The sequence below is a fragment of the Lethenteron reissneri genome, chromosome 52 (genome assembly GCF_015708825.2).
Source record: "Lethenteron reissneri isolate LAM-NWPU_2019-01 chromosome 52, ASM1570882v1, whole genome shotgun sequence".
NCBI lineage: Eukaryota > Metazoa > Chordata > Hyperoartia > Petromyzontiformes > Petromyzontidae > Lethenteron > Lethenteron reissneri.
This window is the reverse complement of record NC_083830.1, coordinates 7,449,188-7,593,366: the sequence shown is the minus strand read 5'-3', so window position 1 is coordinate 7,593,366 and position 144,179 is coordinate 7,449,188. Positions and strand designations below refer to the sequence as shown.

General features: G+C 50.9%; 2 protein-coding genes across 4 annotated transcripts in view; both read right to left on the bottom strand.

Moving 5' to 3' along the window:
- Window positions 1-61,803, bottom strand: part of LOC133355784 (NEDD4-like E3 ubiquitin-protein ligase WWP1) — an 83,712-nt gene extending 21,909 nt beyond the window's left edge. Inside the window, exons 1-11 of one of the 3 annotated variants that reach the window (XM_061573133.1) lie at window positions 61,391-61,803; window positions 20,804-20,895; window positions 8,856-9,006; window positions 8,211-8,335; window positions 6,985-7,125; window positions 6,495-6,648; window positions 5,302-5,477; window positions 3,644-4,061; window positions 2,828-2,923; window positions 1,725-1,899; window positions 608-662 (exon numbers count right to left, since the gene is read on the bottom strand). In XM_061573133.1, coding sequence (XP_061429117.1) covers window positions 608-662; window positions 1,725-1,899; window positions 2,828-2,923; window positions 3,644-4,061; window positions 5,302-5,477; window positions 6,495-6,648; window positions 6,985-7,125; window positions 8,211-8,335; window positions 8,856-9,006; window positions 20,804-20,876 — 1,564 coding nt within the window. In that variant the 5' untranslated portion in view covers window positions 20,877-20,895; window positions 61,391-61,803. Of the gene's footprint in view, window positions 1-607; window positions 663-1,724; window positions 1,900-2,827; window positions 2,924-3,643; window positions 4,062-5,301; window positions 5,478-6,494; window positions 6,649-6,984; window positions 7,126-8,210; window positions 8,336-8,855; window positions 9,007-20,803; window positions 20,900-54,520; window positions 54,540-61,390 lie in introns of those variants that run through there. The other 2 variants (XM_061573134.1, XM_061573135.1) reach the window with 2 other exon arrangements.
- Window positions 61,804-66,111: 4,308 nt separating this feature from the next.
- Window positions 66,112-116,134, bottom strand: LOC133355773 (zinc finger CCHC domain-containing protein 14-like). The gene is made up of 15 exons (XM_061573115.1): window positions 113,835-116,134; window positions 104,588-104,747; window positions 87,663-87,736; window positions 87,421-87,492; window positions 85,429-86,147; window positions 82,324-82,439; window positions 81,207-81,272; window positions 80,979-81,009; window positions 78,402-78,627; window positions 76,823-76,908; window positions 75,407-75,558; window positions 74,080-74,175; window positions 72,932-73,032; window positions 70,820-72,482; window positions 66,112-69,275 (listed from the first exon to the last, which is right to left on the bottom strand). The coding sequence occupies exons 1-15, from the start codon at window positions 114,816-114,818 to the stop codon at window positions 69,220-69,222; spliced, it is 4,602 nt and encodes a 1,533-aa protein (XP_061429099.1). The 5' UTR covers window positions 114,819-116,134; the 3' UTR covers window positions 66,112-69,219.
- Between the last annotated feature and the right edge of the window lie 28,045 nt (window positions 116,135-144,179).

Below are 144,179 nucleotides of genomic sequence, written 5' to 3'. Positions count from 1 at the left end.
TCATTAAATCTGAATTCTGGCCGTTGCAGCCGCAAGGTGCCAGGCAGAAGTTCAACCAAGGGGGCCTTCAGCTGTGAAGACGGCGAATTCCTGAAATATTCCATCATGATCAACGATGCTCGATCCGCTGCAGAACGACAGCCTCGCCCCCACGCTCCTGCCACCTCGCGGGGACCCGTGGGTGCCACGTTCCGTCTCGATGACCGCACACGTGAGGATCTCGCACGCGAAGTTCTTACGTGCGTGTGTGTGTTCGTTCGTTTTCCCGTTAAGAGGCAGCGTTAAAATTAAGATCCTGCCGGGTGGCTAAGAGGTGGTGCGAGCGGCTTGCGATCCCTGGTCGGTGGGGTTGACCCAGCCCCACTATCCATGTAAAGTCGATAAAATCACTAATAAAATTTCCACTCTGCGCAGCAAATAAAAGTTACCCCTCTCGTGGAGAAGGGGCTGTAAGAACAGGGGGCGAGCACCGCCGCGATGCTCATTTGAGCAGGAAATCGCTTTTGCTACTTTGTTGTAAAATTCTGAACGTGGTGAGATCTCTAGTTATTTATTGAATGCGGTGTTTTTGTTGTTGTTGTTGTTGAGAAGTCGGGGTTCAACTTACCCCAGCCTCCGGGCAGGGCACCCAGGGGGTCATTCTCAGCCGCAGCAGTGGCGGTCTGCGCACACAACAACAACGGAGCGCACGCTCAACAATACAGCGGGGGAGGAGGGGTGGGTGGGTGGTGGGGGGAGGTCCCGCACGCACGCACGGGCGGACACCGCGAGCGCTCGCGCGACGCCGAGAGTTCGTCCGCGGTGAAGCGTTTTCATCGGCGGCGGCGAACGACGTTGGTTTCACGAGCGGCAGGGCGAGAGGCGGCCGCGGGCACGTGTAGGGGGCTGACCCGTTTCTTTAAAAATCGCAAAGCTTTGGGGAAAACCTTTGACCGTTAATTTTGTCAATTTTTTTGTGCGGATTCTTTGGGTCTTTCGGTAAAGTCACGAAGAGAGGTTCAAATAAAATAACAAAAAACAACAAAAAAACGACGATGTTTTGATCGCAACACAAGCGTTCCTGATGACGAACGCTTGTGTTGCGATCGAAAAGTCGATGTTTTTTGTAATTTTTGGTTATTTTCTTTGAACCTATCTACGTGACTCTACCGAAAGACGCAAAGAATATGAATTCCTGCAGTCACGAAAGCTTTAAGTCAAGATATTTCGTGTGTTTTTATTTATTTTTGACTTGCGGCCTTGTTCTCCTGCAACGCGTGTTGTTTTCACAGCGCGATGTGGATATAACGCGACGAGTGCATCACGGAACACGTTTTTTATAACAACGCGGATACGGACTGTACACAACGCGATCGATACTTCTAGATGCTACCCACGTGCCTCAGTCTTTGTTCAGCCTGCGTACGCATCTCACGTGTTATCGCGGACTGTGTTTTACCCTACATGACATGTTATTCATGATAACGCGTTACAGGAGAGCAGGCCGTACTTATATTTTTTCATCAAGGTCGATCCCTACGTTTCATTCGTATCGTATCGTCTGCACGACCGTTATCGTGAGCCCAAGTCACGGACAAGAGAGACGGACGGACAGACACACAGACGGGGCCCGACAGCGCTAAAAACAACACACCGACACCGTCAATCTTAGAGAAGGCATTTAAAACAAGACGACAAAAATTTCAACCGATGACCGGGACCCCCCCCCCCCACCGAACCCCCACCTGGTAGAGGTAGCGCTGGTTGAACTGCTGCATGGCACCCTGCAGCTGGTTGCGCTGGATCTGCCACTGCTCGAAGTTGCGCACCGACTCCATGGTGGGACGCTGCCACGTGGTAGTGCGCGTGTTGTGGTCCACGTAGTACACGCGTCCCCGCGGGTCCACGCGCCGCTCCCACCTGCGGGCATCGGCGGTGACGGTATATGGCGGAGCGGGTCAAAAGGTCGTCGCGTAAGCTCTTGCGACGTGCGCGGGTTTGCATTTCGTTCATAATCAACGTTTTTGGGTTAGATCGCTGCGTTATTTATAAATGTGTCGTAACCCTCCACCACCCGACACGGCCAATCAGCAAACAAAGTGTCCCGTTGACAAAAGACAAAATAGTTCACTGCTTTAGCCCACCGGTGTGTTGAAGCGTGAAACCACAACATTAACAATTTTTTGAGTAGCACGACGTTTCGCTGGTAATTGCATCCAGCATCATCGGGCAATTCCCCAGAATGGTGAGGCTCTACTCTTGCTCCCGGTCACTGCTAAAGTAGTGAAATATTTGTCTTTTGTCAACGTGACACTTTTTTTGCTGATTGACCGTGTCAGGTGGTGGAGGGTTACGACACATTTATAAATAACACGATCTAACCCAAAAACGTTGATTATGAATAATATTGGTCGCGAAAACCTACGTGTTGCATTTCGTTGTTTATAACGGCAGTATCTGACCCCCCACCTCTTCCCTCCCCCCCTCTGGCATTGTATTGGAGCCCTTACCACCTTTCCCCTATATATTTTTTCACGTATTTCTGAATTGATTTACGCAGCCGTTGTATCGTGGGCTGCTCTGACTCACTCGACTGTGTGAATGAACGATTTATTTTTAGGGATTATTTCGTTGGGATTGCAACGTTGCCAGAAAATTGGGCAGCAATCATCGCCCCCTGCTCTGGCAGAATACTGCTCGTTTCGCGAGGCCAGGTGCCAGAATCCACCGTGTGCCACACAGGGACAGCTGCCGCTGGGGGTGGGGTGGTGCAATGTTGGAGTGAGTGGAGGAGAGCGGCGGCGGCGGTCTCTGTAAAAAAAAAAAATCACAAATCGCTGTCACTCACCCAAGCGGCAGTGGTTGCGGCCTCTCCCACGTGGTGGTGCGGGTGTTGTGGTCCACGTAATACGTCCTCCCGTGAGGGTCTGTCCTCTGCTCCCAGCTGCCACACACACGCATTAGCCACCACGTCGACAGAGTTAGAGGGCCGGTTGCATCGCTTCCGGACTTGCATTTCACGCATTAGCACGGTTGGCTACGTACGGCATGAAAGAAGTTCAACATATGTCCATACATAGAGGCCACTGCTCGCGGAAGAAGGGCATCCCCACAAAAGTAGAGCCTCTCTAGAAGGACCCTCCCGAGACTGTTTTGGGCCTACTCTTCCACGCTGGCCTGACGTCTCGTAAGAGGTCACATTAATCACACTTCACTCCACTCGCACACGACCTGCCAATCTACCGAACTGCGGTTGTATCCATTTACACCGCTGGGTGGACACAGGGACAGTTGGGGAAGGGGGGGGGGCTGCGGGGGTATTTAAGCAACTTGCGCCGTTGTGGGCCGCTAACCATCGACACCACGGTGGCAGCGTCCCTCATAGCGCAAGCCATGTCCCAGCATCGCCACATCACGCAAAACTTTTGCTGTTAACCTCACAACCCCCCACCCCCTCCTGTGCCGAAGGCACCACGCACAACGATCTCAACTGCTGGACATCCGCGAAATCGAGCTTAACACGCAGACTTCCGCGACCAACATCATCCATAATTTAATTGAAAAATTATTTACCCGATCTAACCCAAAAAAACACTATCATGAAATCGAGCTTCATAGCTCATCGGATTCTTCCGGGATGAATGAAGATTCTGATTCAACGCACTTGGCCGGCAGAGGGCCTTGGCAAACTTCGGGACTCTGCATCTCCCCCACGGGGCAGCCGTCGGCCTGTATTGGCGGCGGCGGCGGTGGCGGCCCGGCCTCCGAGTTCGGGGCGCCGTCTGCATCCGACGAGGAGCCGGCGGTGTGCGGTGGCGGCTGAAGCGGCAGCGCCGGCGGCGGCGGTGCCGGCGACGGCGCCAGCGGCGGCGACGGCCCCTGCTGGTCGGCGGCGAGCGTCGGGGGAGAGGTTGGCGGCCCCAAGACGGCGCCCGCCGAGACGGCAGCCGCCACCGATGCCGCAGACGCCACCGGCGCGCCGGAGGGCGTTGCCGCTTGCTGCGCATCCGTCGCCGCCGAAGCTGCGGCTTGCGCAGAGGAAGTGGACGACGACGATGGGGGAGACGCGGCGTCGCCGTTAACTGGAAGCCGGCGCGGAGGGCAGGGGGCACAAACAGTAGAAGCTTGAGAGGAGGCCTCGGAGCACTGAGCCTGTGCGGCAGAGGTGCTGGGTCTGAATCTGGGTTTCAGCCACTGCCTGAGGTCAAACAGAGTGGATGGTCTTTGCATGGCCATGATTGACTGACACGGAGACCCACAGACTCGCACAAAGACCGAACTGCGATTGAATCTGCTTCCCAGCCTGCTCACCAATGACCAAGCGGAGAAGCATTAAAATTAGTTCCGAATCTTACATTTCCTCAATTCCAGCTCTGAGAAATATAAAATAAACGTCAGGTTGACCGTCACACGCAATGAATCTCACTCTCAAAATGCTGAGCCAGTGGGAAAAGTGCTGCCCCTCCAGTGCCGGGATAGAATAATACATATCGTGATCTCACTCAGAGGCAACTCTGATATCCGCTTCTGTGGGTGGTCCCCTAAGACGAAGGAAACTAAAAACGAAACTATTTTATTTTAAACTAAACTGTTTGAGCCATATAGCGGTTATGCATGAGTGACCTGGCCAGAAATGATAGCTCAACGAAGCGGCTTATCATCCAGCAGCATAACAAAAGGCGGCTTAATCATAGCTGGCTTATCTACATATGCCATCTGCATTACAAAGGCTCATTTTCAGCAGCAGTACTGACCACCTCACAACTCCTCCTCTCCGGCGGCCCTTCCTGGCTCCTCCCCCCTTAACCAGTATATAAGGTCGTACCTTTTGGGACTTCTCTCCACTTGATAGAGATTTTTTGCTGTGACAGTTTCACCTGAAGATGGAAGCTTGTGTTGCCTCCGAAACGTCGTGATTTTATTATTTTTAGTTTTTATTAATTTTCATTTAAATTTTTTACCTACGTGACTTTACCGAAAGAACTAAGAGTATGAATCCTTGCAGTCACGAAAGCTTCAAATCTAGAACGGCTTATCATCATCAGGTGGAAATGTACAATAGCTAAATACGCGTGACGTTGATTGTAAATGCAGAGGGAAAAAGCTGGGAGGACCCGGAGAAAAATCTACGCGACTTTCTCGACTCGTTCACCGCTGCACACGTGACATCGGCGGCACGGCACGGCACGGCTCGGCACGGCTCGGCTCGGCTTCCGCGGTGGAGAAACGACCCGACCACTCGCGAGCCAACTGCTCGGCGTGTCTTGGTTTGTGCCAGTGGGAAAAAAAACAGAGGGGGGGTGGGGGTTAGTGGCGGCTCACCATTACACGGGATGCTCGTCGGCCGAGGAGGCTTCCTGAGTTTGTTTGCGAGCGTGGAGGGGGAGGCCGCGGCCGTGGAGGTTGTGGCCAGGCCCGTGGCGCCGGGTGTCGACGGTGCGACCGTTTCGTCCGCTGCCCCTCCGCCGCCGCTCGTGGCCGAAACGTCCAGCTGCGACCTGCGCCCGCCGCGGAGAAGATCGAGACGCGCCGCGGTCGAGAGACGTCGGAGTACGAGTGACCGCCCCACCCGCCACCCGCCACCCCCCCCCCCCCCCCCGCGCCGAGCGGCACACAAGTAAATCGACAAAGACAGGAACGGGCGATTCACCTACGGCGACTGCTTCTCCTGCCGTCGATAATAATCAAAGTGTGGATTTGTAACGCGCGCAGCTATCATTCGCTCCCCCGAGAGAGAGTACAAATAAATATTCAGATTCCGTTTCTGAAAGAGAGAGCGGGTCAGTGGTGCGGGTAAATCAAAGGCAAGCGGGAAGGAGGGCGGCCAGGACCGGCACGCCAACCGCAACAATTTGCCCAAGTTCTGCGACCCTGCTATTGGGACGCGAGGGACCAACCCCACCGAACCGATCGTGTGCCACCGAGTGGCAACAACGGGGCTGTAGCTCGGTGCGGCTGTAGAAGTGGGTGGCTCAAAGAGGTGAGATCGCTGGAGTCGGCGTCGCTGAGATCCGTGTTTTAGCGCCCGTCTGGTGATTACGCCGGGTCATCAAGAGTCAACGGTCTCGGCCCGGTCACCAATAACGGCAAGAAAAAAACCTTAACTTAAGATTTGGTTTAACGCGTCAGATTCACCGATATTTCAGCACTGAGAATTAAAAATACATCTGTTTGACCGTCAAGTGACGAACATTATTCTCGGCGGCAGGGCGGGTGGGAAACATGCTGCCCCCCTGACTGTGCGGACCAGAGGTCAGAAGTAGTTCTATGGTATCCTTTCCGCGGGCTGTTCTGCAACACGAAGGGCCCAGACGCTGCCCTGCAAGAGCTCCAAATAGAAACACCGTCTCTGGACGAGGCGACGCCGTCAGCGTGATCCTCATAAAAACTTGGGGGCACGTGGGTGACTAGCCGGGATTCACAATCCCTGGGGGTTCAGGCGAAGCCGGTATTTCCTCCCAACTCTCTTGACGGAAGGCCCCCGCCCCCCCCACCATGTGGTGATCGGCACTCACCGCGGCCTGGTCCTGGCAGCGCTGGACGAGGTTGGCGGCGACGAGGGGGAGGTGGCCGGCACGGTGGAGTCGCCCGGCGTTTCGGAAGACGATGACGTACCGCCACCGCCGGCGCCGATGTCCGCTCTCGCGAGCTCCCCGTTCTGCATCGGCTCTACGCGCCGCCACCGCCACACACACACACACCGAGCGTGACGACCCCACGCGGCACCACCATGACAGTGCCGAATATTCAAACCGTTCCTGGGCCTCCGCTAGGTCGACTCGGCCTCAAACGATTACACGGCGAGGCAAGGGCCACCCACCCCCTCGTGTGCTGTGCTGGCTTTCATAGGCGTTCGCTAACGGCACGTGCCCCAAAAGTCTGTTCAAGCAAAACGGGGGATCTTTGTTCTTTGCTGGTAGTGACGGCAGCGTCTGTGGCGGTAGCTGCATCGTCTGTGGGTGGCGGCGATGACAGCGGCGTTGGCGGTGGCAGGCGGTGGCTCACTGTTGGGCACGAGGCGTCCGTTGGGCAGCGCGTCGAGGCTGACGATCATCCCGTCGAGGCAGATCTCCAGGTCCCCGCACTCGCCGCCCACGCGACCCTTGACGTCCCCGCGCAGCGTCTGCTTCAAGGTCACGTTCTCCACTGCGCCCCGGCGCGCACACGGCACAACCAGCTCTCGCTCCATCGCTCGTCGCAACCGGCCGTTCCGTTACGTTGAAGCCAAGCGGTGGCCGATGCGCGTGCGGATCGTAATACGGGGGTGTATCATAATACGCGGGCGGATCGCGACGCGTTGACGGTTTGATCGCAAAATACGTTTTTATGGATCTCGGGACAAATCAAAACAAACGCCAACAAATTTCGATTTAAAGCTTTCGTGACTGCAGGGATTCATCTTCTTGGTTCTTTCGGTAAAGTCACGTAGAAGGGAAGTAATAAGATAATAAAAATAAAACAATAAAATAATTCTCACGACGTTTCGGCCACAACGCAAGCAGCCGTCGTGAGAATTATTTTATTATGTTTTATTATTTTATTACTTCCCTTCTACGTGACTTTACCGAAAGAACCAAGAAGATAAACGCCAACAATTTACGTAAGATCTGGTGGCAAAGTGACAATCCCCTACGAAGAATTTGAACGTAAAGTTCTAACCATGCTCAACTAAACAAACATGAAAACGTACATTGCGCCTGATTGGGCAGATGAGTATATGTACGTAGAACTTCTTTCGCACCGTACGTAGCCAACCGTGCTAATCGGAGGTGCGGGCGAGGGGGAAGGACAACTAAGTCAACCAAAAAAAGCAAATGTAAACAAATGAGTTTTCAAACTAGATGATTTAAAGTGCATAGCTCCAGAGGCTTACTAATATCGGAAGAGACAGCGTTCCAGACGTCCGCAGAAGCACATCTGAAAGCACGCGGGAGGCATTGACCACTGTCTTTGCAGAGCCAAAAGGCGCTGCAGCTACTGCAGCTGCTGCAGCTGCTGCAGCTGCTGCAGCTGCTGCAGCTGCTGCAGCTGCTGCAGCTGCTGCAGCTGCAGCAGCTGCTGCAGCTGCTGCAGCTACTGCAGCTGCTGCAGCTGCGGGCACGGGCCCGTCATTTACACCAAGTGCGCCGCCGCCAACGCAGCAGCAGCCTCGTCGAATAAATGTATCACAAAAACACGCGACGACTGACGAACGGAGACTCTGCGGTAAGCGGGGGGGGGGTGGCACGCACGTTTCCCCTCGTTGCTCTTGAGCGCCTCGTAGATTTCCACGATGGTCTTGCCGACGAGCGTGTCCGAGCGCAGCGCGTGGTGGTTCCACACCCGGAGCTCCACCTTGCTGTGCGGCGTCACGAGCCTGGGGACGCACGCCGGCCGCAACGGTGAAATCACTCGGCAGCGACCGGGGCGACAACGGTGGGCAGGATCGCGGCCGATGACGAAGAGACTGGTAATAAAGGTGCGGCCCTGCAATTGATCGTTGCTCATGCTACTGCTGGCGGGAGGGGCCTCCAATAGGGGAGGCTCCAGAGAGGGTACTTTGGGCCACTCTTCCACGCGGGCCACATGTCAGACGAAGGTAACGAATGGCGAATGACGGTTACCATGACGACTACGATCGCGACTGTGATGACGATGCCGACGATGCCGATGACGTCAACACCGTCGGAGAAACCCTACGTCACACAGCTTGCGCTCTCTGGGCCTCCTACTGAAATATTATTTTTTGTTACAATTTTTTTTCCAAAAATTTATAATAAAAAACATCGAAGAAGATCACACAATGGCGAGCAAGACGCGACGGTGAGAGAGCAACCGTACGAATGGGGGAGGGGGAGGGGGGCAGGAGTTTGGGGGGAGGGGGGGGGGCTGCGTACACGGTGAAGTGCTCATCCCAGCGCGGGTGGGTGACGCTGTTCACTTTGTCCGTCTTCTTGGATGACTCCGGCTGACCATCGACCACCAGCTCGACGTACGGACGTGACCCCAGCAGCGACTTCTTGACCTCCCGCAGCCGGGCGCTCACCACTGCAAGAGTCGGCAACAACAACAACGACGACGACGACGACGATGATGACGATGATGACAATGACGACATTTTCAGCGTCCATCTCGTTTTCTCCCAGTTACAATCCGGCGGGAGGGCGGTGGACGCGTCGGGGCGCTAGCGAGTGTTGCCGCTCGTTGAAGAGGTCTGTGGGTCGGGCCCGGTGGCCGCCCTGGTTAATACTGCGGTGGGTACCAACTGTAAATACGTGGGCGCCACGGTAGCTAGGCGATGATAACTACCTCGCCTGATATGCAGGAGGTCGTGGGTTCGATCCCAACCCTGACGACGCCTGTATATTTCATAGTTTGCATGTTTAGAATCAACGTGCGTTCAGAATGTTGTGGCTATACATTTCCACGTGATAAGCCACTTCGTTGAGCTATCATTTGTGGCCAGGTCGTTTTAGAAAAAGAGCTATATAGCTCAATAGGGCATTACCTGGTAAAACAAAAAAAGTAAAGAAAACAATCAAACAATATATATTCATCCAAACTAAGTGCAGAACGACAGAGCTGACACCCAGGTCAAGCCACTGGACACCCAGGTCAACTAACTAACTTAACTATTTTTATTTGACCAGGTAAGGCCCACTGAGCTATTTAGCTTCTTTTCAGAAGCGACCTGCCCACAAAGGATAGCCCAACGAAGTGGCTTTTCACGTGGAAATGTATAGCAACCAAATTTTCTCAACGCACATTACTAAATGTGGAGGAAAAAAACGGAGGACCCGGAGAAAAATCCACGTGACCACGGAAGGCATCGTCAGGGTCGGGATCGAACCCACGACCTCCTGCATACCAGGCGAGGTAGTTAACATCTCACCACCATGGCAAGGCTGCAGTAAAGGAACCACCGGTTCAGACCTTCCTGGTCCAATCACAATTGAATCATCACGCATGATCTATCCCGCTGCTGGACCAAGGCCTCCCCATGCCCGAGACTAACGACGCAGTTAGTCTCAGGCATGGGGAGAGAGGGCGACCACCGAGGAGGAGATGGAGCGGCGCGATCGGATCGTGTGCAGGCGCCGGGCGGAATTGTTACGTCGCGGTAGCGTGACGGCAGTAGCCTGGCTGAGGAGGCCTTGATCCAGCAGTGGCTTGACCGTGGCGGACGACGATGATGACGACTCCGATAAGCGCAACGTATCGCCTCTTGTCACCTGACCACCCAAGTCTTTCCTGTCGCAGAACGAGCTTGACAAGGTCAACAGCGGAGCCGCCATTCCCACCGCAGTAACAATTACCCGCTAATCAATTCCCACTAATTGGGAGTATCCCCAAATGGCTCTTACCCGTGGGGGAGGAGGGGGGGGAGTGGGTTTTTTTGGAGTATTTTATTTTCTTCCCCCGCTGCTCGCACGGAGGCAAAACGACCCGCAAGTTCCAGGTTTAACGCGCAAGACTTTCTAGTTCCAGGTGTTACGTTTTCCGCCCTTTCAATGAAGGGGCATCGCCGCTTGGCAATAGTTCAGGTGTAGCCCCAGGAGAGGGTGGGGGGGGTGCAGAGGTTCCTAAATATATCTGGCGCAACGCTCTTCCCTGCCCCGGCCTCGCATCACTGCTATTTTTTCCTCGTGCGATCCTCGACGCTAGAATGTTTATCCGGGATGCGATGTGCCAAATCACTTCCGCCCCCCCTCCCTGTCCCCTCCCTCCCCGTTCAGCTTCGCGAACGTTTAAATTCTTCCGCACCGTACGTGTTCAGCCGTGCTGATCGGAGTTGTGGGGGAAGGACAAAAAACTAACAGAAAAAAGGCAGTTCTAAAGAAATGAGTCGTTTCAATTTAGATTTGAAAGTGCTTAGCTCCCAGTGGCTTCTTAATATGGGAAGGAAGAGCGTTCCAGACGGCCGCAGAAGCGCATCTGAACGCGCGATGCGGTGACCGTCTTGGTTCGACGGTCAGGCAAAAACCCACTGCTGTGAGGATGACCGGAGTTTGCGCGATGATGGTTCATGCTCCGTAGCCAACCAATCACGATGAAGGTCAGGCGATTGACTGAACGCACGCGTTTCAAATGCTTTCCGGCGTCACGAGTCAGCTCTGCCCACCGTCTGCCTGTCTGTAGCCGGGCCGCGGTGGTGGCCTCGCTGCACGTGGCCGCCTGTGATCCCCCGCACTGCGGAGGCGGCAGCGAGGGTGAGCGGATCACCACGCGGCAATGTTGTGAAACTTTCTGCTTGTGGGATAAATTGTTGCCGCCCCCACCCCCCCCCCTTAGAAACGTGGGGCTTCTCCGGGTTGCTGCGGTTTCCTCCCACGTGTAGAAACACTCAATAGGTGGCTGAAAACATCTTAATATAGAGAGAATTGCAGAGCAATTGCATGTATGCTGAACTTCTTTCGCAGCGTACGTAGCCAAACGCCGCCGGCTCACCGCCTTGCAGCATTCCAGCTTGGTATGGGGGTTCCTCCTCTGCGACTGTGAGAGATGCAATTTGCATGAACGATGCAAATATATAAAATAATCATAAGTTGATAATTGGAGGGGGGTGGCGGGGGGGGTCCATGACAGCTCTAATAATGATCATCCAATATTACTACTACTATTTTTCATGTCACCAGGTAATGTCCACTGAGCTATGTAGCTCTATTTTCATAAGCGAATTGGCCACAAAGGATAGCTCAACGAAGCGGCTCATCATCACCTGGAAATGTATCACAGCCAAATACTCTGAACGGGTGATGTCGTTTCTAAATGGAGGAAAAAATCCGTAGGAATCAGAAAAAAGACCACGCGACCACGGGGAGAGAGAGAGAGACACGCAAACTCCAAATGTACAGCAGCAGTCGTCATGCTGGGGATCGAACCCACGACCTCTTGTACACCAGGCGAGGTAGTTAACATCTCCTAGCCACCGTGATCATGATGAGAGAGAGACACGCAAACTCCAAATATACAGCAGCAGGCGTCAGGCTGGGGATCGAACCCACGACCTCCTGTATACCAGGCGAGGTGGTTAACATCTCCAAGCCACCGTGATCATGATGAGAGAGAGAGACGCAAACTCCAAATATACAGCAGCAGGCGTCAGGGTCGGGATCGAACCCACGACCTCTTGCATACCAGGCGAGGTAGTTAACATCTAGCCACCGTGATCATGATGATGAGAGAGAGACACGCAAACTCCAAATATACAGCAGCAGGCGTCAGGGTCGGGATCGAACCCACGACCTCTTGCATACCAGGCGAGGTAGTTAACATCTCCTAGCCACCGTGATCATGATGACGAGAGAGAGACACGCAAACTCCAAATATACAGCAGCAGGCGTCACGGTCGGGATCAAACCCACGACCTCCTGTATACCAAGCGAGGTAGTTAACATCTCCAAGCCACCGTGATCATGATGAGAGAGAGAGACGCAAACTTCAAATATACAGCAGCAGGCGTCAGGGTCGGGATCGAACCCACGACCTCTTGCATACCAGGCGAGGTAGTTAACATCTCCTAGCCACCGTGATCATGATGATGAGAGAGAGAGACATGCAAACTCCAAATATACAGCAGCAGGCGTCAGGGTCGGGATTGAACCCACGACCTCTTGCATACCAGGGCGAGGGAGTTAACATCTCCTAACACCCGCTGCATGATTGATTTAAAGGGCGAGACCCAGCGATTAAAGGATTCCCAAGAAAAAAAACCCAGGGGCCAAAAATGGTAACGCGCACTTCCTGTCCCGATGAGGCCGCTACGCGTGACGTCATCGCGTCGGGCGGCGTGACGTAATCATCGCAAATAAAATCACGTCCGCGTGTCGGGGAAGCGTTGCAGAATGCGTGTGCGTGCTTTTTCTTCCCGGTTGTCTCGGCACGGAGGGGCACGTAACCACGTGGGTGGGTTTCATGTGTTGTGAAAAAATGCAAGATATGTTGAAATTAAAACTAAGACTAAACTATGTTTTCATTTGCCAGGTAAGGCCAACTGAGCAATACAGCTCCTTTTCAGAAGCAACCGGGCCACAAATGATAGCCCAACAAAAGTGGCTTATCACGTGGAAATGTATAGCGGGCATATGCTCGAAACGTATGTGGAGTGAAAAAAAAACGGAGGACCCGGAGAAAAATCCACGCAACCACGGTGAGAGAGACAAGCAAACTCCAAACATACAGCAGGCATTAGGGTCGGGATTGAACCCACGACCTCCCGTAAACCAGGCGAGGTGGTGGTTACCATCTCGCAACATCTCAGCAATTCCATTGCTGTGTTCCGATCATCCTCCACTTAAGCCCTGCCAATGCTCAAACTGATACCAGTACGCCTATCTTGTCACGAACAGTTGCCAAAACATGCCTCACTTGGGGCATGACACATTGCCCTTAACCAGGGCTCTCTTCCTCTGCCTCCCCTATCAAATTGCCAAACTGCTGTTCACACTTCAGCGGACTACACTCAGCGGTCTTAAACGCCGCGATGCTCGGTGTATGTACGCCGGCTGATTCTACGCCGGGTGTTATCTATCATAGAAGCCCGGCATTCCGTTTGTCCATTTGTCCGTCAACTAAATGACAAGAAGGCCTGAATCAAAAAGTTAGAGAGAGTGGACGCCCCCCCCCACCCTTCTCCCAGATGTGGGGGTAAAAAGTTGATCCAACAAAAAGTTGACCCAACAGGGTTCCAACAATTGTTGACCACCCTCCCCCACCCACAAAAAAATCATTTTGTAGGCATGTATGCCTACACACCCGGCATACAATAGTAGAGTGAGATGAGAGGGGAGAGGCAAGAGAGTGCGTGGAGGGGAGCAGAGTGAGATGAGAGGGGAGAGGCAGGAGAGTGCGTGGAGGGGAGCAGAGTGAGATGAGACGGGAGAGGCAGGAGAGTGCGTGGAGGGGAGCAGAGTGAGATGAGAGGGGAGAGGCAGGAGAGTAAGTGGAGGGGAGTAGAGTGAGATGAGAGGGGAGAGGTAGGAGAGTGCGTGGAGGGGAGTAGAGTGAGATGAGATGGGAGAGGCAGGAGAGAGCGTGGAGGGGAGCAAAGTGAGATGAGAGGGGAGAGGTAGGAGAGTGCGTGGAGGGGAGTAGAGTGAGATGAGAGGGGAGAGGCAGGAGAGTGCGTGGTGGGCAATGGAGTGAGATGAGAGGGGAGAGGTAGGAGAGAGCGTGGAGGGGAGTAGAGTGAGATGACAGGGGAGAGGTAGGAGAGTGCGTGGAGGGGAGTAGAGTGAGATGACAGGGGAGAGGTAGGAGAGAGCGTGGAGGGGAGTAGAGTGAGATGAGAGGGGAGAGGTAGGAGAGTGCGTGGAGGGGAGTGGAGCGAGATGAGAGGGGAGAGGCAGGAGAGAGCGTGGAGGGGAGCAGAGTGAGATTAGAGGGGAGAGGTATGAGAGTGCGTGGAGGGGAGTAGAGTGAGATGAGAGGGGAGAGGTATGAGAGTGCGTGGAGGGGGGTAGAGTGAGATGAGAGGGGAGAGGTAGGAGAGTGCGTGGAGGGGAGTAGAGTGAGATGAGAGGGGAGAGGTAGGAGAGTGTGTGAAGGGGAGTCGAGTGAGATGAGAGGGGAGAGGTAGGAGAGTAAGTGGAGGGGAGTAGAGTGAGATGAGAGGGGAGAGGTAGGAGAGTGCGTGGAGGGGAGTAGAGTGAGACAAGAGGGGAGAGGTAGGAGAGTGCGTGGAGGGGAGTAGAGTGAGATGAGAGGGGAGAGGCAGGAGAGTGCGTGGAGGGGAGTAGAGTGAGATGAGAGGGGAGAGGCAGGAGAGTGCGTGGAGGGGAGCAGAGTGAGATGAGACGGGAGAGGCAGGAGAGTGCGTGGAGGGGAGCAGAGTGAGATGAGACGGGAGAGGCAGGAGAGTGCGTGGAGGGGAGCAGAGTGAGATGAGACGGGAGAGGCAGGAGAGTAAGTGGAGGGGAGTAGAGTGAGATGAGAGGGGAGAGGTAGGAGAGTGCGTGGAGGGGAGTAGAGTGAGATGAGATGGGAGAGGCAGGAGAGAGCGTGGAGGGGAGCAAAGTGAGATGAGAGGGGAGAGGTAGGAGAGTGCGTGGAGGGGAGTAGAGTGAGATGAGAGGGGAGAGGCAGGAGAGTGCGTGGTGGGCAATGGAGTGAGATGAGAGGGGAGAGGTAGGAGAGAGCGTGGAGGGGAGCAGAGTGAGATGAGAGGGGAGAGGCAGGAGAGTGCGTGGAGGGGAGCAGAGTGAGATGACAGGGGAGAGGTAGGAGAGAGCGTGGAGGGGAGTAGAGTGAGATGAGAGGGGAGAGGTAGGAGAGTGCGTGGAGGGGAGTGGAGCGAGATGAGAGGGGAGAGGTAGGAGAGTGCGTGGAGGGGAGTAGAGTGAGATGAGATGGGAGAGGCAGGAGAGAGCGTGGAGGGGAGCAAAGTGAGATGAGAGGGGAGAGGTAGGAGAGTGCGTGGAGGGGAGTAGAGTGAGATGAGAGGGGAGAGGCAGGAGAGTGCGTGGTGGGCAATGGAGTGAGATGAGAGGGGAGAGGTAGGAGAGAGCGTGGAGGGGAGTAGAGTGAGATGACAGGGGAGAGGTAGGAGAGTGCGTGGAGGGGAGTAGAGTGAGATGACAGGGGAGAGGTAGGAGAGAGCGTGGAGGGGAGTAGAGTGAGATGAGAGGGGAGAGGTAGGAGAGTGCGTGGAGGGGAGTGGAGCGAGATGAGAGGGGAGAGGCAGGAGAGAGCGTGGAGGGGAGCAGAGTGAGATTAGAGGGGAGAGGTATGAGAGTGCGTGGAGGGGAGTAGAGTGAGATGAGAGGGGAGAGGTATGAGAGTGCGTGGAGGGGGTAGAGTGAGATGAGAGGGGAGAGGTAGGAGAGTGCGTGGAGGGGAGTAGAGTGAGATGAGAGGGGAGAGGTAGGAGAGTGTGTGAAGGGGAGTCGAGTGAGATGAGAGGGGAGAGGTAGGAGAGTAAGTGGAGGGGAGTAGAGTGAGATGAGAGGGGAGAGGTAGGAGAGTGCGTGGAGGGGAGTAGAGTGAGACAAGAGGGGAGAGGTAGGAGAGTGCGTGGAGGGGAGTAGAGTGAGATGAGAGGGGAGAGGCAGGAGAGTGCGTGGAGGGGAGTAGAGTGAGATGAGAGGGGAGAGGCAGGAGAGTGCGTGGAGGGGAGCAGAGTGAGATGAGACGGGAGAGGCAGGAGAGTGCGTGGAGGGGAGCAGAGTGAGATGAGACGGGAGAGGCAGGAGAGTGCGTGGAGGGGAGCAGAGTGAGATGAGACGGGAGAGGCAGGAGAGTAAGTGGAGGGGAGTAGAGTGAGATGAGAGGGGAGAGGTAGGAGAGTGCGTGGAGGGGAGTAGAGTGAGATGAGATGGGAGAGGCAGGAGAGAGCGTGGAGGGGAGCAAAGTGAGATGAGAGGGGAGAGGTAGGAGAGTGCGTGGAGGGGAGTAGAGTGAGATGAGAGGGGAGAGGCAGGAGAGTGCGTGGTGGGCAATGGAGTGAGATGAGAGGGGAGAGGTAGGAGAGAGCGTGGAGGGGAGTAGAGTGAGATGAGAGGGGAGAGGTAGGAGAGTGCGTGGAGGGGAGTAGAGTGAGATGACAGGGGAGAGGTAGGAGAGAGCGTGGAGGGGAGTAGAGTGAGATGAGAGGGGAGAGGTAGGAGAGTGCGTGGAGGGGAGTGGAGCGAGATGAGAGGGGAGAGGCAGGAGAGAGCGTGGAGGGGAGCAGAGTGAGATTAGAGGGGAGAGGTATGAGAGTGCGTGGAGGGGAGTAGAGTGAGATGAGAGGGGAGAGGTATGAGAGTGCGTGGAGGGGGGTAGAGTGAGATGAGAGGGGAGAGGTAGGAGAGTGCGTGGAGGGGAGTAGAGTGAGATGAGAGGGGAGAGGTAGGAGAGTGTGTGAAGGGGAGTCGAGTGAGATGAGAGGGGAGAGGTAGGAGAGTAAGTGGAGGGGAGTAGAGTGAGATGAGAGGGGAGAGGTAGGAGAGTGCGTGGAGGGGAGTAGAGTGAGATGAGAGGGGAGAGGCAGGAGAGTGCGTGGAGGGGAGTAGAGTGAGATGAGAGGGGAGAGGCAGGAGAGCGCGTGGAAGGGAGTAGAGTGAGATGAGAGGGGAGAGGTAGGAGAGTGCGTGGAGGGGAGTAGAGTGAGATGACAGGGGAGAGGTAGGAGAGAGCGTGGAGGGGAGTAGAGTGAGATGAGAGGGGAGAGGTAGGAGAGTGCGTGGAGGGGAGTAGAGTGAGACGAGAGGGGAGAGGTAGGTGGGGGTGTGGAGGGGTGCAGAGTGAGACGAGAGGGGACAGGTAGATGGGAGAGAGTCCATGGAGTGGCATCATAAAAAATGTTGGTGCGACGCTGAAATCGATCCAGGGTTGCATTAGCAGCCAGTGGAGGGATTTGAGTACGGGGGGGGGGGGGTTATGTGGATCAGGTAAACACACACACAAGCTGACAAGCTGATATATTAAGGGAGCCTCAACGTTTTCCGCGGAGCCAACTGCACAAATGAATGTGCGTGTGGCGAAGCACGCCCATACCAATGAGTGTGAACGCCATCGCAGACCTCTCCTTACATTGTAACGCACGCTCGCAATGAGCACAAACTCAATGCGTTTAATATTCCAAACGATTCATTACCAATCTCGCAAACTACCCAGATGTGGGCCATGGGTGTTGGTATGCCTGTACGCATGCACGTTGAACTTCCTTCGCACCCTACGTAGCCAACCGTGCTCATCGGAGGTGCGGGGGAAGGACAACAAACTAGCGCACACAAAAAGCCGTTCGAAATAAATGGTCAGCTGTGTGGTGAGGTTAGTAGCGGTGTTGGCAAGCTGTGTGGTGAGGTTAGTAGCGGTGTTGGCGAGCTGTGTGGTGAGGTTAGTAGCGGTGTTGGTGAGCTGTGTGGTGAGGTGAGTAGCGGTGTTGGTGAGCTGTGTGGTGAGGTTAGTAGCGGTGTTGGTGAGCTGTGTGGCGAGTTTAGTAGCGGTGTTGGTGAGCTGTGTGGCGAGTTTAGTAGCGGTGTTGGTGAGCTGTGGTGAGTTTAGTAGCGGTGTTGGTGAGCTGTGTGGTGAGTTTAGTAGCGGTGTTGGTGAGCTGTGTGGTGAGGTTAGTAGCGGTGTTGGTGAGCTGTGTGGTGAGTTTAGTAGCGGTGTTGGTGAGCTGTGTGGTGAGTTAGTAGCGGTGTTGGTGAGCTGTGTGGTGAGTTTAGTAGCGATGTTGGTGAGCTGTGTGGTGAGTTTAGTAGCGATGTTGGTGAGCTGTGTGGTGAGTTTAGTAGCGGTGTTGGTGAGCTGTGTGGTGAGGTTAGTAGCGGTGTTGGTGAGCTGTGTGGTGAGTTTAGTAGCGGTGTTGGTGAGCTGTGTGTTGAGTTAGTAGCGGTGTTGGTGAGCTGTGTGGCGAGTTTAGTAGCGGTGTTGGTGAGCTGTGTGGTGAGTTTAGTAGCGGTGTTGGCGAGCTGTGTGGTGAGTTTAGTAGCGGTGTTGGTGAGCTGTGTGGTGAGTTTAGTAGCGGTGTTGGTGAGCTGTGTGGTGAGTTTAGTAGCGGTGTTGGTGAGCTGTGTGGCGAGTTTAGTAGCGGTGTTGGTGAGCTGTGTGGTGAGTTAGTAGCGGTGTTGGTGAGCTGTGTGGTGAGGTTAGTAGCGGTGTTGGCGAGCTGTGTGGTGAGGTTAGTAGCGGTGTTGGTGAGCTGTGTGGTGAGGTTAGTAGCGGTGTTGGTGAGCTGTGTGGTGAGGTTAGTAGCGGTGTTGGTGAGCTGTGTAGTGAGTTAGTAGCGATGTTGGTGAGCTGTGTGGTGAGTTTAGTAGCGATGTTGGTGAGCTGTGTGGTGAGTTTAGTAGCGGTGTTGGTGAGCTGTGTGGTGAGGTTAGTAGCGGTGTTGGTGAGCTGTGTGGTGAGGTTAGTAGCGGTGTTGGTGAGCTGTGTGGTGAGGTTAGTAGCGGTGTTGGTGAGCTGTGTGGTGAGTTTAGTAGCGGTGTTGGTGAGCTGTGTGGTGAGGTTAGTAGCGGTGTTGGTGAGCTGTGTGGTGAGTTAGTAGCGGTGTTGGTGAGCTGTGTGGTGAGTTTAGTAGCGGTGTTGGTGAGCTGTGTGGTGAGTTTAGTAGCGGTGTTGGTGAGCTGTGTGGCGAGTTTAGTAGCGGTGTTGGTGATCTGTGTGGTGAGTTTAGTAGCGGTGTTGGTGAGCTGTGTGGTGAGTTTAGTAGCGGTGTTGGTGAGCTGTGTGGTGAGTTTAGTAGCGGTGTTGATGAGCTGTGTGGTGAGGTTAGTACTGGTGAACGGTGTGGTTAGTTCAGTTTCGATGCTGGTGAGCTGCTGGGTGAGTTTAGTATTGTACTTTTCACGACTAACACGAGGGGTCCCCAGATGGACAGATGGACAACCAGACACGATATTTCCCGGGCATCGGAACACGCATCTTTTCAGCTCCCTACAAAACGTAACTGCGGATTTTGTATGCACCGTGACGTACGTCCCTGCACCGCAACCCGCTTTGCCAACCTTTACCATCTGAACAACATATAACGGAACCAGGGCGACTGCTTCGTTACACAAATGGCCCACTGGGCCACGTGATACGTTTTCGTATTTTTTCAACGTGCCCGGTCAAGCGGAAAAGGCGAATCAATCGAGCCGGGATGATCGGCCGATGATGTTTATCAATCGGTGGGGGGGGGGGGGGGAGGTGAGAAATAATCATCGTTAAATTATTTTAAAAGGTCGATTACTCGGGCCTGTTTAAAAATGGCGGCTAGGCAGACGTCCTCAAATGCGAAGGACGGAAACCCCCCCAACAATCCACGGCCAGCACGTGACGTGGGTGATGACGATGTTTAGGATGGTCACCAACACGCCCCTCCCTCGAACGGCCACCTCTTCATCTTCTTGGTTCTTTCGGTAAAGTCACGTAGAATGGAAATAATAAAATAATAAATAATACAACATAATAAACGGTCACCTCTTCGTCCAGCGGCACCTCCGATTGGCAGGGTTGGCCACGTACGGCGCGAAAGTACGTTCAACATACGGGCGCACACCAGAGGCGAGACTTTATTTCCCAACTATTTAGTTGTTTATCCCAGTAAAAAAACCGATAACCGGTTAGGAAATTCATTTCTTAAACAATTAATTTGCAGTCTACGACTATTACGACCCACTCCATCTCTCCGCGTGTGTGCGTGTGCCCACGTACGTGCATGCATGGGCCCGCGTGTGTGTGTATGAATGTGTGCTCACGCGTGTGCGTGTGTATGTGTACGTGCGTATGTGTACGTGCGTATGTGTACGTGCGATGTGTACGTGCGCCCGTGTGTGTGCGTATGAATGTGTGCTCACGCGTGTGCGTGTGTATGTGTACGTGCGTATGTGTACATGCGTATGTGTACGTGCGATGTGTACGTGCGTATGTGTACGTGCGCCCACGTGTGTGTGTATGAATGTGTGCTCACGCATGTGCGTGTGTATGTGTACGTGCGTATGTGTACATGCGTATGTGTACGTGCGATGTGTACGTGCGCCCGTGTGTGTGCGTATGAATGTGTGCTCACGCGTGTGCATGCGTATGTGTACGTGCCTATGTGTACGTGCGTATGTGTACGTGCGCATGTGTACGTGCGTATGTGTACGTGTGTATGTGTACGTGCGCCCGCGTGTGTGCATATGAATGTGTGCCCACGTGTGTGCGTGCGTATGTGTACGTGCGCATGTGTACGTGCGTATGTGTACGTGCGCCCGTGTGTGTGCGTGTGTGCCCACGTGTGCGAATGTGTACGTGCGTCCAGTGTGTGTGCGTATGAATGTGTAGCCACACGTGTGCATGTGAGCCCACGTGTGCGTATGTGTGCCCGCGTGTGCCCGCATGTGCGTGTGTGCCCGCGTGTGTGCGTGTGTGTGCCCGCGTGCGCTGGCCTTACCGGTGACCTGCAGCTGGGACTTTCCGAAGCCAGGCGTCGCTTCGTAGCGTGACGAGGGTCTCGGAGCAGCCATTGCATGGGACAGCGGCTCCCTACAGGCGCACACAAGCACAACGACGCCCACCCCGCCATGCGGATGTCAGCAGACCGTCAGGGCAGGTGCTGTTGGCGAGCACCCATCAAGCGCCGGCACGCCGCGCGAGACGGGCGGCCGCGGGTCGTCCGGCACCGCGACACCTGGCCGCCTTCGATTCCCCAGCGCTGATGTTGACGTGACCGCTCGGGGAACTCGATCGTTCGCTTTATTACAAGCGGAACCAAATGTGTATTTTCGTTGGCTTAATGTGGTTGCACGGGTCAAAGAAACCCCTTGCCCCACCCCCCCCCGCCCGCCTAACACCCCAAACTAAGTGTGCAAAATAAATAGAAATCCTACAATTTCATAACAGGCACATACAGTTTGTATAAATCATCGCAGTCCCCGCCACAGTTCACGCGATGCACGAGAGGGTATTGGCCGAGTGGACCGCGGGGGCTGAGCCCGGACAAGTTCTGATGCGATTCGCCGCAGGCGTGAGCCGTGGCCGGGAATTTGAAGCCCAGGAAGCCGAGCTCAGCCGCACGCAATCATCACACGGCACCCCGAACACAACACCCACGTGACCTCCCCCCCCCCCGCCCCTCCCCTCACACCCCCCCACCCCTTCCCCTATGCCGGGGACATCTGCACAGTTCGACGAAGGTCGGTGCAGGGCGGTTGTGGGTTGTCGGTTCTGCGCGGTGCGAGCCTCCCCTCTCTAGCGCGTGCCCACGGGCACCGGTCAAGGGAACCAACTGGAACGTCGTGGCCCCCCCCACCCCACCCCCACCCGCCCGGCCCCCCAATCCAGGGCTGAATTTCAGCCCGGGTCTGCCTCGGTGGGCACACCACATTCAGTAAAGCTCTCTGGCTATAAACTAAAACTATGTTTCTATATTTATTTTACCACTGAGCTGTACAGCTCTTTTTCAGAAGCGGCCTGGCCACAAATGATAGCCCAACAAAGTGGCTTGGCACGTGGAAAATTATAGCAACCAAATAACTCTAAAACACAACGTTTCTAAATGTGGAGGGGGAAACCAGAGGACCCGGGTAAAAAACCACGCAACCACGGGGAGAGTGAACATGCAAGCTCCAAATATACAACAGGCGTCAGGGTCTGGATCGAACCCACGATCTCTTGCATACCACGCGAGGTAGTTAACATCTCACCACAGTGGCGCGAAGGCTGCAGCTACGAGACAAATATTCCAAACTACCGGCGACTCGGTATTGCTGCGCCCGGCACACCACATCCAGTATACTTTTCTCACTGTGGCTGCGGCTACGAGTCGTGAGCTACATATTCAAAACTACCGGTGGCTCGGGAAATATTTCCGCACCCAGCACACCACATCCAGTATATTATGGCTGGGGGAGTGGGAGGGAGCACGTGGAAAGGAAGCGAGTGGCTCAGATGCGAGCGGATTTCACCCCGTTTTGAACTTTGTCCAAAACAAACACACACACACTACACGTGGCGCTCTGCAACGGGAAGCGATAACTCCTCTTCCTTCCTTCCGTCCCGCTGGGCAGTCGGATTCAGCCGCACGGCACGTTCGTGACGAAGCGCATCTCGTCGTCGCCATCGTCGCCGTCGCCATGGTGGTGGTGGCAGTGTTCAGCGGCAAAGATGCAAAGTAATTCGTGGAGTTGCCCAAACATCCCAATATAGGGCCACAGAGCTTGGGAAATCGTTGGCAGCGGCGGTTCGAGCCGCCCTCCCGCTGTGCGCGTGGTTTCCCGCGCTTACGAAGCAAACTACAAACGTTTCGATTTGAAGCTTTCGTGACTGCAGGGATTCGTCTTCTTGGTTCTTTCAGTAAAGTCACGTAGAAGGGAAATAATAAAATAATAAAAATAAAAATACATTTATTATGTTATTATGTTTTATTTTTTATTATTTTTATTATTTCCCTTCTACGTGACTTTACCGAAAGAACCAAGAAGATGAAACGACAAACTGTGCGGCGCGTTACGGATTTGTGCTTTTATTTTATTTGTGTATCTATGATCAATCCACTGCTGGATGAAGCCCCCCCCTCTCCCCCCCCATCTACGACGGTCTCACGACACGACCATCCATCTCCCGCCCGCACACGAGCCGATTTCCTCGCTCCGTCTCTCTGCAGTGGACGTCTTCTCGGCTGTGTGTCCCATACGCTGTCTGCCTCTCCATCACGGTGGCGGGATGTTAACTCCCTCGCCTGGTATGCAGGAGGTCGTGGGTTCAATCCCAACCCTGACACCTGTTGTATATTTGGAGTTTGCGTTTCTCTCTCTCTCCGTGATCGCGTGGAATTTTCTCCAGGTCCTCCGGTTTTTATCCTCCACATTTAGAAACCAAACATCACGCGTTTGTAGAGTATTTGGCTGCTGTAAATTTCCACACGATAAGCCACTTCGTCACTGCTATCATTCGTGATAGCTAGGTCACTTATGAATGAGGGCTATGTAGCTCAGCGGGCCTTACCTGGTAAAATTTAAATAGCAAAAGAATTCTAGCAGTCTCACTCACCGGCCATCACCATCCCTTCTGCGGATGCATCCTGCCCCATACCCACTACAGCAGAACCATTCATCACCGTCATCATCACGATCATGAGCCACGGTCAATCTACTGCTGGATGAAGGCCTCCCCCATCAAGCCGGCCACCAACCCTCGCAAGCCTCCAACGTAACGATCCACTCCAGCGCCTGCTGACAAGCCGATGATATTGCTGCCCCCTTTCTCTTCACGGCGTCGCGAGCAGCCGGTACCGGAACCTTGCGCGCGAGTCCCAGGTTTAGTATTTCGCTAGTGGTGAATGAAGCGAAACTAAAATTTATCCCAACGCGCCGTCGGCTTCATCAAGATCCCGACGATGTTCACAAGAGCAGGCCAATTAAGAAAACATTAATTAGTAAATTACCGCAATTGGGATTTCTTCCCATCCCTATGCTCCCGTTTTCAAAATTCCTTCCTATCATTTATTTTGCAAAGCTCTTATAATAACAACAATAATAAAAAAAAGCCTTCTGCAAACCATGAAACCTGTTACACTCTTCATCTATTACAACTTGAACTGTCTTCTTCTTGGTTCTTTCGGTAAAGTCATGTAGAAGGAAAATAATAAAATAATAAAAATTAAACATTATAAAATAATTCTCACGACGTTTCGGCCACACCGCAAGCAGCCGTCTTCAGGTGGAGAACAGGGCTGCTTCTGCTGCAGAGCCTGCTTTCTCGACAGACCTGTTCTCCACCTGAAGACGGCTGCTTGCGTTGTGGCCGAAACGTCGTGAGAATTATTTTATTATGTTTTATTTTTATTATTTTATTATTTTCCTTCTACGTGACTTTACCGAAAGAACCAAGAAGATGAATCCCTAAAGTCACAAAAGCTTTAAATCGAAATAATTTAGTTTGCAAAGCTCTTATAATAACAACAATAATAAAAATAGCCTTGTGCAAACCATGAAACCCTGTTACACTCTTCATCTATTACAACTTGAACTGTGCTGGCCACTTGGGGTTGTGGGCCTTGGGGGGGGGGGGGGAAGCCTGCTCCCAGCATTGTGACGATGACAACAACAACAACAAACAACAAATAGCCCCGACTACATTCAGGCGACGGCACTTTGCGATCGCACGCACACGTTCCCCGGGGCATCCCACCCATCAACACGGCTACGAAAGAAAAGCGCTCGGCGGAAGATCGAACCGCATCTTTGTGCCCCAGGACACGCGGCTAAATGCCTAAGTCAAGGAGTCCGTCATGTACCAGGGCGCAACGACTCCGCCACGCACGCGCAGTTCGACGCGCGTATTGCTCGGGTGTACGCAAAGATATCGGGCGCAACCGCACTTCTCTGCCCCAGCCTCGCACGCCACTGCTTCTGCTGCTGCTGCTTCTGCTGCTGCTGCTTCTACTGCTGCTGCTTCTACTGCTGCTGCTGCTTCTACTGCTGCTACTGGTGCTGCTGCTGCTGCTTCTACTGCTGCTGCTGCTTCTACTGCTGCTGCTGCTTCTACTGCTGCTGCTGCTTCTACTGCTGCTGACTTGCTGCTGCTTGCTGCTGCTGCTGCATTCTACTGCTGCTACTGGTGCTGCTGCTTCTACTGCTGCTACTGGTGCTGCTGCTTCTACTGCTGCTACTGGTGCTGCTGCTTCTGCTGCTGCTGCTTCTACTGCTGCTACTGGTGCTGCTGCTTCTACTGCTGCCGCTGCTTCTACTGCTGCGCTGCTTCTACTGCTGCTACTGGTGCTGCTGCTGCTTCTACTGCTGCCGCTGCTTCTACTGCTGCCGCTGCTTCTACTGCTGCTACTGGTGCTGCTGCTGCTTCTACTGCTGCCGCTGCTTCTACTGCTGCCGCTGCTTCTACTGCTGCTACTGGTGCTGCTGCTGCTTCTACTGCTGCTGCTGCTTCTACTGCTGCTGCTGCTTCTACTGCTGATGCTGCTGCTGCTTCTACTGCTGCTGCTGCTTCTACTGTTGCTGCTGCTTCTACTGCTGCTGCTGCTTCTGCTGCTGCTTCTGCTGCTGCTGCTTCTGCTGCTGCTGCTTCTGCTGCTGCTTCTGCTGCTGCTGCTTCTGCTGCTGCTGCTTCTGCTGCTTCTGCTGCTTCTGCTGCGTCTTCTTTCCCTGCGCGATCCTCACCGTGAGAAATTTTCAATCCGGGCCGCGACGCGCCAAAATCACTTTCTCTCCCTCCCCCCCCACCACCACCACCAAACTCGACTCCCCCAGTTGAGTTTCACGACCGTCGGAACTTGTTTCACGTGCGAGCGAGCGCCCTCGCTACGATGCGTGCGTCTCTGCACGGCCGACGTGCGCGCATTCGCAGCCGACGAAGACGGGGGAAGAACATCGGCGCTTCCCGTTCCGTGGAAACGCATCTCTTTCTTTTTCCGACCGTTGCAGCGCTGCGCGGAAGCAGATGTTTCCTAGGGACATTATCCCCGCTTGTTGTCCTGCTCCCAGAGACCGAGAGACACTGGCAAAGGGCAAAGATCCCCCGCCGCCCTGGAGCCTGAATAGACTTTCGGGGCAAGTGCAGTTAGCGAGGAGCACCTATGTACGATGCGGCACGTGAAAGAAGGTGTGGGTGGCCAGCACCACGCCAAGACGCCTTTGTCTCTCCAGTGGCGATGTTTACACATCGCAACCAGGAATTAATTTGAGACCGAGTCGACCTAGGGGAGACCCAGAACCAGTTCAGATAATCTTCACCGGAGTTGGCCGTGAGCGGGAATCGAAATCTGGCCGCCGGGTTGGTAGCGCGGCGTAGCGCAAACCGCCACACTAACGCTCCCCACAAGCAGGCACAACAACAACAACAACCGCCATTCGCCAATAAGTGGCGGTGACGTCACCACGACGCTTGTGCCAGGCTATGTGCACCTTGAAGCCACGTGAAGTGTCGAACGCCCGCTGGCAGAAGGTCACGGGGCAGACCCAGGTGCCACATGCAGGCACACCCACGCAGGCACACACGCAGGCAAACACGCAGGAACACAAAAGACACAGGCACACAACAGTCGCAGACACACATATCCTGCGGGGTTGAAAGTGACATCGGATGTCGGTGGAACCCAGCGATCTCGCACAATCGTCACTTGCTCTTCCCCAGGGGAGCTCACGCAAGGACTACGGGACGTGACGTGCGTGCACCAGCAGGAATTTTGACCGCTTGAACCGTAACATGCTCTTGTTCTTATTCCAGATATTTTATTGCTCGTGGGTTTTCAACGCCGGCCCCCACCGCCACCGCCAAAAACACTCACTGGATGAGTCGAATCACTCGCTCGCCCACCTATCGATCTTCTATCGCTAACTGACTGCCGGCGAACCGGAGTCCGTCCCGAGCCGCACGCGGATCTTTAAACCACCACACGCGGGCTCTATCGAAGGGGCACTAGCTTAGCACGTGCTATCACAGTAGCAGAGAATATCATCCCAATGTAACATCCCAATGTATCATCCCAATGTATCATCCCAATGCATCATCCCAATGCAATTGATCGTGTTATGCTCTTAGCTATGACGACACCACTGATAGTGCCGTTTGTTGTTGGACGCTTGGCATGTTGAAAATAAAACGAGTTGTCCCGCATGGCTTTTGTCGCCTCTGGGTCAGAGCCTCCGCTCCAGGCCAAACTTCCCAGGGCCTCACCCCACCCGACCCCCCCGGGGCTTCACCCCCCCACCCGACCCCCGGCCTCACCCCACCCGACCCCCGGGGCCTCACCCCACCCGACCCCCGGCCTCACCCCACCCGACCCCCGGCCTCACCCACCCGACCCGGGCCTCACCCCACCCGACCCCCACGCCTCACCCCACCCGACCCCCGGCCTCACCCCACCCGACCCCCCGGGGCCTCACCCCACCTGACCCCCGCGCCACCCGCTCCCAACTTCGTCACATCCCCAAGCTCCGGCCACGCTTAAGCTCTCGAGCCCGCCGGCTTCGCCAACATCACGGACAACCATCGCGGGCTTGCCGCCGACGGTCGCGAGAGCAGCCGATGGAATTGAACAACGGAAGATGAGCGAAAGGGCAACACCAATGAAGGCCGCCAGCTTGGGGCTCAACATTAGCATGGAACCGTAACCATGGAAGGATCATTAAGGCGGCTTTTCCCCCTGGCTTCCCCAGCGTCATCACTTTTCTTTTATTGGAGTGTTTTTTTAAACAACCGATTTGAGGCCGAATATCCAGTGTGGTTATGGCATTCACGTACCGTGATCCTCTGTTGTGGAGTAATTATAAGATTATAAATGAATGTGATTGTACTTGGTTACCTTTGTACGAGAGTTTCTTAGCTCAAGAGGACTTCATCGAAATAAATGGACTTAATTGTTAATGCTGTGGCTTAACTCTCGAACACACCATTGTGCTGTACTAGTACACTACACTATACACTACACAATACACTATACACTACACACTAGTGCTGTACTAGTGACGAATTGGCCACAGTTCTGTTTACGTGACAACCCTTACTATAATTGTCTGTATCGGGTGGTGGCGGGTTTAACGACACATTTATACATTTACGCGTTCTAACCCAAAAACCTCTATTGTGGACTGAATAACATGTTGGCAAACATCATATTTACATGTTTTAATATATTTTGTTGCCAAACTCATCGAGTGTTTTAGCTTTCGGTAGTTTTCGTGACAACAGATGGACACAGATGTTATATTTCCCTGGCCTAGCGATATTCGGCTCCCATTAATAATATAATTATGAATTGTGTGTATGACCCCCAGACGAAAATATGCACTTTAGTTTTTAAAGCACAAACAGTCCAAACGGGGGGGCTGCCAATTCACGTTTGGAATTTGCCGTTTGTCTGCAGAAAAAAACAAACGAGCAAAAAAAACGGTTCTGGCCACTTTTCGCGCGGCTAACGAAACCAAGCATGGAAGAGCTTGGGGGCATGGTAACAATCAACCTCGTCATTTTTTATCCACTGCTGGCAATTTAGAGGTTGTGGCCTATCGCGTGGATTTTTTCCCCGGGTCGTCCGGTTTTTCTCTCCACGTTTAGAATCGACGTCACGCGTTTAGAGTATTCGGCTGCTGTAAATGTCCACACGATAGCCCACCTCGTTGAGCAATCATTTGTGGCCAGGTCGCTTCTGAAAAAGAGCTACATAGTTCAGTGGGCCTTACCTGGTTAAAATATATATATAACAGTTAAAATAGCTGCAGCGTTATAATCTCTCACGATGTAGCGATGCCACATGGAAGCCGTCTCAACTCCTCCACTGGAGCTGGTTTCGCCGATACTTCCTTGCAGCGGTCACAATCTCAGACACGAGGCCCTCCCCTCTCTGGCTGCCATTCCAGCCTCGTCTGACGACAATCATCCTCCCCGCTCTTCTTTCCACGATGAGTCCTGCACAATCCCACCCTACTAATGGGAACAGTCAACCTTGGGGGTTTCTCAATAAACGCCCGCTCCCGGATCCACGTGCTTCTGTTTTCTCTCTCTCGGTGGAAACTCCGACCGTGTGCTTCTTTGTGCGCTGGGGCCAATAATAACGACGATTTATTTCACTCCTGCCGAACCTGGCAAAAGCCAAACCGCAAAATGAGAATTTAGACGCAGCTGTCTTGACGGATCGGGATCCCGTTTAACCGAACCGTTGTCTCGCATCGTCAGGCAAGCGCCAAGAGTCTGCAGGGGGTTAAGACTGTAACATTAATGATGAGAACGCGACAGCTTGTGAAAATGTGCCCTTCCCGCTCCCCGTCCCCCAAATGGGACGGATGCCGCCACAAAAGTTTTAAATGGAACCCAATTTTCACGGTAAATTTGAGGCCCGTGGAAAGCATATTGATGGTCGTGACATTTAAGTGAAACGTTCGAGTTGACCGGGCGTGCTGGGCATTGCGTGCTCTATCACAGGCGGGATGGGGCGAGTGTGAGTGGCGCACAATATGCAATTCATCTCCTTGGTTCTTTCGGTAAAGTCACGTAGAAGGGAAGTAATAAAATAATAAAAATAAAACATAATAAAATAATTCTCACGACGTTTCGGCCACAACGCAAGCAGCCGTCCTCAGGTGAAGACCAGGTCTGTCGGGGAGACAGCGTCTGGTCCTTCACCTGAGGACGGCTGCTTGCATTGTGGCCCGAAACGTTGTGAGAATTATTTTATTATGTTTTATTTTTATTATTTTATTACTTCCCTTCTACGTGACTTTACCGAAAGAACCAAGAGGATGAATCCCTGCAGACACTGAAAGCTTTAAATCGAAATTTAATATGCAATTTGCCACTTGAAGTGGCAATGGATTTTTTTTTTAGGAGGCTGGGTGGCTCAGAAGTCAGAGCGCTGAGCTGTAGCACCACTAGGTTCCTGGGTTCGAATCCAGGTTTCAGATTGGCCGTGATTAAACCGGGTTCTCCCAAGTGCAGCGAATTGATGGTCTAGCCCCGGTTACTAACGACTCGCACAGAGACCCACGGATTTACGTAGAGACCAACAGACTCGCATAGACCGAGTGGTGATTAAACCGGCTTCTCAAGCGTAGTGGGTTGATGGTCTCAGCTCAGTCACCAATGACTGCACAATAATACCCGCCACATTAACTGCAGGAGAGCACTTAATTTGGCTAAATTACAGCTGCGAGAATTAAAAATATACATTTCATTGTCATGCGTTGAATGTTCTTCCATGGCCGCCAGACGTGTTAATATTTTTTGGGAAGGTTCCATCTTCTTAAGTGATTTTACGCAGCCAAGCTGGTGCAGACAACCTCGAGCACTTTCTAGATTTGAAGCTTTCGTGATTGCAAGGATTCATACTCTTAGTTCTTTCGGTAAAGTCACGTAGGTAAAAAATGAAATTAAAATTATTTAATATTAATTTTAATTTCATTTTTTACCTACGTGACTTTACCGAAAGAACTAAGAGTATGAAACCTCGAGCACGCCTGGAATTCTCTCACCGTGACACTGCCGATATGCACCAAACCTCTTTGCCAATTCACTGCCGGATGACGGCCTCCCCACAGCGTGCGGGTCGTGGCCGGGGAGTTTACTTCCGAGTATCGGCGGGGAAAACGATCGGCGTTGTGGAATAACCGTGCCCGTTCGCGCCTTCATCGCGGTTTTACCGTGGGCTGCTCCTCACTCGTCGAGGGTCGCTTACTCGGCGCTCACGTGACTGCAAACGCGAGACCCTGGGGGTGCACCAATCTACACTGGTTTAGGAAAGGGTTTCTCTATCATCGACAGCATCCAAATGTACGAATCAGATTCTGGAAAGGCCTAAAAAATTTAAATTAGCCTTGTGTCTGCCATTCATACATTGTATGTCATATTGTGATGGAAAAAACAGTTTTGCTGGCTGGCTGGTGGATAAGTGCACGGTGGTGATGTCACCGTCCACATCAACGTAGTGACGTCATCACAGCTCCCCCCCCACCGCCACCTCCGATTCGCACGGCTGGCTATGTAACGGTACGAAAAAAAGTTCAATGTAAATACATGCACCACCTGCCCCCCCCCACCACAACTATGTATCCCGCGCAGATACGCGGGCAGTGCCAGTCTATGTATGAACTAAACTAAAACCAAACTTTGTATTTTACCAGGTAAGGCCCACTGAGCTACATAGCTATTTTTCAAAAGCAACCTGGCCACAAATGATAGCTCAACGAAGTGGCCTATAATGTGGATATTTAAAGCAGCCAAATACTTTCAATGCATGATGTTGATTCTAAATGTGGAGGGAAAAACTGGAGGACCTGGATAAAAATCCACACGACCACGGCGAGAGAACGAGACACGCAAACTCCAGATATACAGCAGCAGGCGTCAGGGTCGGGATCGAACCCACGACCTCCCGTATACCAGGCGAGGTAGTTAACATCTCCTAGCCACCGCGGCGAGTAGCGGAGAGCCTCTTCCATCGGGGTCCTAAGATCCGCGGGCAAGTCTGGCGATGACGGGAGCGCCTGCGCACTATGTGCCGGCGGCGGCCGCTGCGGCGGAGCGACACCTGGGCGAGCGGGGGGCCGTTACAAGCAAGCCGAGACCACAACGGCGCCTCGCTCACGCGCTGCAAGCGCCACCCCTGCCGGAGCAACCCGGAGGAGACGTGCACAGCTGGCGACGCTGACCGTGCGCAACAAATGACCGTCCACGTCACGCGTATGAACGACGTGCAAACGAACGAACGAGTGAATATGTTGCACGCAATACAATTTTAAAGGAATTCGGCTCGGCGGAACTGCCAATAGACGCACTGCTAAGCATTCCTCGGGCGGCAAGCCATCGACGATGCAAGCGAGAGACCTCCGGAGAGGAAGGCGTCAGTAGCGCTTAACCGAATGCATCGGCTGAACCGAAGTAGAGCCCGGGGGGGCGTGACTTGCGAGGGAGATACAGCTGGCCCAAGGCACGGGGATTACGGGGGGGGGGGGGTGTTGGGGAGGCACTTCCCACTGCAAGCGTAACGCAATACAGGACATGGCACCGAGGAGGCCAAATGAATTGCTCGACTTCCCTGCTGGTTTTTATTACGGGGCGGGCAGAACGCGATGTGCGGCGCGATCCGCACCTAACCCCCACCCCCTCCACCGCCCCCCCCCCCCGACCACCCGCCCGCCCACGGCACAGACGCGTAACGTAAAAATATAACGCCGCAAAGGATAAATTTGTACGGCGTTGGGAATTCTGCTGGGGCTGGCGTGTTTATTGCGGATTCCGTCTTGAGCGTTTGTGGTTTCCGCCAGGTCAGCTTACGGCTTTCGGAGCAGGCCGACTGTGCCAGCACTCTCTCTTTCTCCCCTCTCGCTCTCCTATGGCTATACTGCCATGGTTACGCATCCCAAGCACTTCACGCATCGATTCCGTTTAATAAACACGAAGAGTTATTTTCGCGAACCCAATATCATTCGTAATTTTTTGTTGGGTTGGATAGCGTAAACATGAACGTGCCGTTAACGTAAACACGTCGTTGGCAAATAGCCCGATGAAGCCCGTTTGTTGAAAATCGCCAGCGAAATGTCGTTAACTCAAATGGTGAATATATACTCTTAGGCTTTTTCGGTAAAGTCACGTAGGTAAAAAATAAAATTAATAGAAGTAAAAATAGAGATAAAATAATAAATCACGACGTTTCGGAGGCAACACAAGTCTCCGTCATCAGGTGGGACCGTCACAGCTAAAATTACTGCATCAAGTGAGGAAAAATTCAAAAAGACCAGCCCTTAAATACAAGTTAAGGGGGGAGGGGCTTGATACAGCAAATCTCGCTGTGACGGTCCCACCTGATGACGGAGACTTGTGTTGCCTCCGAAACGTCGTGATTTATTATTTTATTTCTATTATTACTTCAATTAATTTTATTTTTAACCTATAAGGCGAGGTAGTCAACATCTCGCCACCGTGACGCCTGGGGTTCACACTTACGTGTTGACCCATAGAGACTTACATAGAGACCCAGAGCCTTACATTGTGACCCACAGAGACTTACATAGAGACCCATAGAGACTTACAATGACCAATAAAGACTTACATAGAGACCCATAGAGACTTACAATGACCCATAAAGACTTACATAGAGACCCATAGAGACTTACATAGAGACCCAGAGCCTTACATTGTGACCCACAGAGACTTACATAGAGACCCATAGAGACTTACATAGAGACCAACAGAATTACATAGATACCCGCTGACTCAAAAAGACTAAATCATGATTAAACTCGGTTGTCAAGTGTCGTGCGTTGACGGCCCGGTCAACAACGACGGCCTTTAAAAAAGACACGATCACTAAATTTGGGCTCTCACTTGAGTCGGTTTAGAATCGCCCCGAAGACTAAAAAAAAAAAACTTTTGGTTCGATTGCCGTATTTATTTACGTAGCGAATGCTATTTCACGCGACTTCCCACAGTCAAAACACCAGATACGTTCACAAAATATAAATATAGATACGTAAATGAAGTGGGCATCAGCCCCCACATATCCACAGGGACACATTGCAGCCTCCTCCTCCTCTAGCACGTGCAGGGCAACCAGTCCGCCGAGGGTCACCTGACTCCCCGCGTGCACACGGTGGGGCTGTCACGCAAGCGCGCCCCGTCGATGTTCGGAAGCAGCGGCACCGCACTTCCCGGTCGCGCCGGAAGCGGTTTGACTGCACCCACTGGGGCCGCTTGAGAGGTCGAAGCCAGACACCATCTGGACGGACGACAGGCACTCTTTTGCGGAGCATGGTACGGAGATGCCAACGGAATTAGAACTCAGAAGTAGTTCTGTGTCGTCGTCATCCCTCCGAGGGGAGAGGGGGGCGGGGGTGTGTTCACCGACACCAAGTAAATATTTCTAGTGGAAACGCCTTCACGTCGTGGCACCGACAGGCACGATTGTAACACGGCCGTAAGAAAATAAAAGGAAAATCAATGACGTTGCTGCTTCGTCAAGTCCGCAACGAGCCTGTTTTGCCCACCGTTGACGGAACACGATGCAAACAAAGTGCAAGACGCCCCACCACTCCCCTCCCTACACGACGCCAGGCACGGTTGCGAGAACTGCCGAGACGCGGCCGTCTTGTGCGCAAGGGCAAAGGCGCAGCCCTGCAATTTCTCTTTGGCGCCGACGCTGGCCAATGGGGGGGGGGGCTTCCAACTCGGGGGAAGCTCAAGAGGAGAGGCATGGAGAGTGGGGCCTTGCACGCACTCTCTCTAATCCTCCTTACTGTCTCTCTGTATAATTCTGTCTCTCTGTAAGTGTGTACCCTCCCCCTCCTTCCCCTTCCCTTCAACTTTGCGTAAATTTGAATTTTTTCCAAGGCCACGTTTCTGATGGCCAAGCGTTCTCATTCCGCGAGCACGTTTTCTTTTTTTAAGGAGGACAAAACACACGCGCACACGCGCGCGCTCGCACGCACGCCCGCTGGTGCTTCGTCTGCCGCAGACTGGCACGCACCGCACCGCTCACCACATTCAAAAACCTCTGCGCGTAAATAAAAAAAACACACACAAACGCGCGGCCTTTGATCTCTTTGTATCGGCACAGTTGTCCCGCTCCCCCCCAAGCCCCCTTTCCTTTGGTTCAACATTTTGACTTTGAAAACGGTGCGCAAAACATAAAATAATCCTCTTCTTGGTTCTTTCGGTAAAGTCACGTAGAAGGGAATTAATACAATAATAAAAATAAAACATAATAAAATAATTCTCACGACGTTTTGGCCACAACGCAAGCAGCCGTCCTCAGGTGAAGACCAGGTCTGTCAGGGAGACAGCGCCAGTGAATTTACCGAAAGAACCAAGAAGATGAATCCCTGCAGTCACGAAAGCTTTAAATCGAAACATAAAATCATCGGTCAGCATTTTGGGTCGGCGCTTCAGACGAGGTCGTCTCGTTGGGGGTCCAACGGAGTAATCCACCCTCGCATTTTTTTGTTATCTTGGAAGCCGCGAGCAATGTTCGATAGGCGGTGGGACAGACTTCATTGCTGGCGGGTTGGCTTACGCATCAAATAAGAGCCCCGGCACCTCGACGGCAGCGTTACTTCGAAATGCCGTCACGACGTGCCAAGCCGCGAAAGCTAAATTGCCGAGCGCATTACGACGCGTCCAATTTAAAACGTCGCGCGCTAATTCGCATCTTTTAAAACGCGTGAAGTGGTTGCCTGAGCGGCAGGGCGGAAATGTTTCAAGGGGCACTCTCTCGGTAATAAAAATTACACTGGTCAACACACTTTTTCTGGCATAAGGTATTCCAACGGTTTCAAGGTAATTTTGGGGTGCGGATTCCAAATCTGGCATCAGTTTTTAAATCCTTTATATTAAGTTCACTTGCTTGCGCGCTTACGACCGTGCAAATCTTTCGGTCGTTTTTTAACCCACTTCCCGTGATCCAATCGAGCTGACATTTTGCACACAGACTCGTTGTGTATGACAACTAATGTTCGTGAACATTTTTTTTCAAAATTTTTACACTTTTTAGGAATTTTTTTTTTATATTTAATTACCAATTGCTTAATGGTGGCAGGCAATCATCTGACCCATAGGTGGCAGCCATCTCAAGCCAGAGGACGAGAGGACTCTAGCCGCCACGCATATAAAGGATTTATAGTGAAAAACTTTGTTTTTACAGGTTAATTTTTTTGTCTATCACATCAGGTTTTTGAGATCAAATATTGCATTTTCGGATGTTGTAGCCATTGTTAGATCACGCCCTGCAGAAGAAAAATATTAAATAAATGTGGATATCTACATAAAATGATATTATAAACACTCTATCCTAAAAATACAGCACCATATTTTAACACTAAAGCCGTCACTGACTCGCAACAACTTGCAATCATAAGTGACAGAGTTAATTTCTGGTAAAATCAATGAAAATGGGGTATGCCGATAGCATAAAAATGAGATGTGATAGAGCAAATCTGAGATCAGATTTGGAATCAGCACCCTGAAATTTGTCTAAAACAGCTGCAAAAGTCCAGGCCACAAAAAAATGTTGTTTTTTGACCAGTGTTACAGGTGCTGCCCCCGTGTATCAAGGCCATAGCAGCCATGGAGTCAACATTGAGGGGGACCAAATCTTCCAGGGGGTCTGGGGGTCCAACCCCGACACAGAAAAAAGAAGTTCACCAACACATGGGATGGACTTTTTATTTATTTGTTACAATAATGTCTAATAGTGCATTGTATTACATTGCTCTGTTTCTTTCTTTTTCACCTGCTCTTGTTTCTTTGTATGTAATGGCAGAGATTAGAGATTTATAAAGTACAACCATAACCACAATCATATTAACAGAAATCTATTTTATAGCAATATATTGGGGGGGACATTTTAAACGATGTTTGAATATTGGGGGGAATGTGTCCCCCCCAATACATATTATAATTACGGCCTTGCTGTGTAGAACTGCTCGCTCGACGCCACAGCCGGTGGAAGCGCCACCCTCTTGCGTGTGGTTCCCTCTCACGCGTAAATCACTCAACGATTGGCCAAAAAACACCTTCATATATAGAGGACCGCAAAGCTGGGAGGGGGGATTTGGCACCGGACTCGTCACCGCGTGCCTGCTGCTGCTGCTGCTGCCTTCCTGCTCCACGTCTGTGGTTCCTCCTCCTGGTGCCTCCAAGTCATCCACCCCCCCCTCTCTGAGTCGTCCCCCCCCTCTCTCAGAGTCGTCCCCCCCCCTCAGAGTCGTCCGCCCCCCTCTCTCTGAGTCGTCGTCCCCCCCTCCCTCAGAGTCGTCGTCCCCTCAAAAGAGTCCCCCCCCCCCTCTCAGAGTCATCCCCCCCCTCTCAGAGTCGTCATCTCCTCTCTCAGAGTCGTCCCCCCTCTCTCTGAGTCGTCCCCCCCTCTCCGAGTCGTCGTCCCCCCCTCTCTGAGTCGTCCCCCCCCTCTCAGAGTCGTCCCCCCCCCTCACTCTGAGTCACCCCCTCCCTCTCGCTCCTCTCCTTAATACGGCGGTGCTCCTTTGCGAATTGAGATCATTATTAAATCAGCACATTCTACATTAACTAAAAAAACGAACGTGCCGATACGTGCTAATTGCCCGATAATTAATTCATCACACACAAAAGCGCGCGGCTTAACGTAATTACCCTATGAGGCCCCCCCGAGACTGCAAATTAGGTGAAATATTAACTCGCGCATTTTGACACGTGACAGTGATCAGGGGTGCGCTGGCTTGTTCGGCGCGAAGAATAAATTCAGAACATATAAGCAAAACAATGAATGGGAAAAGCCAATGACGCGCCCTATCTATTCGTCTTTGCATCGAGAGAGAGAAATTGGTGAACCTGAAATTGGTTTCAAAAGATAACGCAGAGCCCCCCTTTCAACACCTTAAGGAAGAGATCATTTCGTTTCAGGTTTGTACGAACCGTTTATTCAAACTGGATTCACACAATGAAGCCGAGACACACACACCAACACAACGCATTCGTACATCAACCGTGGCCTTAAAAGAAATAAAAAAAAAACATAATTGGCGACATTTCGAGAAACGAAACGTAAATGATTAATCTTTTATGTACGATCAAGAGAACCATTGCCCAAAATGTCACCTATTATATATATTTTTGTTCCTTTTCAAGCCACACACACAGTGCCCTTGATACGTCGAGTTTTTTTTTGGTTATCCGTTGCCTGTGCACCGCCGCCAATGCAGCAGCAGCAGCAGCATCAACACGTTGGTGGCATCACACAAAACTGCTTTATTTTTCCAAAACTACGTTCGAAAAAAAGTTTTGCTGGCTGCTTGGCACTGCGGCGACGTCACCGCACACGCACCTGCGTGATGACACCATCGCAATGGTGGCGAGATGTTAACTCCCTCGCCTGGTATACGGGAAGTCATGGGTTCAATCCCGACCCTGACGCCTGCTGCTGTATATTTGGAGTTTGCGTGTTCTCTCTCTCCGTGGTCGCGTGGACTTTTCTCCGGGTCCTCCGGTTTTCCTCTCCACATTTAGAAAAGTGTGTTTAGAGTATTTGGCTGCTGTAAATTTCCACATAAGCCACTTCACTGAGCAATAATTTGCGACCAAGTCGTTTCTGAAGAAGAGCTATATTGCTCAGTGGGCATTATCTGGAAAAATAAAAAATAGTTTAGTTTTTTATCTAACATTAGTCACCCGTATGCAAGGAGTTGAGGCCTGGTTCGTGACGTCACGTTGACGACACAAACTATGCTATTTTTGTTTCATCAGGTAAAGCCCTCTGAGTTATGAGCTTCTTTTTCAGAAGTGACCAGGCCACAGATGACAGCTCAACAAAAAGTGGCTTAACATGTGGACATTTACAGTGGCCAAATAATCCCAATAATCTATGAACGCACGTTTAAAAAACTAAATCACAAAGCGACAAACAATTTATGCAGCTGGATTATGGCCACACGAGAGGTGGTCCAGGCCCGTATGGATAAAGAGAGATGCCGTGTGGGAGATGTAACACACGCGGAGGGGCTGTGAGGAGAGGGCGCGAACCGAAATCAACATGAACATTTGTTTTATGAGGTTTGCGAGGCACGCCTTGAGAACATTAACAGAGGCCAAGTCGTGGACCGTGGATAGATAAGGGAGCACACGTTCCACCAGGCGGGCAGCCACAGAATGCACGGTCGTCACCCACGTTGGCTAGGAGATACTAACTACCTCGCCGGGTATACGGCAGGTAGTGGGGTTCGATCCCGACCCTGACGACGCCTGCTGTATATTTGGTGTTTGCGCGTCTCTCTCGCTCTCTCTCCCCGTGGTCGCTTGGATTTTTCTCCGGGTCCTCCAGCTTTCCCCTCCACATTTAAATTTCCACGTGATAAGCCCCTCTTTGTTGGGCTATCATTTGTGGCCACGTAGCTTCTGAAAAAGAGCCACATAGTTCAGTGGAACTTAGCTGAAAGTTTTTTGTTGGATCGAAAACACGCATCCTCATCGATGTAGAATTTTAGAGAATGTCACAATTTGAGGTTCGAAGGCTGTGAAACGACACGCGTGGGTTAAATAAAACTAATTAAACTACACTTAAAACTAAAACTAAATATGCATGGAGGAGACAGCTTAGGGCTGTAAATTATTGGAGTTATTATTATTATTGAGACATAAATATGTGACCGCTGTATCGTTGGGTTCTCTCTCACCTGTTACAAATGCCACAAATCTGTTGATTTCACTGCCCTAACGCATCACGGCTGCAGTAAAGCCTGCAGCCAGAGTCTAAAACCGCCCGCAGTAAAGTTCAACGGCCAGTGTTGGGCGGATGACTCGGAGGTCAGAGCGCTGAACCGGCCCCGCTGACATCTCTAGGTTCAAATACAGAGACACGTGCCTGTCATCAAACTGGCGATTTCTCAAGCGCGGTGCGATAATGGCCTCAGCCCCGTCATCAAACGACTGTACAAAAAACAAAACCTCCAGCAAATAAAAACCTTGATTCTGCGCTTAGTTTAGCAAAACTCCGGCCCTGAGAAGTAAAAAAAAATGAACCCGTAAAAACAAAGTTTTTCACTATAAATCCTTTATATGCGTGGCGGCTAGAGTCCTCTCGTCCTCTGGCTTGAGATGGCTGCCACCTATGGGTCAGATGATTGTCTGCCAGCATTAAGCAATTGGTAATTACATATTTTTAAAAATTTCCCTAAACAGTGTAAAATCATGGAAACAATTTTTCACGAAAATTAATTGTCACGCACGAGTCTGTGTGGAAAATGTCAGCTCGATTGGATCACGGGAAGTGGGTTAAAAAACGACTGAAAGATTTGCACGGTCGTAAGCAAGCAAGCACGCAAGCAAGCAAGCAAGCGAACTTAATATAAAGGATTGAAAAATATACATCCGTTTGACTGTCTTGTGAGGTCCGTAACTTTGTGTGGCGGGGCTTGTGTGGGGAAATGCTGCCTAATGCGGTGGGTCAACAGACATCAGAGGTAACTCCACGGCATCCACTTCTGCGGGCAGTTCTATGGACCTTCAGGGTCGCACTGCTCTGCCTGCGAGAGATCCGAACGGATACTCTGTCTCATGACGCGACTCTTGACAGTGCAATTGGAACATGTATTTCTAGAATTGAAGCTTTCGTGACTGCAAGTATTCATATTCTTAGGTTTTTTCGGTAAAGTCACATAGGTAAAAAAAAATAATTAATAAAATGATACAGCAAGCGTGCTGTGACGGTTCCACCTGAAGACGGAAGCTTGTGTTGCCTCCAAAACATTGTGATTTTTCTTTTATTTTTATTTTTCTTTTATTAATTTGAATTTTTTACCTACGTGACTTTACTGAAAAAAACTAAGAATATGGAACATATCTATTTTCTTAAATATATAAAACGATAAAATACGTTTTCAACAATGCTAAGTCTCATACCTGTACTCATAGTGTCTCATTCTTCACCTGAAGACGGCTGCTTGCGTTGTAGCCGAAACGTCGTGAGAATTATTTTATTTTAATATGTTTTATTTTTATTATTTTATTACTTCCCTTCTACATCACTTTACCGAAAGAACCAGGAAGATGAACCTGTACTCATCTCGGTAAACAGCACGCATGCACGGATCTTCTCGGCTAAACAAACACGAAGTGTGCGTCACGTCACCCACCGGCACGGTGTTCTTTTGTTGTTGATACGATGTCGGCAACGGGGCACCACCACCTTGGCTCCCCGCACAAACCCGAGCGGGCAATCAAAGTCAACCCGCCACACACACACGGCCTAAGCAAGGCCGGTGCCTGGCAACGGGACAGGTGGCAGGCAGGCACCTCGCAATACGGGGTGGGTGCCACAGTGGCGAGATATTAAATCACCTCGCCAGGTATGCAGAAGGTTTGGGTTCGATCCAGACCATGACGCCTGTATATTTGGAGTTTGCGTCTCTCTCTCTCTCTCCGTGGTCGTGTGGATTTTTCTCCAGGTCCTTTGGTTTTTCCCTCCACATTTAGAATCAGCATCACGCGTTTACAGTATTTGGCTGTTGTAAATAATCACGCGATGATGATAAGCCACTTCGTTGATCTATCATTTGTGGCCAGGTCGATGCTGAAAAAGAGCTACATAGCTCAGCCGGCCTTATCTGGTAAAATCAGAAACATTTTGTTCAATTTAACTTTAGTTTACACGCTCTTAGTTCTTTCGGTAAAGTCACGTAGGTAAAAAATGAAATTAATAAAAATAACAAAAAAAAATCACGACATTTCGGAGGCAACACAAGTCTCCGTCATCAGGTGGGACCGTCCCACCTGATGACGGAGACTTGTGTTGCCTCCGAAATGTCGTGATTTTTATTGTTTTATTTTTATTAATTTCATTTTTTACCTACATGACTTTACCGAAAGAACTAAGAGTATGAATCCTTGCAGTCACGAAAGCTTCAAATCTAGAATTTAGTTTACACGTTCACAGCGATACCGGCACCGGGTCGTGCGCGTGAAAATCAGTCACCTCGTAGTTTTATTAATCGTCGGCGTCGCCATCCGCTGTTCCTATGATTGCTTTTTCATTGCTTTCATAGCTTTATTTTGGTGATTTCGAAAAGTGTATTGGTTTAGCCATGTTTGTTTGTTGTAGTACAGAGTTAGACTGATGGCCTTAATCTAAGTTGTCTTGTGGTTGTTGTTGTTTGACTTGCATCCCACTGGGATTTTTGCACACAGCGTTGGTGTACGGTATATTTGCTGTCTTTTCTTGGATTTTCTGTTTGCACTTAGTCACATATTCACTTTAAGATGTTTTTTGTTCATGTTTTTGTTGTTTGTTGCGGTTGCACCCGACTCAAGAGCCGAATGGCTCACAGGGCTATACCTAATAAATGAACTTGAACTTCTGTATCAACACGAACCTTGATGGCCCTATAGGGAATTGGCAAAGAAGCCCAGGGGATGGCTTCCACAGACTGCAGAAACCGGTTGTGACCAAGGTACACAACCGTATGTATTGTTGCGGATGGTGCCACGGTGTAATGGTTAGCTCACGCAACTCGTGATCCTAGAGGTCGCTCGGTTCTATTTGATCTTTTGGCGTGGCAGTACATGAGACACACCACAGTTCGTCGACCGGCAGGTCGTGTGTTCTGCGATAGTGTGGGTATGGGTTTACTCCCAATTCCCTCCAAGAAGTCTGGTGAGCCATAATTACCCTCGAGAGCAGCGCCCCTTCAGTGGCCTTTAGTGCGGCCCCTGACGTGCGGCACCCCCGGACAATACACAAATATTATTAGGTTTTTTCGGTAAAGTCATGTAGGTAAAAAATTAAAATTAATAAAAGTAAAATAAAAATAAAATAAAAATCACGACGTTTCGGAGGCAACACAAGCTTCCGTCTTCAGGTGGAACCGTCACAGCACGATAGCTGTATCAAGTGAGACATCTCTTGAGGAAGGCCAGCGTCTCGAGAAGCTGTGACTTCTTCTCTCGTCTGTTAAAAACTCTAACAGATAGGTGGAATTCCTCCCCGTAGAGGGTATTAATTCTAGATTTGAAGCTTTCGTGACTGCAAGGATTCATATTCTTAGGTTTTTTTCGGTAAAGTCACCTAGGTAAAAAATTTAAATTAATAAAAGTAAAATAAAATAAAAATCACGACGTTTTGGAGGCAACACAACCTTCCGTCTTCAGGAGGAACCGTCACAGCACGATAGCTGTATCAAGTGAGTCCTCTCACGGTTCCACCTGAAGACGGAAGCTTGTGTTGCCTCCGAAACGTTGTGATTTTTATTTTATTTTTATTTTACTTTTATTAATTTAAATTTTTTACCTACGTGACTTTACCGAAAAAACCTAAGAATATGAATCCTTGCAGTCACGAAAGCTTCAAATCTAGAATTAATACACAAATAGTGAAAACACCCTGTTGCAGGCGGTGGCGGCCCTCACACTGATGATGTCTAAGCAGCGAAAGTGCCCCCCCCCCCACCGCCGCTGATAATTAGTGAAGAACGCCGCTCTCACCGCCAGCAGTGGCGTGAGTGGGCCATTGCAGGGGCTGCACCTTTAAGTTTCACCACCTTGACTCGTTCATGCAAATTATATGCCAATGTTACTACAGGGCTAAATGTAGAAAGTACAACCGAGACAACTAGATAATTGAGTCTTAAATAATCGATTGGCTGGCAGAGTGGGGGTAGACGGGGGGGGAGGGGGGGATGAATCATGTCATGCCTTGATAGAGGTCTCGATTGCAAAAGACTTGCTGCATCAATTATCACTCACCGCAAGTTTAGTAAGTGAACGACAACACAACGGTCTGCGTAGAGAGCTCGCGCGCAGAATTGCCAACCGCAAGGGCGCGACAACCCACGCCAACGGATTTCACCCTTTCCCATTCCGACGACGTACGTGTACGATGACGTGCACGTCCTCGGAATGGAACGAAAATAAAACGACTTCATCGGTACGTCTTTCTGAAGACGTACCGAGACTCCCACAAGGCCATGCGGGTGGGCGTGTGGTGCAGTTTGGCACCAGCTATCGGACAGTGCGGGTCGTGTCGCTGCGGCTCTCTGCGGTGAGTGCACGGTCCATTAAAAACAGCGGCGCTACGCGTCTCAAAATAAAATTAACGCAGAGACGCCTTCGCGTTCCGAGATTCAACGGTGAACGGGACACGCCACCCTGCAACTTGCAGACGTCCCGGCACGGTTAAAGGGTTAATGACGCACAAGGGTGTGCTGGCACGCAGCAGGAAGGCACAACACCCATCACGCCTTACATGCGTGGCACGTGACCTTCCGTGTTTTTGTGAGCACACCTTCCTGTGTGAACTTTTAACACCTAGATCTGGCCTGCATGCGCGCGTATTCCCCACTCGTCAGGGCTTAACTCACCGTTCCCAGAGAGTGTTTGATTGGGATTCCCACACAATGCTTGAACAGCAACTCTCCTGCGGCCCCTGAATAACCGAGACTCACCAACGCAAATGGACAGCCCTACTCTGGAGACAGCAACGGGGCCTGCCAAGGTGACCAAGGGTTGAAAGGTTCAAGTCCATTTGTGGCTAGAATAACGCAACACTAATCTCACGCGGAAACCCAAACAGCCCACGCTCGTACGCACGCACCCACGAACGCGCCCAATACCAATTCACGCCATTCGCCACCAAGTGACGGTGACTTCACCACGGCGCCTGTGCCAGGCCAGGCGAATGTGGCATGGCAGCCCTTCATCCAGCAGTGGACGGACAAAGTGTGTGGCCCAAACAAAGATGAAACTAAAAGATGAACAAAGATCTCCTGTATAGCTTTTAACTGACCGATTGGGGCAAGTGCTTTTAGTGAGCACCTATAAAGGCCGGCACACGGCACAGGAGAGCATCGGTGTCCAGCATTACAACCCGATTGCCTTCACCTCCCCAGTGGCAATGGTTACACACCAGACCAGGTGCTCATTGGAGGCTGAGTCGACCTAGGGAGGAGGCCCAGCACCGGTTCAGATGATCGTCACTGGTGTTGGCTGGCTGCGAGCGAGTGACCCGCGCGGGCCTTTGCAATGAAGAGCACTGCTCTAGAGGGTAATTATGGCAGTCCACCCCAACCCCCCAGTCCACCCCCACCCCCCAGTTCACCCCCACCCCCAGTCCACCCCAACCCCCCACACGACAGTCCACCCCAACCCCCCAGTTCACCCCCACCCCCAGTCCACCCCAACCCCCCACACGACAGTCCACCCCAACCCCCCAGTCCACCCCCACCCCCAGTCCACCACAACCCTCCACAAGACAGTCCACCCCAACCCCCCAGTCCACCCCCAGTCCACCCCAACCCCCCAGTCCACCCCCACCCCCAGTCCACCCCAACCCCCCACAAGACAGTCCACCCCAACCCCCCAGTACACCCCAACCCCCCAGTCCACCCCCAGTCCACCACAACCCTCCACAAGACAGTCCACCCCAACCCCCCAGTCCACCCCCAGTCCACCCCCAGTCCACCCCAACCCCCCAGTCCACCCCCACCCCCCAGTCCACCCCAACCCCCCAGTCCACCCCAACCCCCCATAAGACAGTCCACCCCAACCCCCCAGTCCACCCCAACCCCCCAGTCCACCCCCACCCCCAGTCCACCCCAACCCCCCACAAGACAGTCCACCCCAACCCCCCAGTCCACCCCAACCCCCAGTCCACCACAACCCTCCACAAGACAGTCCACCCCAACCCCCCAGTCCACCACAACCCTCCACAAGACAGTCCACCCCAACCCTCCACAAGACAGTCCACCCCAACCCCCAGTCCACCCCAACCCCCCAGTCCACCCCAACCCTCCACAAGACAGTCCACCCCAACCCTCCACAAGACAGTCCACCCCAACCCCCCAGTCCACCCCAACCCTCCACAAGACAGTCCACCCCAACCCTCCACAAGACAGTCCACCCCAACCCCCCAGTCCACCACAACCCTCCACAGGACAGTCCACCCCAACCCTCCACAAGACAGTCCACCCCAACCCCCCAGTCCACCACAACCCCCCAGTCCACCCCAACCCTCCACAAGACAGTCCACCCCAACCCTCCACAAGACAGTCCACCCCAACCCCCCAGTCCACCCCAACCCTCCACAAGACAGTCCACCCCAACCCCCCAGTCCACCACAACCCTCCACAAGACAGTCCACCCCAACCCCCCCGTCCACCCCACCCCCCCCAGTCCACCCCAACCCTCCACAAGACAGTCCACCCCAACCCCCCAGTCCACCCCAACCCCCCAGTCCACCCCCACCCCCCAGTCCACCCCAACCCTCCACAAGACAGTCCACCCCAACCCTCCACAAGACAGTCCACCCCAACCCCCCAGTCCACCCCAACCCCCCAGTCAACCCCCACCCCCAGTCCACCCCAACCCCCCACACGACAGTCCACCCCAACCCCCCAGTCAACCCCCACCCCCAGTCCACCCCAACCCCCCACACGACAGTCCACCCCAACCCCCCAGTCAACCCCCACCCCCAGTCCACCCCAACCCCCCACACGACAGTCCACCCCAACCCCCCAGTCAACCCCCACCCCCAGTCCACCACAACCCTCCACAAGACAGTCCACCCCAACCCTCCACAAGACAGTCCACCCCAACCCCCCAGTCCACCCCAACCCCCCAGTCCACCCCAACCCTCCACAAGACAGTCCACCCCAACCCTCCACAAGACAGTCCACCCCAACCCCCCAGTCCACCACAACCCTCCACAAGACAGTCCACCCCAACCCTCCACAAGACAGTCCACCCCAACCCCCCAGTCCACCACAACCCCCCAGTCCACCCCAACCCTCCACAAGACAGTCCACCCCAACCCTCCACAAGACAGTCCACCCCAACCCCCCAGTCCACCACAACCCTCCACAAGACAGTCCACCCCAACCCTCCACAAGACAGTCCACCCCAACCCCCCAGTCCACCACAACCCTCCACAAGACAGTCCACCCCAACCCCCCAGTCCACCACAACCCTCCACAAGACAGTCCACCCCAACCCTCCACAAGACAGTCCACCCCAACCCCCCCAGTCCACCACAACCCTCCACAAGACAGTCCACCCCAACCCCCCAGTCCACCCCAACCCCCCAGTCCACCCCCACCCCCCAGTCCACCCCAACCCTCCACAAGACAGTCCACCCCAACCCTCCACAAGACAGTCCACCCCAACCCCCCAGTCCACCCCAACCCCCCAGTCAACCCCCACCCCCAGTCCACCCCAACCCCCCACACGACAGTCCACCCCAACCCCCCAGTCAACCCCCACCCCCAGTCCACCCCAACCCCCCACACGACAGTCCACCCCAACCCCCCAGTCAACCCCCACCCCCAGTCCACCCCAACCCCCCACACGACAGTCCACCCCAACCCCCCAGTCCACCCCAACCCCCCAGTCCACCCCAACCCTCCACAAGACAGTCCACCCCAACCCTCCACAAGACAGTCCACCCCAACCCCCCAGTCCACCCCAACCCTCCACAAGACAGTCCACCCCAACCCTCCACAAGACAGTCCAACCCAACCCCCCAGTCCACCACAACCCTCCACAAGACAGTCCACCCCAACCCTCCACAAGACAGTCCACCCCAACCCCCCAGTCCACCACAACCCCCCAGTCCACCCCAACCCTCCACAAGACAGTCCACCCCAACCCTCCACAAGACAGTCCACCCCAACCCCCCAGTCCACCCCAACCCTCCACAAGACAGTCCACCCCAACCCCCCAGTCCACCACAACCCTCCCCCAGACAGTCCACCCCAACCCCCCCGCCCACCCCTACCCCCCCAGTCCACCCCAACCCTCCACAAGACAGTCCACCCCAACCCCCCAGTCCACCCCAACCCCCCAGTCCACCCCCACCCCCCAGTCCACCCCAACCCTCCACAAGACAGTCCACCCCAACCCTCCACAAGACAGTCCACCCCAACCCCCCAGTCCACCTCAACCCCCCAGTCAACCCCCACCCCCAGTCCACCCCAACCCCCCACACGACAGTCCACCCCAACCCCCAGTCAACCCCCACCCCCAGTCCACCCCAACCCCCCACACGACAGTCCACCCCAACCCCCCAGTCAACCCCCACCCCCAGTCCACCCCAACCCCCCACACGACAGTCCACCCCAACCCCCCAGTCAACCCCCACCCCCAGTCCACCCCAACCCCCCACACGACAGTCCACCCCAACCCCCCAGTCAACCCCCACCCCCAGTCCACCCCAACCCCCCACACGACAGTCCACCCCAACCCCCCAGTCAACCCCCACCCCCAGTCCACCCCAACCCCCCACACGACAGTCCACCCCAACCCCCCAGTCAACCCCCACCCCCAGTCCACCCCAACCCCCCACACGACAGTCCACCCCAACCCCCCAGTCAACCCCCACCCCCAGTCCACCCCAACCCCCCACACGACAGTCCACCCCAACCCCCCAGTCAACCCCCACCCCCAGTCCACCCCAACCCCCCACAAGGCAGTCCACCCCAACCCTCTGTCGCTCTCTTATCTCGGAGGTGAATGTGGCACGTGCAGCCCTTCATCCAGCAGTGGACTGACAACGTGTTGCACACGCGTCGAGCCACCCGGCTCTTGATGTTAAAGCGACGTACGGTACTACAAGCATAGTTTTAAATCAACAATTAAAACATGAAAATCTGTCACTTTGGATGGACTTAAGAGTGATAAATCTTGATTTAAAGCTTTCGTGACTGCAGGAATTCATACTCTTATTATTTTTCTATCTACATGACTTTACCGAGAGACCCAAAGAGTATTAAGAGTGATAATCAAGCAAGAAAAACAATCCGGCCATTCTCAATCGACCAATGGTCTGAAGGGCTCCCCGACGCCACGTCAGTCCTGGACGTGTGTTTGTTGTTACCATACTACACCACGCTGGTCAGTGCAGATTGGCGAAGGTGCCTTGGGAGGCGGGGGGGGTGCGGTGGGAGGGGGTGCAGGACAGAACTGGTTCAGAAAATCGCTCGCTCGCCACTGATGTTAGCCGTGGCCAGGAATCGAACTCGGGTCGGCGGGTTCAGAGCAGAGGTCGCAACCGGGTACCCGATACTTGTACCCTACCCGATACCCGGCTACCCGTACCCAGTACGGGTAGCTGTTTACGACTCTGGTGTGGCCGGGTACGGGTACGGGTAGGCCGTGAGTCACTGGTGAGTAACCGTTTGTCACTCATTTCGGGTAGGGTACGGGTACCCATTTGAGACCCTGGTGCGGCCGGGTACGGGTACGGGTAAGGAATCAAAACCCGTTTGCGACCTCTGGTTCAGAGGGCAGCGTGCGAACCGCCGCGACCACCGCTCCTCGACCCGTTACTGCCTCTGCATGCCAAACACAAACAGGAGCGAGCGGACGGAGCTGCCGAGGTAAATCCTGCGCGTTGCGAACGTGAAGGCGGATCACATTTTTCGGCGCCAAATCTATTTGCGGCGTCAAAGTTTTGCTGTTCGGCAACACGATCCCGAGCCGCCGCAATCTTGACGGGTGCTGACAATACCACAATACCGGCCTCGCGCAGACGACAAGATAAAGATCCCCCCATGGAGCCTTTAAACAGACTTGTTTTTGGGGGGGCAAGCTCCGTTCGCGAGTAGCGCCGAGCCAGGCCGGCACGGCACACGAGGCGGCGGGTGGCCAGGACCACGCCAGACCGCCTCCATCTCCCCGGTGGCGCTGTTTACACACCGCGCCAGGTACACGTTTGAGGCAGAGCCGACCGAGGGAGTGGGGGGCCAGCACCGGTTCAGGATAATCGTCACCGGTGGTGGGTGGCCGCGAGCGGGAATCAAACTCGGGTCGCCGGGTTCGTAGCGCAGCACCCCAGCACCGGGCAACTGCTCCCACTTGCGCCGACACGGACGACACCAGGTAAGGGTCCATCGAGATATATACGCCTTTTTCATTTGCGACCTGGCCACAAATGATAGCTCAACGAAGTGGCTCATCATGTGCAAATTTATAGCATTAGACAAATACTCTAAATGTGGAGGAAAAAACCGGATGACCCGGAGAAAAATCCACACGACCACGGGCGTACAGGGGTCTGGAGCGAACCCAGGACCTCCTGCGTACCAGGCAAGGTAGTTAACGTCTCGCCACTGCGGTGCCCAAACACGTCCTGTGGAGCGTAAAAGGAACAGCCCACATACGAGTCGTCATTCGCATTGTTTGGAAGATGGCAACAACGCCGTGTGTAGATGTGCGAAGGCCCCCTTTGTCAATCGACTGTCGGATGAAGGTCTCCCCCAAACACTCCGCGTTGGTCATGGGGGGGGGGTTGTTTGACCAAAATTTCCGCCGATGATCGGTGCGTTTTTTTTAATTGGGAGGCAGGGAGGGGAAGGCCCAGGGACTGGCTCCAATATCGCTCGTCATTGACGCTATGCGGCCGGGGATTGAACTCGGGTCACTGGGTAATGGTGCCACCACACAGACTGCGTGTATACAAATACGCTGCACCGCAGGTCTGAGTGTGTGCTTGAATAAATCGGATCCCTACACTTGTAAATATTTGCACAATAATGCACGAGAATAGTTGTTCCATTCGTACACGTTGCATGTAATGGGTGCCCCATCGCTAGGCGCTTCCATTCATGATAATGTAAAAAAAGGATACGAATCCTGAAACAAATCTTCTTCTTTCGTATGGATTAATAGCGGCAGATTAAAGATGTAATTTTAGATTTGTTATCCACTCAATTGTCTGTTCAGACGCAGAGTCCGTTCCGCCTTTAGAGGAGTGAAGATAGCAGCAGCGGAGTGTTTACGATGTGGCGGTCGATGGTTTGGGATCCGTGGCCGCACTACCGCTACATCATATCGAGAACAAACATTTGCCGTCGGGAGCTAATAATTGTAAGTGCACATCGATTCCTCGGCGCCAATTGAATTCTCTCACACGCTCAATGAAAAAAAAAAACCACAATGAATCATGCACGCGAGGACTGAATGTTTACCCATTCATGCAAATCATACGCCGACGTTGCACTTTGGTTAAATGTTGCTCATGGTCCCTTCCGGGCTAATGGTGCGGACCAATTGGCACTGCCTGGCCGAGGCCTAACCACTTGGCAGGGATGCCACCAGTGGTCGCTGGTCCCCTGGCGCCACGGTAGGTGAGACATTAACTCCCTCGCCTGGTGCGCAGGAGGTCGGGGGTTCGATCCCAACCCTGACACCTGCTGCTACTGTATATTTGGAGTTGGTGTGTCTCTCTCTCATCTTCATCACGGTGGCTAGGAGATGTTGACTCCCTCGCCTGGTGCGCAGGAGGTCGGGGGTTCGATCCCAACCCTGACACCTGCTGCTGTATATTTGGAGTTGGCGTGTCTCTCTCATCATCATCACGGTGGCTAGGAGATGTTAACTCCCTCGCCTGGTGCGCAGGAGGTCGGGGGTTCGATCCCAACCCTGACACCTGCTGCTGCTGTATATTTGGAGTTGGCGTGTCTCTCTCTCATCATCATCACGGTGGCTAGGAGATGTTAACTCCCTCGCCTGGTGCGCAGGAGGTCGGGGGTTCGATCCCAACCCTGACAATTGCTGCTGTATATTTGGAGTTGGCGTGTCTCTCTCATCATCATCACGGTGGCTAGGAGATGTTGACTCCCTCGCCTGGTGCGCAGGAGGTCGAGGTTTCGATGCCAACCCTGGCACCTGCTGCTGTATATTTGGAGTTGGCGTGTCTCTCTCATCATCATCACGGTGGCTAGGAGATGTTGACTCCCTCGCCTGGTGCGCAGGAGGTCGAGGTTTCGATCCCAACCCTGGCACCTGCTGCTGTATATTTGGAGTTGGCGTGTCTCTCTCATCATCATCACGGTGGCTAGGAGATGTTGACTCCCTCGCCTGGTGCGCAGGAGGTCGAGGTTTCGATCCCAACCCTGGCACCTGCTGCTGTATATTTGGAGTTGACGTGTCTCTCTCTCTCATCATCATCACGGTGGCTAGGAGATGTTAACTCCCTCGCCTGGTGCGCAGGAGGTCGGGGGTTCGATCCCAACCCTGACACCTGCTGCTGTATATTTGGAGTTTGCCTGTTTTCCCCGTGGTCGCGTGGATTTTTTCTCCGGGTCCTCCGGTTTTTCCCTCCACATTTTAGAAACATGCGTTTAGACTATTTCGCTTATTTTGCTGCTATAAATGTTCAAATGATAAGTCACTTTGTTGAACTGTCATTTGTGGCCAGGTCGAATTTTAAAAAATAAGTTAACACCTCCGTGGGCTTTGCCTGGTAGGATGGGGATGGTATTTGTAAGAGTTTGGGTGATTTGTTCACCTTTCTTGTATTTTACACTCCCATCGTGTTTTTGTACTCTTTGTTGTAACGTTCTGACCACGTTCCCCGACTGGACATCTGTGAAAAATAGCTTTATAGCTCGTCGGATTCCCTCCAGTACAAATAAATATTCTGATTCTCAAGTCGTCCCTTATGTAATCTCCAACTACCCAAAACCCCAACGCTGCGTTTCCATCGGCATGGAAAGAACTCGGGACCGAAGCCATGCTGGGGCTTGTTCCAGTTCCGCGTTGCTCCGCGGGGTTAATCCTGGTACTTAAGAGCCTGCATCTTGAATCCCTCCCTCACTTGATGCAGCTAATCTGGCTGTGACGGTCCCACCTGATGACGGAGACTTCTTCCTGGTTCTTTCGGTAAAGTCACGTAGAAGGGAAGTAATAAAATAATAAAAACAAAACATAATAAAACATAATAAATAATTAAAATAATAAAAACAAAACATCATATAATAATTATTTTATTATGTTTTTTTAAATTATTTTATTACTTCCCTTCTACGTGACTTTACCGAAAGAACCAAGAAGATGAATCCCTGCAGTCACGAAAGCTTTAAATCGAAATTTAACCGCCTCGACGGAGACTTGTGTTGCCTCCGAAAAGTCGTGATTTTCATTGTTTTATTTTATTAATTTTAATTTAATTTTTTACCTACGTGACTTTACCGAAAGAACCAAGAGTAGAATCCCCTCCCCTCAATCCCCCCACCCCTAACAAACCCACTCCAGTCTTCCCACCCCTCCAACAGAGAGAGAGAGAGGGGAAGTAAGACTATCAATATTTAACAAGACTTAACATAAGCAATCTGGCTATTAAATGGCCCGAATGCGCCTGATCTCGTCAGATTCTGGGAAACTAAAGGAGAGTTGAGCCTGGATCGTTCTCGGATGGGTGACCACTGTAAACAAAAACACAGATTATGGTTGGCTGCTAGGCAAGGTAGTTGGCTCGCAGAGGGAGGGTAGTACAGTACAACAAAATCCATCGATCTGCTGCTGTACAGGTTCGTTTTTTTTTTACACGTGCCTACATCTATGCTTGCCAACTTTCACCAACCCACGCTGACCAAGTGGCGATGAATACGGCAATGGAGCCCCCACGATCCACGCGAGAGGGCTCTCTCACACAGCAGTGGATTGGCAAACGACATTAAACGCACACGTGAGGATCCTCCTGTAGGGCATGGCCTTTAAATGCAATGTGACGTATTTTTGGAAGGCGGTTACAGAAACTGGTCAATCTTGTTCGTGGCTCTTTTAAAAGACTTCGGATAACAACGCACATTTGATGCCATCCAAATTCCAGTCCTGTGTTTTTAAATCTGAGAAAAGTTGCTCCAAGAAGCCCAAAACGCCAAGCGGCCAGCAACAAACAGTACAATGTAAAGGCAAGAATTGCCAACAGTTGGCACTTTTTTCTTCTGGATATTGAGTGAGGTTATTGGAGACTGGGATAAGAGTCAAATAACGGAGGTTAATTCAAATGTAGGCAGGCCACGGTGGCAAGATGTTAACTACCTCGCCCGGTCTACAGGAGGTCGTGGGTTCTACCCGACTCAGACGCCTGTATATTTGGAGTTTGCGGTGCCTCTCTCACCGTGGTCTTGTGGATTTTCTCCGGGTCCCTCCGGTTTCTCCCATCACATTTAGAGTCGTGCTACAAATGTCCACGTCATGATAAGCCACTCCCCGTCGAGCGACCATTTGTGATAGCCAGTCAGGTCACTTCTGAAAAAGAGCGATACGGCTTAGTGGAGCCTTACCTGCTAAAATGAAACGTAGATTTACGTGGAGCGGTGTGCAAGGGAAAAAGCAGAGAGAGTGAGAGAAGCGTTGTGACCTGCAGTGTTGGTGGTGCTTGAAAGCAGCGTGGATGATATGAATTGGTCAGTCTGGCAGAGGGAGCGAGTCCCAACCAACATGGGTGGAGGAACCGACGATGAGTGAAGTTCGCGGGAATGATCGCCGCGGTAGAAGAATGAAGAGGACAGAGTCGGGCAGAGTAAATTTGGTATTCTAACAAAAAGATGATTTGTCAATCCCCGCACTTGGTCAATCCACAGCTAGATGAAAGCCTCCCCCCCCCCCCCCCCCGCCATGCTGTCACTCATAGCAGTTTTTGTTTGACCAAACTTCACGCCGGGGAGGCCAACGTCACCTATTTTCTATACGTATTTGCGTTTAAGCCTGCCTAAGGTGTTCTCCGTCGTTGTTACTGACGAACGTGTTAAGTTTTGTGTTTGTTTGTTCGGCACGTACTTGTGTGCCACTGTCAACGCCGCATCGCCATTCACCGTATCACGACCCAAGTGAGGCAGCCCTGGGCCACTGTTGCGTGAGAATCATTTTAATGTGACGTCACGCACACGCGTCAGAGGTGGGCACCAAAAGACAAAGGTGCCCCTGTATAGCCTTGACAGAGTGTTGGGGCAAGTGCTGTTAGCGAGTAGCACCTATAAAGGCCGACACGGCACACGAGGGGGTGGGTAGGCCAGCACCACGCCCGACCGCCTTTGTCTCCCCAGGGGCGATGTTTTACGCACCACACCAGGTACTTATTTGTGGCCGAGTCGACCTAGGGGAGGCCCAGGACTGGTGCAAACATCCGTCAACCGGTGTTGGTGGCCGTGAGCGGGACTCCAACTCGTGCCGCCGGGTTGGTAGTGCGGCACGCTAACCGCGACACCACCGCTCCTCACCACCACCACCACCACCAACCATGCCGTTGAGTGCGAGGTACTCCACGCGTAAGAACTGCAGTCGTGGCAGTTTTTTTTTTTTTGCCACACGGCTGAACAAGAGCGTTATCTCTATACAGTGCGCGCAAATCCTTGTCCAAAGGTCTTAACTGTGAAATGATATACTTGTGCGTTGCATCAGCGGGGACTCTGAATTGCAATGCATCAGTTACCGGCTGACAGAAGTGAGACGTTGGCGATGGAATATGACGGCCCTTTAAAGAGCAGCCTCAGTAGCCATCGTCGCCATCAGCAGCCAGGATCGATACACTGCTGGATGAAGGCCTCCCCCAAAGCCACCAGCGGACTCTTGCGATGGTTCTGTGACGTAAACAATCCGTCCAGCGCCCGCACACGAAGCCGATTTAACTGCGGCGTTAATGGCTCTATCTCTGCGGTTGGATGTGCCACTCTCAAGCGTGTGCGTGCAGATACTCGCGCACAAACACGCATGTATAAATTATAAATTACATAAGCACGCACACACACGCAAGCACGCGCGCGCACGCACAGACAAAAGTCCCTCTGCCGCATTGCCTTCAACTAACTGTTGGGGCAATTGCCGTTAGCGAGCACCCATGAAGGCCGGCACGGCACACGTGGGAGCGGGGTGGCCAACACCTTTGTCCCTCCAGTGCCAATGTTTACACACCGCACCGGATACTTATTTGTGAAGCTCGGACGACTCAGATGAGGCCCAGGGACCCGTTCAGATATTCGTCAGAGATGTTGGCAGCGAGCGGGAAATCCAGTGGGGGTCACTGGGTTCGCGCTAAACACGATATTACCGCCCCACCCACACACAAATATCCAAGCAGATTGTCTTCCAACATACTTCGTACTGCATCTACCCACTGTGACGACAACCTCCTGTGGCAGTTACGTCACCACGGTGCTTGGGCTAGGTGCACTTTGAGGTGCGGTGAAGTGTCCAAGGCTGGCTGGCAAGAGGTCACAGGAGAGATCCAGGCGTCATGGACTAACTGAGAATAAGCATTAACAGTCAAAGAACACAGACACGAATTACTGTACCCGAAAATACACAAACAAGTCAAACAAGTTCGTCGTATGGGGTGGTGCTTATCTCTTGCACACAGCCCTCAGGCCGTGGTGGAAATTCCACATTCCTCTGGTGGGGTTGAGTTGTACATACATGATGCTCTTATTATTTACTCTCTACCAAGTGTATAATGTAGTATATATATATACACCTTTTTATTACTGTAGCGATTTTGGCTGTAGCACAGTGGTTAGCAACCTGTGCTATGAGCTCAGCCACCCGAGTTCAATTCCTGGCCACGGCGAACTCATTGATATGGGAAAAAGGTCCGATATAACCACATCCCACACTGCACCTTTCACCAACTCGTGACCGATACAGCATGCTCATCCAGCAGTGGATTGACAAAGGGCAGAACATAATTGGGATACGTACGCGCACACACACACACAAAGACCCAGACTGAAACACTGCCAATTTACTAATAATGCTACAAATAAAACACGTACTTAAAATTACACCCTATATGCCACACTAATGCATATTGCAGACACATGCCCAGTCATAAACATCCGTAAATACACATACCCATAAATACCCATTTAAATCCACACACACACACACCAATACCCTTGATACATACGACTGCACACTGCGGATAAAACCCATGCACAAATAGACGAATACGAATACCCATGCACAGTAAGTGTTTATATATAAAAATCCACAAACGTATGCCTATTGATTACCAGTTGTTGGAAGCTTGTCAGTGATGGCACCGTACTTTGATTGGGCGCGCACCGTGCATAACAGATGTTACAGGCTGTGGGATTACGCTGCGTGCACTGTTGCACTGCACTTCAATGCTCCCACGACCTCTGCAGAGCCCCTTGGCCAAAGCCTGCACCGACCAGCGTGGTGAAGTATGCTCGCACAACTCCCACGACCCCGAAGGCCGGCAACCAGCAAATGATTGACAAAAAAGGGTTGTTACATTTCACGCACAACACACAGATAAAGAACCCCCGTATAGCCTTTATCAGACTGAGTGCGCAAGTGCTGTCAGCGAGCATCTATGACCCCGGCACGGCACATGAAGGGAGTGGGGGTTTCGATTTAAAGCTTTCGTGACTGCAGGGATTCATCTTCTTGGTTCTTTCGGTAAAGTCACGTAGAAGGGAAGTAATAAAATAATAAAAATAAAACATAATACAATAATTCTCACGACGTTTCGGCTACAACGCAAGCAGCCGTCTTCAGGTGAAGAATGAAACACTGCCAATCTAAGCTGGGTTGGAGGTAGAAGAAGAGCGCTCTTCTTCCACCTCCAACCCAGCTTATATATACGCTCCAAGCTTGGCAGTGTTTCATTCTTCACCTGAAGACGGCTGCTTGCGTTGTAGCCGAAACGTCGTGAGAATTATTGTATTATGTTTTATTTTTATTATTTTATTACTTCCCTTCTACGTGACTTTACCGAAAGAACCAAGAAGATGTGGTGGGGGTTGTCTAGCACCACGTCCGGCCGCCTTTGTCTCCCCAACGCTGATTCTGGCCGTGAGCGGGAATCGAACTCGGGTCGCCGGGTTGGTAGCGCAGTGCGCTAACCACTTCGCCACCGCTCCCCACACACGCACGGAGCCAAAGATCCCCCGTATAGCCTTAACAGACTGTGTGGGGCAAGTGCTGTTAGCGAGTAGCACCTATGAAGGCCGGCACGGCACACGAGGGGGTGGGGGTGGACCAGCACCACGCCCGACCGCCTTTGTCTCCCCAGTGGCGATGTTTACACACCGCACCAGGTACTCATTTGAGGCTGCATCACCACACATAACAACATACACAACAACAACAACAACCGCCATTCGCCACTAAGTGGCGGTGACGTCACCACGATGCTTGTGCCAGGCCAAGTGCACCTTGAGGCCACGTGAAGTGTCGAACGCCCGCTGGCAGGAGGTCACGGGGCAGACCCAGGTGCCACGGGTCGACTGACCGAGATGACCGAGATGACTGGCTGATGCACCACCTGTGCCCCCTACTGTACCAACTTGCTGTGCTTTAGCCACCCGGCGCTCCGCTCGTTGTTGTGAGCGTCGCTCCTCCGCCCTCCGTTGTTGTTGGAGGGCGACTGCCTCCAACTGCCCAGTAGCGTCCTTCACGAGCCTCCTCCACTGAGGCCGATCTTGACACCGCTGGTACCAGTCATCGGCAAGTCCACTCAGCTCCACGTCCTCCTGTACCACATCACTCCATCTCTTCTCCAGCCCGTGCCGCGCCCGTCTAGCCCCCTCGATCCGGCCGAACAAAAGCTGTTTAGGCATGCGGTGGCTGAGCATGCGGGCTACATGACCCAGCCAACGCAGCCTTGCCTGCCGGAGCTCACTGATGGGACTTTGCCCAGATCTTTCAAGGATTTGTGAGCTCCTCACACAATCCAGCCTGGTTAAACCCAAGATGGATCGTAGGCAGGCCAGCCTAAATGTTTCCAACCGGCGAAGATGCTCCACCAGGGGGGTCCACGTTTCGCAAGCGTAGAGAAGGGAGGGAATGACCGTGGCCGAGAAGACCTGAAGCTTCGTGCGGAGCGACAGACCAGGTAGCTTCCACACAGCGTTACGCAACCGATGAAAAGATATTGCCGCTCGACTGATTCGGAGTGAGACCTCTGCTGATAAACTGGAGCCGGTCATAAGCACACTGCCCAGGTATGGGAAACTCTCCACTCTCTCCACAACTGCCCCATCACCAATTGGGAGTTGTGGGGGTGGAGTGTCCGATGGTACAAAATACCCAGGCAGGTGCTTAGTTTTGGTGGGGCTGATGGTAAGGCCCCACCTCTTAGTGGCACGCTCCAGTCTCAGCAGCAGCGTCTCCAACTCCTCTTCTGAATGAGCAGCTATTACCAAATCATCGGCATACATAACGTGGTTGACCAATAGGGAGCCATCCCTTGATCGCACCCGGGCATCGATCAGCCTCCCATTATATCTGTACCAAATGGAAATTCCCCCGGTACAGCTATTGAAGGCTTCACGAACTACGCGGTCAAAATAGATGTTAAATAATGTGGGAGCCAGAGGACATCCCTGTCGCACCCCAAGGTGTACAGGGAAAGGCTCCCGGCCACGTAGTTTTACCCGGGCCCGCTCACCATTCCAACAACATACACACACACAGACACACACACACCCAGGCAAATGTCAAACTACGGCACTACGAATACACGGCGCAGCCACGCATTTCAAACAGACCACACTCACGATCACACATCTATATTGTACCAAATAAGCACAATACACACACGAACTATTTACTTTTACCAATAATACTATACACAGAGCGTCCTACCTCGCACGTGTAAGCACACGTACATCACCCAGACTCGCGTTTATACGCAATAAAACCCACAAAAGTCACCAGCAAATGCCAATCAAATGTATACAGGACTCCAGGTAAACACAGACAGCCATGGGTAGCAAACAAACGACGCAGTTTTATCACCATTTAAATGCTCATTCGAGCAGGAAAACGAGAGCGATTTCTCATGATGAACATTGAGCCATTGATGCTCAATCATCTCCTCCCGTTTGCAGCATTGGTGGAAATTCCACGTTCCTGCGGCGGGCGAAGAGGGGGGCTTTGGGGGGCAAGCCAAGGGAGAGATGTAGCAATCAAGTTGGTGGGAGATTTCGATGTAAAGCTTTCGTGACTGCAGGGATTCATCTTCTTGGTTCTTTCGGTAAAGTCACGTAGAATGAAAATAATAAAATAATAAAAAATAATAATAAAATATACATAAAAACATAATAAAATAATTCTCACGACGTTTCGGCCACAACGCAAGCAGCCGTCTTCAGGTGGAGAACAGGTCTGTCGAGAAGACAGCTGTCTGAATGTCACGCCCCAGGCTTGGAGCGACTATTTAAGCTGCTGGGATGGTGGGAGATTGTTATTATTGATTCGCCGCAGGATCCGGTTGGGAATAATGGCAACGGTTCGGCTGAGGCCCTCATTCAGCGGTGGATTGGTCATGGCTGAGAAGGAGGATGATGATGATGATGACAACGAAACCATTGAAAACACTGTAAGCAGACAAGCACACTTGTGTAGAACGCATTTAACTACTGCACACATGACCGCGCTATTAAATACACTTTTCCCTTAACCATGTAAAACAACACACTCCCTCGCAACACAATACGCAGTCATAAACGAGCTATATACACTTTACAAAATGTACTTTTACATCCGAAGCGCACACAGACACACACTCGCACACCGCCAGAGACGCGGCCATGCAGCAGAGCAAAGGCCGAAACCCGCGGCCTGGTGGTAAACTTGCAAGCGCCACAACAACAACACAACAACAACAACACAACAACAACACAACAACACAGACACCACAACAACAACACAGACAGACACTCGCACACCGCCAGAGACGCGGCCATGTAGCAGCGTCAAGGCCGAAACCCGCGGCCTGGTGGTCAACTCGCAAGCGCCACAACAACAACAACAACACCACAACAAAACAACAACAACACAGACACACACGAGGTAACTTGCATCAATTTAAGCCAAATTTAATCACAACAGCCGCGCCTGCGACTGCCATACACTGCAGCAGTAGCAGCATCAGCAGCACTCTCCTGCAAGCCTTGGCGAGACGTCGCTGCCTCACAGGGCACGGAGCGCGGCTTCATGAGACAAACAACAAGGGGGTGATGATGGTGGTGGTGATGGTGGTGATGATGGTGGTGGTGGTGATGATGATGGTGGTGGTGATGGTGGTGATGATGGTGGTGGTGGTGATGATGGTGGTGGTGGTGGTGATGGTGATGGTGGTGGTGGTGGTGGTGCTGATAATGGTGGTGATGATGGTGGTGGTCATGGTGATGTTGGTGGTTATGATGGTGGTGGTGATGGTGGCGGTGGTGATGGTGGTGATGTTGGTGATGTTGGTGGTGATGGTGGTGGTGGTGATGTTGGTGATGATGGTGGTTATGATGATGGTGATGATGATGGTGGTGGTGATGGTGGTCGTGGTGGTGGTGATGATGGTGGTGATGATGGTGGTGATGATGGTGGTGATGATGGTGATGATGATGGTGGTGGTGATGGTGGTGGTGGTGATGGTGGTGGTGGTCGTGGTGGTGGTGATGATGATGGTGATGATGGTGGTGGTGGTGATGGTGGTGATGATGATGGTGGTGGTGATGGTGGTGGTGGTGATGGTGGTGGTGGTCGTGGTGGTGGTGATGATGATGGTGATGATGGTGGTGGTGGTGATGGTGGTGATGGTGGTGATGATGATGGTGGTGGTGATGGTGGTGGTGATGATGATGATGGTGGTGGTGATGGTGGTGATGGTGGTGATGATGGTAATGATGATGGTGATGGAGATGGTGGTGGTTTTGGTGGTGGTGATGATGGTGGTGGTGATGATGATGATGATGATGGTGGTGGTGGTGATGATGGTGGTGGTGATGGTGATGATGGTGGTGGTGATGGTGGTGGTGATAATGATGATGATGGTGGTGGTGATGGTGGTGGTGATGGTGATGATGGTGGTCACAGTGAGTGGTGGTGGTGATGGTGGTTGTTTTGGTGGTGGTGGTTTTGGTGGTGGTGGTGATGATAATGGTGATGATGGTGGTGGTGATGGTGATGATGGTGGTCACAGTGAGTGGTGGTGGTGATGATGATGGTGGTGGTGATGATGGTGATGGTGATGTTGGTGGTGATGGTGATGATGATGGTCACAGTGAGTGGTGGTGATGGTGATGATGGTGGTGTTGGTGGTGATTGGTGGTGGTGATGATGATGATGGTTGTCACAGCGAGTGGTGGACGACAACAACCACCACGGACGGCTGCTCTAAGCGTTGACAATATCATCGAGTTGTAACAGTACGTTGTCATGACACGTTGTAACAGCGCGTTATAAAAGCCCGTTGTAATGTAACGTTGTAATGTAATGCTGTAATGTAACACTGTAATGTAACGTTGTAATGTAACGTCGTAACAGCACGTCCACTTACCGGAGCTAGCGAGACAATGCAGCAGCAGCAGCAGCAGCCGCCACTGACGACGATTGATGACAATGGTGATTCGTGACGAATAACTAACTACGACGATAACCACGACGACGACGATGATCAATCAATTGATGACGATCGCCCAGCCTGTCCCGTCAACCCCCAAGTCATCGATGAGGCTCCCAGGGCTCTTCAGCCGCAACCTCCAGCCGGGATTCCATCAGCATCACCAACGCCACCGCCAACACCACCGCCACCCTCTAAGAAGACGTCCCGATCATTGAGAGCAGCACAACAATAATACTCGTCTATATATTTAGATTTAGAAATAAAAACATTGACAACAAAACCAAAGCCTCTTCACCAAAAGATTGCGACAAGTTAAAGGGCCCCTCGACTTCTTTACACTTGACGAGGCCCTGACCGGGGGGGAGGGGCGGGGCCGGTTTGGCGTGTGAGACGCGCGCTCCTATTGGTCGGTTAGCGAGGTGGGGCGGGGAGGGGGAGATGCGTTGACCAATCACAGCGGCCGATACATTTTGACCACGCCCCTGTCCCGTCACGCCCCGCCTCCCCCCACACACGCCCCGCCCCCTCACACGCCCCGCCCCTCTACGCCCCGCCCCCTCACACGCCCCGCCCCCTCACACCCCCGCCCCCTCATACGCCCCGCCCCCTCATACCCGCCGCCCCCTCACACGCCCCGCCCCCTCATACCCCCCGCCCCCTCACACGCCCCGCCCCCTCATACCCCCCGCCCCCTCACACGTCCCGCCCTCTCCATGCCCCGCCCCTCCCTCCGCCCTCAATGCAAAGTGGTTTAATTTTTTCCCGATTTTTTTTCGATTTAAAGCTTTCGTGACTGCAGGGATTCACCTTCTTGGTTCTTTCGGGAAAGTCACGTAGAAGGGAAATAATACAATAATAAAAATAAAACATAATAAAATAAAATGTTATTTTTATTTTATTATAAAATGTTATTTTTATTTTATTATTCATCTTCTTGGTTCTTTCGGTAAAGTCACGTAGAAGGGAAATAATAAAATAGTTGGGTAGTTGCAGTTATTTAGCGTCAATATACTAAATGCCTCTGTTGATATGTAAACTCTGACTTTAACATAGCCACTTCCGTGACAATTTACAAGCTAATTCCTCACATTACCATCATGCTAATCTCCCAGTTACATGCTAATTTCTCTCTTTAACATCATGCTAATCTCTCACATTATCATAGCTACTTCTATGCAAAATTCCTCTGTTGATACGTAAACGCCTTTGTCAAGGCGCTCTTCTCCTCCCACCCAGCTTAAATACGCTGCCAAGCTTAGCAGTGTTCATTGGAGCGCTGTCTTTCCGACAGTTCATCACCCGAGGACGGCTGCTTGTGTTGTGGCCGAAATGTTCGTGAGAATTTTATTTTATTATTTCCCTTCTACGTGACTTTACCGAAAGAACCAAGAAGATCTGAAGTATATTTACAAGTATTTCCTCCCCCCCCCCCCCCCACAATTGTATTCGGATTGACCTCGATGATAAGAATCCGTTCGGAAACTCTTGCAGAGCGGTGCCATCTCCCGTGCAAGAGAACGGCACGCGGTAGCGGATGTCAGAGAACTACCTCGGAGACCTCTTTAGGTGACCATTCATCCACAAAAACTAAGTGGACAGAACTTGGTCATACTTCCCCACGCTGGTCAGTGTGGGTTACAGGGAGGTCCAGGACCGGCTCCGATATCGCTCACCACTTCTTCTGGCAACCAGCAAATGATTGACAAAAAAGGGTTGTTACATTTCACGCACAACACACAGATAAAGAACCCCCGTATAGCCTTTATCAGACTGAGTGCGCAAGTGCTGTCAGCGAGCATCTATGACCCCGGCACGGCACATGAAGGGAGTGGGGGTTTCGATTTAAAGCTTTCGTGACTGCAGGGATTCATCTTCTTGGTTCTTTCGGTAAAGTCACGTAGACAGACCTGGTCTTCACCTGAGGACAGCTGCTTGCGTTGTGGCCGAAACGTCGTGAGAATTATTTTATGATGTTTTATTTTATTATTTTATTATTCCCATTCTACGTGACTTTACCGAAAGAACCAAGAAGATGAGTACAACGTGAAGGCGAGAATTGCCAACAGTTGGCACTTTTTTCTTCTGGATATTGAGTGAGGTTATTGGAGACTGGGATAAGAGTTGAATAACGGAGGTTAATTCAAATGTAGGCAGGCCACGGTAGCAAGATGTTAACTGCCTCGTCCGGTATACAGGAGGTCGTGGGTTCGACCCGACTCTTGACGCCTGTATATTTGGAGTTTGCGGTGCCTCTCTCTCCGTGGTCTCATGGATTTTTTCCGGGTCCCTCCGGTTTCTCCCATCACATTTAGAGTCGTGCTACAAATGTCCACGTCATGATAAGCCACTCCCCGTCGAGCTACCATTTGTGACTGCAGGGATTCATCTTCTTGGTTCTTTCGGTAAAGTCACGTGACTTAACCGAAAGAACCAAGAAAACAGCGACAATTTCACATTCACTCCCACTTCGCTTTCGGATAGCCCCTCAATGTTCAGTTGGAGGATCCTTGTCCCAGGGCCTATCTGGCACCTTGTTGTTGTTGTTGTTGTTTGGCCCTGAACAGCGCCGTTTGCGTGGCCCTGAACAGCGCCGTTTGCGTGGCATTGTTGTTGTTGCTTTGGAGGCCGGGAGATCGATAATTAATCGGTTCGGCCGCCGCGTTGATGGGATGCGTCATTTCTCACTTGACCGTGGGCCGCGTGAAGGCTGCATTCTTCCACTCCGCTCGCCACCGGTATAAGCCGTGCTCTTTGGTTCTTTCGGTAAAGTCACGTAACTTTACGAAAACTTCAAATCTGGATATAAGCCGTGGCGGGGAATAAAACTCGGGTCAGTGGGTTCACTTAGGAGTGCGCTGCCATCTGCTTCATCGCTCCACCTCCCCCGTTCAGCATCATCAGCCTCGGTCACTGCTTACTCTTCATCATCCACTCCACACTCTCATACTTGACTGAAGGAAATAAACTGGATGACAAAGATTCCCCGTAAAGCCTTCAACAGACTGTGGGATCAAGCGCCGTTAGTGTTAAGCAAAGCGTTGTTAGCTGGATGTGGAGTGGTCGTTTCAGTGGTTTGCGCGCCAGGCTACGAAGCCGACAACCCGAATTCGATTCTCGCTCACCACCAATAACGGTGGCGAATATTTGAACAGTTCATGGGCTTCCCCTATGTCGACTCAGCCTTAAATGATTGCAAGACGAGATAAAGGCGGCCGGGCATGGTGCTGAGCCATCCACCCCGTGTTGTGCCGTGCCGGCCTTCATCGGTGATACTCGCCATCGGCACTTTCCCCAACAGTCCAACAGGAAATCGAACCACACACACACACAAACACGTGGCAAAAAAAAAAATGCAACGTGTTTTTCCCTGGTTTCTGTAATATTTTTTCTTTATTTTTTAAAATAGAAATTAAATAAACATTTAGAGAAAATAAATACCACGACACATACGCAGGCGTTGTGGTAAGTCAATTAAAATTCTATCAATCCCAATATCACAAGACATCAATGTGGTAGGAATTAGGTGTCTCTCACACGGCCTCTCAAAGTAACATTCTCTCGTAAAAAATTTATACGTGTAAAAAAAACAATACTTGGCAAGAACTGTTGTCGACGTTCATTCTCCCCCCCCCCACCCCACGCAAAAAAGATCTGTGTTGGAAAACACTGCCGCCAGCTGCAGTCGCCCACAATAAAACTGTCCGGAGCTCAATAAATTCGCAAGTTGAAACTTGCAATGCCTTCGCTGTTGTGTTCACAATTTTCAAGTGTATTGTATGTGTGTGGGGGGTAGGGGGAAACCATATATAAAGTGGCACATAACGTATATCACGGGTAAATAAGACTGCGCACCGCTGATAGATTCTTACCGCAATTATGGTCATCAATTGTGGCCCAATCTCTTTTGCAAGTGAGAAACACGGAATCTATGGTTTAAAAGCAAGGGCGGTGGTGAAACGGTGGCTGCCAGGCACCTTCCAAGTGGCCCAGATGGAGGACGCAGCAACAATTAGAACTTTTCCCATACAGCTTTATATGAAGAAAGAAAAACTGCGGGCGCGGCCAGGGATGTCAACTTTCCCGTGGCAGTGAAGCCACGCAGGCGTACTCCAAAGTGCGCTCCCACGGATTTCTAACTTTTTAATATTTCAGTGCTTCATTTGAAACCGGAATAAAACAAAATCTGCAGAAGTGGACAGGGGGTCACTTTCCCCTGCCAGTGCAGCCAGGCAGTAGTACTCCTGGGACGCTCCCATGGATTTCTAACTTTTCAATACTGCAAAACTTTATTTGCAAGGTGGGGGGCGGGGGGGGGGGTGAAATCTGCGGACGCGGACCGGGCGTCACTGGCCCCCTGGCAGTGGAGTTAGACCAAGATTTCTAAACTCAAAACTCCATCCGAGGTTAAGCGCCCGCCTGGCCACTCCACCGTTGTGTCTTGCGGCTCTCGTCTGCGTGACTGTCCCCTGCTATGTGGCACATCGGGGTCAAGGACATTTAGACTAGACCCTTGGCTCTAGACTACAGGATTAAAAAGCGATCTTAATTGCGCTTCGGAAATTTTTTTTTTCCCTGACATCTGTGCTACGAGGCGCTCCTCGTAATGATGTCACGTGGGGTTATCACCCACTTATTTATTTATAGGAGACGGGTGATGGGGAGGGGGGGCAGGTGCTCTTTAAATGCTCTTCTTCACTTTGAAAATTACACCGCAGATAATGAACGAGCCCAGCCGAATCGTCGAGCCCGTTGTGTTTTGTTTTTTATCAAGAGCGAGTTGGCTCCTTGGAAGAACGTGCGAACCGCGCGGGGGGAGGGAGGGATGAGAGGTTGGGGGGGGGCTATCGAGATGCCCACGAACGATGGCGAGCAGTTTGACACTTTTTGTCGAAGGAGGAATCGAAAGGGAATTCTGTCGCTCAGCTCAAGTGCATCCCCGCCGTCTTATTAGTGCAGAACGACGACGACAATTCCTCAAACTCAAAAGAGGGGGGGGAGGGAACGTCCACCCCAACTCGAACGGGACAACCTTTAAGTGACCTCTCAGTGTGGTGCAAAAGCAACCTTTTCAAAAGCAGAGGTCAAGGTGCAGCCCTGCAAGTGCTCGCTCACGCCAAGGCTGGCGAAAAGGGGCCTCAGAGAACCCCCTCGCACCGGCCGTCTCCGCCGAGCCCCCCCCCACCCCACCAGGGAGTAGTTGGCCTACTCTTCCACGCTGCCAGACGGTCTTGCAAAACGTTAAGGACCACCCACATTTTACCCCTCCATCGAGGACCTGCCTGCCTGCCGACCGGCCGACCGACCGACTGGTGAAACCCATTAGTTACCGCTGGGTCAACCGGGCGGTTTTGGAGGGTCTGGGGATTTAAGAAACTCGCCCCCCCCCCTCCCCAACTCCGTTAACGAGCGGGCCAACCCTAATCGCACTGCCATATAGAACGGAAGACAGGGAACTCCTCTACTTACTATCATTCGACTTACGAACTTTTAGAGAGTTCGAACAAACTTGCCCGTATGTCCAGTCGCCTGTTCGGACCGACATTCGTAAGTTCAACCTCCACGCGCAATAGATGGCGGCGGCGGTGGCATCTACGCCTGCGGAACGTAAGGATCCAGTGGCATCTACATCTACAGGAGATTATACTAATTTTAAAGCCATTCCCCGTGTTTAGTGTACACGCCGTACAATGTGTTGGGAATCGACAGGAGTAAAGTTGGACTTACGATTAAAATCGACTGACAGACAGACCTCTGGAACCTAACTTGTTCGTAAGTAGAAGAGTCCCTGTATCAGCTTTGGGTGGGTGGAGTGGGGGGTAGGGTGAATCAACACTGTCAACAAAATCCAACCGATGAACGCAAACAAAAACACTCCACAGGTGGCACTGTGGACTCGTGCGAGACAACAAATTAAAATAAAAACTACTATTGCATCACTGGTCAACAATGTTAACAACAACAATTGGTTAAATGCTAGTTAGTTTTTCCCTCGAAAGAAATTATACTTTTTATTTTGAATTAAATAATTAATAATAATAATATGAAAAAGGTATATATATGGTTTTTTTAAATGTGCACACTTTAAATTCCAAAAACAACCGTGCTAACTTTAAGTGGTTGTTCTTTGTCGAACGCAACCGTTGTATATTTTGGCGGGGGGAATAAAACAGTCACTGCAGCCGCTGACGGTTACAATCCGTGCAACGAAACGCGGAAAACGGGGTCGGTAAGCGCTTTAGCTCGTCTCCTTACTAAAATAAATGTAATCTCGCTCGCTCGCCGCAACATTTTCCCACGAGATCGACCGACTTGTAAACTCGCGATTACGTTTAAGCACTTTTCACTTAAAATTTTTGCTGTGTTGTCGTCGTTTTTTTTTTACAAACATTCTCAAAATACCCACGCGCGCACGCTCCCTCTCTCTCTCGAAGAATAAGTCGACAAAAAAATGTACAGCTTCGACTGCATGCATTTCACGCGGGGTACAAAATGATCACCCAAAGTTCCGTACGAAGAGAATACCATAATGGCGTTTTTTTTTTCTTTTTTCGCAAAAAACAAAACTGCTTCGGGAAAAACAAATAAAACTCGGTGCGGGGTGACGACTTAGCAAACGTCACACCGCCCCCCCCCAAATGTCCTCCTCTCGTTCACGACCGTTAAGTGGCGGGGTGGGACTGCGGTTTTCGGTCAGCCTGCAAAATACAAAAACAAAACCTCTCCCCTCGACAGGGCCGTCGCGCGGCGAATTTAAAAAACCACTTCAACAGCACTTCTTGTTGCTATGTAAACTGTGGCATCTCTGCCGCCACACCACCGCACACCCCCCCCCACCGGGGTCGCCGGATTGTTGCAAAAGGGGAGGCGACGTTTGTGTCGCGCGTCTCGACGCGCCCGCCGCTCTCCCCCCCCCCACCACCGCCTCTTCTCCTCCTGGTCAAAAGTGAAGCGATGGTCGACTCCGGGGAGGGGGGCACGGCGCGCTCGGCAAATTTTAGGACGACGACGCTTTTTTTCGCTTACTAACGCGGCAGAACTTGCTAAGGCAACGGCATTGGAGTGACGGAGTTCCGTCTGCAGAGTGGAAACGAGGAGTCTGTCGAAAGGAAAAACGTGCGTGGCCGACGACGATCAGGGAACACACGACCGCGGGTCACGTGACCTCTGCGAGTGAAATTATTGGACGTCCCCCGCAACCCCCCCCAACCAAGAGGATCATCGGAGGTGAAAATTCATCCAGATTTGGGAAACTAAACTATTTCACAATATCAAATGGTTCGGCGACAGGACTTAACTTCAAGCCGGATAAGTGACCTGGAAATCGTGTCCGCACCCGGCACGCCACGTCCAGGACACCTCTCGTTCGGGCCATGGCGACTGTACGGTTCCCCATCTTGAGACCTACTCCGGTCGGCCAGCAACCGGCAAAATATTCAGCGAGTAATTCAATCCCCGTGCGGCAACCACTGCCAAGAGACGCGTGCCGTTAAACTCCCCCCCAAACGGACCGCCGCGGTCTTAACTCGGCGGCTAAAATCAACACCAACCCCTCCGACGTCGACATCTCGACGTCATCTCTCGGCAAATCGCGGCGGCCGGCTGGCCTCTTGCATGAAGGGTGATGCTGGCAGGCGGCTGTGTAGCCACATCGGCCGCGGAAGGTGTCGAGGAGGATGGAGGAGGATGGAGGAGGATGGAGTCGACGCGTCTCTCTCCCCGTGGCGCTCCTGACGAGGTAAGGGCTCAGCGGAGGGCCCCTTCCGTCAGTCCGACGAGTCGACGTTTTCCGACGACGGCGCGTACTTGAGCCGGAACGTGCCTGTTGGGAAGATGGCAACGGAAAAACGGCGGAGAGAAGCGGTGAAGTCAAGCATCAAGGACCCAGGATGGCTCAAAGTTTCTGAGCTCGGGGGCTGCCACTGCTGACTGAGATCCTGGGCTCGAATCCAGGTGGTCGCCTGCGATTTTAAAATTGGCTATTTTTAAATCCTTTATATTAAGTTCGCTTGCGTGCTTGCTTGCTTGCTTACGACCGTGCAAATCTTTCGGTCGTTTTTTAACCCACTTCCCGTGATCCAATCGAGCTGACATTTTCCACACAGACTCGTTGTGCCAGATAATTAATGTTCGTGAAAAAAAATTCCCAAAATTTTACACTTTTTAGTCCAAAAAAAATTATTTTACATATATTCAAATAGAACTCATTCTTGGCTTTGGCTGAACGTCAGAGTGTAAGAGCCCAGAGCGTAACTTCTCCACAGGCCGTGGCGGAGTAGCGCAGTTGGTAGCGCCCTCGCTTCCCATGCCAAAGGTCGCGGGATCGATCCCTGCGTCCTCCACAGGCGAATATATTTTTAAATCCTCTATATTAAGTTCGCTGCCACACATATAAAGGATTTATAGTAAAAAACTTTGTTTTTACGGGTTATACTTATTTGTTGTCATTATCACTGTTGGCTACGTACGGTGCGAAATACGTCGCTAAATACATCCAACGTACGTACAAAGAGACCCGTAGACTCACGCGGAGACTAACGGGGCAACTCGCAAAGAGCTTCAGCTCGGCGCTACCCAGCAGCGTTCAACGCCGCTTGGCTTCCGAGATCAATTGAGACCGGGCACTTCGGATCGCGTAGACGTGGGTGTCAGAGTGATTCCTTGCTTGAATTTTAATGAGCAGGAAATGAGTGGAAGTTGCACATTCCTACAGCGGGGGGGGGGGGGGGAGGGGGGGGGGGGAAGTCTAACCATTGCTGTCTTCCACAAAGTGGAACTCAATTTATAACCCCACACGCCATCCCAAGGAGGATTCGAGCTCGCAACCTTCCGCTTGCTGTACTGCAGAGCCACGGCGGGCTGTTATCACAGCACCCAACGATGACAACAACGACAACAAACCATGCCCTACGCATCGCAAATGCATCGTGTCCTCCCTCCCGCCTGCTCGCCCGCCCGCACGCTCATATATTTGGAGTTTGCATGTTCTCCCCGTGGTGGCATGGTTTTTTTTCCGGGTCCGCCGGCTTTTTCCCTCCACATTAAAATTAATTAGATTTTGGTGTTATAAATGTCCAAATGATGGGCCAGTTTGTTGAGCTGCAATAATTTGTGGTCAGGTCGCTTCTGAAAAATAAGTTCATACCTCGGTGGGGCTTTGCCTGTTAGGATGGGGATGGCTTCGTTTAAATTGTATGTGTTTGGGTGATTTGTTGACCTTTCTAATGCTTTGCACTCCTATCGTTTATTTCTATTGTTTGTTGTTGTAACGTTCTTACCTGCCCCTGTGAAAAAAAGCTTCATAGCTCATCGGATTCCTCCAGTATCAATATTCTGATTATACAACAAGAAAACGACAGCCCGCACCTTGCTGGTTGGTATCCATCGTGGGGTGCTTGCACTCGCTGGCGCGGTGACCGCACGCCCCGCAGTTGTAGCACGACAGCGTCGGCAGCCCGCCGTGCCGCCGGGGCCCCACGCTGTACTGGTAGTGCAGCGCCGGCTGCACATGCTGCTGCTGCTGTTGTTGGTGCTGTTGGTGCTGCTGCTGGACAACATGATGCTGGCCGTGGTGGTGTTGGTGGAAGAGGTACGCGTCGGACACCGCGCGCTGGTAAGGCAGCGCCATCCCCGTCAGCGCCCCCAGGGAGCCCGGCTCGTGCCCCGCAAACGGCGCCGGCGATGGAATGTAGAACGCCGCTGCCGCCTGATTCGCGTGGCCGCCCACCGTCGGCTGCTGTGCCATTGGCTGACCGTACGAGCCCTGCTGCTGCTGCTGCGCGTGAGGCTGTTGATGGTGATGCTGCTGCTGCTGCTGGTGCTGTTGCTGCTGGTGTTGCTGCTGCTGGTGTTGCTGCTGCTGCTGGTGCTGCTGGTGTTGCTGTTGCTGGTGCTGCTGCTGCTGGTGCTGCTGCTGCTGGTGCTGCTGTTGCTGCTGCTGGTTTCCGCCGGCGCCCACAAAGCTGCCGTACATCGCACTGCTCATGGGGATGACCGGGAAGCCGATGAACGGCGTCGAGAACGGCTGGAAGTATGGGTAACTTAGCGGCAACCCACGGGTGCCGCCGCAGCCACCGCTGCAACCGCACGAGCTGCAGCTGCTGCAACAGCTCTGCTGGTGTTGGTGGCTCGGAGCTCCCAAGCCGGTGCCGTTCAGCTCCGCCTCCGATCCGCCACCGCCGTTGTAGACGGGCGCGAGCAGAACGCCGCCACCGCTGCCGGCGCCGGCACCGTGCGCCGGGAAGGCGCCCCGCGTCGTGCAGTACCCGCCGGCGAGCACCCCACCCGGCATCACTGCCGGCGCTTCCAACGTCGGGGGTTTGGCGCCGGCGAGCGAGTGCTTGCCGCTCGGAGGGAAGGCGTCCGATTCCACGGCGTAGAGATGCAGCGGGGGCACTTGCTGCGGCGCGTGCTGCTGCTGCTGCTGAGTCGCTGGCGCCGGATGCTCGTGAAGCGACGTCTTGCCGTGCTGCTGCTGTTGGTGCTGCGGGTGCCCGCCGCCGGTGAATATGTACGGGCTGCCCGGCCCACCGCTGTCGTCCTGCCGCGACACCTGCACCGGCACCGGCTGCGGCAGGAGCCTCGACATCTCCGGCGACTCCATGCTGCTCCGGCTGCTGTTGCTGCTGCTGCTGTTGCTGCTGTTGCTGCTGTTGCTGCTGCTGCTGCCACCGCTGCTGCCGAAGGCGGTGACGGTTGCTTTCCCGCGCGACGCGAAACCCGAGGGCAGCGCCGGCGAGCCGAGGTGCACGAGCGGCGAGGCGGAAATGAAGCGCCCTCCGCCGCCACCGCCGCCCAACCGGATCTCGCCGGTCCCGTGGGCTGGGCCGTCGGCGCCGGGCAGCTCCGGCGGGAGGGGCAGGCCACCGGCGTTCTCTTTCCGCCTGCCGACGGCGTGCGCCGAGCTCGGGTGCGATCCCAGGTGCGACGAGGAGAGGGACGACGGGCACGCCGAGTAGGGGGTCGAGTGGGGCGCCGAGTGGGGCACCAGCAGCGGTGGATGGACGGAAGGGTTCTGCACGGGCGTCACCTGAGAGCGGTGAGGGGGGGAGGCGGGTTCGGGTGAAACGGTCGAATGACGAGGGACACCGATTCCGACCGGGGGAAGTTAAAAACCTCTCCAGGGGTGGGCGACTGCGGTCATCCAGAACTAGACCGTACAACGGGTGATGACGCAAAGGCCCGATCCACAAACACGAGGGAGAGACATCGGCGGCGATGCATTGCGCTGCTCCCAACGCAGTAAACTGACACTGTAGTCGTTGCTCCGCATCTGCATGTTTTGCCACAAGTATGTGTGGTAAATGCAGACTTGAGGCCTTGCAAAAGGTATACCTAGTTGGTGTTTCATTGCCAGAAAGGGCAAAAACGATTCTTATTTTGTTTCATCACTTTGGATGCTGGCAAAAACGTCCCATAGATACAAACGGAGGGTGAGCGAGCGAGCGCGCGTGACGAACGTACACCCCCCGCTCTCACCTGCGCGGTCGGCCTCATGATGCAAATGGCCTGGTTGATGGGGTGCGACGGGAAGGTCGGCGGCTTCTCCTTCGCGGAGCCGTCGCGCGCGCCTCTCTCGCCTGCGGAACGGGACACGGGACGCGCCGGTTAGCTCCGCTGCTGTCGCCGCTGCCGGGAGGAGGAAGTTAAGGTCGCCACGTCTCCCGTTGTCCACGCCCCGCTCCCCCACTCTTCCGTAAATCTCAAGGAGCTTAACCATCATCACGCAAACTCCGGTCATCCTCACAGCAGCAGCAGCGGATTTTGGCGAACCGTCGAACAAAGACGGTCGCTGCATCGCCCCGGCGCTTTCAGATGCGCTTCTGTGGCCGTCCGAAAAGCTCTTTCCTTCCGCTATTAGGAAGCCACTGGAACAAGGCACTTTTGCATCTAAATTGAAAACGAATTTCTTTAGAACTTCTTTGTGTTTAGTTTGTTGTCCTTCCGCCGCACCTCCGATCAGCACGGGTGGCTATGCACGGTGCGAAAGACGTTCAACATGCATGCATACAAATCGTGGGGAGTGGAGCGGTGGTGCCAATGATGTGCGCACCACGCTATGCGACGAACCACGATCTCATCGTGCAGAGTGAGGGAGAAAGTGCTGCAATCTACTGTGTGTGTGTGTAGGTCAGAGGTCACTCGAAGAAGGGGAAGAGGAGCTCTCAGAGGTGGCTCTGTGATATCCGCTTCTGTGCGCCGCTCTCTAACACGAAGGGGGAGGGTCGCGCTGCGATAGAGATCCAAGTGGATTCAAATCTCGATTTAAAGCTTTTGTGACTGCAGGGATTCATATTCTTGGTTCTTTCGGTAAAGTCACGTAGAAGGGAAATAATATAATATAAAACAATACAAATTCTCACTTTTTTCTAATTTTCTTGCTGTGGATTTCACACCTGATGACGATTGCTTGTGTTGCAGTCGAAACATCGTGATCATTTTTATTGTTTCATATTTATATTATTTTATTATTTCCCTTCTACGTGACTTTACCGAAAGAACCAAGAACGTAAATCCAGGTGGATTGTTCGTCCCGTTGTCGACGCGGCGCCGATGGCGCAAATCGCCGTAAGATTTTGGGCAAATCGGCGACGAGAGAAATGCGGCGACGTGGCGAGTGGCCTCACCGCGATCCTTGCTCCGGTGTGCTCGCTCCCGTCCGTCCTGGCTGTGGTCCCTGCTGCCCGGCGACTCCGACCTCTCGGCCGCGTCGTCAGCCCGCCCTACGCACCAATGTACAAAGATCACCCGTGTAGCCTCAGCAGACTGTGTGGGGCAAGTGCTGTTAAGCGAGTAGCCACCTATGAAGGCCGGCGCTCTGGCACACGAGGGGGGTGGGTGGTCAGCACCACGCTCGTCCGCCTGTGTCTCCAGAGTGGCGATGTTTACTACGCAACGCGCCAGGTTACTACTCATTTGAGGCTTCTGGTTTGCCAGGTTCATTGCACAGCGCGCCAACTGCTACACGCACACACGGCAGGTGATTAAATTGGATAGCCGGGGCCTGTTACTAGCGATGACCTGTTAGTATGACCTCGTCCCAAGTGGAGGTCTTTGGCCAAAGGGGCAAAGGCGCAGCCCCGCAATTGCTCCGCTGACGCTGCTGCCGGTGGAAGGAGCCTCCACACGAGGGAGCTCCGGACAGCTCCGCTAGGGGGTATTTGTCCAACTCTTCCACGCTGGGCCAGGGTGTCTCATAAGAGGTCAGAGTACCCACACTTTAACCAAACCGCACGTGATTTGCCGATCGACAAACTATTGGTAAACCCATTTATACTGCTGGGTAGACAGAAGCGGTGGGGGAGGGGGGAGATTTACAAAAACCTTGCCCCGTTGTTTCAACTGCAGCGCCGGGAGATCAAATTAAACCGGCGACCTTTGGACAGCAACTCCAGTAAGAATGGTGAAGTATGGTCAAAGAACCCACCAATATCCACACAGACTGGGGGGGGGGGGAGAGAGGCACCTCCTCAACCGGAAGTGAACCGAAACAGGGCCGCACAATCATTCGACAAGAAACGATTCCCGCCTTCACTCGAGTGATTCTAGGGATCACCACGATTCCTGGTCATGGATTCAATTCACGAATGATCTTGGTCTATGACAAGTGATGCTGGTGATGCTGCTGCTTCTTTGTTCTCAGTGGTGCGCACGCGCACGAGTAACTCGTTTCTTTCGAACTGCTTTTTGTATTTCGTTTGTTGTCCCACTCCTGCACGTCCAATTACGTACGGTGCGAAAAAGTTCAACATACACACAACCAAAACAAATAAACACATTTGTAATACTAACACTGTGGCCTTAAACAAATATATGATGCAGTCAACGTTTCGGGCAACGGACCTTCTGCACAGCACATTATCAAGTTGCACGGGATTGTGGGATCTAGTTTGGATGGTTTTGTACAAGATGATGATGATGATGATGGCAAAAGAATAACCGCTTGGGACGTACGGGACGAGTTGATGGAGGGGCTTCGCTGTGCATTGTGGGCAGGGTTGTGCCGGGAATTGTGGGTAGGGCTGTGGTGAGAAGAAGGCACTCTGGTGACGCCGTTGCTCAGTGGGTACGACTCCGAAACGCCGCCAAATTTCTCGGCTCGCTCCCTGGAAAACGACAAGAGAACGGTCATCATCATCGACGACGACATTACATCACACATGTCAGCGATCCAGTGATGGAAAATTCCACATTTCTAGGGCGGGGGTTATTACAGCCACCGCTGACTTCACCACAAATTTTATCGACCCTCCACTCCCCCCTGATTGCGACGATGAACAGAGTCGATCCCCCCGGCCACCCCAGCCAGGATTTGAACTCTCAACCTTCCCGACTGCGAGCCACTCGCTCAAACCGCTGGACGACGCGGGCCACATTCAAGTTAACGCTGGCCCAACGATCTCGTCTTATCTTAACCGTAATTTATACGGCGCCTGACAACGCACAATCACACGCAGACACCCACACACGGGTGTTAAAACCACGGCGACAAACGCAAGCCTACGAAGGGGAACATCTCTTAAAAACTAAACTATTTTTATTTCACCAGGTAAGGTCCACTGAGCTACGTAGCTCTTTTTCAGAAGCAACCTGCCCACAAATGAGAGCTCAACGAAGCGGCTTATCATCGCGTGGAAATTTCTAGCAGCCAAATACTCTAAAACGCACGTTTCTAATTGTGGGAGGGAAAAACCGGAAGATGTGGAGAAAAATCCACGCGACCACGGTGAGAACATGCAAACTCCAAATATACAGGCGTCAAGGTCAGGATCGAACCAACGATCTCCTGTATACCAGGTGAGGTAGTTAACATCTCGCCATCCGTGCAAGTCTTTGACCAGACTCACACAGTTAGACACCTTCCGTCACAAACGATCTGGAACGCTCCCCGTTTCGAGTCAACGTTGGCTCAACGATCTCATCTTATCTCAACTGTATTTATACAGCGCTTCGACCGAGGCGCTTGACAGAGAACGAACAACGGTACACGTGTGAGCGTAATGGTGGAGATGAGGTGAATAGAATTAGATGGAAGTAATGGGGCGAATCTGTGATGCGTGAATTAGGTAAAAGCAACGTCGATGAGAGCACATGATGACGAATGGATTGCATGAATGGGTAATGAGTGGTAGCCATGCAATGAGATGATGAAGAGGGAGCAGGAACGGCGGTGGTGCTTATGAGGGGTGAGATTAAGCGGTTGTGGGGTGAGCTATGGGGAAAAAAAGGTGAGTTTTCAGGGAGGAGCGAAAAGTGGTGAGCGAAGGTGACTGCTTGACGTGGAGGGGACGTTTGTTCCAGTGAAGGGGGAGAGAGAAGAGAGTGAATGCGTGATGGAGTGAGGAGGAGGGAGATGTAGAAGGCGCTTACTTTGCCAGCTGAGTCCTGAGTTTTTTCTTCGCGCCTTCCGTGAGGTTCTCAAACATGTCCACGTCCTCCTCGCTCAGGTTCAGGAACTGCCGACGGACAAGGACGCGCGCGGTCAGCCATCGCGAACAACAAAAACACGCACATCGCAAAACGCGCAATTTACACACAAACACACGCGCGCGTGCGCGAAAGCCACGGCGACGAACGGAAGGCCACGAATGGGGAAGTCTCTTTGAAGCGACTCGGAAAAGATCGGCGCCTTACGTCACAAACGATCCAAAAACGCGCCCGCTTCCCGTCGGATCTCGGACACGAAAGCCAAGCAGGGTTGGAGACCGGACAGCGCTGGGTGGGTGTGGGGTGACCTCACCGTGCATCACAACATGCCGCTTCGGGGCTACTGTGAGAGCAGAGGGCAGTGCCGCTTCATTCACTGTTGTTGCCATACTACGCTCCCACGTCGACACTCACCGCCCTTCGCCGCCCTTCGTCGATCGGAGCGGCGACAAAGCACGGCCAAGTAACCCCGCCCAAGACCCACGCAGCGTGGGGAGGCCCCTCATCCAGCAGTTGATTTACAAAGCAGGGCCGTGCGCGTGCACGGATATATGTCAATTGGCACGCTACATTTCGGTGACTAGGGGCGGACAAAACGGCACCAATTCATACGAACAAAAAGAAAAACGGAGCTACAAAGTAAATCGGATAAAACAAGACGGGGACGAGAATTGATTCTTGAATCGTGCCGTGACCCCGGGTCCCTGACCATCCATGGCATGGATGCGGGGATTGAACTGTGGGCGAGCCTTCTCCGCGTACGGCCGTGGCCCACGGCGTTTAATATAAACGTGTTGACCTACCGGCCGTCTCTGACAAAACAGCTTCATAGCTCATCCGGATTTCCTCCAGTGTAAATATTCCGATTCGGAATATAAACACGCCTCCCGTGGACACGCGGCACCGACGGAGGGAAATCGTCGCACGCCGAGTTTGAACGACCCACGAGCGGCGATATCCGCAGAGCGGGAAAACACGCCGACCATTGCCAAGAGATGAAATACCAATCGGTAGAGTCACCACTACTCACTCCAACGCAAGCACCACTGCCAGCAACAAATACCACCGTCACCACCATCAACAGACACCACGACTACCACCAACACTACAAACGCTACTGACACCACCAACACTACCAACAACAAAAACAAAGATCCCCCGCATAGCCTGTAACAGACTGTTGGGCCAAGTGCTGTTCGCGAGCACCTACAAATGCTAACACGACACACAAAGGGGCAGGTGGCCAGCACCACACCCGGCCGCCTTTGTCTCCCTAGTGGCGATGTTTAAACAACGCACCAGGTACTCATTTGAGGCCGAGTCAACCTAGGGGGCGCCCAAGGCCTGTTCAGATAATCATCACCAGTGTTGATGGCCGTGAGCGGAAATCGAACTCGGGTCGCCGGGTTCGTAGTGCAGCGCCGCTGACCGCTGCACTACCGTTGCCCACCAACAACACCGCCAGCGCCACAACCAGTGACAGACACCACCACTGCCGCCACCACCACCAGACCAGACCAACCTGCTCCATACTGAGGTGCTTGAACTCGGGGTAGTACTTGTGCAGTCGGAGCTTCTTGAGCCAGTCGAGGACGCCCACCACCTCCGAACCGTGCGCGCCCGGCGCGGTGTCACCGTGCCGGGAGGTGGGCGACGCGGGCGGCAGGCCGGCCAGCATGAGCTGCGGGCTGCCGCCGCGGCCCACCGACCCGTGGTCCGGCGAGGCCGTGGGGCCGCCCGGGAGGGACCTACGGGAAAAGGAAAAAAAATAAAAAATGCAAGAAAAACAACGAAGGAAAACAAAATCACGCCTGGACTACGCGACGCTCGCAAGCGCCCAGCGCGCGTCCCGTCCCCACGGGCGCTCAGCCGGCGACGACGGCACGGCGTTGCAAACCGCGCGACGGGCTCAAGTGAGCTGCTCGAACCGTGAGCCGCTCACGTCCGGGGTCAGTCACTCTGGGCCCACGTGAAGGAAGCTGGAGCGGAGGATGCATGCGTCAATGTAAATCCTTTTTAGCGCCGTTTTTTTTTGTGTCCTGGTTTTCGGGCAACCCTTTGAGGGGCGGAGCGGTGGCGCAGTGGTTAGCGCACTGCGCCATGAGCCTCGGTGACCTGAGTTTCGATTCCTGTCCGCGGCTAACGGCAGCAGGGATACCTGAACCGGTCCCTCTTGGGCCTTCCCAACATCACAAACCGGCGCCGACCAGCACGGTGAAGTACGGTCAAACAGCACCGACGACACGACACGCCGTGGGGAAGTCCATCATCGAACAGTGAAAACTGACACTGGGCGGAGCGAGCACACACGGCCCGCGTTGGCGAATGAACCGTAGAAAACTATTTGAAGGCTGTAGGTGGCGCTTCCGCACTGTGGATGGCAGCGTACACTTCGCCGGTGTTTAAAAATAAATAAATTCGAGATGTAAAACGCTGACACAAAGGGAACGAGAGAGAATGGTCAACATTGTAAAGCGTCCATAATCATATTTTTTGGGTTAGATCGCGTAAGTATAAAGGCGTCGCAACCCTCCACTACGCGACACCGCCAATCAGTAAAAAATGTGTTGTGGATTCACTTTTCAAACACACCGGTGGGCTGAACAAGTAACTAATTGGCTTTATGTCAACGTGACACATTTTTTTACTGATTGGCCGCGTCGGGTGGTGGAGGGTTGCGACACATTTATGCTGACGCTATCTAACCCAAAAACCTTCATTATGAATAATACCGATCGCGAAAGCCTACGTGTTAAATTGTAAAGCGTGCATTCCGAAAAAACAAAGCGTGTGCCGTTCGCCATGGTTTCGACAGAGGTTGATCCCTTCATTTTTCACAATGACAACTCGCGTGGGGGAAGGGCGGGCGGGCGTAGGGGGAGGAGGGGGAACCGATGCATTCCTAAGGAGGCAGCGGACCAACTCACGGATGACTGGGTGGAGTCGCGCAACCTTAGACAGTTCTGCCGCGTTGCGGTTATGAGAGCGCGCGGGCGTGCGTCGCGGTGCCGAGGAACGAGCAAGCGCGATCAAGAGCGCTCAGATGTGCAGCCGATAAGCAACAAAGGGGTGTGGCTGCCAAAGGACGTCCACCGCTCGCCCGATACTAGACACGGGATCGTCACCGCGAGAGAGATGGCGACGGCTTGGGGAGGAGGCCTCCATCCAGGCAGTGGATTGATGACGACTGAGCCGGGATTGGGGCGGTGGGGCAATGCTGTGTGCCGTGAACCTGACAAACCCTCAGTTAAACTCCTGGCCGTGGGTAACATCAGCGGCAAGTCCTATAACACCCCTCCCCTTCCGCTTCACCATCCCGCACTGACCAGCGTGATGAAGTATGGTCATATTCTTGGTTCTTTCGGTAAAGTCACTAAGAAGGGAAATAATAAAATAATATAAATATAAAGCAAAAAAATATATTTATATTATTTTATTATTTCCCTTCTACGTGACTTTACCAAAAGAACCAAGAATATGAATCCCTGCAGTCACGAAAGCTTTAAATCAGAAGTATGGGCAATTAGCCTCTATAAGTCCCTTATCCAACAGTGGATCCAAGGGGCGGGGGGGGTGGAGGGGTGGGGTGGGTTGGTTGAGAGCGCAAAAATTGCCATTTTGCTGGTATTTACTAGATACAACTTGAATATATTTATATTATTAATGTAGGGCCATATTTTGAAAAGATTGACATTTCGGGGCCACCCCTATTGCCCTGCCACCCTGATTGGGAAATGTCACATGTACACGTGCATACAGGTGTATGTGTGTGTCGAGGGGGAGTGGTCATGTAGCAGTTAGCACGCTACGCTACGAACCCAGCGACCCGAGTTCGATTCCCGCTCACGGCCAACACCACCAGTGACGATTATTTCAACCGATCCTTGGCCTCCCCCTAGGTCGACTCAGCCTCAAATGAGTACCTGGTGCAGGTGTGTAAACATCGTCACTGGGGAGACAAAAGCTGCCCACCCACCCCGTCGTGTACCGTGCCGGCCTCCATAGGTGCTCACTTACAGCACTTTCCCCAACAGTCTGTTAAAGCTACGTGGGGGAACTTTGCCTTTGCACACGACGTCCACGCGCGTCGAATACTCACTTGCACGCATTCACCGTCAACTGCCCGCCACCTAAACGCCGACCAGAGCAAACGAAACAGAAGGGAGGCGATTTAGCTCGGCGAGCGTCCGGCCGCCCGACCGTCGCGTGACATCCGTCCGTGCATGACAACAATAAAGACCGAGGGGGTGGGGGGGTGGGTGGTGGGAGGGGGCACGCCGCTCACGAAAAATGCATTCAAGTCCCCGTCTTGGAAATGACGTCTCACCTCTCGAAGCCGATCCAACCGCCGCCGCCTCTTTAGAAAGGTGAGTGCCGCCGCCCTGCGCCGAGTCTAGCGGAACGGAACGCGCGAACACAAAAGCGAAAAGGGGAAGTCGTGAGCCGCACGCGCCATCGGCATGCGTGGCAGTAACAAAACACAACGACGCGGCATTTGGCCTCGCAGGGGACTTGGGTTGGCGATAACGAGGTGACGTAATTTGCGATGACGAGGTCATGTGACTAGCCGTGACGAGGTCATGCAATTAGCGATGACGAGGTCACGTAATTATCAGCGATGAGGTCGCGTAAGTATCGCTAAAGGGGTCACGTAATTAGCGATAACGTGGTTGTGTAATTAGCGTTGACAAGGTCACGTAATTGGCGATAACGAGGTCAGTTAATTAGCGATTAAGTCGTGTAAGTATAGATAAAGAGGTCACGTAATTAACTAGAACGGGGTTGTGTAATTCGCTGCGCAGGGAGACGGCATTATTGAGCGCTTCTCATTTAATTAGTCTTCAAACGTGCGATTTTCAGACGGGGAAAAAAAGCAGCCGGTATGACCGGCTTCAATAATCACAGCAGCTGCAAATAACGATGCGGCTTACAACCCCACCACGACACTCGTCAAATCGTGGAAATCCGAGCTCGCGTACAAGCGTACTGTGAAAACTGGCGCGGACGTTCGCGGTTATCCCCTCGGGGGCTCACCTTATCTTTACGCAACTTAACCGAGGCGCTTGACAGAGAATTAAGAACGGTACAACAGCGCGCACGTGTGAATTCTAACCGTGGAGATGAGTTCATTAAATAGACGAGAGGAATCTGTAAATTCGGTGAAAGGGAAATTGGCGACGACGAAATTATTCAGTGAATGGGGGTTAATGAGCGATCGGCACGTGATGAGAATGTGAAGAGGGAACGGGGTAACGGTGGTGTTGGTGGTTGTGAGAGGGGGAGCTTAATGGGGTAGCGCGGAGGGGTGAGCTCAGGAACAACGGGCGAGTTTTGAACGAGGAGCGAGGAGCGGAGGCTCGTGAGCGACGCGGAGCGAGGAGGGGAGGGGTTTCTCGTCATCCGTGGCACGGAGCGAGGAGGGGAGGTGGATCCCACACACTCACGGATGCCGCCGCCGCCACGGTGATGGTGGTGAGCCCTGGCGAGAGATCCGCCGTGCAGGAACCCTCGCACGTGCACGCTGCGCAGCACGTGGGCCGGTGCGCTCGCCAGCAGCTGCCTGCGACCCACAGCACGGTGCCCCACACACACGCACACACCGGTCACATCCGGTGTCCGCTCGCTGGGCCGAGTCCGTCTGTGATTGAACCTCTTTGTGGTGCGGTCCCCCATAAGCGTGAAGGATGACGATGGCCTTGGGAGGGGCCTTCACCCAGCAGTAGATTGATCACGGCTGGCTGATGCTAATGATGATGATGATAAAGAGACACAGAATAACCCCGTGCCCATGGAACAGGTGGAATGCCTCGTAACGCGGTAGCGACAGCAGACCCCCCCCCCCCCCCCCCAACTGTCATCGGAGCGCAGCAACCGACGCAATTAAGCCGAGTGACTTCTTAACCTTAATTACAGGCACCGTACCGACGATATAAATAAAATGTATAATTCTGAGAAAGAACGATTCAGAGAGAGATGGAAAACAATTCAGAGAGAGAGAACGATTCAGAGAGAGAAAGAGAATGATTTAGAGAGAGAGAACGATTCAGAGAGAGAACGATTCAGAGAGAGAACGATTCAGAAAGAGAACGATTCAGAGAGAGAACGATTCAGAGAGAGATGGAAAACAATTCAGAGAGAGAGAACGATTCAGAGAGAGAGAGAACGATTCAGAGAGAGAACGATTCAGAGAGAGAACGATTCAGAAAGAGAACGATTCAGAGAGAGATGGAAAACAATTCAGAGAGAGAACGATTCAGAGAGAGAAAGAGAATGATTTAGAGAGAGAGAACGATTCAGAGAGAGAACGATTCAGAGAGAGAACGATTCAGAAAGAGAACGATTCAGAGAGAGAACGATTCAGAGAGATGGAAACAATTCAGAGAGAGAGAACGATTCAGAGAGAGAGAACGATTCAGAGAGAGAACGATTCAGAGAGAGAACGATTCAGAAAGAGAACGATTCAGAGAGAGATGGAAAACAATTCAAGAGAGAGAATGATTTAGAGAGAGAGAACGATTCAGAGAGAGAGAACGATTCAGAGAGAGAAAGAGAATGATTTAGAGAGAGAGAACGATTCAGAGAGAGAACGATTTAGAGAGAGAACGATTCAGAGAGAGAGAGAACGATTCAGAGAGAGAAAGAGAATGATTTAGAGAGCAAGAACGATTCAGAGAGAGAGAACGATTCACAGAGAGAGAGAACGATTCAGAGAGAGAAAGAGAATGATTCAGAGAGAACGATTCAGAGAGAGAGAACGATTCAGAGAGAGCGAGAGAACAATTCAGAGAGCGCGGGAAAACCCGCAGGCAAGCTGGAAGGCGGCCAGAAGCGGCACCGACGATTGCCCAAGCTCTGCGGTCCTCTATTGGCTGAATTCTTGCACCCGGAGAAAAGCCACGGGTGAGAGGGCAGCCGTGGGGGTTGGGGAGGGATGGGAGTTGCCGGTTTAACAATCGAACAAACCGCGCGGAAGAGCAACGGTGAGTAAAGAACTCGTATCCATAACGGGGGGGGTGGGTGGGCGGGGGATTGGGTTAGATCACGTACACATAAATGTGTCGTTAAACAGAGGAGGCGGAACGTCACGGTACACGCGAATTGTAGATGTTGTGGGTTTACTCTCCAACACACCGCTGTGCTGCACTCGTAACTAATCGCCACGTTTTGTTTTACGTGGCAAAACCACGCTAATTGGCTGCGTCGTGTTCGGTGGCGGTTTTAACGACACGTTTAAATTCACGCGGCCCAACCCAAACAAAACCCCCATCATGGGCAAAATTGGTCGCGAAACCCTTACTACTACTACTACGTGTCAAGCGAAATAACGAATTGTTTTACAGCCGCCTCGTCCATCCACCTGCTGGACAAAGTTGTAAAAAAGCGATGTGTGGGAGAGTCGCTATATGCGGCGGGTGGCGTGCGTGCCACTCCCGTGGGGTAATTCCCCATCATCATGACATCAGGCTCAGCTGTTTTGCACGGAGCCACCAGGGAGAGAAAGAGGGTCGTTCCATTACCTCATCTGCCTCTAGACTTGGCTAAAAATAAAAACAGAACAAGTGCCGGCGCACAGTGAGAAGGTTCGACGCGAGGGATGGCCTAAAACCTATTAGACAATATATTTTAACCAAGCAAGGGCCCACTTGAGGTCTATAAAGCTCTTTTTAGAAGCGACCTGACTGCCACAAGTGATAGGCTCGACAAAGTGGCTTATCGTCGCGTGGCCAAATACTCCATAAATGCACGTCGATTGTAAATGTGGAGGACCCAAAGAAAAATCCACACAACCACGCACACTCCAAATATACAGCGGGTGTCAGGGTCGCGATCGACCCCACGACCTCCTGTATACCTGGCAAGGTAGTTAACATCTCCTAGCCACCACGGCGTCCCGCCAAGCAGCCCTTCCTGTTTGTTTACGTACGTACGTAAAAAATGTTTATGCTTTCCCTCAACGTCATCGCAGGTTGCGCTAACGGCGCCGAGTCTTCACGACACGAAGAATCCATCGGGAAACGTCGCAGGACAGCGCGACGACCCTCAGCGTCGCGTTGAGACAACGGGCTCGTTTCGTAAGCGGATATCAAGGAGCAATCTCTCAGAGCGCCACCCCCCCACCCCACCTTCGAGTGACCCCTCTGGTCTTACTATACACCACACGAAACACTACACTACTATACACTACACATTGGGCTCTATAGAGGCCGGTCGTTAAGCGATTAGTCGTTAACAGGCGTGGTTGTTACGAGGGTTTCTACTGTATTTTAATTCAACAACAAAGATTTGAATGCGCATTCAACAGCCGGGAAAGTAGAGCTCAGGTACGCATTGCGGCCCACAGTTTACTTTCTAAATGACCGCCCACACCCTCTGGGTCAACGACCGAGAAAATATTCCCAAACCCGGCCCACCACATCCAGTATGCCTCTCGCTATTGGCCGTGGCTACTAGTCAAGAGCCGCCGACTCCAGTCTACCTGCGACACCGGAAAAAAATATTCGGTGAGAAAATTAACCCTGTCGTGGTGGAGCTCGATGACAGCCACTCACCTCATCGCCGCCTCCACGTCCACTGGCCTTTTCTCGCCGTGCGCCGGAGGCGAGTGGAACACCATCGCTCTGCCACCGCCGCCGCCACCACCGCCCTTCTCCGTCGGCAGCGGTGATCCAGTTGGCGACCGTGTCGGCAGGCAGCGTTGCCGGTCCGTCACGTCGTCCCGCGTCCTCCCGTGCGCGTGTCGCCCGGGCGAAACGATCCGGCCCAGCGGGGCCCACTCGGCCCGCTCCGCCCGCTCCTCCACGCCGTTGGGCCGCCCGTCGTAGCTCGCCGCTGGCGCCACCGACGAGCCGTGCCGCTCATCCCGGCTCCGGGGCCGCGCGTGCCGCCCGCCCCCTCCGCCCGCCGCCGCCGAGGGTGTGTTGGCACGCTCCGCCTGCTTGTCGCGCGAGTTGCTCCGCGTGCGCGGGGTCGGAGGTCGCGCAGCCGCCCCCACGCTCGTCGTCGTCCTCACGTCGCGCCCCGCCGACGGGTGGGGCCTCGTCGGGGACGAGCGGGGCCCGAAGACCGAGTGATCGTGATTCCGCGTCGGCGACGGGGCCGATGGGCCGGGGCTTGGGCACGGGGACCGCGGAGGAAGGGACCTCTCGGCCGACGGGGTGGGCCTCTCCGTCGAGGAGTCGGTGCGGTGGGTGGAGAATGCCGTCGCCCCCCGGGCCGGCGGGGGTGGGAAGAGCCTCTCCAGGTGGTCGTTGGGGAAGATTTGAGGGAGCTGAAACAAAAACGAGGTTTAGAGGCATCAGACGGATTTGTTGAGCAGCTCAATCTATTAATTGTGTGCTAAACGGGGGGAATTCTCGAAGCTGGCAAGCTGATGGTCGCAACCTGGTCACCAATCGCTTACAAAGAGACCCATGGACTTACATAGAAACCCATGCACTCGCATTAAAGATCACACACTCACATAGAAACCCATAGGCTCACAGAGACCCACAAAGACTGAGTTGTGATCAAACTGGGCTCTGAAGAGTAGTAAGTTGATGGTCTCAACCCAGTCACCAATGACTCACCCACAGACCCATAGACTCACATAGAGATCCAGAGACTCACAAAAAGAGACCCACAGACTCACAAAAAGATCCACAGACTCACACAGAGACCCATAGGCTCACACAAAGACCCACAGACTCACCCAGATAGACTCACATGGAATGAGTTGTAATTAAAAGCAGGTTCTCATCAAGTCTACCAAGCTGATGGACTCCATTCGGTCACCGATAATTATTTAACGCGAGAAAAAAAAAATCGTTATTAAATTTGGTCCGTCCAAATCTGAGAATTAATCCGTTGGTGTTCCTGCCAATAAAATACATTGTATCACGATTCAGTCTCTTCAAAAGAAAATTTACGAATTGTTTTAATAATGTATCCCCACTCACGGCGTATGTACAATCTACAGCTGTATGAATCTACAGTGGCAAAAAAAAACTACAGCGTTGCAAAGCTACAGAAAGTGATGAACACACAATAAGACTACTAATATTAGAGTCCTTTGCGGCTTCTACCATTACCACTACTAGACGTCACGCTCGTCCAGACGACAATGTTTCTCGTCTCTTTCGTCTGACTCACTCACGCGCACGCACGCGGGAACACACGCGCACGCACGCGGGAACACACACGCACGCACACACACGCGGGCACACACGCGGGCACACGCACGTACACACGCGGGCACACGCACGCGGGCACACGTACGCACACACACGCACGCACGCACGCACGCGGGGACACGCACGCACGCACACACACGCACGCACACACACACGCACACACGCACGCGGGCACACATCTGTTTCCACTTTTGACAGCACATTACCATGCGCAGACGGCATTACTACAAGCTGCCCCACCGGGCACCACCGCCCCACCACCACCACCCCCGCACCCCCCCTCCACCCACCCGCCACGGGCCCTTGCCGCTACGAAGCAATTCGACGCAACCCACTGCCAACAACGCCCACGCGGCTTATGGCGGCACCGACCTTGGAGAGAAAGTCGTGAAGTTCCTGGTACGTCTTGGACAGGGTCACCGTCGAGCCGTCCGACCAAAACACCTGAGCGGCGAGAGGTTCAATCATGAGAGCGCAAGCGCGGGCAAGGGTGAGACCGAAACGATGGGGGGGGGGGGGGGCACGCCGTTGTAGCACCGTGCGACGGATGAGTGCGGCGACGCGACTCCAAACCCCCGACTGCGGTCGCAGGGCGGGCGATGTTTCTCGCTCACCTCCAGGTAATACTCGGTGCACCTTTCCCCCTTCCTCTTCGACAGGTTCTTGCGTTCGATCCTCTCGATGGAGGCTAAAGGGCAAGGCAGTGGGGGCGGCAGTGGAGGTGGGGGAAGAGATTACGGACGATGATGACGATGACAAAGACACGCGTGTTCGTAACGATAGCGACGCTGCGTCGTTCCGACCGCTCGCCACACGGACCCGGCTCGCCGAGCTCGAAAGGACCACTGAGATGATGGAGAAGGAAAGAGTGGCAGCCCTGCAACAACCAACGCTGGCAGAAGTGCCCCCACAGGGGAGGGAGTAAAGAACACAATCAACACAAAGACTCAACAGGCTCGTGGCCTTGAAAGCAACAGGCGATGTTTTCGAGCAATGACCCGTCTCTTCATCCCACATACATCGTGCGAGACAGCTCGAAAAATAACCTCTCGATGGTATTTGGCCCGTCAAGTCTTGGAAGAGGTGTGCAGTACTCACAACAACAACCGCCATTCGTCACCAAGTGGCGGTGACATCACCACGGCGGCTGCGCCAGGCCATATGCCCTTTAAGACCACGTAAAGTGTTGAATGCCTGCTGGTAGGAGGTCACGGGACAGATCCAGGTGCCATGGCTTGACTGACTGAAATGACTGGCCGAAGCACCACACCTGTGCCCCCTACTGTACCCTACCCGAGTACGGGTAGGGTACGGGTATCGGGTACCTGATTGCGACCTCTGGGATGAAGCCATGTTGCAGGCGCGGGTGGGCTGATTCTAGGAACTTGAATTGTGAGAAGAGACAAGACGTTGGGAAATGAGTGACGAACGGTGACTCACCAGTGACTCACGGCCTACCCGTACCCGTACCCGGCCGCACCAGGGTCGCAAACGGGTACCCGTACCCGGCCGGGTACGGGTAGCCGGGTATCGGGTAGGGTACGGGTATCCGGTTGCGACCTCTGACCCCGAGAGACTAAAACTACTCAAACTATTTAAACTGTTTTTATTTGACCAGGTAAGGCCCACTGAGCTCTGTAGCTCCTTTGCAAAAGGGCCCTGGCTCTCACAAATGATTGGCTCAACCAAGTGGCTTCTCGTCGCGTGGGAATGTATAGCGGGAGCCAAAAACTCGAAACGCGCGATGTTGATTCTAAATGCGGAGGGAAAAAACAACGGAAAAAAAATCCAATAAACCACGGGGGTGAGATGGATTTGACCCCGACCCTGACGCCTGTATATTTGGAGTTTGCGTGTCTCTCTTTCTGCCTGCGGTTGTGTGGATTTTTCTCCGGGTCCTCCGGTTTAATTCTCCACATTTATAAACATGCGTTAAGAGTATTTGGCTGCTATACATTTCCGCGTGATAAGCCACTTGGTTGAGCTATCATCTGTGGCCAGGTCGCTTCTGAAAAAGAGCTATAACAGCTCAGTAGGCCTTATCTGGTGAAATAAAACATAGTTCAGTCGAGTTTTTGTTGTTGATGTATTGAATTGTGTTCCCGAATTTGTGACTCTTCATATTGGTTCACCGGGGAAGTGAATAACTCTAGTGATGATGCATCAAATTAATACCGAATCATCGACGCACGTCAGAAACAAATTAGAGACAAGTGGAATTTAGACATTATTTTCATACATCGTAAATAATTGCTTCTAGATTTGAAGTTTTCGTGACTGCAAGGATCCATACTCTTTGGTTTATATGATCCCTTGTCAGAGTCATCTCTTTGGCATACTTCAGCAACTGTTTTCCCTGTGGTTGTCCCCACCTGATGAAGGACGCTTGTGTTGCACCCGAAACGTCGTGATTTAATTTAATTATTTTTATTTTTATTCTTATCTTTTATTTTTTATTTTCACCGACATGACTTTACCGAAAAAACCAAATAATTGATTCTCACACACACTAGCTTTGTTTCAGAAGCGACCGGGCCACAAATGAGAGCTCAACGAAGCGACTTATCACGTGGAAATGTATTGCAGCCAAATACTATAAACACATGTTTATAAATGTAGAGGGAAAAACCGGAGGCCCCATAGAAAAATCCACGTGATCACAGCGAGAGACACGCAAACTCCAAATATACAGGCATCAGGGTTGGGATAGAACCCACGCCCTCCTGCATACCAGGCGAGGGAAGTTAACATCTCGCCCACCCCAGCAGTTACAGCTTGGGGGGGAGGAAGCCTCCATCCAGCAGTGGATTGATCAAAGCTGCTTACGATGACATTGCTTTAACCACCCGCCGTAGAGACCAGCTTACGCCCTCCCGATAAAACACCCGCCAAAACTTTCTTCAATAAATTGGTGGTGGGGGGGGCGGCGGTGGGGGCAAGAAAAAGAAGGAACGTAGCAATCTCCTTGCGTCACAAAGGCATATTTTTTCCACGAGTCGATACATCAAACGGCGCGTTGACTCCACAACCATTCCCGTCTCCCCACGCCCGAGCCCTGCCAAGCCTCGCAAGGCGACGACGCAAGCGGATTATGAATACCGCAGCGCTACCACCAAGTCCGCTCTCTGGACCGACGACGGGAGGGAGGGTGGAAGGGAAAGGAAGGACACTTGGAGATTACACTTCATGGCCAACGACCAACGTCTCGTCGTTCATCCCCCCCACCCCCCCACGTCCGTCCGTTAAAATCGATACGGATTCGGCTCGCTCCGTGGCAAACTCAACATTTCTTTGCCAGTGACCAAAATCCCCCTAAGCGCGCAGCCGTCACCACGAGAGAGCTTTCCCCGCGATCCAGCGACATGCGTGGTTTAATTATTCATGCCGGCCGTACCCAACCTGCCTGTATTCCCGTAAGGCCGTAACGTATGGGGGGGGGGGGGGGGGGAGGGGGAAGGTGCTCCGAGCAGCTGATGCAAACACGATTTTTTTTTTTACTACACGAAACACCGCAGTTTGTTTACCATTTGGTGGCCGGCAAAAATTGTTTGAGGGCCCAGAATGGTTGGGGAACTACCAATTAATGTATCTATGCATTTAACTGTGGCCTAATGTTGTCAAGTATAAATGTTTCTACACGTGTCGTTACATATTTGGTATGACCAATACGTGTGTGTGTGTGTCAATCGACACCCTTGCAAATGAGCTGCCCCGTCTCAGGGATATTCCAGGTGCAATATTTTAATTAGCAGCGGAAGGGGAACTCTGTATCGAATTCACAGACTCGCGAGACGCTCCGTCCACCAAATGCACACGCGCAGTCTGGTCCCACCTCCCCCCACGGCAGAGGTCGCAATCGGGTACCCGATACCCGTACCCTATCCGATACCCGGCTACCCGTACCCAGCTGGGTACGGGTATCCGTTTGCGACCCTGGTGCGGCCGGGTATGGGTACGGGTAGGCCGTGAGTCACCGGTGAGTAACCGTTTGTCACTCATTTCCCAACGCCTTGACTCTTCTCACAATTCAAGTTCCTAAAAATAACCCACCCGCGCCTGCAACATGGCTTCATCCCAGAGGTTGCAATCGGGTACCCGATACCCGTACCCTACCTATAACCGACCGGGTACGGGTACCCGTTTGCGACCCTGGTGCGGCTGGGTACGGGTACGGGTAAGGAATCAAAACCCATTTGCGACCTCTGCCCCACGGCCGCCCCTGGGTCACGTTGTCATTGGTGCTGCCCCTGGCTTGGTGCTGTCCTGGCTGCCCCAGAGTTGGTGCTGCCCTGGCTGACACAGATGCCCCTGGGACTCGTTGTTGTGGTTGGTGCTGGGCCCCGGTAGCTTGGCTCTGGGCTGTGCCGTTGTGTCTTGCTCTCTCCCCTCTCCCGTGTAAAGGGTTGTTGGAGATGCGATTGAATTGAGGCGCCATATAAATTCAAATTGCCAAAGCTGCTGCCGTTGTAGTGGTCGGTGGTTGGTACCAACCTGAGACAACCCCCGACATCTCTCCATGTGCGGTAACATCAACACCCACTGTTGTTCCCCTACTGCTGTGATCCCACCGTTTGTGCTCCCCCCTTCACAGAACCCAGACACAGACCAGAGCGGTGAAGTACGGTCAATTAACCTTCCCCCCACCGCCACAACGACCCGCCAGCGGTGGGCCGAGAGACAATAAAACAGGGCTGTATGCGCGTAAAATTCAGACACGAATGGGAACGCATGGGGGAGACGGAGAGGGCAGTGGAATTTTACTTTGCGGTTGAGCTGACAAGAGCCAAGACACGTGCGTATGAAACACAAGGCGCATTTATAATAGTTTTATTTCATGCCACGTCGAGATACATCTCGTTTGAACGGTTTTATTTTGTTCTCTCTCGCCTGCGCTGTCAATCACGCGCTGGTCGCCGGCCGAGGCGATTTCCCCGCGAAAAACGAGCGTCGACGCGGCGGAACTCATCTCCTGTTTGCAGCCCTGAGCCAGTGGCGGAAATTCCACATTCCTATGACGGGTGGCGAGCCTATCCACAAGACAACCGCTGTTGCGTTCCCAACAAAGCGGTGCTCACTTTCATCGAACCCCGGGAGGAGTGATGACGATGGGCTGAATCAACCACCACCCCCCCCCATCAACCCAACCAGGATTCGAACTCGCAACCTTCCGCTTGCGAGCAGCTCGCTCAGATTGCCGAGCCACTCCCTGGGCCGGAGAGCGACACGCGAGCGCTGCCCAATGGCCGTGTCTCCCCTTTCCTTCGCCTCGGCCCGGGAAAATAAAGATGGCTTCAAAGCGAGCCTCGTGAGTAGGCAAGTCCCGACTTGCCTCTGGAACTCGTCTGGGACCAGCGGGGGGGGGGGGGGCTTCTCAAGCGGGCTGCGATGTGGAAGCACGGAGCAATTTGTACGCTCCGCGGAATGTTCTTCGAGTGACCTCAAAAGCGTTGCGTTGGCGTCGCCGACGACGCCCGGTGCCCGATGTTGGCCCGTGTGACGTAGACACCGCCGATTCAAATTTAAAATTCTGCTGTCATCATTTAATTGTTATTTTAGCTTACGTTAGCGCCGGCACCTTACACCAGGTTGCATCTCGAAACGGCGCTTGCGGAATTTGTAACGAGCAGTTTTCGCACGGAAGAGCGGGATACCAGACAAACTGGAAGGCTGCCAGAACCTGCGCCAATAATTGCCCAAGCTGTGTGGTCTATATCTAGATGTTTGGCCAAATCCATGAATATGTTTTAAACACGTGGAAAGAAACCGGAGGACCAGGAGAAATCCCAAGCGTGCGAGCGGGGTTGGCAACATTCAATCCCTGTGCAGATGGGAGATTGACCCACTTGCTGTACTCCCATCATACTGTGGCGAGACCAGGCAGACGGTGACCTCAAATCCCACGGTTGAGGGAGTTCACGAATGTGTGCGTGATCCGTTAACCCTCACTGCGTCCCAGTCTCGGGTCAGCGCTGCCTATACCGCATGTGGGACTAAATTACCAATCATCAGGCAAGTGCAGTGGGTAGCGACAATTTGTGTTCACCCGGTGAAGGTGGACAACGGCGCGTCGCGGATACTGGCGTTTGGAAAATCCCTGTCCGCGAATTCACGCCCTCCACGCCTCCGACGCCACGCAACACTCCGCACGGATGCATCAACCAACCTGCACTAAACACGACATTTGGCGACAACCTCATCGATTCCACCGGTCAACATTTTGCAATCTCTGTTATTTTCCCAACTGCCACCCCTGCTGATTTGATTTCAGGAAGCCGTGGCCGAGTGAATTAGGGCCAGGGCAGCAGATATCGCCGGCTGCGTCACCGAGCTGGCCCTGCGGGAAGAGGGGTCTCAACACCCGAGGCCTGGGTACGGGGACATTTTTCTTAACGCTTTCCACCCAAAGCCGAGAGCATTTACGCGTTAGTTTTCTGGTCAACATGGAACGTTGCGCCAAAGTTGTTCGGCCAGCGGTTCCAACCAGAGGCGGCCGGTGTTGGCCCAACGCTGCATGCTTACTGGGTCCGTGCGTCCGTCCGTACGTACGTAACACTCATGGAGATGGTGTTGCAAATCGGGACTTACCCTGGAGAACACTGGTCAGATTGATCAACGGACTATTGCCCACAATTTGTTGGTACAGAAACCACAGCAAAAACAACTATTTGCAGATACGAAAACACACGGTTGGCCCTGAAAGACAAACAACCATTGGATATATGCTAATGCTTTCAGCGCTGACAACTATCCACAAGATTCTATCTCGCAAGAACACGGTTCGATACGTGGTTTCAGCTCATTGCACGTGTTGCCGAATGTTTATTTTCGCCCCGACTTCTAGTGAAAATGTCCCAAGGTTCACCCTGCAATTGCCTGCTCAGGTACCATGACTACTGACGGAAGTTGCCTCCACTCGAATGAGCACCAGATCCCCTCTATCGAGGGCAATCTGTACAAACCCGCTCAGTCGTTAACAGAGGTCGCGCAACCGGGTACCCGATACCCATACCCTACCCGATACCCGGCCGGGTATGGGTAGCCGTTTGCGACCCTGGTGCGGCCGGGTACGGGTAGGCCGTGAGTCACTGGTGAGTAGCCTTTATTTTATTTTCATTAATTTTGATGTTTTACCTACGTGACTTTACCGAAAAAACCTAAGAATATGAATCCTTGCAGTCACGAAAGCTTCAAATCTAGAATTGGTGAGTAGCCGTTTGTCACTCATTTCGGGTAGGGTACGGGTAGAGAACGGCTACCCGTACCCGGCCTGGGTACGGGTAAGGAATCAAAACCCGTTTGCGACCTCTGGTCGTTATGTGCACCGATGCCTACTTTAATTGAGGGCGACATTGGCGCGTAAAATTAAGATTGATTGACTGAATCTTGACGCGACATTCCTTCCACGCCGGTCAGACTTCTTGGAAGAGGTGGGCAGGTGGCCCACACTTTAGCCCGACCGTACGCGACCTGCCCATCGCTCAGCTGCGGTAAAACCCATCTACACTACTGGGTGGACAGAGGCTGGTGGTGGGGCAAGGGGTTGATATAAAAACAATTAAGTAACAAAAATAGTTTTCAATGCACACACTTTTATTTGCACTCAAAAGTAGAAAACGAATTCTTTTGACCCCAGAATTAATCAAACTTTATGTGCTCAACAAACGTGGGTGGTATTCTTTCGACGTGTTTAATTTCCTTTATGCAATTAAGTAAAGAACACAACGATGCTCAGGATCGGCGAGACCCGGACCGGTTCTTTCAACGAAATCTCGATTGACACGCGAGACGACGGGACAGCGTACAAGATCCGAAGACATTAGGCGGCAAAGATGTGAAAGAATATAAACAGACAACAGGGCAAGTTAAATAAAAGTGGGTAATACAATTTTAATCAAAGCTTGCACCATGGTTTCAACCACCTAGCCATGAGATTGAATCGAACCGGGTGACCTCCCGGACTGCGAGTCTGGCGCTGTGGCGAAAGTGTCCCTGATTTAATAAAAGGAGAATTCGAATGGAGCTGGCTAACATCCCACACAGTTGGGCTCCGTCCGGAATACTCAGTGGCACTTTTCCTGGATGAATGACATCGCTATTATTATTACTACCGTCAATACACCACAAGACCGACGCTTGCCAATCCACGACACCAGACACACGGTGGCACGGAGCAGCAGCAGTAGCAGCAGCTGCAGCGACGACGACCGCTGCCAGCGGTGGCTGGAGGCGCAACCGGCGGTCGTGGTTTTATCCGAGGTCGCCGGCTGCGTGGGCCGACCAAGTCACGTTAAGAGAATGGCCCGCGGAAGCAGGTGTCATAGAGCTACCTATGAACTCTCTTCAAGCTTCTTCGAGTCCACGCAATAGTGGGTGGCCCAGTTCCCACCCGCCCTGCCACGTAAGATGAAAGTTCATAGCGTGACGGCCAGTGAGGGCCGACCATCCGGCCCTCACTCACAGGTGGGTGAAGCTGCTCACATGGCCTCCAGCGGAACTCAGATGAACAAGGCTGTTCCTATGGGAACCTCATTTGCCAGTAAAAATGATAATTGGTTTTTTACCCTTCTATCTGGCAACAAAACTGACACATTTTTACAAGGAGTCATGTTTGCATAGACCGCAATACCTGCAGTCATAATACAAACAAAAGAACATAACTCTGATAATGTGCATTGTCCTTGAAGTTGATTGGTCCACACCCGAGACAGCTTTCCTTAGAGCCTAGTCTCACATGGGTAGGACCAGATGACGCCAAAAGGACAGTGCACATTATCAGAGTTATGTTTTTTTGTTTGTAATATGACTGCAGGTATTGCGGTCTATGCAAACATGACTCCTTGTAAAAAGGTGTCAGTTTTGTTGCCAGATAGAAGGGTAAAAAAACAATTATCAAGGCTGTTCCTCTCCACCCACTTTTAGAGCTCACATTTTTTTTTACCCAGGAGGTGGCTGGGTGGCTCAAGAGGGTCAAGAGAGCCGAGTCGGCCCTGCTGAGATCCTGGGTTCGAATCCAGGTTGCAGGTACCCGCAATACATTTTTTGGTAAATCACCAGCCAACAACATTGCACTACTTATTGGTTGGATTAGGCCGGCAGGATCCATGGTGGGGCGTAACGACCGGAGTTACCCCATCCGCGGTGCATGAGAAGCAGGTTTCTGCCAAACAAAAACCTCCCACATCAAATTTGATTCTCCACTCAAGTTGGCCAAAATTCCAGCTCTCAGAAGGAAACGCATCGACTTGACGGTCACGCTACGGACTTTACTCTCACGAGACGGGGCGGGTGGGAACTGTGCCGCCTCCTATTGCGTGGACCCGAGGTAGGCCTGAAGATAACTCATCGGCAGCTCTACAACACCTGCTTTCGCGGGCCATTCTCTTTACACGACGGGTTACTTAATTCCTCATGGAATATTTTACGGGGAGTAACCCCCAAGCGGACCCCCACCCCCCAGACAGCTCTGGCTAAAATTGAGCCCTTGGTTGCGCTGCTCCGTGAGAGTTGCAGAGCCGCTATGCCCGATGTACACGCACTCATCGCTGGGCTGAAAACACCTTAATATGGTGGGGGACTGCAGAGTTTGGCCAATTGATGGTAGCGCCGGCTCCTCAACCGCCTCGCTGCTGCCTCCCAACTTCCTCCTCGGTGGATCCTCAACTATTCTGAGAATCGAATTTTCACGAACGGCGACGACGCTTCGATTCGCATGGTTGGCTACGTACGGTGCGAATTAAGCTCAACATACGTACGTACAAATAACAAAAAAACTGATGATGATGATTATGATCATGACGACGATGGCAAAACAATTAACCGCTCGGCACGTATGGGGCGAGTTGATGGATACTACGTCTCGTGACACTCCGCCAACAGTACAATCGGGATAACATTTGAGAGGGGGGCGGAAATAAGCTGTTTTTTTAAGCCAAAGCATCATCGTCATCAGCAGCAACAACGGCCACAACTATTTTTTATTTGATCAGGTAAGGCCCACTGAGCTATACAGCTCTTTTTCAGAAGAGACTTGGCTATCACAAATGATAGCCCAACGAAATGGCTTATCACGTGGAGATTCATAGCAGCCAAACACTCTAAAAGTGTGACGTTGATTCTTAATGTGGAGGGAAAAACCGGAGGACCCGAAGAAAAATCCACGCGACCACAGGGGGAGAGAGAGAGAAAGAGACACGCAAACTCCAAATATACATACAGACGTCAGGGTCGGGATCGAACCCACGACCTCCCGTATACCAGGCGAGGTAGTTAACATCTCAATGTCCCGCACCACGGCAGCGCCACAAAACCCGCTGCCCCGGAGAGCACTCGGCAGAGAAACGGTTTCCAAAGGATCGCGCGCGCCAAAAATACTAACCGACACGCGCAATCACGTTCCGGCGGAATTAAAAACCGCCCCCGTAATGTCACGCGAGAGGCTTGCACGGCACGCAGCACACAAATAATAATTTACTATTTGTTGATAAAATACGTCCGATGGCAAAAGCGTGTTGGACCGCGGTACGGGATCGGCGGGTATCGTTTTTCCGCGTTGCTTTTGAGGGCATCGACACACTTTGCCGGGCCGGGGCAATGCGGGTGGAAGAATGGGGGTGGGGCTAGGACAGGACCGGTCTCGTTGATCATCACCGATGGGAGCGTCGTTCACTCTCGGAGGCGGCGAATGATGCAGAGGTGTGGAATGATCCACAGCCCAGGCTGCAGGGCAGCCAGAACCGGCGCCAACAATTTTCCCAAGGTCTATATCAGGATATTAGGCCACCGCCATTGATTGGCAACAACTGTCTCCCGATCTCACACACACACACACGCTCTCGCGCAACCCAGGCCGCGCAAAAAATCTTCCACGGGTTTTTTTTCTTTCCCGGACCGGCTTGAAGCTTATGAGTCGGGACAAAAAAAAAAATCGCTCGCAGAGGCGGCGCGAGAGTTGCTCTGGTCTGGGGCATTTGTGTTGGGGTACTCTGCACGATGGCCGCACGCACACACGGAGGAGGTGGCTAGGGAGAGCGGTGTAAAAGGGCCAGTTTCTAAAATCACTTCCTGTAAACGATCAATGAGAAAACCCACCATGGCGGGGAAATGCGTGGTGCAGGCTACGTTCCTGCTGTGATGGTTTTTTTTTAAATCAACATCACTGCAATTAAATGGTGATTATGTCTGCTGCATTGCATTATCATAATTATTGATATTTGCCTTTTGGCGAGTGCTAATGAGGGTTCCCACATTGTAAAGGAAAGGCCTCTTCGTGCGTGGGCTCTCAAAAGGATTTAAAGCAGCAGCGAAGATTCATGACCGCACTGTTCTTGTGAGCTCCAATGAAGACGAAACCGACACGCGCAGCTGTCTGTTGCTTCAGCGCTGCCTGGTGGGGGTGGCCACACTTTCAACTCCTTTTTGAGTCGGTGACCTAAACAAGAACAGCAGCAACAACGACGGCAACGCGCAGGCGGCCACGCGTCAGAGGTCGCAAACGGGTTTTGATTCCTTACCCGTACCCGGCCGCACCAGGGTCACAAACGGGTACCCGTACCCTACCCGATACCCGGCTACCCGTACCCGGCCGGGTATCGGGTAGGGTACAGGTACCCGATTGCGACCTCTGGGATGAAGCCATGTTGCAGGCGCGGGTGGATTGATTCTAGGAACTGGAATTGTGAGAAGAGACAAGACGTTGGGAAATGAGTGACAAACGGTTACTCACCAGTGACTCACGGCCTACCCGTACCCGTACCCGGCCGCACCAGGGTAGCCGGGTATCGGGTACGGGTAGCCGGGTATCGGGTACCCGGTTGCGACCTCTGCCACGCGTTCAGCTCTCGCCGAGCTGGCAACTTGGAGGAGGCGTGCGAGTATTGTCCGCCCAGCGCGGCGGTCACATGACATGCAGCGCACCTTTGCCCGTTGCTAAACCAAAGGTGGCACTTGCCACCCACCCTTCCACTGCCTTAAAATGCCCCACCCCCCACCAGTCTCTTTATGTTTAGTTCAAACAGTGTTACGACCTTGCCATTCGGAACTCGACCACGTACAATCGTTTGTAAATTGATTTATCATGTTTACTGCTGTACTCGGCTGTCTATTAGAGTAACCAGGTCCCCCCAATCGAATCTGTGCAAGTAATGGGCCAATGGGTGTTCACCTGTGGCAAAAAATAATGGAGCTCGTAAAATAAACAGGAAAATGTCACAGGCCATCAATATGAATGTAAACATGTAACCCGATTATCAATTCTTCACGTCCGGGCACTACAATTTTAGACACATTTAATAATACAGCACGAATCCACACACTGGACCCGATGGGAGACCGACCGAGGTACGGGCGGATACGTGAAAAAAGGTCGCATATGTGAACGTCTGTTAACAAAATGACAGCCGCACGCACCACAGGGAACAAACATGTTACCGGACGAGAGAAAACGCAGCAAGCGCTAGCGGCTTGAAACACGGGAGGGGGGCGAAATGATCGACTGCGCTTGCGGAATAAGTGAATGCATCCGCGGCGAGATTAAGAATGCACATTCCTCCGACTACAGCGCGTGAAAAGCTCAAGATTTTAAACTATAAAAAATATATATAAAAAATATATATTTTACCAGGTGTAAGGCGCACTGAGCTATGTAGATCTTTTCAGAAGCGATTTGGCTGCAAACGATAGCTCAACAAAGTGGCTCATCGTCATGTGGAAATGTACAGCAGCCAAATACTCTAAAAACGTGATGTTGATTCTAAATGTTGAGGGAAAAACTGGAGGAGCCAGAGAAAAATCCACACGACCACGGAGAGAACATACCAACTCCAAATATAAAGGCATCGTCAGGGTCGGGATTGAACCCAAAACCTCCTGTATACCAGGTGAGGCAGTTAACATTTTGCCATGGGGAGAACATGCAAACTCATTTTTTACAAATCTCAGTCTTCAACCGAAGTTTGAAAACATTATTACATGAGCTCTGTCTGTCTGGTCTGAAGAGCGGCACGGTTAGCTCTCGTATAGATGGTTCAACACCAACGGAATTTTAGCGTAAAAGTTGTGGCACTTGCCCTGGAAAAAACCGGCCACGTCCATTAAAGCGCTCTTGCCCAAAACTTGGCGATAAAAACCCTGCGCTGATCCCTGATGACCAAGGCGATGACATCATTCCGTGTGATGTCATCTCGCCATGCCGCTTGGAAAGTGTAACTATGATTGGCCTGGACTTTTGCAGCTGTTTTAGACTAATTTCAGGGTGCTAATTCCAAATCTGATCTCAGATTTGCTCTATCACATCTCATTTTTATGCTATCGGCATACCCCATTTTCATTGATTTTACCCGAAATTAACTCGGTCACTTATGATTGCAAGTTGTTGCGAGTCAGTGACTGCTTTAGTGTTAAAATATGGTGCTGTATTTTTAGGATAGTGTGTTTATATTAGAATTTTATGTAGATATCCACATTTATTTAATATTATTCTTCTGCAGTTTTTATTGAAAATGCAATATTTGATATCTCAAAAACCTGATGTGATAGACAAAAACTGATGCCAGATTTGGAATCGGCACCCCAAAATTACCTTATAAACCGTTGGAATAACTTATGCCAGAAAAAGTGTGTTGACCAGTGTAATTATAATAATCAAACACAACTGCATCTGCCGCTCCACCCAACTAGAGCAGGCCCTTCTACCCGCAGTCGCTGGGTAAGTCATCGTAAGGCTGCACCTTTGATTTCAACGATTGTTGCCACCCTGAGTGGTGCTGCTCTGCAGTCTTCCGTCGCGGTGGCGAAATGTTATCTTCCTCGCCTGGTACGCAGGAGGTCGTTGGGTTCGACCCCGGCCCTGACGATGCCTGCTGTATATTTGGAGTTTGCGTGTTCTCCCTATCCTCTGGTTTTTTCCTCCACATTTGGAATCAACATGCCTTGAAAGTATTTGGCTGCTATAAATGTCCACGTGATAAGCCCCTTCTTTGAGGTATCGCTTGTGGCGAGGTCGCCTCTGAAAAAAAGCTAAAGAGCTCTTACAGTCCCAGAATCCACATCTCATCGGCCTATCGCCCACCGGTAAATTTACTCCGCTCAGAGCGTAGCGCGGAACGAACGGACACTTGACCCAGGTCAGAGGCACGGGGCGGCCAAGCCAGTGGGCAACAAAACAACGCACCATTCACGAGGCTCTAGGGGGAGAGGGGGGACAGGAGGCGCCCGCCAGAAACGTCGAGGGCCTTTTGCCACCGACATCACCGCGGCTGTGGTCATTTTAGCCGATCCGTCACCACCACCGCCACCGCTTTCACTCCCGTCGCACACGAACATGGCGAGATTTAAACCCCACGGCTTCTCTGCCACGTTTCGGAGTTGTCCCGCGTGTTGTTCAGCACTATAGGGACTCCTCTACTTGCCAACGAGTTAGGTTCCAGAAATCTGTTCGTAAAGTCTATTTGTTCGCAAGTCCAACTTTACTTCTGTGTTGTATGGTGTGTACACTAACTATTAGGAATGGCTTCAAAAGTTGTATAATCTCCTGTAGATGTAGATGCCACTGGTTCTTCATGTGCTGCCGATGTAGATGCCACCACCGCCAACTATTGCGTGGCGGTTGAACTTACGACTCTTGACTCTTGGTCTAAGCAGGCAACTGGACATACGGACAAGTTTGTTCGTATCTCTGAAAGTTCGTAAGTCAAATGTTTGCAAGTAAGAGGAGTCCCTGTACGTCCAGACGTCTAACTCCCCAGCACAAGCGACCTCCGGGAAGTTCTTCTAAACTAAGGCCCACTGAGCTACATCACTCTTTGTCAGAAGCAACCTGGCCACAAACGATAGCTCAACGGAGTGGCTTACTTTGCGGAAACCTATAGCATTAAAATACTCGATTTGAAGCTTTCGTGACTGCAGGGATTCATCTTCTTGGTTCTTTCGGTAAAGTCACGTAAAATGGAAATAATCAAAATAAAACATAATAAAATAATTCTCACGACGTTTCGGCCACAAAGCAAACAGACCTGTTCTTCACCAGTCTTAACGACAGACCTGTTCTTCACCTGAGGACGGCTGTTTGCGTTGTGGCCGAAACGTCGTGAGAATTATTTTATTATGTTTAATTTGTATTATTTTATTATTTCCATTCTACGTGACTTTACCAAAAGAACCAAGAACATTAAAATACTCTAAACGCATGTTTCTAAGTGTAGAGGGAAAAACCAGAGGACCCGGAGAAAAATCGCAAGAACGTACAAACTTCAAATATACAACGGGTGTCAGGGGTGGGATCCTAACCCACGACCTCCTGCATACCAGGCGAGGTAGTTGACATCTCAGCGCCACCGCGGCGCCCTAAACGACCGCCGGACGGCGTGCCGAACAACATCCTGAGCACAGGTCCGAGAGCCATACAGCACAAGCGCGAAAAACCGACGCAACCCATTCAAACGCTCTCTTCCGTCACACGACTCGGAATCATTTGGGGCAGCCATGGCTTCTGTTGTTGTTTATGTGGGTTTCGTGGTTTTAGTTAATGTGGAAGCATTTCATCATCGCCGATGTCATCGTTATCACTGACGGATGAAGGCCTCGCGGCATGTCGTCGCCATCCGTCACGGTAATGAGACGCCACAATCCCATCAAATTCCCAAGCACGAACTGACATTTTTGTACCATCTCGCATATATTTGCACACAGAAATCATATTCACGTATAAACAAAACGCATACACAAATATACAGGACACATTGACATGGGCACACACATGTGTAAAGGTAAATGCTGGGAATTAACAGAGAATCAGAAAGAGTAGCATACATATATACATACCACAAATACATGTAAACACATACACCAATACCCGCCATTCGCCACTAAGTGACGGTGAGGTCACCACGGCGCCTGTGCCAGGCCAGGTGCACATTGAGGCCACGTGAAGTGTCAAAGGCTCGCTAACAAGCGGCCACGGGACAGACCCAGGTGCCATAGGTTGACCGACTGAGGTGACAGGTAGATGCACCAGCTGTAATCCCTACTGTGCCAACTAAACACATACATACACACAAACGTGCATATACACCGTGCATTTACATATCATTATCACGAGCCATGATCGATCCACTGCTGGATTACAACCTTCCCATGCAGTCGCCATGTCCAACAGCCCTGCGATGTCACGACCCACCTCACTCATGCACACCGACTCACCGTGTCCCCCCCTCCACCTTCACACGATGGTCATCATCTCGGGCGAATATTTACCTCCCTTGGCTGCGACTCAATCCGAAGCCATTAACCGTTGGGCATCGTCCCTCCTAACCACGATGCGTCCCCTGCCCCGAGCCCACTTAGTTTTCTTTGACAGTCAACACGACGTCTCGAACGTTCATCTGGTCTCCGATCGATGTGTTCCTCTCCCAGTATTTCTAGATTTGAAGCTTTCGTGACTGCAAGGATTCATACTCTTAGTTTTTTCAGTAAAGTCACGTAGGTAAAAAATGAAATAAAATTTTAAAAAATAAAAATTTATTCTTTCTTTAAAATTAATTTTAATTTCATTTTTTACCTACGTGACTTTACCGAAAAAACTAAGAGTATACTCTCCCAGTATCTCAATGTAATTTCAAGAAATCAACCGCCCGGACTCCTCAGCTTTTGTTCCACGTCCTTTGTCAATGCCCTTTGTTACAGACGGTCAATTCCGCGGTAATGGAATCACAGCGCAGGTCGCGAAGCTGACAAACGGAAAAGCTGAACAGAAATGACCTCACGGCAGGTCCGCTGCGGTTCACATGAGAGCACCCCGCAAAAAAAATTATCCCAAATCAACCGACTGACTTGAAGGCGTGATAAATTGCCCCGTTTGTTGGTCACGTGACAACTCTGTTAAAATCGGCTGTGCCGGGCGAAGGAGAGAGTACGACGCGCGAAAAAAAATGATGAACCACAAAATCCGAGTCGCTCTCGAAGACGGGCCGCACAGCCCAATTGGGCTTCACTCGGGGAAATACACTTCTGAACTTCCACGACTTCGATACTGTCTCAGTAGCCATACGTCCAATCCCAAGCGGGTCATGCACACCGAATCGGAATCTTTATTTAGACTGCAGGAGGAATCCGATGAGCTTATGAAGCTCTACTTCACAGATGTCCAGTATGGGCGGGTCAACAAGTTGCTACAACAACAACAACAAAACAATACAATGATTTTCAGACTCAACTGGTGAGGCCCACTGAGCTAAGCAGCTCTTCTGCAACAAGGAGGGCCAGAGGGTAAAGGTGCAGCCCTGCAACCGCTTGCTCACACCACTGCTGGCGGAAGAGCCTCCGCTACAGAGCGCCCGGTCCAGAGGGTATTTGGTCTACTTGTCCACGCTATCCCCCGACGAATTTGTAACAGGTGGGAATACCCACACTTAAAAAAAAATAAAGATAAAGATTCCGCTGACACACCCCGCCCCGCCCCAAAAAAAAACCACAGGCAATCCTCGGTGTACGCAATTTTGTGCCGCTTCCCGTCCGGCGCACGGCGACCCCGATTGGCGCGACGTACCGGGGTAGGGGGGCGACGACGCCGTCACGTTGCTGCTGCCGCTTCCGCCGCCGCCGCTGCCGCCGCCGTACGACGGCGAATCTTGGCTGGAGAAGGTGGACGCGGTGTCGTCACTCAGGCTCTCGCCCTCGGGACCTGGCACTTTACGTTTTGGCGTTGTCTGTGACGGGGGGGGGGAAGAAACGGGGCCGGACGGGGAAGGAGAGGGGAACCGTCAGGTCCACGCCGCGACGAAGAGCAACCGACAGCCGGCAACAGGCAACAAGCAACCGACAAATGACAACCACCAACCGGCAACTAACAACGAGCAACCATCGACAGCCCCGCTGACGGGACACGGCAATAAATGTGAAGGTGCAGCCGTACAATTTCTTGTGTACGGGGGGCAACCCGCTGGTGCAATGACTTCCGCTGGAGGAAGCTGCAGAGAGCCCCGCGTTGTAGAGCGTTACCTTTGGCCTACTCTCCCACGACGGACAGATGTTGTGGAATATGTGCGAGCACGCACACTACACCCCAACAACATGGGACCTGGGAGGCCCTCATCTTGTATCGGATTGACAAAGAAGGCGTTTGTCTTGTTACTTGTCTCTGTCATAGGAATGTGGAACCTCCAGCAACGGCTCAGGTCAATAACTGAACGGAAAATACCATTTTTTTTTTAAAAACACGTTTCTTTTAGATCACTGTTTATCATGAAACAGCAGTCACCGGCAAGACACTCAGTTCTGCTGGGTGTATTTTTTTAAACCACTACAATTTCACGTACTGAAACACGCCCACTGAAAACAGCGGCGACGTTGCTGTTACACACACACACACACAAAAAAACGTCGGGGGAAGCACAAAAATGTTCCAAGACTCATGTTTCGCTTTAAATTAACAAACCAAAAGTTAAATAATAATAAAAAGGCCTGCTACGTTTCTAAATGCCGCTTTATGTGACGGTATGCAGGCCGGGCTGCCCACACACACACCTCGAGGGAATGGAGGACTTGCGCACAACACACACCTCCTTATAAGGCGCTCCCTAATCGCACATTTCCAACGACAAATTGCGGCGCCTGCAACGACACGCCGGGCCGTCGAAGAGCCACCATCCCCTTTGTCACGACCACGGACGCGGGCTTCCGCTCCTCTCCCCGCTGGCGCGCGGCGCTTTCCATCGTTGCGTCTGTCATTTTTGTTCCGACGATCGCCGACGGAATCAGTTCACCGCCGATGGCGGTGAGGGGGCGCCGACGACCCAAGACGGCTCCACTCGAGTCTACGGTCAAAACCGTTCGGCGCGCGCGAGGACATTCCCGGACGGCGCCGGCGCGAACGGCTTCACGCGCGACGTCCCGTTATTTAGCTGTGCGACGACCCGCTTAGCACAAGGCTGCAGCGAACCAACGATTATGGCCGATTAGATGTACGCATGTCTGATATGGCTATTGTTCACAATTGCACCAAATTAAAATAAAACCTACGCGCGATGAGATCTCGGCTGCTGCATCTCCTCGGTGGGTACGCTAAACGCCCGGACGCTTCCCCCCCCTCTCCATTGAGGATGCCGCTTTGTTATTCGCGAGCGCCGGCCCGGCACCCCCCATCCAAGCGACGTGTCCTCAGCAGGCCCACTTTGAACTTTTCACGGCAGTCAAAGTTACGTCTTTAATCAGCGGTCATCGAGAAGACATTGAGCTCCAATGGTGTGCTTTTTTTTATATGCATTGCTGCTTATTAAAACATGTCGGCTTAAATAGCAGCGGTTTAAAACAGCTACATTGTGTCATCTCTAATCCACGTGTTCCATCATTCAATGCCCAATGTTAAAGCTTTCGTTCCATCTTTTTCTGTCAGTTGCCACGTCTCCGATACCCATTTAATAGCAGGTATGACGTGATTATTTAATAATAGATGTAATAATATATATATACGAGAAATTCAAACTACACTTCAGAGGCCATTGAAGATTACTGATGTTCCACAGGACCTAAAGTTAAAGTCTATTCAGGTGAAAATTAAGGAGCATATCACGTGAGTTGAAACAGTTTTAAAATAATAATCGTTTAGTTTGTAATGCACACAGTTTCCGTTCACCGTCAGAGAGAGAATGATGCAGAGGTGCGGGGAAACCACAAGGAGCCAGAACTAGTACCAACAATTGCCCAATGTCTGTGATCCTCTCTTGAGATCATTGGTCACCTCCATTCATGACTGTATGTGAACGCAAGTATTGTTTTTGTAACTGTACAGTGCGAAGCGTTCGGTAGCGGCGACACAAGTGATTCACGCAGCATTTTGCAATGAACCTGGTGGCGTTATTTCGATTCCTAGCCTGGACTCATATCAGTGGCGAGCGATGGCTAAACCAGTTCTGGCAAACCCCAACCTTCACCAAGTCTGCGACTGTCGCAACCGTGGGGAGACCTTCACCGAGCGGTGGATTAACGAATCGCTGAAGTGATCAATTTGAGAAGAGTCAACTGGCGCCGTAGCGAGCTGTTATCTCCCTCGCCCGGTACGCAGGAGGTAGTGGGTTCGATCCCGGACTCTTACGCCTGCATACTTGGAGTTTGCACGTTCTCGCTCCCCATGGTCGCGCGGATTTTTCTCCAGGTCCTCAAGTTTTGCCCTCCACATTTAAAAAAACATGCGTTTAGATGGTTTGGCTGCTTCCATAAATTCCCACGTGTGATTATATAAGCCACTTCCATGAGCCATCAGGTGTGGCCAGGGCGCCTTTCAAAAGGAGCTAATAGCTGCGTGGGCTTTTCAAACAGTGTAGTTAACTTTTTAAACATATCACTACGGGATGCCATTTCAAAGCTGACAGGAAGTTGCATGGCCATTTAAACAACAGATCTTGAGAAGGACTCTCGGTTTATACAGCTTGGCCCTTTTAGGACCTATTGCATCGTTCAAGGGGCCCACTCTGCTTTTCTAACTCGGCTGTCTGTATACATTCATTTGACGTAGGTGCGACATTATTAATTTTACTTCAATGCTACATTATTCACTTTACTTACATCCTACATTACACTGGACGCTGCTGAAACAATTATTTGAAATCGGCACACGCTCTCTCGTGAAGGCGGGCAGCATAGACGGTGGAAGTATATCGATACGGCAAAGCTTTCCTGCATTGCCCTCTGAAGCCCACAAAATAGAACCCCACCACCCGCCCCCAGAAGCCTATAACACCTGTTGTATACGTGCCAATCACTCATCCAAGATAACCCTCTACGGGGATCAACCTCCCCCCCCACCCGCCGGCTTAGCATCCGAGACCTGGCAAGATCGGTCTCACGTTCCTGGGCGATTTTGACGGGTACGGCAATATATATTCTTGGTTCTTTCGGTAAAGTCACGTAAAAGGGAAATAATAAAATAATAAATATATTAAACAATAAAATTCTCACGACGTTTCGACTGCAACACAAGCACGATTGCTTGTCAATGTCAATTATCAACCAAGGGGTCTCGTTCCGTAGCGCGGTCAGATCGAGGTCCGCGTGCCGATTCAGTCCGTTTAATTTCGGGCGCTTTTAAACGCGGGGGAAGAAGTGTAATATGAACACGCGCGTCTATATTATTTACATAATTTTGCTGCTGTAAACTTCCACACGATGAGCCGCTTCAACGAGCTGTCATTTGTGGCCGGGTGCGCTTCTGAAAAACAAACTGACAGCTCAGTGGGCTTTACCTGGTCGGATAAAAAAAATATTTGTAATTTTATTTGTATAATTTTTTTTAACTCATCTGTTTACCTTTCCTATACTTTGCACTCCCATCCTGTGTTCAAGTACTATTTGTTGTCGTGAGGGTTCTAACCCACGCGCCTTGACTGGACATCTATGAAAAAGAGCTTTACAGCTCATTGGATTCCTCCAGTATAAAATAAATATTCCGATTCTGACCGAGTGCAGAACCCAGGAGGGAAGTAAAATCAAACAACTGTACGCCAAGCAAAGGAATGCCTCAATATCCGTTCCTCCGCGTCCCCACGCTGATATCTTATTAGATTACCGACGTTAAGCTGTATGCCTTGGCTTGGCGTGCTCTCCAGCCAGCTACTCCGCTGTGTCTCAGCAGAGTAGCGGCTACTCAACCATTTAACATCAAGCCACAGTTCAACTCCCCTCGCTGCTGGCATCTGCTACAGATTTTGAACTCTCGGTCAGATGCACTTCTGGAATATTCTAAATATACACTGTTCCAGCAGTTCGGTCTGGAAGACCCAATCCAAGCGTTCACGTTTATTTGCTCGAGCACAATGACTCATTGATGTCTTTCACGTTGTACGACATTCAACGTTCTTTTCGACGGCCACGCAAGATGAGCCCCCGTCAGAGGTTGCAACCGGGTACCCGATACCCGTACCCTACCCGATACCCGGGTACCCGGCCGGGTACAAGTACGGGTAGCCGTTTGCGACCCTGGTGCGGCCGGATACGGGTCGGCCGTGAGTCACTGGTGAGTAGCCGTTTGTCACTCATTTCGGGTAGGGTACGGGTAGGGAACGACCCTGGTGCGTACGGGTAAGGAATCAAAACCCGTTTGCGACCTCTGGCCCCCGTGTTGGTTTTTTTGTCAGATCATGCCGCGCGTCGTCCTCCAGCACAACGTCAAGACGTTTTCGCTCCACGTGCCGGAAGCTTCTTCTGGCAATGAATTGACGCTCCCGGCACTTGGGAGGGAAACGTCGGACGTCGTGCCGGGCAACACAAGGCGGTGTAACCCAAAAGCACGTCCGAGACCCATAATAAAGCACAATCGACAAGATCTATAAAGTACTATTAGCCTGTAACTTGAATACCAAAGTCATCAGATGCTGGGACCAAGGTTCAATCCAAGCATTCAAAGCCCCAACCCTTCACAACGGTAGAGTGGACGGCAGCGTAATCGCCAAAAATCCACGTTTGAACAGTATAGATAAGCAGACAATACATCTCCTGCACACATCTGTCTGTCCGCTAAAAAATAAATCAGATTATATTTTACAAACCCATCGGGTCAACGGCCTTCTGGGAGTGCATCATTTCAGCAACGTTGAGTCAGTGGAAGCTGAAGTCGGGACCAGCTTTTGACATATAGCGTCTCATGAGCAGCGTCAGGAGGCCTGCCTGCTTGTGAATCAATGCCCTTGAACAGCCAGTTGTTATAGGCAAGGGCCCTCTCTTCAAGATATTCCTTCCCCAAGTAAGATCGCTCGCTTACGCGGTGCCCTCCGTGCCGTCTAATCACCTCGTTCGTACATAGGGGGCTCATTCCGCGCTACTTTCAGTTCTGCAATTAAAAGCAGAACAGCGGACAGGCATTTTTCAATATGCCTCATGTAGTGCGATGACGATGAAAACAACGTGAAATACAGTAATAAAACTACAACTAATTAAAAAGAAATATGATACTGTATTATGATTTTTAAAAATGTAAATAAGCCATCCCTCGATATTAAGTTCTAGTGCAGAATCACAATTAACCAATCACTCCATCCTATCTCACTTTGAGTTTGCCCTACAGGTGGGGTCATGCCCTTTCAAAAATACACGCAGATTTTCATCTTGGAAAGGAATATTTCGTGATAATTTTAAAGTGCATTTCTTATTCTTGCACTACTTTCGGTTTCCTAATGACATGCGGAAATAAATATCCTTAAACACATCTAAAATAGTACGATGATAACAATCATAACGAATATCCTTCAAATAAATTAATAAATTGTAATGTGTTGATTTAGAAAAAATACTGAAATTCAGCCATCCCTCAAAATGTATTTCTGGTGCGGAATTATAATTGACTAATCACTTCGGTCAATGTGTTTTTTTTGCCTGCTCTACAGAGGTCAGGTCATGCCCTCTCATAACACAGATTTGCATTTTGAAAAAAGGTTGTTTTTGTGATTAAGTTTTAGTGCATTCCTCATCCTCCCACGACTTTGGTTCTGGAGCTAAAAGCGGAACCAAAAAAACATCTTCCGGAATTATCGCTCTCATCGGCAAAAAATATAGATATCAAAACTGTCCGTTCCAATGTAGTTCTCCTCTGATCGAATGTAGCTTTTCGCTGGCAAAAATCTAATCTTAAACGGGTCACGCCTGGTTACCGAGTTATTTTTGTCTTTCAGATGTGATCAAAGTTTTTCTTTCTTTTTCAATCGGCTCTGGTGGCGAAGCTGCCGACGCGGATGGTATTTATTAGATAATAATGTACTCGATTCAAAACTGTGAGTTGAGTAAGGGACATGCAACCCACTGGTTCACGCCACCACAAATGAAAACCCAGATATCAACGACTCACATCCCCTTTCCAAGTAACCGGCGTCAGTCCAGTGTTGTAATTAATCAAAGGACTGCCTGGCTTTTTACGCAATGCCCACTTACACGAACAATACATTTTGGATTTAAAATCGTGGCTCAATGTGACCCAACATCTCAAGGACACTGTACAGAAACATTGGGAAGTTTTTTTTTTGCCAAGTGAGTCACAGGCACGGCAGAAAAGGTGCTGAGGCTGGACTTGACCTGAGGCGAGGAGTTGACAGCACACGTGGCTGAGGGGTAATAGAGATCCATACGATGGTGGGGCGGTAAGCAGAGGAGAAAGAGCGCCCTTCCACAAAACAAGAGTTAACTCGGGGCTTGTACGAAAAGGAGGCAGTGGTCACCTTAACTGGAATAATCAACACATGCAAATTCTTGTCAAGGCGCCCTTCCCCCCTTCCAACCCAGCTTAAATATACGCTCCAAGCGTGGTGGTGTTTCATTCAGACGCTGTCTCCCCGACAGACCTGGTCTTCACCTGAGGACGGCTGCTTGTGTTGTGGCCGAAACGTCGTGAGAATTATTTTATTATGTTTTATTTTTGTTATCTTATTACTTCCCTTCTACGTGACTTTACCGAAAGAACCAAGAAGATGAATTGCTGCAGTCACGAAAGCTTTAAATCGAAACATTCAAAGTTCTCTTAATTGTCCCCACTAATACCATAAACGCCTACAAACTCGAGACTCAAATCACCTCTACATTTATCTCCATCATCACCACCGCCATTATCAGCTTGGCCATTACCATTATTGTATTTTTCATTGCTTGTTGTTGAAACTTTCTGCCGTGCCCCTACTGAACATCCGTGAAAAAGAGCTTCATAGCTCATCGGATTCATCCAGTATATATAAAAATATTCTGATTCTGGAATCTGAAGCCGGTGGTGCAGGAGTTAGTAGTGAAATTTAATATCCCAAATCAAGTAGTTGTGAAGACGGCATGGAAGCCAATCGATGGAAGTGTTGGTGGTGTTGGTGATGGAAAAATATTGAATATCACTGAGCTGTCAATGATGCAGATTGTTCTAGAAGCGAATGATAGTGGTGGCGGGGGTGGTGTTGTAAGTGTCATGTCCACAATCAAATAAGTGGTCATGAAGATGGAAAGGAAGTCAATTCAAGCAAGAGTTGGTGACATTTGGTATTCCTAATCTGTCAGTGATGAAGTTGGGCATGGAATCCAACGAAAATAGTGGTAGTGAAGTTGCATTACCCAAACCAGGTGATCATGAACAGGGGATGGAAAACACCGAAATCTGCGCCAGTGGTTGACGAGAGACATCTCGCCCAACACTTACAACAACCCAATAACAACACAACTATACAACTCCTATCTTTTGGTTGTGAGCCAAAGGGACCACAACCTCAACCACAATCACAAGCATCACTACCCTGGCACCACAACCACGACCACCAAGCATCACCAGCTTGGTACCCCAATCTTGACCATGACCACGATCACCACGATCACCAGCATCAACCACCACCTTGTCAACACAAATCTCCACCACAACCACGACCACCAAACATGACCACCACCACCTTGACACCACAACCACAACCAGCATCATCATCACCTTGGTACAACAACGATCACCAAGCATCACCACCGCCACGACACCACGACCACTGTCACCCAGCCACCAAATCATCATCACCACCACCTTGACACCACAACCACGACCACCAAGCATCATCATCACCACAACCATAACACCACAACCATCATCACCACCACCACAACCACGATCACCAAGCATCACCACCGCCACCACCTCGACACCACGACCACCGTCACCCAGCCACCAAATCATCATCACCACCACCTTGACACCACAACCACGACCACCAAGCATCATCATCACCACAACCATAACACCACAACCATCATCACCACCACCACCTTGACACCACAACCACGACCACCAAGCATCATCAACACCACTACCACCACCTTGACACCACAACCACCAAAGCCTCATCACCATCACTTTGACACCACAACCATCATCACCACCACCACCTTGACACCACAACCACGACCACCAAGCATCATCACCACCACAACCACCAAAGCCTCATCACCATCACTTTGACACCACAACCATCATCACCACCACCACCTTGACACCACAACCACGATCACCAAGCATCATCACCATCACAACCACCAAAGCGTCATCACCATCACTTTGACACCACAACCATCATCACCACCACCTTAACACCACAACCACCAAGCATCATCACCATCACAACCACCAAAGCCTCATCACCACCACAACCACCAAAGCTTCATCACCAACACTTTGACACCACAACCATAAACCATCATCACCCCCACCACCACGACCACCAAAGCCTCATCACCACCACAACCATCAAAGCCTCATCACTACCCACAACCACCAAAGCCGCATCACCATCACAACCACCAAAGCTTCATCACCACCACTTTGACACTGCAACCATAAACCATCATCACCACCACGACCACCAAAGCCTCATCACCATCACAACCACCAAAGCCTCATCACCACCACAACCACCAAAGCCTCATCACCACCACAACCACCAAAGCCTCATCACCACCACCTTGACACCACAACCATCACCACCACCACATTGACACCACAACCACGACCACCAAAGCCTCATCACCACCACCTTGACACCACAACCACCACCACCACATTGACACCACAACCATGACCACCAAAGCCTCATCATCACCACCTTGACACCACAACCACCACCACATTGACACCACAACCATGACCACCTTGACACCACAACCACCACCACCTTGACACCACAACCACCACCACATTGACACCACAACCACGACCACCAAAGCCTCATCACCACCACCTTGACACCACAACCACCACCACATTGACACCACAACCACGACCACCAAAGCCTCATCATCACCACCTTGCCACGCTGCTGCTGCTGCTGTTGGCTTGCGTCGCTCTCTTCGCCCGAGGCCCCCGCCGCCTGCTGCTGCTGCTCCAGCTGCTGCTCGGCCGCTGCTCGGGCCCCTCTCTGGAGGGCGGCGAGCCTCCTCCTGAGCGTCCGCTTCTGCTGGAACGAGAAGGCCGGGTGGTTGGCGGCCATGGTGAGTAGCAGGGTGACCGTCTCGTCGCAGTCTTCGTCCCCGTCGTCGGTGTCCTCCGCCAGCGCCGCTCCTCCGAGGGCGGCGTAGAGGGCCGAGGCGGCCTCGCGGTTGTCGGAGCGGAGGAGAGCGGCGGAGACGACGAGCCGGCTGCGGGCCGAGGCGGTCAGGGGTAGGCCCCTGTGATGGTGGCCTCCTCGGCCTCCTCCTCGGCCTCCTCCTCCGTGAACAACACCGGGGGCGGCCAAAGACCCCGCGGAGATTCCGCGGCCAACAGCGGCGGTCGATGTTGTTGTTGTGCCGGTAGCGGCATCGCGTTCGATACCTCCAATGACTCCTCCACCACCTCCACCACCGCCACCACTACCACCTCCACCACTTCCACCACCACCGAGCACAACACCAATGTGTCCGTGCCCTGCTCCTCCTGCACTTCCAACGCGATGTCGTCCTCCTCCTCCTCCATCATCACCACCACCACCACCGCCGCCATCGTCTTCATAACCGTCACCACCATCACCACCATCACCATCGCCACCACCACCACCCCCCTCCTCCATCATCATCATCATCACGACGTCGTCGGCGTTGTTGGCCCTGGCCTCGGCGTCCCGCAGCGAGTGGAAGTCCTTGCGGGCCAACTCCTCGAGGCAGGCGGCGACGAAGCGAAGCTCCAGAGGGTTGAAGAGGTCGAGGAGGCCGCAGGCGAACTCGAGGCGCGACGAGGGGCACAGCGATCCGAACCAGCGGTACACCGACGAGGGGCCATGGAGGTCCAAGTCTAAGCTGAAGCCTTGCGGCATCGTCTCTGTTGCTGTTACAATAATAACAACAACCACCACCACAACAACAACAACGCAACTCGAGTGGGGTTTGTTGTTGAGGTTTTTGTCGTCGGTGTCTTCGTCCTCCCTCTTCCTCCTGCTTCGTCTTCTTCTTCTGCTGCTGCCAGCCGCCTCCGCTTGTTGTGTTCGGGATGTTGTTGTTGTCACAACCACAACAACAACCACCACAACTCGAGTGGGGTTTTTGTCGTCGGTGTCGTCCTCCTCCTTCGTATCTCCCTCCTTCTGCCAGCCGCCTCCGCTTGTTGTGTTCAGTGACGAGCTGCTTGTTGTTGAGGTTGTTGTTACAACAACAACCACCACCACAACCACAACTCGAGTGGGGTTTGTTGTTGGTGGTGTTTTTGTCGTCGGTGTCTTCGTCCTCCTCCTCCTCCGTATCTCCCTCCTTCTGCCAGCCGCCTTCGCTTGTTGTGTTCGGTGACGAGCGGGATGTTGTTGTGGTTGTTGTAGTTGTTGTAGTTGTGGTGGTTGTAGTTGTTGAGGTTGTTGTTGTTGTTGTTACTGATGGGTGTTTGGTGCGTGTGGCTCTGTCAGCTGCTCACGCCATTGTGTGTGTGGCCGCCTTAAGGATACCCGGGGTACAAGTTGGTTGGTGCAAAATAAATATTTAAAGATTTTTATACGAATGTTGTCGAGTAAGGCGCTTCGGGATTTATAAATGTTAAAAAAAAAATAGTGAGGTTTAAAATAAAAGTATTGTATTTTCAATGTGTTTGTGAAGAATTTACATGAATTGTTACTAAATCATGTGATGTGTGCGTGGTGTTAACGAGTTGTGTGTGTGTTGATGTTTTAGCGAGGAGAGGTTCGTGTAAAACGTTTGAATAAGAATAAATAGCGAAATGTTTCGTAAATCGGTGTTAAAAGTAAAATGTTGCGTGTTAAGCGTCGCAGACGGTTTAACGTTTGGCGTTAACGGAGTTTGTGTTAACGAATTTATTAACGATTTTTGTCAACTGTATAAAATTACAATATCCGTTGATAGTTACAATATGTAGATTTATTTTCAAATATCGGTCACTAAAGTGTCAGATTAATAAATCGGATTATGGCATGATAGCGATGCTGAAATAACGAGTGCTATATTAAAAATAAACAACAAAATATCGACGTGCTAAAAATAAACAAATATATTACGTAAAAACAAGAGAAACAACGGGATCGTATTGTAAACGTCACTTTGAAGTGAAGAAAGGATTTAAATGTTTAAAAAAAAACCTTAACCGTTGTATAAGCGTGTAAAGTTCAGCCTTAACATCCGGGCATTCTAGAAGCATCCAACGGCAAATCGAGCGTCGATCGCGTCGATCGACCGCACCACCAGATTCGTTTTTTAAAAAAAATTAACAAAATCTATATCGGCGTTGTTTTGACGTTCAATTTCAAATTAAAGCCCGCACGCGTGATAGTTTTAATTTTAAAAAATAATTTGTAAAAATATAAATATGTGTGTTGTAACGTACAGACGAAGCCCCCCCCCCCCATCGAAATGTCGACGCTCGATTGCTCTCGGAGGCGAGAGCAATCGAGCGTCGATCGACAACCTCCCTCTGTACAATATTTTTTTTAAAGATAAAAGTTTAAAAGTGCTAAAGTGTTGCGTTTTATAATCCCCGTATATGTTTTCTTAGTGTGTGTGTGTGGTGGTTTTGACTTATCACTATACGGGGACCAACATTCATCTGAACCGGTCCTGGGCCTCCCCCTAGGTCGACTCAGCCTCAAATGAGTACCTGGTGCGGTGTGTAAAACATCGCCACTGGGGAGACAAAGGCGGCCGGGCGTGGTGTTGGCCACCCACCCCCTCGTGTGCCGTGCCGGCCTTCATAGGTGCTGCTACTCGCTAACAGCACTTGCCCCTACAGTCTGTTAAGGTTACACGTAGGGGTCTTTTGACCGACCCACCAGATTTATAGAAGTGTAACTTGTCATTGACAATTTTGATTTGAAGCTTTCGTGACTGCAGTGATCCATAAACTCTTTGGTTCTTTCGGTAAAGTCACGTAGGTCGAAAATTAATCGATCACGACGAAGATTTGCTGGTTTGTCCAGGATGTTTCTGTTGCGCGTCGTCGCTTTAAGATGTTCTGTGTTCATATTTTGTTGCGGTTGCACCCGACTCAAGTTCAAGTTTTAAGTTCATGTATTAGGTGTAGCCCTGTGAGCCATTCGGCTCTTGAATCGGGTGCAACCGCAACAAACAACAAAAACATGAACAAAAAAACATCTTCAAGTGAATATGTGACTAAGTGCAAACAGAAAATCCAAGAAAAGACAGCAAAATATTGCAGGAAAAAAAATCACCGTACACCAATGCTGTGTGCAAAAATCCCAGTGGGATGCAAGTCAAACAACAACAACAACCACAAGACAACTTAGATTAAGGCCACCAGTCTAACTCCGTACTACAACAAACAAACATGGCCAAACCAAAAAACTTTTCGAAATCACCAAAATAAAGCAATGAAACAGTGATCATAGGAACTGACGGAATTTTCACAATAAACGACATAAACAACATGTACTACCAAAACCCTGCAGCCGTAGCTGGCTGCATGAGTCACTCCACAACAGCAGCAGGAGCATAAATCGGAGTATTATTATTTTTCAATGCACCTTTAAGATTAGCACACTAAATCAAAACACAGGTCATACTTTGGCAGCAATCATGCGCAGCGAAACATTTTATTTTAGGCCACTGAATTACAGGGCTCCACCGAATAAATGAAACTTGAAACAAGCCACCGGATGTGTTGCGAACGAAACGTCGTGATCTATCCATGTGTTATTGGCACTTAGGCACGAGTTTGTGTTTGACGAGTCTTTAGCGGAGCGTCTCATCTAGAGAACACGGCCACAGATCTGAGTTAGAACCTCAGCCTATTAAGATAAATAAAAAAAATATCACATTTTACGCTGGCGCGGGCATTTTAATATAAGCCACAATTTTTTAAATTAAAGTTACACTTTTAAAACTAACATCTCACTGGAACATTTTTTTACATTCATTCAAATGCCTGATTGTTCAAGAATATTCGAGAGAGTGCTGGCAATTGACAAACTCGCTTTGCTGTAGCGACGCTCACAACAACGAGCGGAGCGCCAGGTGGATAAAGCACAGCAAGTTGGCACAGTAGGGAGCACAGGTGGTGCATCAGCCAGTCATCTCGGTCATCTCAGTCAGTCGACCTGTGGCACCTGCAGGGTCTGCCCCGTGACCTCCTGCCAGCGGGCGTTCGACACTTCACGTGGTAGCCTCAAGGTGCACATGGCCTGGCACAAGCGTCGTGGTGACGTAACCGCCACTTAGTGGCGAATGGCGGTTGTTGTTGTACATTGAATTCGTCACCTTAGTGTTGAAACATCATTGCCTGCCCCACGTTCAGTCCACTGCTGGATGAAGGCGGCGGTCTCTCCTCCACTAGCCGTGGAGTTTAATTCGTAAAATTGATCATTGATTGACCTACTTTACCATACTTCACCACGCTGGCTGATGCGGATCAGATTTCACCTAAATCGGGACTCGCCTCACAGAATTAACGATGATGAAGGCCTCTTTTTAAATCCTTTATATTAAATTCACTTGCTTGCTTGCGCGCTTACGACCGTGCACATCTTTCGGTCGTTTTTTAACCCACTTTCCGTGATCCAATCGAGCTGACATTTTGCACACAGACTCGTTGTGCGTGACAATTTATTTTCGTGAAATTTTTTTTCAAAAATTTTACACTTTTTAGGAAAAAATAAATTATATTTAATTACCAATTGCTTAATGGTGGCAGGCAATCATCTGACCCATAGGTGGCAGCCATCTCAAGCCAGAGGACGAGAGGACTCTAGCCGCCACGCATATAAAGGATTTATAGTGAAAAACTTTGTTTTTACGGGTTAATTTTTACACGCCGTGTTAGTCGTAGCGGGGTTGTTTGACCATACTTCACCACGCTGGTCGATTGCGCGTTGAAGATGCTTCTCTAATTCCGGCTTTAAAGCATTACAGACGGCCCACAGGTTAATTCGTGTTTCCTGTTATGCATAAGGCGGTGCAGCTAACCTTTCAATCACAGTGTTTGCATCACTGTGGTAGCAACCACAATTGTTGTTGGTACGTCACAAGAATTCTACTGAAATGTTGATCATCAGTCAGCAACTTCCAACCACAAGACAAAGGCCGCCCCCGTTTTATTACCAGTAACTACTTTGTACGTGGGTCTCTATGTGAGTCTGTGGGTCTCCGTGTTAGTCTCTGGGTCTCCATGTGAGGCTCTGGGTCTCTATGTGAGTATGTGGGTCTCTGTGTGAGTCTCTGGGTCTCTGTGTGAGTCCCTGGGTCTCTGTGTGAGTCTCTGGGTCTCTGTGCGAGTGTTTGGGTCTCTGTGTGAGGTTGTGGGTCGCTGTGTGAGTCTATGGGTCTCTGTGTGAGTGTGTGGGTCTCTGTGTGAGTCTGTGGGTCTCTGTGAGTGAGTCTTTGCGTCTCTGTGTGAGTCTTTGGGACTCTGTGAGTCTCTGGGTCTCTATGTGAGTCTCTGGGTCTCTGTGTGAGTCTCTGAGTCTCTATGTGAGTCTCTGGGTCTCTGTGTGAGTCTCTGGGTCTCTGTATGAGTCTCTGGGTCTCTGTGCGAGTCTTTGTGTCTCTGTGAGTTTTTGGGTGACTGTGTGAGTATGGGTCTCTGTGAGTGAGTCTTTGCGTCTCTGTGTGAGTCTTTGGGTCTCTATGTGAGACTGGGTATCTATGTTAGTATGTGGGTCTCGATGTGAATATGTGGGTCTCTGCGTGGGTCTGTGGATCTCTGTGAGTCTATGGGTCTCCATGTGAGTCTATAGGTCTCTATTTGAGTCTGTGGGGTCTCTACGTGAGTGTTATTGTTCACAGCTCGGTAATTCCCAAAATATCTTCCCGTTCCATAATTTCCCCAGTCAATTGCTCCTGTCCAATAGTGGCCTCCAAACCCTGTAATGTCATATGGCTGTTGCGACTGATGCTCCTGCTGTTGTGGAGTGACGCATGCAGCCAGCTATGGCTGCAGGGTCTGGTGGTACATGTTGTTTACGTCGTTTATTGTGAAAATTCGGTCACAGTTCCTATGACCACTGTTACATTGCTTTTATGGCTTTATTTTGGTGATTTCGAAAGTTGTTTTGGTTTGGCCATGTTCGTTTGTTGTAGTACGGAGTTAGACTGATGGCCTTAATCTAAGTTGTCTTGTGGTTGTTGTTGTTTGACTTGCATCCCACTGGGATTTTTGCACACAGCGTTGGTGTATGGTGCTTTTTCTGCAATATTTTGTTGTCTTTTCTTGGATTTTCTGTTTGCACATTGTCACATAGTCACTTTAAGATCTTCTTGGTTCTTTCGGTAAAGTCACGTAGAAGGGAAATAATAAAATAATAAAAATTAAACATTTTAAAATTATTCTCACGACGTTTCGGTCACAACGCAAGCAGCCGTCCTCAGGTGAAGAACAGGTCTGTCGGAAAGACAGCGTCTGAATGAACACCACCAGGCTGGGCAGCGTATATTTAAGCTGGGTTGGAGGGGGAAGAGCGCCTTGACAAAGGAATATGCATATCAAGAGAAATTTAGCATATTTATGGAAAATGCAGATATGGGATTAGTCACTACTTGTGGAATGCGTAGGAGGTGGGCGGGGGGTTTCAAAGTCATATTATGCCCGTGCATTATGCAGGATTAGCAGCATCAAAGGGAGGGATTAGGGTTAGCATTAATAAAGGGAAGGAATGTTAATAGCATGGAGCTGCAGCAACTATGCGATTGCACCCGATTCAAGAGCCGAATGGCTCACAGGGCTATACCAAATAAATGAAAACTGAAACTCCTGCTTCCCTCTGCTGTCTTTTTCCCCCTTCTTTCGCTCTCCACTCGAAAAGAGTTGACTCCGTTTCTCGACTTCAGTTGTTTCCAACGATGCGTCCTGACCGTTTGCACTGAAATTATTTTTGCTTTCACTGCAGCATTGGTGACTTCTTCCCTAGCCCCCGTTGTAATTTTCCTTATTTGTTCTGCAGTTGTTTTTATTTGTCAATCATACAAAACAAAATCTTTTTATTTACCTAGCAACGCCTCGTTTCTCAGCGTGCTTCAGTCTCCCTTTAATACTGGTAGGAACCCACTGGTTCCACCAGCCCACAGGAGATTATTGTGTCCGTCCGTCGTGCAGGGAGGGGCTGGGTGGGGTGGGGAGGGGCTGGGTGGGGTGGGGAGGGGCTGGGTGGGGAGAGTGGGGCTGGATGGGGAGGGGAGGGTGGGGAGGGGCTGGGTGAGGAATAGGCCAAACATTATCGACCTTCATAGGATCAGTCTAGATTTGAAGCTTTCGTGACTGCAGGAATCCATACTCTTTTTTGTTCTTTCGGTAAAGTCACGTCGGCAGAAACATAAAATAAATAACGACGTTTCGAGCGCAACACAAGCGTCCATCATCAGAAGCGTCCATCATAACCTGATGATGGCCGCTTGTGTTGCGCCCGAAACGTCGTGATTTATTTTATGTTTCTACCGACGTGACTTTCCTCGTGACTCAGTTGATGCATTGTTTTTATAAGTATTAAGTACTATTATTCTTTCAAAAGGAATTTGCCAAACACGTCAATGCAGATCTATTTTTAAAACAAAAACTAGTTTTCAAAGTCTCTGATGATAAAAACAATCTTTTGTAACATCTGTACCAAACATGGTTACATAAACGGTGTGCGATTTACAACTTTGAGTTACAGTCCTTTGTCAATCCACTGCTGGATGATGTGGATGTTTTTGTATTGTTTGTTATTGTACCGTTCTGGATATCTGTAAAATAAGTAATATTTAAAGAAAAAGTTGTTTTAAACACGCTTTTATGAAATGTACCGTACTAGTAATGGAAGAACTCCACGACGCCAGGAAGTGGCCCCGAAGCTTGCCATAACGTAAGGGGGCCGTGGCCAATTACAGCCAACGTCAGTTGAGCGTGGACAATTAGAACCAAGCCGAAACATAACATATAAAAATATTGTTAAAAAATATAAATATTTTTATGATAGAATAGAGTATTGTCATCAGTGTGACATAAGTATACCAAACTCTTTGTTTTTTTCGGTAAAGTCACGTAGGTAAAAAAATTAAATAAATGAAAAAACAACTCAATTAAATCACGACGTTTCGGGCGCAACACAAGCATCCTTCTTCAGGTAGGGACAACGTAGCGAAAGCACAACCGCTTATGTGTGTGTTGTGCCCGAAACGTCGTGATTTAATTGAGTTGTTTTCATTTATTTACATTTTTTACCTACGTGACTTTGCCGAAAAAAACAAAGAGTATGAATCGTTGCAGTCACGAAAACTTCAACTCTAGACTAAGTATACCAAGTTTGCGGTCGATACCACATTGGGAAGTGGTTTAAAATTGAGTTACAAGATTTGAGGATACGACAACAACGACAACAACAGACAGAGTGAGTTACATAAAAGCGTGTAAAAAAAGAGCTTTATAGCGCATCGGATTCCTCCAGTATAAATAAATATTCTGATGATGGATGTTTCGATTTAAAGCTTTCCTGACTGCAGGGATTCATCTTCTTGGTTCTTTCGGTAAAGTCACGTAGAAGGGAAGTAATAAATAATAAATAATTACATATTATTATGTTATTTTATTATGTTTTATTTTTATTATTTTATTACTTCCCTTCTACGTGACTTTACCGAAAGAACTAAGAAGATGATGGATGTTGGTTAATGCGGGTTCATACAACCGCTTAGAGATTACACCGCCTGTCTGTGGTTGCTAACCCTCCCCGGATTGGCCGAGAGTCTCGAACGGAATTGGCATCTTACCTCCCGGTGACTACAGAGAACAACAATGCAATCCGTAGATTATTTTAAGAAAAAAAAAATAATTTCTAAAACATATCCCGGAATAGCTTCAGTCAGAGTTGGCAACCCTACTCGCCACCGACATTAGCCCGCAGAGTGACACGCCACTGTACACGTGACATGCTATTACACAACAACGGCTCGTCACGCACTCTGAATGGAGCGCACCGCATGACGAATTCAGTGTGGTCACATCTGTGCCCCTGGAAATATTTGCTTTATTGGCTCGGCGTTTCAAATGTGATAGAGCAGTGTGTGTGTGTGTATCCCCCCCCAAAGGATTAGGGTCCGTTTAAAGAATTGTTTTTGATGGCCAGCTACTGCCCTTGCTGAACACGGAGAATGTGTGTGTGTGTCTGTGTCTTTGTAGCTATAACCTCTGCTGCTATCTTGAGCCGCATTCCACGGCTAAATGTGCAATAGACAAATGCCGATTGATCCGTTTAAGGAATTCCTCCGTGTTCCTGACAGTGGCGACAAGAACGCCATTTTGAGAATGTCTGGCACATTATAATTTGTAGTGTTTTGTGCCCTTAAAATGTATATATATAATTTTTCCCAACAATGTTTTTTCTCAGATAGTCCCATCGTCGTAAAGTCGTGACGAGACGGAGAATCCACCTCGGGTTTCTCGCAGAGCAGGGTAGCACTTCGTGTCAGAGCCCAGCCCAAGGAAGTGGATATAACAGAGCCACTTCTGACACCCTTTCAAGAGCAGGGTAACACTTTGTGTCAGAGCCCGGCCCAAGGAAGTGGATATAACAAAGCCACTTCTGACACCCTTTCAAGAGCAGGGTAGCACTTCGTGTTAGAGCCCGGCACAAGGGAGTGGATATCACAGAGACACTTCTGACAACCTTTCAAGAGCAGGGTAGCACTTCGTGTTAGAGCCCGGCACAAGGGAGTGGATATCACAGAGACACTTCTGACAACCTTTCAAGAGCAGGGTAGCACTTCGTGTCAGAGCCCGGCCCATGGAAGTGGCTATAACAGAGCCACTTCTGACACCCTTTCAAGAGCAGGTGGAGCAGTTCTCGAGGTAAGAAGCAGAAAGAGAAGCGTTCTGTCCTGCAGTGGGATTGAAACGGATTGTCAGCCTTCTCACGAAGTTCGTCTCTGGTGTCGCTGTCTCTTGTGTAGGCCAATCAGAAAACCGGAGGACCCGGAGAAAAATCCATGCGACCACGGGGAGAACGTGCAAACTCCAAATATTACACACGTCAGAGTCGGGATCGAACCCACGACCTCCTGTATACCGAGCGAGGTAGTTAACATCTCGCCATGGTGGCACGCCCACAAGAATAGGCTTGACCATTTCTGGCAATAAAACAGGAGGTGTTAAGATGTTGAAACACCAAATAGAAACTGTTTCAAGGAATCATGTCTCCATTGACCACACACAGTACCTGTGGTGAACATGAAAACAAAACAAAGAAGGCTGTCTCTGGTGTAGACCAATCAGTTTCAAAGGCAAAGCATATATATAATTAATTATACTGGTAGGAACCTCCTGGTTACACCAGCCCACAGGGGATTATTGTGTCCGTCCGTCGTGCAGGGAGGGGCTGGGTGTGGAGGGAGGGGCTGGGTGTGGTGGGGAGGGGCTGGGTGGGGAGGGTGGGGCTGGGTGTGGAGGGGAGGGGTGGGAAGGGGCTGGGTGGGGAGGGTGGGGCTGGGTGGGGGGTGGGAGGGGTGGGGCTGGGTGGGGAGGGGAGGGGCTGGTCACCCCGTGGTGCCCTTATAAAACTCAACGTTTCACCTACTCACGCCGGCTTGTGCTCGCCCTCACAGTCGGCCATATTTGCGGAATACACCACGCCGCAGTTGACCCTGGCCATTGACCGAGCAACCCAACGTTCCTACCAGCTCCCTCCGCAGGAATGTGTTCAGAGCATGTCTGTTTGCATGTTTTGTCACAATTGCGTGTGCTTAATGCAGACGTGATTCCTTGCATTAGGCATGTATTCGGTGTTTGAATATCTTAACATCTGTTGTATTGCCAGAAAGGGTAAAGCCTATTCTTTTGGACGCCACAGTGGTGAGATGTTAACTACCTCGCCTGGTATACAGGAGGTCGTGGGTTCGATCCCGACTCTGACGTCTGTCGTCTGTATATTTGGCGTTTGCACGTTCTCCCCGTGGTCGCATGGATTTTTCTCCAGGTCCTCCGGGTTTTTCCCTCCACATTTAGAATCGACATCACGGGTTTAGAGTATTTGGCTGCTATACATTTCCACACGATAAGCCACTTGGTATAAGCTATCATTTATGAAAATCTGGTCACTTCTGAAAAACAGCTATATTGCTCAGTGGGCCTTAATTGTTCGAATTAAAACAAATGTTTGTCGTGAAGTGTTTATCTTTTCATTATTATGATACTGACAAAAATGTCCCATACACATGGCCACGACTGGGCCGGTTTCTACCCTGGCCACCAGGCTGCGCTGTTGGCAAGGCCCCAATGCGGTTGCGTGAGCCGTAACATTTCACGGCCTCCTCACGCGTTCAATTCAAGGACAAGACGATCATTAAGAGTCTCTGCGGAGAACACAAGCACCACATGCATAGAGAAAGCACCGACACCTTGACACGTCTGTCCTTCGGTGTAAAAATTATTAAGGCTGATGGGATGTGGGGAAAAAAAAAACACGAGATTTGTATTGACACATCCCGTAAGGCACGATATAAATTTTTGAAAAAGGCCAATAATTTCGATTTAAAGCTTTCGTGACTGCAGGGATTCATCTTCTTGGTTATTTCGGTAAAGTCACGTAGAAGGGAAATAATTAAATAATAAAAGTTAAACATTATACAATAATTCTCACGACGTTTCGGCCACAACGCAAGCAGCCGTCCTCAGGTGAAGACCAGGTCTGTCGGGGAGACAGCGTCTGTCTTTCCGACAGACCTGGTCTTCACCTGAGGACGGCTGCTTGCGTTGTGGCCGAAACGTCGTGAGAATTATTTAAATGTCAGATTTGTATTATTTAATTATTTCCCTTCTACGTGACTTTACCGAAAGAACCAAGAAGATGAAGGCCAATAATGTACATATTATTATTATGCCTTGCCCCAAGCTTGCATTTGGTGCTGCCAAATCGGAAGGAATTCATATACTTACGTGCGATTTGTGTTTTTTACTTGATTAATATTTTCTAGGTTCTTTCGGTAAAGTCACGTAGATGGAAATAATTAAATAATAAAAATAAAACATATTTTATTTCCATTCTACGTGACTTTACCGAAAGAACCAGGAAGGTGAATCCCTGCAGTCACGAAAGCTTTAAATAGAAATTGATTAATATTTATTTATTCTTAGTGACTCGCTTGCCATTTTCTCTATTTTGCACTCATACCATTGCTGTAACGTTTGTTGTAACCTTGCTGAACCTGCCCCGACTGGGCATCTGTGGAAAAAGAGCTTCATAGATCATCGGATAATGAAAGATTTTGATAATTACTTGTGATTCTAATCCCCCCCCCCCCGCTCCCAATTGAGTTATGGAAGTAATGTCACAAAACAATCTCATATCGGACCTTTCTGCAGAGCAGTGCAGCAACCCAGTCAAGCTTGCCCCCCCTCCCCCCCAGTGACCTCTGACCTCCCCTCACAGGAGAGGGCAGCACTTTCTCACCCGCTCTGCCATATGAGAGTGAGTGAGGATCGTCGCTCGCTGTTCATTTACAGCCAGCCCTATGCGTGTGCGACCGTGGGTCGTTCAGAACAGACCGTACAACGTATAACGGCGCAATGCCCCGATCCACAACTACGAGGTACCCTCCGCTGTTCCTGACGCTGTTATCTGGCTTGACCACCTGAAATGTGAAATTGCAGTTGCTACTCTGCATCTACATCAGAAGTCGTACGAAATCAGAGCCCTGTACGTTAATTCTCAGAGCTGGAATTCGTAAAATGTCGGTGCAGAACGATTTTTTTACACGTTTTTTATTTAACTCACTCTGTTGTAGTTGTATCCTCAAATATTGTAACTCAATTTTTACCCACTTCCCAATGTGGTATCGCCTGCAAACTTGGTATACTTATGTCATACTGATGACAATACTATATTCTATCATAAAAAATCAAAAATAAACATATTTACAAACATTCTTTTTTTTGTTATGTTTCGGCTTGGCTCTAATTGTCCACGGTAAACTGACGTTGGCTGTAATTGCCCACGGTCGCTTACGTTATGGAAAGCTTCGGGGGCCACTTCCTGGAGTCGTGGAGTTCTTCCATTACTAGTACATTTCATGAAAGTGTATTTAAAATAAGTTTTTTTTATATTACTTATTTACACTTTTGTTTTTATTTTCTTCTTTGTTGTGCAGTCACTGGTGACTGGGGCTATAAGCATCAACTCACTGCCTCGTGTGAAGCCACAGGTGACCGTCTGGATTCATTCACTAAACCCGACAATCTCAGAAATCTTCTTCTTGGTTCTTTCGGTAAAGTCACGTAGACCTGTTCTCCACCTGAGGACGGCTGCTTGCGTTGTGGCCGAAACGTCATGAGAATTATTTTATTACGTTTATTTTATTTATTTTATTTATTATTATTATTATTTTTTAAATTTCTCTTCTACGTGATGACTTTCACTGAAAGAACCAAGAAGATGAATCCCTGCAGTCACGAAAGCTTTACATCGAAAAAGATCTCAGAAGTGTGTCGGCTCAACGCTCTGACCTGAGCCGAGCCGGTCACCTCTTCACGCGCAGTATTTACTCAAGGAAACGCATATACCGCAGTTCCATCGTTAACGCCCGCCGTAAACTTTATAACGCACAGAGGGGTGATGTTGACGGTCGTTGTGCGCCAAAGTCAATCCATTCCCATCCACTGCAATAAAAACCGAAATACAGATAGCAGCGACTGCTTCAGGCTGCGAGTTGGTGACAGCTTGAGGAGGGGGGGGGGGCGGGGGGGCTCATCCAGCAGAGGATAGACCAGGGGCGGTTTCTTCATTAGGGCGATTGGGCGACGCACCACCAATGTCATTCAACCACAGAGTCACGCTAGCCGTCACTGTGCCTCTGGATATAGTCCAATCAGCATCATGCTACGTTCTGTGGAGTACCGCCTCTTTTTGGGCGATTTCCCTCCAGCTGAGAATCGCCCCGAGTGGCCCCATAGACTTACATTCAAAGATGTTTTTTTTCGAACGGGGGCGCTGCAATGCATTCTCTATGGCTTCCGGGAGGGCTCGCCCTAACGTGCTTACGTATTTGACGTAAGCACGTTTCATCCAACAATATAATTTGTTGCCACCTAGTGGAATCTTTAATAAAATAAACTTGAGTGGTTTGTTTTAATAGTGAGTATAGAAACAAACAAGATGTATTGTAAGAGTCACTTTATTTTTCATTAATATTAAAGAAGTGAAGTTGCCTTTCCATGCTTAAGCTGTTAATTTATCCATTGCATGGGTGGACCTTATCCTTATCAATCATCCAGACATTTGCCCCCCCTGAGAGATTTTGCAGGAGCCGCCACTGGGATAGACCATGTCCGATTATATCAGGTGGTGTCACCCAGGGGTTCGTGAAGGTCCAGGGCGATGGGGCAGTACCACGTGGGCCGTGGCCCCCTGGGCACCACGGTGGTAAGATGTTAATCACCTTGCCTGGTACGCAGGATGTCGCTGGTTCGATCCCGACCCTGACGCCTGTTGTATATTTGGAGTTTGCGTGTCTCTCTCTCTCTCCCGTGGTCGTGTGGATTTCTCTCCGGGTCCTCCGGTTTTTCCCTCCACGTTTAGAATCAGCATCACGTGTTTGTGGAGTATTTGGCTGTTGTAAATTTTCACGCGATAAGCCACTTCGTTGAGCTATCATTTGTGACCAGGTCGCTTCTGAAAGAAGAGTTGTAAAGCTCAGTGGGCCCTACCTGGTAAATAAAAAGATAGTTTCGTTTATTCCTCACACAAGACCTCCATTGTGGGGCCCTGATTTGTATGTATGTTGAACTTCTTTCACACCGTACGTAGCCAATCGCACTAATCGGAGGTATGTATGTTGCACTTCTTTAGCACCGTAAGTAACCAACAGTGCTAACCGGTGATGCGGAGGAAGGACCACAATAAATAGGTTTTTTGGGTGAGATCGCGTAAATATAAATGTGACAGCCCATTAGTAAGGTTTGTCACGTAAACAGAACGTGCTAATTCAGTTACTAGTACAGCACACCCGTGTGTTGGAGAGCCAAGCCACAACATTTATAATCTGAGTACGACGTTTCGCCATGGAGCAAAACTCCAGTGGCTTCCTAACATCGGAAGCAAGAGCGTTCCAGACGGCCGCAGAAGCGGCGCCTCTGAAAGTGCCGCGCGACGATGATGCGGTGGCCGTCCTTGTTCGATGGCCAGCCAAGGATGACCAGAGTTCGCGTGGTGATGACGAGAACCGGGCAACTTTGCTCCACGCCCCTGGTTACCGGCCCTGATTTCAGATGCGATGTTCAACAACGTCTACGAGGATGATGGAGGCCGGGCGAGAGGCAGACCTTACACTCGGGGTCGAGCAGCGAGGAGGAGGTTATGCCCGCACTGACTTGGAGTCCACCTAAGTGTTTGAGATGCATGTGCTGTAATCATCGTGGGGGGGGGGGGGGGCACAAGAAAAGACAAAAGAGTCAGAACATATTTAGACTACAGGAGGAGTGCGATGAGCTATGAAGCTCTTATTCTTGGTTCTTTCGGTAAAGTCACGTAGAAGGGAAAGAATAAAATAATAATAAAACAGTTAAATTTTCTTGCCGTGGTTTTCACACCTGACGATGATTGCTTGTGTTGCAGTCGAAACGTCGTGAGAATTTTATTGTTTTATTTTTATTTTATTACTTCCCTTCTACGTGACTTTACCGAAAGAACCAAGAATATGAATCTCTACAGTCACGAAAGCTTTAAATCGAAATTTATGAAGCTCTTCTTTCACAGATGTCCGATAGAGGCGTGGATCAGCAAGTTACAACAAAATACAAACAGCTAAAGGAGTACAAAACAGAGAAAAGGGTAGGCAAGTCACTCAATATAAATAAATATAAAGTATACAAGTGTAATGACGACTTGACACACTTCTCTTGAGATGGCACTTTACTGAAGGACACGTTCACTTGACATCAGGCGGAGACCCCCACCTGCAACAGCCCCGAGTCTCCCGCGCATCTCCCTTTTATAGTAATCCCTCGCCACTTCGCGGTTCCAAGTTTCGCGGCCTCAGTGCATCGCGGATTTTTCGAACTGATTTAAAGGCCTCATTATACCTGTGCAGTAACACCATCATCATCATTCATCATCACATTCATCGAGCTGCACAGGTCTGTCATCGTCGTCATTTTCATCGTCGTCGTCGTCATTACTGGAGTCAAGTCTCAAGATACTACTGTCATTGGTGAGTGTAGAACACCATAATACGTATCGTATGAGAGAGAGAGAGTGAATGTATAATATTAAGGTTTTATAATTAAATAGATTTAAGTAAAATATATATAAAGTATAAATATATTTTGAACATTCTGGTACCCACACACACATATACGGAAATTCGTAGGGGGCCAATCCTACTTCGCGGATTTTCACCTATAACGAGGGGTTCCGGTCCCCATTAACCGCGATTAACGAGCGATCACTGTATACCGACCGAGGCCACGACTCCAGGAAGTGGCCCCGAAGCTTGCCATAACGTAAGGGATCCGTTGGGCAATTACAGCCAACGTCAGTTGACCGTGGGGGTGGGAGGGGTGGGGCTGGGTGGGGAGGGGCTAGGTCACCCCGTGGTGCCCTTATAAAACTCAACGTTTAACCTACTCACGCCTGGCTTGTGCCCGCCCTCACAGTCGGGCATATTTGCGGAATACACCACGCCGCCGTTGACCATGGCCATTGACCGAGCAACCCAACGTTCCTACCAGCTCCCTCCGCAGGAATGTGTTAGAAAGCGTGTAATAATAATAACGAAGCGGCAGTCATGCTCGAAAGGGAAGCCCCGAACGTGGAGTTGGAGCGACTAATTAACTTCAAGCGCAGTGGCTGGGTGATCACATCGCAGCATCGTGAGAGGTGACGTGAGGCCGTCGCCCGGCAGTGGATGGACCGTGGCTGATAAAATACATAATCCAAAAGAACCATTCGTGTCTTTGTACAGAATAGAACAACATCGATACGCATAAAATACGCCTTCATGTATGATGACTGCACGCACAAAATATAATGGTATTCATATTCTTAGGTTTTTTCGGTAAAGTCACGTAGGTAAAAAATAATAATTAATAAAAGTCAAATAAAAATAAAATAAAAATCACGACGTTTCGGAGGCAACACAAGCTTCCGTCTTCAGGTGGAACCGTCACAGCACGATAGCTGTATCAAGTGTATCAAGTGATACAGCTATCGTGCTGTGACGGTTCCACCTGAAGACGGAAGCTTGTGTTGCCTCCGAAACGTCGTGATTTTTATTTCATTTTTATTTTACTTTTATTAATTTAAATTTTTTACCTACGTGACTTTACCGAAAAAAACCTAAGAATATGAATCATTGCAGTCACGAAAGCTTCAAATCTGGAATATAATGGTATATTTGACACAACCCATCGGCCTCCTAGAATTGAATAATTCCAGTGGCGTTGATTTCGTGCAAGCTAACTCTGCAAGCGGCTTCGGCGTTCGGCGTTCTCATCAGCAGAGTCGAGGCTCCTTCTAAGGTTCATGAACGGCGCACGTGACGCCACGTGGCCAGTGGGCGGCGACATTGCTTCGTTCCCGGCAGTGGCTGGGTGATCGCATCGCAGCGTCTTGACAGGTGACGCTGTCATCCAGCAGTGGATTGACCATGGCTGATGAAATACATCTTGTCTTGTCTGCAGCCATCCTCGATCCGAGAGTCGGCCGAACCATGGGCAATCATTCGCCACTGACTTCTGTCTTCTGCTATCCTCATCGCCTGTTACAGTGTGAGCCTCGGCCATTGCTTTAACTGTTATCTATCCATGTCATCCTTGGTCTTCCTCGCGCACGCGAGGCGGGTATTGTGCCAAAATTATAATTCGTGTCTTTGTACAGAATATATAACAAAATGGATATGCAGAAAATACGATTCCTCATACATGTCTGCGCATACAAAATAGAATAGTATATTTTGCACGGACTTCTGGAGCTTAATCATTTCAGCAGCATTAATTCAGGAACAAGCTAACTCTGTAACCGGTTTCGACGTTCGCCGTTCTCATCAGCAGAGTCCGAGGCTCCTTCGAAGGTTGAGGCGCACGTGGCGCACGTGACGCAACGTGGCCAGTGGGCGGCGCCATTGTTATTTTTCTGGCCTCACCGGAAACAGGAGAAGGGGGGGGAATTGAGAGGGGGGTGGGGAAATGAAAGGGGGGGGGAATTGAGATGTGGGGGGGGGGGAATTGAGATGTGGGGGGGGGGGTTGAGAGGGGGGAAAGAGAGGGGGGTGAGAGGGGGGAATAGAGAGGAGGGAGGAGGAAATTAGAGGGGGGTCGGGGGAATTGAAAGGGGGGGGGGGGGATTAGGAGAAGCCTGGCACGTGATCAGTTGGTGGGAGCCAATCGGAGCGATGACTGTGATGTGACGCGCGAACAACAACAAAAAAAACCCCCCAATCTTCTTGGTTCTTTCGGTAAAGTCACGTAGAAGGGAAATAATAAAATAATAAAAATAAAACATAATAAAATAATTCTCACGACGTTTCGGCCACAACGCAAGCAGCCGTCCTCAGGTGAAGAACAGGTCTGTCGGAAAGACAGCGTCTGAATGAACACCACCAAGCTTGGCAGCGTATATTTAAGCTGGGTTGGAGGGGGAAGGACGCCTTGACAAAGGAATTTGCATATCAAGAGGAATTTAGCATGTTTATGGGAAATGCAGATATGGGATTAGTCACTACTTGTTGAATACTTGTGAAAGCTTTAAATCGAAATGAAACCCCCCAACTATAAAAAAAAACGCGCGAAATTCAAGCAGCCCCACGTGGCTGATAATTCGGAATGGTGAACGTGCCACGTGCTTGCTGTGAAGAATGAGAATCTTTATTTAGAGTGCAGGAAGAATCCGATGAGCTATGAAGCTCTTTTTCACAGCTGTCCAATCGGGCCGGGTAAAAACGTTACAACAACAAACAAGAAGGGCCATTGCCCGAAACGTCGCCTTTGACATATTTTAAGACCACACACAGCAGCCTATGACACCTCTTTTTACACGTAACCGATGATAAGACGCGCTTTCTATTTGTAGCGCACTGCGCTTTTACGAACCCGGCGACCCGAGTTCGATTCCCACTCGGCGATCAACATCGGTGACGAAAACGTGAAGCGGTGATGCAGGGCTTCCCCCTCGGTCGAGTCAATCTCAAACGAGTACCTGGCACGGTGTGTAAACACTGGGGAGACAAAGGCGGCCGGGCGTGGTGTTGGTCACCCGCCCCTTCGTGTGCCGTTCCGACCTTCATAGGTGCTCGCTCACAGCACTTGCCCCAACAGTCGATTAAAGGCTCGTTGTATCGTATGTGGAACTTCTTTCGCACCGTACGTAGCCAACTATGCTCATCGGAGGTTGCGGGAGAAGGACAGGCAACATTGTAAAACTTTACTAACGCTGAACGAAAAGTTGGTGGTGTTACGTACTACTTTCCGGAGCTTCTTATAATCTGTAGAACAAGGGTTCCTGTACAAATGGAGGCGCGAGAACAAAGGGTGGCATCTTGAGATGATTCAAAGTGATTTGCAGACTAAGATACGTTCAAAATACATGTGGCACAGCTGGGTTATCAAGCGTAGTGAGTTGATGGTTTCATCCCGGTCACAAATAGTTATTAAAACCGTTTAAAATCATGTTCAAGTTGGCTCTGCACTTAATTTGGCTAAATTCAGTCTCTGAGAATTTATAAGCATCAGGTTAACTTTTTTCTGTGTTTAGTTTGTTGTCCTTCCCCCCTGCATCTCCGATTAGTAAGGTTGGCTACATACGATGCGAAATAAGTTGTACATTCTACATATGTAATGACGACTTCGACGCACTTGTCTTGAGATGATTTCTTTATTTAAGGGGCCACGTGCTCACACTCGAACAGGCGGAGACCCACACTACAACAGCCCCGAGTCTCCCGCGCATCTCCCTTATACACGGTCCGAGGCCACGCCCCCATTCGCGAACCTTCTCGCTGGTTCTAGACCGCTCGCTCCACCAGCAGACTCCAACAGCAGACTCCAACGTCCTCTTCCGTCACTTGGCCACGCTCCTATTCTCGATCACTCCCGTGGCCACTAGTCCATTCGTACTGCAGGCTGACTCTCCTGTCATTACCTCCCGTGGCCACTAGTCCATTCGCACTGCAGGCTGACTCCCCTGTCATTACCTCCCGTGGCCACTAGTCCATTCGCACTGCAGGCTAACTCCCCTGTCATTACCTCCCATAGCCACTAGTCCATTCGCACTGCAGGCTGACTCCGCTGTCATTATCTTTCGTAGCCACTAGTCCATTCGCACTGCAGGCTGACTCCGCTGTCATTATCTTCTATGGCCACTAGTCCATTCGCACTGCAGGCTGACTCCCCTGTCATTACCTCCCGTGGCCACTAGTCCATTCGCACTGCAGGCTGACTCCACTGTCATTACCTCCCGTGGCCACTAGTCCATTCGTACTGCAGGCTGACTCCCCTGTCATTACCTCCCGTGGCCACCAGTCCATTCGTACTGCAGGCTGACTCCCCTGTCATTACCTCCCGTGGCCACTAGTCCACTCGCACTGCAGGCTGACTCCCCTGTCATTACCTCCCGTGGCCACCAGTCCATTCGTACTGCAGGCTGACTCCCCTGTCATTACCTCCCGTGGCCACTAGTCCATTCGCTCTGCAAGTTGACTCCGCTGTCATTACCTCCCGTGGCCACTAGTCCATTCGCACTGCAGGCTGACTCCCCTGTCATTACCTCCCGTAGCCACTAGTCCATTCGCACTGCAGGCTGACTCCCCTGTCATTACCTCCCGTAGCCACTAGTCCATTCGCACTGCAGGCTGACTCCCCTGTCATTACCTCCCGTAGCCACTAGTCCATTCGCACTGCAGGCTGACTCCACTGTCATTACCTCCCGTGGCCACTAGTTCATTCGCTCTGCAGGCTGACTCCCCTGTCATTACCTCCCGTGGCCACTAGTCCACTCACACCCTAGGTCATTACACATACAAACGAGAGAAACATACATAACGCTATAGCAGTGCGAGTGGGAACGTGCTGCTACCATTCTGTGTTTGGACCAGAGGTTGTCACTTGAAGGAGGGACCTCGGGGGTAGTTCTGTGGTATCCGCTTCGGCGAGCCGTTCTCCGATAACACGAAGGGGGTCGCACAGCTCGGTGAGAGACCTGAACGGAGGATTCGTCATCTCGTGACGGTGCGACATTGAAACAGACGAATCAGGATCACACTGGGGAAATAGGCGAAGACGGAGAAATATAATTCTCTGTAAGCACGGATTTATTTGCTTGGACTTGTTTTAGCTGCGATGATCATTTTCTTGTTACCTGCATTTTTGTGTTAAGTGCGTATTCATCTTTTAGTTTTATTTGCTAACTAGTTGGGGGTTTGTTTTTGTGCCTTCTGTGTAAAGGATCAGCTAATTGATGTGGCAACGTTGTGGAAAGCGATTGCATGAAATATCCCATAAAAAAATTATAATAACCATGTTGAGTGATTCATTGCATAGTGATCTGTGGTCACGATTTCATGAATGACGCAAAAAATTCCGATATTTTTTTAAAAATCATTGCACTTTACCATCTTGCTTGTATACTCTTCGGTTCCTTCGGTAAAGTCACGTAGGTATAAAATAAACTAAAATCACGACGTTTCGGGCGCAACACAAGCGTCCGTCATCAGGTGTGAAATCAGTCACGAAAGCTTCAAATCAACATCTTGCTTATATTGTTTCTCATTTCCATCTCTTGTCTCCTCGCTGGGGATGGGACGACTGGCTTGCACGTGCATCAACGTCGTAAGTTTACTCCCCGAGTTGAAGCTCATCCAGTTGAGCAGCACCATGTTAAAGTGGTCTCTGGCCGAGAGGATGACTGCCCTCCGCCACCATGAACTGCCATTTGAAGCGACAACGCCCAAGGGAGCCGTAAGCTTTTAAATAATAAATATCCACGTAGCATTGGAAAGAAGATGGGCTGGAAATGCTGGAGACGGGGGGGGGGAGCCGGGTGGTGGGGTGGGGGGCACCTGTGGCCGTCAGTCGAATGGCCCCCCCCAAAAATAACCGAAGCTTGCTACCGCAGCTGAGTCATTTCTCATCAGCCGGTCCTGGGCGTCCCCTAGGTCGACTCAGCCTCAAATGAGCACCGGGTGCGGTGTGTAAGCATCGCTACTGGGGAGACAAAGGCGGCCGAGCGTGGTGCTGGCCACCCACCCACTCGTGTGCCGTGCCGGCCTTCATAGGTGCGACTCGCTAAAGCACTTGCTACAACCGTATGTTAAGGCTATACGGGGGATCTTTGTCTTTGAACCGGTCCTGGGCGTCCCCTAGGTCGACTCAGCCTCAAATGAGCACCGGGTGCGGTGGGTAAACATCGCCACTGGGGAGACAAAGGCGGCCGAGCGTTGTGCTGGCCACCCACCCCACGTTTGCCGTGCCGGCCTTCATAGGTGCTCGCTAACAGCACTTGCCCCAACAGTCTGTTACGGCTATACGGGGGATCTTTGTCTTTGTTGATGAGGGCCTCTCTCCGCTCCGTGCAGGCTGTGTGGGCAGTGGCGTGGCTGTCGAGTGTGCAGGCGGTGCAACTGCGCCAGGGACGACGTTTCGGAGGAGTGCTCCATGAGCTGGTCGATGAAGGAGAGGACAGGGGGGGGGGGATGAGGGAGGGAATCCATTTCATTGCTTGCACCCGGGGGCCCATGATCATACTTCACCACGCTGGTCAATGGGTTGGTGAAGGCGGGGAGTGCGCATCTCACCGCAAGAGGCCTTTCCCCCCAAAGCTTTCTTGGATAAAAAAGATATATAATTTCATTAAAAAATATAGCTTAATTAAAAGCAACATTAACTTAATAACGTGTTTTTTTTATCCCCACCGGCCTACTTTACCTGCTACGACAAACAAAAATTGGTCTTTGTCAATCCACTTTTAGATCAGAATCTTTATCCGCATCTTCATTGACCCTGGAGGAATCCGATGAGCTGCGAAGTTCTTATTCACATGGGCCAAGAACCCCTCCCCACGTGGCACCAGCCACGGGGGATGATATTCTCCATACTTCACCACACTCGTCAGTGCAGCGCAAGTGAAAGTATTGGTGTGGGGGAGGGAGGGGAGGAGCGGAGGGGGGGGGGCTGGGTGGGGGGGTTTATAAATCGCTACAATTCTTAGAATCTCCGGACGTGTGAATGATTCCACGGCACCATCGGCGTCACGAGATGACGAATCCACGCGGACATCCCGCACAGCGGCGCAAACGCCACCCGCGATGAGAGCGCGTATCCCTGGAAGCGAACTCTGACCCACAATACAGCAAGGGGCCAGAGATTTCCCCGCTGCCGCAAACGGACTTTTCTATTTATTTCATTTGTGGGAATTAAATGCCAAAAAACAAACCGGATAGGGCCTTAAAACTGTGGCCGAGACCATGAACTCGAAGCACCTGAGAAGGCGGCTTGCCACAATTCGAATCCACAAACCTCAGCAGGCGCCACGCTCAGCGCCCCTGACCTCGCAAGGTCACCCGGCCGCCACTTCTGGCGTCATCACATTCCGACCGAGGACCCGGGGTTTCATTACAGATCGGCAGCCGAGAAAGCCAGAATCGAAGTCATGCTCTCGGCGGTGGCTGGCAACAAGTTGTCTCTGACACAGCCGTTCTGAAGCCCTCCGCTGGGTCACCCGAAGCCACCCCAGGTCCACTATTTTTAAGGGCCCCCCCCCCCCCCTTTGGTCCTCTTGCCACCTCCGACTCACTTCTGGAGCCATTCAATAGGGCGCAAGTCCAATTCCGTCACGGAAACAATCCTTCTCGGCTCACCAGAACTCCTTGCCGTTTCAAACGAGAGGAAAAAAAAATCGTCCCGTGGCTGGCGCGTTCCTGGAACAGAAACGCAATCGGTTAAAAATAATTCTGCGTAGGCGGTGGCCTTTTGGAGTCAGAGACATTGAGCCGGCACTGCCCAGAACTTGGGATCGAATCCGGATGTGGGCCGCCCAACCACATGCAACTAAACCCTGCTTCGTCTTGGTTATTTCGGTAAAGTCACCACGTAGAAGGGAAATAATAAAATAATAATAAAACATAATAAAATACAATTCTCACGACGTTTCGGCCACAACGCAAGCAGCCGTCCTCAGGTGAAGAACAGGTCTGTCGGAAAGACGCGGTCTGTCGGAAAGACGCTGAGGACGGCTGCTTGCGTTGTGGCCGAAACGTCGTGAGAATTGTATTTTATTATGTTTAATTTGTATTATTTTATTATTTCCCTTTTACGTGACTTTACCGAAATAACCAAGAAGATGAATCTCTGCAGTCACGAAAGCTTTAAATCGAAATTTAAACCCTGCTTGTCAAGTGCGCGAATGAAATGGTCTCGGCCCGGTCACCAATGACTTGCACAGAGACCCATCGATTTACACAGAGACCCATCGACTTGCACAGAGACCCATCGATTTACACAGAGACCCATAGACTGACTTGAAGATCCCCAGATTCACAATGAATGAGTTGTGTTTAACCAGGGTTCTCAAGTGTCACCAATGACTTAAGCAGAGACCCATCGATTTACATAAGAGACCCACATACTTGCATAGAGACCCATAGACTCAGGTAGAAACAATTTTGAATGATCGTTGCTGATGATGATGATGCTGAATTCATTTGTGAAGCTCCTTCGAAGGCCGTGGGTTCAACTCCCGGTCAGTTGCCAACTGAAGGCGAGGCACACCATCAGCGCTGGCACTGGGCACCAAGGCCGTAATTACAACATATATTGGGGGACACCCCCCACCCCCCCCCCCTAATATTCAAATATTCTCAAAATGCCCCCCCCCCCCCAATATATTGGTATAAAAAATTGTTATTGCTATGCTATGTAAATAAAAACAACAATTTGCTAAACTAGTCAAGTAGGTAAAAAATTTAAATTAATAAAAGTAAAATAAAAATTAAATAATATTATATATTTTTATTTATTTTACTTTTATTAATTTTAATAAATTTAAAATTTTTACCTACGTGACTAGTTTAGCAAAAATAAAATAATATATTTTATTTTTATTTTACTTTTATTAATTTAAAATTTTTACCTACGTGACTTTACCGACAAAAAAACCTAACAATATGAATCCTTGCAGTCACGAAAGCTTCAAATCTAGAATTTGCTAAACCTTGGCCACAATATCGGGACTTGACTTCATATAAATCAATGCATAGATTTCTGTTCATACGATTGTGGTTATGCTTGTACTTTATTAATCCCTAATCTCTGCCATTAGATACAATCAAACAAGAAATGTTAAAAAAAAGTAAAAACAGAGCAATGTAGATACAATACACTATTAAAAAATAAATGAAAAGTCCATCCCATGTGTAAGTCAATTTTTTCAATATTTTAGGCAGGAAATGAGTTTAAAATTTATATATTTTTCTAGGTTGGGACCCCCAGGCACCCTGGAAGATTTGGTCCCCCCCAATGTTGACTCCATGGCTACGGCCTTGCTGGGCACACCATCATCGATGGCACTGGGCAATTGTAAGAGGCGTGGACGATCCCTCCGCACCGCGCTGTTGCGTTCTCGGTGCAGGTGGGAACTTAAACAAACAAAACTCTCTCCAGGATCAGCTCTGGGAGCGTCTGAGCTATAAGCTCAGAGACAAGGAAGAAGATCACACAAAGACAAAGAACCCCCATATAGCCTTAACAGACTGTAGGGGCAAGTGCTAGTAGCTACTACATATGTAGCTACTGTTGCTACTGGGATAATGCGGCACTGGTTACAGGTGGAGTGTCCAGAGACTAAAGGTTCCCGCACCACTCGCAACTCGTCCGTCAATAACTCCGCGCGTGCGTTGTGCGTGTAACCTTCACAGGAAACGTCTAATAAAATCAGTATTATTATAGTAGTAGGCGACGTGGTGCTTGGCCTTCTTTCGTTGCACACAAATAGAGAGGCCAGTCGAGAGTGGATCAGAAGAGCCGGAGAATGCGCTTTGTGCCTGATGAGAATCGATTAGTAACAAACAAAAAATGTTTCCCCGTCACCGGTTTTTATATCGGCATGCGAACAAGCAGCTACATTGCGGGCAACCTTCATCCTTTAACAACAAAATAAACAAGTATAACCCGTAAAAACAAAGTTTTTCACTATAAATCCTTTATATGCGTGGCGGTTAGAGTCCTCTCGTCCTCTGGTTTGAGATGGCTGCCACCTATGGGTCAGATGATTGCATTGCACCACTAAGCAATTGGTAATTAAATATAATATTTTTGTCCTAAAAAGTGCAAAATTTTGGAAAAAAATTTTCACGAACATTAATTGTCACGCACAACGAGTCTGTGTGGAAAATGTCAGCTCGATTGGATCACGGGAAGTGGGTTAAAAAACGACCGAAAGATTTGCACGGTCGTAAGCAAGCAAGCGAGTGAACTTAATATAAAGGATTTCAAAACCCACTCGCGGCAGGTGGCTCAGCACCAGAGCGCAAACGTCTCTCAGTCGGAAGGTTGTGAGTTCGTATCCTGCTCGGGGCTCGGGAAGTTAACTCGCCCCCGTCAGCATCTTCATCGGCATCAAACCACCGCAATGTAAATGAATATTTGTCGCCGCATTGCAGCGTTCTTCGTTGCAAGGCCCGCGGCGGTCACTGGTGGTCACTGGTGGCCTTTAGCGAGGCCCCCCGACAGTACATGAACGGTGACAACATCACCATCAACATCACCATCATCATCACCATCATCACAACCATCACCATCATCATCACCACCACCATCAACATCACCATCATCATCATCATCACTATCATCACCATCACCACCACCTGGAGATGAGATCACCTGCAGATGAGATCACCCTCATCACCTGTAGATACAATCGCCATGAAGAAAGGGGAGGTGGAGGGAATCGATTTGGAGGCAATCGGCGAGGAGCCTGCAGCGTGATCGTGGCCCAAGACTTTCCTCCTTAATGATTTCACAGGAATAGTTTTTGTTGATGTTGTTGATGTTGTTGTTGTTCTTTTCGATAGGGAATCGTCGCCTTCAAGCTCGGGCCGAGCTAATGAAAGGTTTGCGCGGAAATTTCGATTTCAAGCTTTCGTGACTGCAGGGATTCATCTTCTTGGTTCTTTCGGTAAAGTCACGTAGAATGGAAATAATAAAATAAAAAAAATAAAACATAATAAAATAATTCTCACGACGTTTCGGCCACAACGCAAGCAGCCGTCCTCAGGTGAAGAACAGGTCTGTCAGAAAGACAGCTGTCTTTCTGACAGACCTGTTTATTTTATTACGACAGACCTGTTCTTCACCTGAGGACGGCTGCTTGCGTTGTGGCCGAAACGTCGTGAGAATTATTTAATTATGTTTTGTTTTTATTAATTTATTATTTCCATTCTACGTGACTTTACCGAAAGAACCAAGAAGAGGTTTGCGCAGAGTTTGTCCGCAGCGGTAGCAAAAATGTTCGCCGCTACAAGCGACATCCGTCGCAATGGGTTTCCACTTTCGTAGTCTCAGCAGCAGCAGCGGAAGAGTCGGCGGTCGATCAAAGCCAATGTTGGTGAAGTAAGTGCAGTGAGTGGTGGGGGGGGGGGGTTAGATGTGGGGGGGATGAGGGGCGTGGGGTGGGGGGGTGGAGGAGGGGGGGATGGAGGGTGGAGGAGGGGTGGGGGGTGGAGGAGGGGTGGAGGAGGAGGGGTGGGGGGGGGTGGAGGAGGGGTGGTGTTGTATATGTTGGGTATGAAAATTTGTTATGTTGTATGCGTGCGTGGGTGAATTATTATGTTGTATGTGTGGGTTATGAATATTCAGTGGAAATAATAATAATTAAATGAAATTTGGCCAAATGTGTAATTATCCGGAAATATGTTAATTTATGTAATTACGCACATTTTAATTATGCCAATTCGAGAGGTAATCGTATTAATTATGCGAGTGGGTGTAATTATGATAACGCAAGTCGTTATGATAACCAGACCCCGGTTCACCCCGTTATCGCTTTAACATTTACTGAGTATGTATTAGTGTGTTTATTAAGGTCACCAAGTTCAAATCTCAACGCAGAAGCAGATCTTATGCATAGATTTCAGGAAAGAATCACACAACCACTTCTGTATTGATCAATTTATTACTAATTCAACCTTAACTATGATATAGTATGCGAACTCTCAATCCCGGAACGTCAATACGGCATCAATACAGTATCATCAACGATTGTCTGATTTCACTTTGACAACGGCACATGGATCCCGCATAACGCGATGGTTCTTAGTGAGAGAGAGAGTCGTTAAAACATGCAAATATTATGCTAAGAAAACCTTAACGTTAATGAATGATTATACTCAATATTGTTCACGCAGTACCGCACTCCTTATTGATCATACGCAACCCTTATCACGTTGTTAACACCTTGGGTCACGGAACAGTTGAATATTCTGTAGAGGATGCGAGTACGTGCGGCGATTATGACTGAAAGATACTTGAAAGATTATACGGCGATAAAAAAAAAACACAATCAAAAACAGTTATTATTCTTAAAGGCACCAATCTCAACAGATACATCGGCAGGTTATCTCAGAACGGCTCGGAGTAAGGGCCTGCGACGGTGCTCCTTTTCCGAAGATTGTTATCTTATACCAAGTTTACTAATTGGGGACCAGATCACCTGATAAGGATCCGGTGGGCCACCACTCCCCACGTGAGCGTGGCTCGGCGGAAGGAGGTGCCAAGAATCAGTTCGTATTGATGGATCTGTTGGGAATTTATGCGATTAAGAGTACAGCCCACTAAATATTAAAGATAAAAATTAAGAATACTCTTATAAACGACGGATGGCCACCACTCGGTCTCGTTGTGATGCCTTCCCAGCCACGGATGACTTATGGGTTCGAGTGTGTTTGAGTGGTAAGAGTTGTCTTGAATAGTCAGTGTTCGGAGTCGATTCTTTATGTCAAACAGACGCCTGGTGGTCGTGTGGTGAGGGGGCGGTGCGCGTCATACGTATCAGGCGCTCCCCTGTCACCGTGGTGAATTGGCTCGGATGGCTGTTGATACGCTGTCGCAGTTCGGAACCCGGTCGGTAGGTGGCGCCCACAACTCGCTCGTAGCGTGCAGCGCTGGATCGTCGCCAAGTCGCGACGCTCACCACCGGCGGCAGCGGAGATCTCCGGCGGCAGCAGAGATTGACGAGCTGAAGATGAGTCGAGCCGACCCGCTGGTCGCAGCTCGCTCCTGAGTCGACCCTCCCGGTCGAGCTCGCTCCTGGGTCGACCCGCTGGTCGCCCTCGCTCCTGAGTCGACTCTCTGGTCGCACTCCTGAGTGGACCCGCTCTGGTCGCACTCGTTCCTGAGTCGACCCTCCCGGTCGAGCTTCTGAGTGGACCCTCCCGTCGCACTCCTGCTGAGTCGACCCTCCCGGTCGAGCTTCTGAGTGGACCCTCCCGTCGCACTGGTTTCCAATGTTCAGGATCCGTTCCTTTATGCTGAAAAATCCCCCTGGATCCCGCCCACAAGGCGGGGCTTCCGATTTTTGCTGTGTCAGGATCTGTCCGTAGGCAGGTGTGTCCATGTGTGTGTCCGTATGTCCTTGTGTGCATCACTGACGGTATATTCCGTTGTCAACTCCCTCCATAAAACCCACGAGCAAACAACCAGATGTTACAAATTGTCTCGAAGTCGTCTCTCTGTCTGGGTGCAATTTATCTCTTGTCTGGCCTTCTTCATGAACCCAAAACACAGACGTTACAAATCGTCTCATAGGCGTCTTTGTTCGTGTTGCACAACCTGGAGGGAGGGGCAACACTCTCTCCGACCCGGCGCACAAAGAAATGGTTAAAAGTTTTAAGTTAACATTTGTCCCTTACTATTTCACAGTTATGATTCTGTATGTAACCTAAGGTCTGTCGTTTCATCGTGATGTTTGACTCCAGTGGAGGTGTTTCCCCGAGCGTATACACACTCCTATCCCGCGCTGCGGGGATACAAAGACGGCCGGGATCTCCCTTTCTCTCCGACCCTGGGTTTAACATTGTTTTTTTTTTATTATGTATTTATATTCCACCTGGTGGTGATTCATCCCGTTATCCTGGCTTTTCCATAAGTTTTACTTTTGTCTTTTTATGCATATACTTATTACTATAAATTTATTCCCGATATCTTAGGTTAAGGGGTAAGTTTCTTGATCCTAGGAATTCGTATTCCTTGGTGCCTGCATGGTTATATAAGCGGAATATAGTTTACG

What these genes read in the sequence shown, in the direction of transcription:
- LOC133355773 (XM_061573115.1), bottom strand. Translation starts at nt 114,818, where the DNA reads ATGCCGCAAGGCTTCAGCTTAGACTTGGACCTCCATGGCCCCTCGTCG. An exon ending in CTCAGGACTCAGCTGGCAAA is followed by an intron (nt 75,559 to 76,822) that starts GTAAGCGCCTTC and finishes GTCGTTTTCCAG; the next exon opens with GGAGCGAGCCGAGAAATTTG. An exon ending in TCATGAGGCCGACCGCGCAG is followed by an intron (nt 72,483 to 72,931) that starts GTGAGAGCGGGG and finishes CACCGCTCTCAG; the next exon opens with GTGACGCCCGTGCAGAACCC.